This window comes from Tachypleus tridentatus, chromosome 7 (genome assembly GCF_004210375.1).
Source record: "Tachypleus tridentatus isolate NWPU-2018 chromosome 7, ASM421037v1, whole genome shotgun sequence".
NCBI lineage: Eukaryota > Metazoa > Arthropoda > Merostomata > Xiphosura > Limulidae > Tachypleus > Tachypleus tridentatus.
In genome coordinates this window covers 14,973,373-15,117,551 of record NC_134831.1, presented here as the reverse complement: position 1 = coordinate 15,117,551, position 144,179 = coordinate 14,973,373, and the positions used below count along the sequence as shown (strand labels likewise).

Genomic DNA, 144,179 nt, shown 5'->3' with positions numbered 1-144,179 from the left:
TAAAAATCATAGCTTAGAACGGTAGACTAACACCCACAACCACGAGGACGCGTTGTCTGAATTTATTATAATAACGCTGTGTAGAAGTACATGTATCTACGGGAAAGAACAATATAAATAAATGTATGCGAATTTTTATAAGTTTGTGAACAGTGCAGTGGATTTCAATTACGAATCTTTAACTGATGCATCTCAGAACTACAAAACTGAAAGATTCTAGAATTAAACGCCGTTATTTACGTATTACCTTTTAAACGTAGAGTAATATATCGTTAGACCTTAACCATGCGGGTGAATAATGTAAAATATGGATTCTCGCATATGACGTCATCAGTGTGGGGTCATGTGAACGTGGTATATGTGTGTGATTTCGGTCTCGACCAGCTGTGTACAATGTATTGAAAACCTCTTTATCCGCTTGTCGATAGCGAAATTAACTACTTTATGAAGACACTACATAGTGTGTGTTTTTTTTTACACTACTTTATTGGGACTAGTTAGTGTGTTGGTTTCTATACATATTAAGTTACGAGAACAATAGATGGTGTTTTTGTGCTTTTATGTAACGATGACTGTAGACAGATTTTTTTCATATACATTTTGTTATGAGGATTTTAGATTCTGTTTTTCTTTTTTGTTTGATATGAGGTCTGTAGGTGCTACTAGTTTTTATGTTTTGAAGAATAAATGTATACTTGTTGGCTTACTTTGTGATGCAAAACTCTAACTTAGGATTCCAGTAGTAATGGGCGAATATTGTGGATATATTTGTTTAATAAATAACGTTCAATTTTGTACATCAAATGTGTTAAGTTGATTACTATGTAAAAACATTGAAGGGTTTCTAAAATTGTGGTTAATCTTAGTGTTGATAATGTTAATCTTAGTGTTGATAATGTTGATCTTAGTGTTGATAATGTTGATGTTGCATGATGCGGTGATTATGGCGCTGCTCGAATCGCAGTTTGCTGGTATCTAGATTAAATCTTGACCTCAGGAAAATGATAATGTTACAGTCAATCCCACTACTTGTTAGTAAAAAGAGTAATTCAAGAGTTTCTAGCTGGTACTGCCTGTCGGTTGGCTTCCTCTGGTAGGACGTTTAAAATTTGAGACACTTGCAGGTAACTTTGCCACAAACAAATAGGTAATGCTGAGAACAGTTTATTCTTGATAGCATTATATATATATAATTCTTTATTGGGACTGTTTGACATTTTTTCGATGTTAAGCCAAGGATGTTGGCATAGGTATTTTAAGATACATTTGTAATTAAATAACTTATTTTTGAGTATATCAGGCCGAGTGAGAGTGGTGTGGCTGACGATACGTCATGTTAAGAGTCACGTGACTTAGTCTCATGTTAAACCACTTTATTTAACTTTTCAAGAGGGTTTTGAAAAGTAAAACAACGTGGGGACTGAAAATGCCCTATTACGTTATAAAACTGAAGATATTATACAATTCTTGTCGTTCAATGAATTTATTGTGAGTTATATTTCACGATCACATGAAGCCACTAGTTAGGTGATGTCAGATGTCACTAGGTCAAGTAACACCCTGTCATCAAGTGCTGACGTCATCAGAACGTATGGAATGAAGGCACACCCGTTGTCTTTATCACATACACAGGAAAGAGATTTGGTTCTCAATGTCCCGTGCTTCCTGACACCACGTGAAAACACCCGCGCTAACACTATGACGACAACAACAACAGCTCGTCTTAGTGCATTGAAAGAGAATTCAATTATCTTCCTTTTCACTTTTAGTGTTAGCACAGAAGTCTGTAGCTCTATTTGCGTTAATAAGACGATATAAGTCTCAAGTGCATTTCATTCTATTATTTTGTTTTTAAAGAGCGCCGACTGAAATAATCCATTTATTATAATATTAGCGTTTACTCCGTTGTCATTGTTAAACATTTCTAATGAAAATTAGACATGCATCCCTGAACTAAAGTAAATTAATTGCGACCTGTACATTAGTAAGGGCATTATGGTATAGTAAACAGTAGCAATGTAGAATTTTATAAGTCAAAATACTAAAAGCCGTATATGTGAATTGCATTGACTGACTTGTGCTGTTAACAGCATTTTCGGTCACATTTCCGATAACACTCCAAGCAGTTCAACCAGCTTAGGAGATATGAGTGATACCTATATCCACACTCTGATATCCGTCACACCAAACACGCTCGCCCTTTCAGCCGTGGGGGCGTTATAATGTGACGGTCAATCCCACTATTCGTTGGTAAGAGTAGTTCCAGAGTTGGCGGTGGGTGGTGATAACTAGCTACCGTCCTTCTAGTCTTGCACTGATATATTAGGGACGGTTAACGCAGATAGCCCTCGTGTAGCTTTCCGCGAAATTAAAAAAAACAAATTTCACACTGATATAATAATCAATTGATTTAACGCAACTACTCATAACTTTTGATTACTGCTCAAGAATCGTACAAGTTCACCAGCACTTTGCAACGGAAAATGTTCATACCTTGTAAATTCGCGATTTTTTTTAATTGAAAGAAAGAAAATTATTAACAAGTTTCTTTATTCTTTCCGCAGTGTGTCCTCCGTTGGTACAACGATAAGTCTTTGGATTTACAACGCCAAAATCAGGGGTCGATTCCCCTAGGTGGACTCAGCAGATAGCTCAATGTGGCTTTGCTGTAAGAAAAACACACACACACACTGCTCAGTGTAATCAAACATTCGCATAAGAATGCTGTTTAATAAAAAAAACAGTTGAAACTGGACAACCATAAGCGATGACGGTAAGTTGTAGCTGTGTTGATTTTTACTCAAAAGTATATAATGGTGGAGAAAATCGTAGGAATTTGTGCTGACTAAACGTTTCTACTGTCAAGTGTCCGTGTGTCGTAACTAATGTGTCGTAACGTTATATGAAAGTATTCAATAGAATAATAATAAATAAATAATGCATTAGTTAGTACCTTTGTAGTATTCGTGGTTTTGATGAATAGGTGTGAAAGATGTGACGTTCGCTTAATCGGATTTCTTTACGAAACTTCATATGAAGAACTTTGAACATATTCGCGGCCATAATACCTGAATGCTATCACTTCCAATCTATAGTGGTTACCACATTTAATGTTAAAGCCTTGTTTGCTTGACTGTAGTTTTCAACCAAAACTACACGATGCATATCTACGCATAACCGTTCCTAATTCTGAAGTGATAAACTGGAGAAAACGCAGATAATCAACAGTATTTGTGCCAAATCTTGGACTGCTCCTATCTGACTTAATAGCAAGGTTCTTTTGACACTATGTAGCACACGGCCCCAAAGTGCAGAAAGCATTTTTTTAGAACAGGATGCGAACCACTAATCTTTGGTTTCACACGCACGCGAACTACTGGGTTACGCTCGTCTCACACCGAACATGCTCGTGGGGGCGTCATAATGTGATGGTTTATCCCACTATTCGTTAGTAAAAGAGTAGCCCAAGACTTGGCGGTGGGTGGTGATGACTAGCTGCCTTCCCTTTAGTTTTACACTGCTAAATTAGGGATGGCTAACGCAGATAGCTCTCGTGCAGCTTTGGGCGAAAATTCAAAATGAACACTCCAAAGAAACACAATTTCCACACCCAAAGCCCGGAGTTTGATCGATCACTATTTGCTGAAATGTGCTTTCTTCCTCTATGAATTACATAGATTAGGATGTTTCCTATAGTCATCCAAAACTACTGTAAGGCAGTACGAGGGCTAAATGGGGAGTGTTCTTTATTCATCGGTAATTAAATGTTTTATAGCACAAAGTTGTTTTCAAAATTATTATCAATGGCTTGACAGTGTTTAATTTTTATCTTAGGTCATATGCCAATGTCAAATCCCGTAGAGTAAGTTTAGATATATTGTATGTGAGATTAAACCCGATTTATCTTTATTTCACTGTATTTTGTTTTCAAGGAAAAATTCGAGTGTTTTTAAGTTTTAAACTGAGGAAGTATTATTTGAAACTTAATTGTATATGTGTGTTGTTAGTCGCGTAGCTTTACAATGGACTATTTGTTTAGTGTTATACGTCCACAAAATTGTCGTTGAGCGACCATAGAAAAGTTTAAAAAAAAACATTTACTACTCGTCATGATACTATTACAGATGTTATTCTGTTGTTGTTTTTTATAAGTGTGATTACAAAGTTTACTGGTTAAATCTTACCGTAATTAAGATTGTACTCGATGTTATTTTTACGTACCCTTTCGTAGACTTCTTATAATCACTAACGTTTTTTTCTTTTTTTCGTGTACTGTAAATATGATGTCGTGGAGTTCTTATGCAAAGTACTTTATTACGAAGGATTTAATAAAACTCGCATTTCATAGACTTATTTGTTTCGTCTACTTTTTGTTTTACTTCACTGCGAGTTAAATAAGAATTAGCGTATAATTATGAACGTTTTAAACAATCTATAGAATTTAGGATTGTTTCATACCTGATAATGCGGGTGGTTCCACTAAAGCAAAAAAAAAAAAAAAAAATCGGATTTGAGAATAAGTAGTCTTGTAGGGCCCAACCCCTCGTTCGTGTTACCACGTGAGTTTGTGGGTCACTGAGAAAGGAATCAGAACGTAAATAATAAAGTATAAAACCACCCAAGCCTTGGAAAACTGTCATGACAATCTTGTTAAATCATGTAGGCCTGTGACAATGTATATATGTGTGTATGTATGAGAGATTAGTACTGTCTCCGTAGGCTGTACATCCAAGATCGTCATTTGATTTTCTCAGGTTTTACTGCATATACAAGAGACCAGAAACCTCTGCATCTATAGCTTACAACTACACCCTTAGTCCTAGTTGCAGTGTCGGGTTTCGAGAGGCCCACACCGGTGGTTCCTGAAAGCCCGTTGGCCCGACTTAGCACTTTCTCACGTTCTTAGGGCCCAACTCCGTCGGCGAGGTCTCGCCCGGAACCAACCTCCCGGCCTGTCGGCTCCTTTAGATCAGCTGCTAGGATAGGCATCAGCGGAAATCCCTTCCCTCCCCCTTTTGGGTAGGGGTGCCAACGCCCTGTGGTGGCAAGTCTCAATGGACTGCTTTCAATAGATCTTGTGTTAAACCCGCTTCCCGAAGTCTCTCCTTGTTGTTAAAAATAAATAATAAAAAAAGGACTTTCAAGAATTTTGTTTTTCTTGCAAGACGATTTTTTACAAGAGTTTAATATTACATCTACCTGATAGACTCCGAAAACATCAACAGTAGAATACACTCATTTATCCTTTAATAAGTTACAGTTTTGTCGTTGATATTTTTGTTTCACTGCTTTTTAAAAAGTAAAATAAATCTGTGTAAGACAAGAACAAAGGAGAGAAGAACGCACTCTGCTTTTTAAAAAATTAAAATAAATCTGTATAAGACAAGAACAAAGGAGAGAAGAACGCACTCTGCTTTTTAAAAAGTAAAATAAATCTGTGTAAGACAAGAACAAAGGAGAGAAGAACGCACTCTGCTTTTTAAAAAGTAAAATAAATCTGTGTAAGACAAGAACAAAGGAGAGAAGAACGCACTCTGCTTTTTAAAAAATTAAAATAAATCTGCATAAGACAAGAACAAAGGAGAGAAGAACGCACTCTGCTTTTTAAAAAATTAAAATAAATCTGCATAAGACAAGAACAAAGGAGAGAAGAACGCACTCTGCTTTTTAAAAAGTAAAATAAATCTGTGTAAGACAAGAACAAAGGAGAGAAGAACGCACTCTGCTTTTTAAAAAATTAAAATAAATCTGTATAAGACAAGAACAAAGGAGAGAAGAACGCACTCTGCTTTTTAAAAAGTAAAATAAATCTGTGTAAGACAAGAACAAAGGAGAGAAGAACGCACTCTGCTTTTTAAAAAGTAAAATAAATCTGTGCGAGACAAGAACAAAGGAGAGAAGAACGCACTCTGCTTTTTAAAAAATTAAAATAAATCTGCATAAGACAAGAACAAAGGAGAGAAGAACGCACTCTGCTTTTTAAAAAATTAAAATAAATCTGCATAAGACAAGAACAAAGGAGAGAAGAACGCACTCTGCTTTTTAAAAAGTAAAATAAATCTGTGTAAGACAAGAACAAAGGAGAGAAGAACGCACTCTGCTTTTTAAAAAGTAAAATAAATCTGTGTAAGACAAGAACAAAGGAGAGAAGAACGCACTCTGCTTTTAAACAGTGAAATAAATCTGTGTAAGACCAGAGCAAAGGGGTAAAAAACCGCAAGATTTTAAGTAAATATATTTTAGTTCCAATTAACACCCAAAAAGATTTAGAACAGTTTCAGTTATAGAGCAGTAATAGTATTTTCACATCCACCACGTTAATGATTCACTCAAAGATTATGTGGAGAAGACACTTTTCGACCAATGAATGGAAGTGTTTGTATCCAGACAAGAAATTGTATAAAAAAAAAATCTAGTAGCCTGAGTGAATAATATATAAACAACCATCTCTTTTCGGGCCCTAGAGTTTCTGGTGTCATCTACTATAAATGGGCCTTTTAGGGTAAGCTCACGAGTGACTCACCAAAGATGAAGTTAAATGAATTTACTAACGGTTGCCAGGGTGTAAAGTAACACCACCTTAATGTCTCGAACTTGCAATAATAGATAAAAATGGAAAACATGTAGCGACTGCACAGCAGGACAATCGAAAACAAGATACCTTATCTTCTACATATATAGTTCTTTCTACAGTGGTATTAGATTGTCAGGTCAAAATCAGAAGAGTTTCTCGTTTGTTTGTTGTTGTTTTTTTAAAGTTCGCGCAAAGCTACTCAAGGGCGATCTGCGCTAGCCGTCCCTGATTTAGCAGTGTAAGACTAGAGGGAAGGTAGCTAGTTATCACCACCCACCGCCAACTCTTGGGCTAATCTTTTATCAACGTTTAGTGGGATTGACATTATAACTCTCCTCGGCTGAAAGGGCAAACATGTTTGGTGTGACGGGGATTCGAACCCGCGACCCTGAGGTTACGAGTCGAACGCTTTAACCTATCTGGCCATGCCAGGCCTAGAGTTTCTTGCAGTAAACCTGAATTAAAAATTGTCTTTTAATACTTTTTATTGCGTATTTGTGAACGCCGACCTCTCCGTGATCCGTAATTGTAATCTTCGGATTTACTGAAAGTTTTTAACAACAACAAAAAAAAGGAAACAATATATATATGTGTATATATTTGAGCCTGGATCGTGGAAACATCTATTAAGTTCTGAAGTTGTGTACAATTTAAAAAAAGAAAAATGAATGTTTCCAACATCGACTTGATTTGTTTGTGTTTCAGACTATACAACAGTCCAAATAGATACCGCAAAGAAGGATCTTATGTTAAATTCAGTAGTGAATTATACGAAACTGTGAAGAAACAAAGCATATCCGGCATAGCGGTTATTTTATGATCCACTCTGGTTTCTCTTTGTATCGCCTCTTAACCACCGTGGTGCATGATTTCAATCAAGTATACTCTTTTGTGCTCGACTGTGATAACATTTTGTGGGAAATGATAACAATAAACGCGATAACTGTATAGTTTAAATATTCTGTTCGCGTTATATCCTTGCGCAACGCTAAGAAATGTGGACTTTTATTTGAGTTTGGTCTAAAGGACAACCTTAGGAACACGTTGAACGACAAGTAGGCTTGGCGAAATGTATACAGGATTTTAACGGGGGTAAATTGTAGTCTTTGGTCTTTACTTCTATATGTCCGAATCCTAAAAATCAACTTTCCGTTTTCTAATGATATTATTATTATTAATTTCGGGCAATTTGCTATCGAAATGAATAGAATATATTTTTTGTGTGTCTTTATGCTAGAAATCTGATAGGTTTCACGTTTCTCATGATAATGGTATTTTGATTCACAGTTTCGGGTAATTCTCTATATAAATTGATAGAATATGTTTTACTAGGACATAGCTGGCTATAACTGTTTCTACAGTTTTGAAGTTCTTGACGGAAGACAGATGACCAACAACACCCACAGCTAACCTTTGGGCTACTCTTTGTCCGATCAGTTCATGGGATTTGTCCCTCTCATATGTAGTGCGCGCACACAATGCGGAGCGCGTTTGAGCGGTTGTGGGTTGCGAATCATAAACCTTCAGATTCTAAATTCGGGTTCATTAACTACTAGGCCACTGTCAGCCAAAAATTATAATAAAATGCATTTAATTAATAAACGTTGGAATTCCTGTTATATTATTACACTGTTTTCTAAAGAACAGAAAGTATATGTATATATGAAAGCCATTCTGAATTACACATGTTTACATGTGTTGTAACGAATCAAATTACACATGTTAATAGGGACCTCCAAAAGAAGAAAAATAATCGGAGAGATTGCATGTTCTCACCTCGTCGCTTCTTTCTGAGATTGCTTGCGTTTATATTAGATAACGTAAAATTTCACCTTGGAAACTTATAGAATCCTTTTCAAATCCAGAATGATTAACGATCCAGATTTTTTGTAGTGTGAAGAGAAATCTCAGTCTCAATATGTCTACGAACTTTGGTACAAATATGATCACACTTAACGGAGTTATTGACCGAAAACTGCAAATATACAGTGTCTCTACATTTTAAAATTTCTTCAAAGTGATTCCGGTTCAAATCTCGGAAGGAGTGACCCATACTGACTTTTCATCGTGTGAAATTTTCGTGTATATCTGCGAGATGTGCGCGCGGAAACGCACATACACATGCAAACGGATTCAATTGCAATACCCTCGCAGAGCGAGCTGAAATATTACAGTATATATAGTGGGTAAATATTTAATACAGCCTGGAAAATTACGCCGTATTTCCGCAAATGTTATTAATTATTTGCATATATGTAATATTCTATTGTTGGAATGCATAACTATTTCCTGGAAAGACGGTTCCACATTTTTCATTCAGATTTAATATCGGCTGAATTACTGTTTGTATATTTCACCCGTTACTTCCTTTTCTTGAAAAACAAAAACTGGTTGTTGTTTTTTTACTGCACTCAGTAAGTAGCGTTTGTAAAATGTGTCTCTCTGTGGGACAGCGGTAAGACTTCGGATTAACGAAGTAAAAAAATCATGGGTTCAACTCACCCTTGATGGACACAGCAGATAGCCCGATGTGGCCTTCCCATAATTATGGAAACGCAATTGTAAAATGCATTATCATTTCAGATATGTTTTCACTTGGTCAAATAACATTTTTCTACAAAATCCTACCTTTTAGTTTCACATGAATATGAAAAATATTTTTAAAGCGTACTTTAGGCAGCTGTAAGAAAAATATTCATTTCCTAAATCTCTAGGGCTTGGCATGGCCAAATGGTTGGTGCGTTTCACTTGCAGTGTGAGGGTCGCGGGTTTGAATCCCATCCTACCAAATATGTTCGCCCTTTCAGACGTGGAAGATGTTGTAATGACATAGTCAATCCCACTATTCGATGATAAGAGTAGCCCCAAGAATTGGCGAGAGTTGGCAATGAACTGCTAGTTTATGGACAGCTAGCGCTGATAGACCACCGTGTCGCGAAATTCAGACCAAACCTGAACGTCTTTACCAGTTTATGCTAATAGCTTATTGGGTTTATATTGAATCAGCGATGTTGTCATAAATATCTTTCGAACGCAGTCAAACGAAAACAAGAGGGAATTGCAAGTTATATAAAAACACGAAGTTTCAAGCATAGGTTCTGTAATAAGAAATGTTATATAGACAAGAGACACTTAATTCTTTTAGGCAGGATTAGAGTAAATTAATCTATAAGACCTATTTTTTCTTTTTTTATCTACATTTGTGTGTCATCAGTACCAAGATACTCGATTTTATTATTTATTCATCAATATTTCTAGCAGCTTACCCTCAAATTGAAATTCTTTTATGCAGATTAGAGCAAATTATTCTGGGAGACCTTGGGCATGGTAAAAAGCATTAACTGAAAGTGTTTAAGCTACCGAGTCCAAAACTGTAATTAAATCTCAAATTGGTCAAGAGACGACAGTGCTATGAGCTAAACGTTTGTATTTGTTAGAATAAAAAAAAAAAAAACAGCTCGGAGCCATTCTATGAGCCACAATGCCGCGGCTAAAATATATATCTTGTAAAGATATTTTTCTGCTTTTTGAAATAATGCACTGTGTCATTCATTTTTCTGACACATATGAATATATATTTAGTTAAACTATGTTATCTATACACTCCTAATAACATTTTAAAGTGGTGGAAGCAATAACCATACAAATTTGGAGTTAACCAGTCGAAGTCCAGTCTATGGAATTTGTTTTCCTTCTTCTCTCGTTTTATTCACATAAAAAGGCCTAGCATAAACTAGTGGTTAAAACACTCGGCTCGCACTTTGAGGGTTGCGAGTTCTATTCCTGTACTTGAACATGTTCGCCCTTTCAGCCATATGGGCTGTATAACGTGACAGTCAATCCCACTATTCGTGGCTAAAGAGTATTCTAAGTGGATGGTGGTAGCTGTCACTCTACAATCTATCACTTCAAAATTAGGGACGAATAGAGCAAATAGTTCTGTAGTAGCAAAATGAAAAACATACAAACACATATCTCGTTCACATTGTTCTAGTTTTAATTTTTCGTTATTTCTGCCGTTACAAAAATAAACACACAAAAAACAACGTTAACCACGAGGGTCTGAATGGGAGAAAATATCAATCAACCTGTTTGGTTGATAAAAAATGAAAACCGAAACTTAAAGAATAATTTTTCTTAAACCTTTGGTGCGCTTTGCTTTCTGCTTACTTCTTGTGGCACAGTGGTATGTCTGCGGACTTATAGTGGTAGAAGCCGGGTTTTGATACCCGTGATGAGCAGAGCTCGAATAACCCATTTTGTAGCTTTGTGTTTAATAAAACATCTTTCTTCTTATTATTATTATTATTTCATACACAAAATTTTTCTCTCTATCGGGCAGATGTTGAAATGTTTAGATTGGTAAAGTTTAAATGAAATATGTGATGAATTACGACATATTTTGCTTAGTAAAGTAAAATTAAGTACGTTTTGATAAAACTACATACGTCGATAGTATGCATCTGCGCTTATGATAATCGAATTTAACGAATTAAAACTTTTAAACTCACATATAATTATACAAGCAAATCAATACTAAGAGATTTCTGACTGTACCACAACAAAAGAAAACCTCTTATTCACTGTAATTAATATTAACAACCATTTACAGGAAGTAAGACCTCTCCGCCCCCCCGCAAGTAGCTCAGTTTAATGCCTAAGCTCTTGTATAGCTAAAAATCGAGTTTCAATACCCGCGGTGGGCACAGCACAAATAACTCATTGTGTATGTTTGTGCTTAACAACAAACAAATATGTATGTGTGTGTTTTCATATAGCAAAGCTACATCGGGCTATCTGCTGAGTCCACCGAGGGGAATCGAACCCCTGATTTTAGCGTTATAAATCCGGAGACATACCGCTGTACTAGTAGGGGGCTAACAAATATATATACACACATATTTTTAAATAACGTAAAATGTATTCGGTGATTGATAACCCTGGAAAAAACCTTTGTAATTACAAATCTACTATATAACTCTAGAAATACGGATGGTATAAATTCTTCATTTGGTTTTTAAGACATGTTGGAATAAACTATTTGTACGCCAAATCGCGTATGGGTCTACGACTCTATTCGGTATGGGATCCATAATAACACACGTACCACACACAAAATAAATAGAGATCCCATCAGCAGTGCGATTAATCATACGAATTAGTGCCGGAATATCTTATTTATTTGACTTGGAATATGATAGATTTATTCTAATCCTTTATTTAGATGAGTTGGTTTTTTCCATTGAGTGTTGAAACAGCCAAAGTAAACCACGTTATTTAACATGATACACTGGAAGGGATCGGTATAAAAACAAGTTGGTAATTCGAGGGTTACATGATAATGGCAAAGAATAATTAATTTTGGTAGGTGAAAGGGCAGGTAGCAGAACAAACACTGTAACCAATGGTATTAAATTTCTAAACAAGATTTATTGGATTTGATCTCTGTGTAAGAAACTTTGTGCACAGTTCATTTGGTGTCAGTTTCTTATTTTCAACAACGAAGTTTGCTATATAAATGTCACTGGTGAGGCCTAAAATGCTGTTCTAGAGTTAGCACCATAACGTGAACCTCGTATTATTTATCTCTCTCGCTTCGCATCTTTTCACCTACGTATTGTTCACAAAAATGGTAAATATTCAGTATGGATTGCGTTGTTTGTAATGCATGACCAATTGCCACTGACGAGACCAAGCGTACAAGATATTCTCGGAAATTAATCTATCTTACGTAGGTGGAAATAAGAACAGATTTCAGTTTACACAATTAAATTTGCAATCATTGTTATTAACTTATACGAATCTTAAGATTAATTATTTTATAAGGTATAATCTTCACTTAGAAATATCCTTTTATAAAAAAATATCATCAACGTAAATTTTTAAGGGTCCTTTCTTCGTAGAAAATATTTAAAGTTACATACCACAACAATAATTCACAAGTAAAAGACAGATGGCACCACATACATTAACATCAAGCCTGTTAATGTTACGTATGGCTTAGTTGTGATAATTTGTTTAATATTATTTGAAAAATATTACTTGTTTAGAAATATTATCCTCCCACACACACACACACACACACACACACAAAAAAAATTGAGTTTAAGATGTAATGCGAATTATTATACTTTACCCTACTGACACAGCGGCATGTCTAGGTACTTACCACGATAAAATGTGGGTTTCTATACTGTTGATGGGCAGAACTCTGATAGTCCATTGTGTAGCTTTGTGCTCAACTAAAAAACAATAAAAAACGAATAAAGCAAATCAATATGTAATATTAATTATTTGTAAGCCGACTGATTTAATAATTGTGTGTTGTTATTTCTCTTCTGGTTTTTTTTTCCCCATTTATAATTTTGTTTAATATTCTTTTATTTCCTCTTGGTGTGGGCTACTAGAATATTCCAAACAATTTGTTTTTCATGTGGTGGTGCTTGAAAATGTATAAAATAAGTAGTTAATTTTGCAACTGATTTCGATATGAATTTTTTTTAACGCTTGTCAAAACTGATTTTAAACTTTTATAAAACAGGCTGTTATTTGCTTATTTAATATTAACACAAATCAGTTAATTATGTTTCTAGCAATTTGTTTTCATTCTACTTTATTTAAGAAAGTACTGCTACTACAAAATATATTAATATATATCTCTCTTTTTAATCGGGCAGTAATGAAAATCCCCCACCTCGATTTTAAATCGATTACGTATTTGAAAAATCATACATCAACAAATTTCTGATACATTACGATAAAATAATACTTCAAGAAACGAAAACCATTAAACAAGAAAGTATATAATAAATGTACCTGTTAAAAATAATACCATGATTTTGTTACAGTTTATACATAATTCTGACGATGTTTATTTATGATACATACTAATCAGTGTTGCCAGAAATTGTAATTAAAGAAAGCGTCACCTAAAGAGTCTTAGTTGTATTGTTCAGTGCTTCCTGTCATTACTTTAAGCCTGTTTATCGAATGTTTCTAACTTGCGAGATTGTAGTTCATTTAAACTTGCATTTATATGTATTCCGGTTCGCCCTCTCGTGGTCAATAATGTCAGCATTTTTTTTTAAACAGGTGTTATATTAATCATTTTGGGTGTTACTTAGATACTAGGAACTTGCTTCTATCCATTAATTTTACGAAAAAATAAGTATTATTAAATATATGCTGATATTATTTATTTATTTATTATTATTATTACAAATTGAATGCATTTAGTGATACTCTTTTTTATTATACGGTACCTTTTGTTTTTTAACTGTAAGTTACTGAATGCGAAACTAAAATGACCCTGTGCAATGGCATAGTAATATATCATGTTTAGTTTGTGCAATCAGAATATGCTGTGGCACATAAAAGGCCAGATTTCACATAAGCTTTGCCAAATAAAATAAGGTTTGATATCCCCCTCCCCAAACAACTACAACCTTCACGGAAAATTACAGGCCATATTTTAACTCCTGTTCCGTCAGTTAAACTAAGCTTCGTTTTGGTACAGTGTACCACATAGTATTATACATATAATGCTACGGCAACTAGGTACCACTATCTTGCGTCAAATTACGTGTTTTTGTAATTCTCTTTTTAGTTTAGGTTATAAAATAGTTTGCTATAGTTATGTAAGCCTCTTCAGTTTGTATGATAACAAACCGCCTTATCTTTAACCACTGGTATGAAACAGTCAGTTTGAAACGCATGATTAGTGAAGCAGTTAATGTGTAAAAGAAACCAGTGTGTAAATATTGTTTTTGTCAAGGCTATTGCCACAGCACACTTACCAGTAGCACAGTATTATCTGTCTGTGTTAAGTTATATAAATTATAAGTTGGTGAATAATTATATTTTTCTGCAAAACACTCCTGGCTTACATTGTTATTCTACTGCATTCTGGACAAACCCAAACAATATTCTAGAGTTTTGGGTTACAACATGTTACTGATTCTTGTATATCGTCTATCATGCAGACTTATGCTTCTATTTTTGATACGTTTTTAATTATATCTTCAGAATGAGCTGTAAGTTATCTGGGATGAGCTTCTGCGTATCATTATCTGATATATTGTTAGACTAGCTATAAGATATTCAGAATGAGTTACTTGTTCTATTCTTGTGCTACAGTATATTATCACTTAACAGCACATAATTAGGATGTATTCTTAAGACATTCAAGATTAGTACTGTAAATTATTCATGTGGAATTCTCATAATTACAATACAGCGCAGCACATAAACAGTTATTAGCATCTTATTGAATATGTACAGGATGAGATGTTTTAATTCTTTCATGTTGCTGCATATCAAGATGCTCAGCTATCATCACATTGTTTTAGGATATCCACGATCAGTTCCTTTATTTTGTGGCATTACAGTATGCGACTGTTTCAAGTATATCATCACATTGGTTTTGGGATATCCACAATCAGTTCCTTTATTTTGTTTTGTTACAGTATGTGACTGTTTCGAGTATATCATCACATTGGTTTTGGGATATCCACAATCAGTTCCTTCATTTTGTTTCGTTACAGTATGTGACTGTTACTAGTATATCATCACATTGGTTTTGGGATATCCATGATCAGTTCTTTCATTTTGTTTCGTTACAGTACGTGACTGTTACTAGTATATCATCACATTGGTTTTGGGATATCCACGATCAGTTTTTTCATTTTGTTTCGTTACAGTACGTGACTGTTACTAGTATATCATCACATTGGTTTTGGGATATCCACGATCAATTTTTTCATTTTGTTTTGTTACAGTACGTAACTGTTACTAGTATATCATCACATTGGTTTTGGGATATCCACGATCAGTTTTTTCATTTTGTTTTGTTACAGTACGTGACTGTTACTAGTATATCATCACATTGGTTTTGGGATATCCACGATCAATTTTTTCATTTTGTTTTGTTACAGTACGTAACTGTTACTAGTATATCATCACATTGGTTTTGGGATATCCACGATCACTTCATTTTATTTTGCTGTAGTAACTGATGCATCATTAACTGCTAATTTTTTCTGGGTTCTGTTGTAATGTACCGAATATTTACACTACATGTTACACAGAAAAAGCATCATAACAATGTATACCATCTTATATTAACATTTAAGATTTGATAGGTGTTACTGTTTATCTACATTCAAAATTGGATATATGTTATTGTTTATCTCTTATAAATTAATATAAATAGGATAATATGTAAACTTAAAAATCTTTAGTATCTGTGTCTTCAGTAAGTTTTGTGGTTTTTTTCCAGAACATAGTACTTGATTTGAAACAAATTAAGGTACAAGATTTTTTCACTCATGATACCTATTTGCATAATTGATCATTACCTGGTGTGATATAATTAACAATACAGTAAAGAATCAGTTGTATGGTTAGATAACCATGTGTTACATTGTATTCAATAAAACATACCTGAAACAATAAATCACAGCATCAACTATGTATTGTGATAGTTGTGTATGTTTGTACCTGTATATATTATAGCTAATTATATGTATTTGAAACAATACAAGACAAAGTTAATTGTCAGTTTTAATAGTTTTATATTCAATAAAACTTACTAGAAACAATATAGTACATAATCAAACGTTTGCTTTTATAGCTTCAAACACTGATACCTTTACCATATATTTAATGAAATTTACTTGAAACATAATACAATACAAAGCTGTCTTTATAATTAATGTAGAATTTGTTGTGTTACATCCAGTTTAAATTATTTGAAGCAGGAGATCCTATAGAATTAATTACTAAATTGTTTGCAAACAGAATTAACTCAATATAATTGTTGGAAACTGAACACTAAGTAACTATAAGTAATGTATTGGCACGTGTTATGAGCAAGATGGTTGTGCACTTGGATGTGGATATAATACTTCATAATTTACTAAGAAGTTTATGGTATGAGTCTGTAGTGGTTTCTTATATTTTGTCTATTATTAATTTCTTTAAACAGTATTAGAAGTGAGGCATCAAATAATTGTATTATGTTATTCTGTGTTAATAGTATTGTGTTTTTACCTTATTGCAAAATGTTTCATGAAATGCATAACAGCATAGTATAAATAAATGTTATATGTTTGGGTTATCAGTATTGTTTGTAAAAATGTATAACAACATAATAGAAATAACTATTTTATATGTTTCAATTATTAGTTTTCTATGCTATGTATTTGTCATTTGTTACTCAAAATAATGACACACAAAACTGATGCTAATTCGGCATTAGTTTGCTACATAGCACCGTAACACACAAAACCTATTTGTTAATAATAACTTTAAACAAAATACAATAAAAATATTTCTAGAATTACAGAAATCTTTGTCATGGTGAATTCTGCATAAAATATTTATGCAGGTTGTGTTGTAGAATGCATTGTTAGACTAATGTGTAAGCCTTATTTGCTCCATACGTTATGGTTTAGACAGACTTAAAGTACTTGAAACTCAATACAGTATAGCATTGAGTTCTTAACTTCAGAGTTACCGTGTCAGATTTCTAAAATTGTTTATGTGACATATTTCTGGTGGATCCATGATGTTTTTGTTGCAGTGTGACATGAGTAACAAAAATACAGGATATAAACTAAACACCAACAAGATTCTCATTAATAGTTCTAAGTAAAAGTGGGGGTTTTCAAGGTGTTTGAAACAGAAAATGAGTCATTTAACCCAGTTTTTGTGGTCACTTATTTAGAGTGAATTATGTGACAGGCAAAGATGCAAACTGTGCAACATGTGAATCCTACTGATAGTTAACTGTATATACACAAATTGCCAGTTGAAGAATTAGAATATGATAATTGTTAAAATCAGTTAATGCACTCTTAGCATAACCTATGAGAATTTATCATTGCATGAAGTAAGTAAAATGTAGTGTGTATCAAAGTATTACAATCTGAATCACCACAGTAAAATATAATGGTTCACCCAGATGTATTGTTTCAAACAGGTTCCAGTGAAATTCAGGGACTGGTGTATCATTCTGTTGTAGTTTATCCATGCTGACCTACTGTATGAAAATGGGCTACAGTATCAAGGTTTTATGAGCACCCCACCAGTTTAGCTTGTAAGCAGTATGTGTTATGGTACATCGATAAATAGACCAATATATTACATGTGTTGATTCTCAGAAAATTCTTTTTAACAGACCACGTTTTTCACAGTGCCAATCTGTGTTGTAAATGCTGTACATAATAATGTATATATTATGGCACATCCAATGTAGTTCAAAAATAAATGCAACATATTACCAATTACTAGTGTAAAATCAGGCTGTGCTTGCATCACATCACCAACTATCATCAATTCATTTTATCCAATATAAGATACTTGAGAAATGATTTAGTAGTATAATGTGATGTGTTATGGTACTTGAGAGTTGTTACCTTTATGTTACTTATGATGTTAATCAATGGTTGGTACTGTAATGTTACCTGACCTAGTGGTCAGTTGGTGGTTTGTACTATAAAATACAAGCAGCTAAAGTAACCACTTTACAATTCTAATTATTTACAACATCAGTTACTACTTACTTTTGTGGTTGATTTCCAATAATTTTGCATTATATTTAAATATTTTAGGTCGATCCATTGTATTTACTAACATCTATAATCACTGTTATAGTCAGGGAAAATTTTAAAAAGAGAGGGCATAGGGAGAATGGGTTAAACTTGGTAGCCCTCCCTGGCCACTTCATCTCCTAATAATGCAAGACTTGTATTGTGCAATATATTATTCATCTGATGTTTTGCATTGCATCACAGGTTTTTAATGAATAATTAAGTTATATTTCACACGTCATAGTTGTTTAATTATAATGTTTATATCAGGTAATAACGCCATTTTAAGTCAGTCATACACAACACTTGTGTATTACGGTGTTATGTTATAGCATAACCTCATATGTTATCATGAAAACCTTGAAACATGAAAATAAACAGTTTCCATTTGGTTACAAAGTCATATAAATAGGTTGTAAACAATATATAGGTCACATTGAACAGAAGCTAACTTTTGATAGAGATGTTAATCTGGAATGCCACACAACGCCTTGACTTCCGACTCACTAATTTTGTTAGAATATTGAGAAAAATTACAAAGAACAATAACCATTCTATTGTATACCTGTCAAGCATTTTTGTGTGGCGATTAAACCTCAACGTTATATAACACACCCATGTACACGCAGAGAGGGTACAATCTTGACAACACAAATTGTGTGACAAATACATCTCATATGAAGCCGCGGTGGAAAAGAATGTATCAGAACTACATTTAGTGTTACGTAAATAAAATGATGCCACTTAATAATTGATTGCTTTTGGGAAAGGTGTGGAATAGCCATTTCCGACGCAAGATCTTCTTACACTTACATCGTAAAGATATGTTCAGATTGGGGATTTAGATTAATCTAGACGGGGAAGGGGGGGCTATTCATTGCACTTTTATTCATGATGTTGGAGAAGCACGAAAGCTGAAGAAGTCTTGATAGGGTTTTTATTCATTGTATTTGTGTAATATTGGAAAACAAAGAACCTGAATCAACTTGGGAAATCATGGACATCCAAAACGAGACTTGTATCAAGTCGTATCGCAGTTGTGGTAAGCAAAGTTTGGCGTTTTGTAACAAGTGAGACGTCAAAAGCATTAAAAGTCAGCGTGTACGTGTCTGGCAACAGTACGCAACATAATCAAGAAGGATCTCCACCTGTAAAAGCGACACAAGTCACCTGCACACAAATTACTTGAATGGCATATCACTTCGATCGTCTCACACCTCAGCCGGAGATTGAGTTTGGTTATGCATGCTATAACACAGGAACACATATCAATCACGTCGTCGGACGCAACACCTGTTGACTTGTTTTGCTGATTAAGAAACTTAAAAACAATCGCGTGCCAGCAATATCCGTGGCAACGTGGTTAAAGCGTTCGGTGATATCCGTCTGTTCATTTAAGGTTGCACTATGTAGTATTAACACACGAATCATCGTCAATATTTCCTAAACGTTGAGCGTTTTGGGAATCAAAAGATAATCATGTCCAAATCACACAACGCGTTCTAACGTGCTTTCCACTTTCCATCTGGTGCGAGGTGTAGCACAATATTCATGAGCTCAGTTGCTTAAGATGTACTTGTGTGCACTAGCAATTGGTTGAACGAAGTCTCATTGTTATGCGATATGTTGCTGTTGTGTGACGTAAATAGTGTGTGTTAAAGTAAGAGATCGCCTACTAAGATGGTTTGGTCCATGGAACCATTCTACTGTTAAATACCTTTGTTGTGAGTTGTCCCACCTCATTGATATTTGACTAAGAACAAACTGTATCATAGATAAAATATGTGTAAGTCATTTTCATCTTTGTCCTTTTAAGTACTGTTTGGGTGTACACCTCGTGTGGTATAAAGGAAACCGCATACCACAAGTTTTAGTATGTTTAGTTCTTGAGTTGGTTCCGTAACACTCGCGTGTTTAATAAACCAGTTGCGTCCAATTTTCCAGCGTTACATGCGTCTTTCAAGTGTTTCAAGTGTACATAACGAAAATTATTATTTAAAATATTACTAATAAACATTCGAAGACTCTAGTAACGATTAAAAAGAGATCCTTGTACGGAGTTGAACGTATTATTGTGAAGAAAATAAAAAAGGGATATATAATACTTTCTTTATGAAACCTTAACCTCTGTGAAACAGTAAAATTGCACTTTGAAAGTTAAAACTTTCATCATTGCTTTTAAACAATAACTTGGTTTTAATGTTGGTTAATGTGATTTAATGGCTGTAAACAATAACTTGGTTTTAGTGTTGGTTAATGTGATTTAATGGCTGTAAACAATAACCAGGTTTTTATGACAGTTCAGTACGCACGTCGTGCAGTTCGCCTGTTTTATTCCCACAGTTTCAACTGAGACAACGAATTTGGTTCTCAAATTACTAGTTAAACAAATTGCTAATTTTAAATTAATTCTGCCACAATTTTCGTGCGACAAGTATTGATTTATATGTCAGAATGGCGTATCGTACGCATTTCAGTTTCTTGATGCATAACACAAAGAAATACGCAATGTGTCTCAGTCTGTAAATTTTGGTGTTTGAAATACTAATTCTTTTTTTTAATGTCTGAGGTATAAAAAAAACAGTATTTACTTGTCTTACTGTACATTATTACTGAAGTCCAAAATTATCTCGTACATTATGATACATATTTTAATAATAACAATTGTCTGAAAAAGCAACTCAATTGAAAATAAGTACTTTTATATTTTAAATAAGGCCTGACGCGATATATTGGTTAGCGAGGTCGGACTTTGGCTCGAGTCTCGTTGTGGAGAAAACGCGCTCCACACGTCGGGATCTCGTGTAACTTTTTCGTAAAGATTCCGAAATAAACGGTTTTAATGTTACAAATGGTGTATAGTGTGTTTCTAATCAGATTGTGAATTAAACTCGTTAATTAAGATGACGAAAACGGATGATTAGATTATTAATTAAAACAAATATTAAGCCTATTTTATTTCATGTAATTCTCCAGTTTCCGTAAATATGACGTTTCTTTGCTGTTCCGAGTTTTAAAAATACTTCGTTAATGTTTAATATGCCTGTTTTGCTAAGACAGATTGACTTAATATATAGCATAAATAAATAAATTTCGTTCAAAACCCTTAAAATCATCGTTAGCACATTATTTCTCCATACTGCTGATTGGACAAGCACAATCATATAAGTATAAATTTTTGTCTTCACTCAATAGTTACATAAGTAATATGTGTGAACAACTTACAATATTATTCTATACAACGTGATGTTAGGGATAGAATAAGCGTTAACGTTTTGTTACTCGACTCATAATCTGAGGGTCGCATGTTCGAATCCCCGCCCCACCAAACGTGCTCGCCCTTTCTGCCGTGGGGGCTTTATAATGATACGGTATATCCCACTATTCGTCAGTTAAAGAGTAGCCCAAGAGTTGGCAGTAAGTGGTGATAATTAGATGCCTTCCTTCTAGTCTTACACTGCAAAACCAGGGACGGCTAGCGCAGATAGCCCTCGTGTAGCTTTATGCGAAATTCAAAAACAAACATTTTGCTATAATTTCCTTCATTTAAATCCACCTATTTAATTCCAGGTAAACGCATTATCACTAAATTGTTATTGTTAAAGTTACCCCCTGTAGTTTATTTTAAATTCAAGCGTTGCTCAAAGGCGTTGCTGTAGACAGTTCATATGCGTGTAGTTTTAATGATTCGTTTATCGTGGTATATATCAACTTATACCGATATCATCCAGTGCTTCTTGCACGTGCAAATTGAAACAATATATTCATCTTTAATAGCAACTGCACGCAGTATTTCTATGTATTTAATTACCATATCTGATCTACTTGTAACACATTTATTTCCTCTTAGCTTTTTCAGAGAACTCTTTAACTTCTTTGAACCTGTACCAGTTTGTTTTTCATCTCGTAATTCGAATAATATTATTTTGTTGTTGATATAATTATAAATACATTTCTCATTTTGTAGCTGCTTGAGCTTGAAGTCGTTTGTTTATTCATTTATTTACTGGTTAAGTTAAATTGTTGCAATATGTACTAAACAATTGGATTTCTTGGAATAAGTTTTGTTTTTCCGTTAAGTTTAGGAATTTGATTTCAAGATACAGTATATCTAATTAATCAAGATACAGTATATCTAATTAATCAAGATACAGTATATCTAATTAATCAAGATACAGTATATCTAATTAATCAAGATACAGTATATCTAATTAATCAAGATACAGTATATCTAATTAATCAAGATACAGTATATCTAATTAATCAAGATACAGTATATCTAATTAATCAAGATACAGTATATCTAATTAATTTGTTTTGGAGTTCGATGTTTTCACTTTTTATTTTGTCTTGTGAAACGAGTTTAATTGTAGAATTTTAATTCTAAGTATAAAATAATATGCACACGGGACTTTAATAAATCTTCGGGCAGTTACGCAAAGAAGATGAAATTATGAGATTATATGTCGAAGTTGATTAGTCAGTAACTCTATTTCTTTAAATATTCTTACGAATAAATGTGTAAAACATAAAATATTTAAAACAGTCACGTTGATTCTATAGATTCACGTATATATATAGTGAATAAGAGATGAGATTTAAAACATACGACAGAAACCGAACACGAGCTACTAAACAATGTAGTGTGTAGAGTGCCTCAGAATCACAGGTTAATTTGTTTAATATAATTTTGTTGTATTGTGGAATTATTAGTTTTTCGCACACATACATCTACAAAGTTTTTATAAAATATATTTTATCCGCTAATATTTTTTTTTTTTTCGTATTTCTAGCATTATTGTTATCGCCCAGTACGTGCAGGTCTGTGCATTTTAAATTTGGCTTTAGTAATATTCAGTTTTAGGACATGTATTTTAATTCCAGAACAAATCTACCTTAAGTTATGCATACTTTTTGATGTATATGAAAGAGTAAAATACTTGTTTGAGTTGTTGTACATTGGCCAGAGGCTGTCTGGAAGAAATGTTCGACTTGGAGACAGACAGAGAGACTTAAAAAAATAATAAAAAAATAAAATCTATACTTGGCAGCTTTCCAGAGTTCGTAAAAAAAATATTGCTTCATTCATTGGAGAATTTCTGTAACCCGCCCTGTTTATTTAAAATTAAACATTTTACGTTTATTCGTCCAGTTACACCCTTGTTCGATATACTTTCGTTTCTGAGTGAATTCTGTATTATTTTCTAAACGCACAGTTTTTGGTCGATTGCTCATTTTTGTGTACAAATACACGTAAAGGCACAAGTACAGCTCTCGAACTGCAAAAACACACAGAGGCACGGATACGTGTGTATATATAAGGGGTTGTGCTGTTTAAATGCTTCGGCAGAAACGTTTGTACATTTCAAACGCAAATTTCGATGGAATTTTACTGCTTTTTAGATCTGCTTAAGTGTTTTTTTCTAATTACCTTTATATCCTTCAAAACAGTTGTTCCGTGTTCTGTTTCCATTTAATAACACGTATTACATGGCTAGCGCCATCTTGGAAAACTTGACCCTACCCTTTCATTCGACCATTTAAATCGCGCAGTTCGTAGCAAGTGACACCCACCCGCTCGGTCCATAGCCAGTGTTTTCCAAGATCTCTACTTGCCAAGAACCCTGCCACTTTCCTTTGTGAACGACGGCTGGAGATTTTGTAGCCAAACGTACTCAAAATCTTTAGGGTAAGCCGTTCATAATTTTATTTAACAAGATGTGTTTAGGAAAGCTTGTTCTACAAAAATACTTCGTGTTTAGCCAGATTTGTTAAAGGCACAACAGTCGCTTGTTTGTGTAGATAGTGTAAGGGAGCCCTGTCTAGTCTCTAACTCAGCTCTAGTGAAGGTCATTCATACCTTTTACTCGTATACAAGTATGTGTATATATATGTATAAATGAAGACTTACAACCAATGTGTTTATAAATAGTCAGTTAATATCAAGGTTTTAAAATGTTCCAATGTATTTGAAATAACTGAAGTTTTAAAAAGATTTACTGAGTACACTACACAAGTATTCGCTATATAGGACTGAGAGTTTCCATACGTTTATTCTCGGGTTTTTGGCGTACGGTCGTCGAATGAATGTTGAGCGATACACGTTACATTAAATTAACGTTTGTAGTTATTGCACTATGGAAAATTTATGTCTTGTTGGCCATAGTATGAGTCTAGTGAAAAATTAGCATATTAAAGAATAATTAACACAACAGATTATCAATTACGCAGGTGCTTTGGTATATTCCACAAATTTTAACATAATATGCTAGTTAGTTGTTAAATAACTAGATAAAATTTTAAAATAAATATATATCATTAATTGAGAACATGCATTCTAGAAATATTGTACCTGAAGCTTGGTATGCGTGGAAGCCAGGTGGAATGTAGATGTAGATAATCACGTAAAGAATAAACATAAATGACGTCTTACGATGGGCCTAAACGTACATTTGACTATTTATTAGTTTAAGTTTAACAGCATTTAAGTATTAAAAAAAATTCCTAGCCACAGAAAATATTGCTATCTGCGCCATCTTTTCAAAATCTCAATAATATTTAGAATTTTGTTAATATTAAGTCTTCATAGGCATTTTGTCATGTGTTTACCAGTGGTTAGCTACAATATAGTAATGTAAGATACTGTAGTTGCTTTTATTCGTTATTAATTAGAATTAATGTAATTTCTCGCTAACTTGTGCGTATTGCTGATCTACTCGCCTACTATTCAAATAGTTTATCGATTATTTTTCTTTGCACTGAATAGTATTTCCTCCTCTAAAATGTATTATTTAGATTATTTTGAATGTATTTTAGAATATTCGAGTATATATTTCGCTTTAAAATCTGGAATGAATAAAATAATTTCAAAACTGTAACCGACACTTTCTCTTGCGTTAGGGTTAGCTGCCAAGTGCGGTCGACGACTGCAAACTGTAGTGCGCGCGATCGATTTTGGTAAAAATATTGTCCACTTGGATGGTTTTTGATTACTAGAATTTCGTTTTGTAAGGTAACATTATAAATAAATAATCTGTTAAAGCTTTCCTAATTTACCACACTTACATAAGCTTTTACTTTTCGTTTAAAACGAAAAATTTCTTCAATAGAATAATATTGCCCACTTGGATGGTTTTTGATTACTAGAATTTCGTTTTGTAAAGTAACATTATAAATAATCTATTAAAGCTTTCCTAATTTACCACACTTACATAAGATTTTACTTTTCGTTTAAAACGGAAAATTCCTTCAACTGAATAAAACTCACAGCATTCACGCATGCATATTAGGTATTGGCAGAGAGAGAAAAAGTCGGCAGTTTCAGACCTATAATTTCAAAATTCCTCAATAAATTCTAAATATTTATGATCTGTATACCTTTCGCGGTTAATACCGAAACCAAAAAGCCAAAAAACGTTAACCAGATGTGTATTTTTACGGAGAAAATAACTTTTTACGAGCGTTATCACACAAGGTGAGCATCGGCTGTACAGTGTGTAATGCAGCGAAGCGCTGAACACGCGTGCGTTCTTTGTCTTTCATATGTACTTTTGAAGATGATTTTTCTCATTAAACCTGCAGAATTTTATGACGATTATTAACATTTCTTGTATTTAAATACGTATCTTTTCTCACATTGATTTGCATCAAATTTATCACCATATAAACAGGTAAGTGTTTACGTACAGAGAAAGCAAGCCATATACATTTCATATAAAGAATTAATGTGCAAGTTAAGATAATAAAACATCTTCTTTATAATGAGTTGCATCCTAAAGTTAATGTGGAAACAAATATTTTATACACTGCTAATGTTGTTTAGGAAATCGTCTTTGTACCGAATAAATAGAATTTTACGAAGTACAAAATTTGTACACGCACTGAGAGGAACATACGACCGTATTTTTCTACATGTGTAGTTATATATATGTGGTAGATAGACATACACCATTTTAGTACTTGTGTTTCTTAACAATGTTGCACAATACATTTATTGTTTGACTGTTTGTTTTACATTTCACGCAAAGTTGCACGCTAGCCATTCCTTCACCAGAGTGAAGGCAGCTTTTCATCACCATCCACCACCAAATTTTGGGCTATTCTTTTAACAACAAATAGTGGGATTAAAAATCACTTTATAACGCCCCCCGCAGCTGAAAGAGCGAGAATATTTGGTGTGATGGAAATTCGAATCTGCGACCCTCAGATTACGAGTCGAGCGCCCTTACCATTTGACCATTCACAGACTTGTTAATGGAAATTCTAAACACAGAATTCGTGTATACGTATTCTAATATATTTTTATTATAGGCTAGAAAAATTTATGAGTGTAATGAATAGTAGTGACAATGAGCGCCGCCAGGAAAACTAATTTAAAGTTTGACGTAACGAAGTTGCAGTAAACTAACATTAAGGAAAAACACTTTCAGAAGCTATACAGCGCCGTCTATACTTTTGAAGTTGTACCAAGTGAAGTTGTAAACAAAAACTATGCAAGTCGAAAACACCGCCAGAACTAGTGTGTTTCTGGTGTAGTGTTTTAGTAAAAAAGTATCGAGTGCTGCGAACATTGTCCTGCTTTAAATATGGTCGAGAAATGAAGGAATACTCACACACGTTTTAAACAATGCCAACAGGACATAAATACGAACATATTTCTATTATATGTGATTGAGGACTAAAGAATTCTACGAATGTGTGTGTTTAAATACTTTCAAGAAGTGGAGAAATATACGAGTATGTGTTTCAAACACAGTCGAGAAGCACATAGTGTGTAATTACACACGTAAACTTTGGGTAACAGGGCAGAGGGAAGAAATGTATATTCATGTGTGTGTGTATTAAGAAGCAGATAAATACGTGTTTCAAATATGGTCGATATGGGAAGAAATACAAGCATACATTTATTATATACGTTAAAGAACAGAGATTTATACACGCGTTTCAAATACAAGCGCGCGTTTATTATATACGTTGATTTGCTTGGTTTGTTTTTAATTTCGCGAAAAGCTACTCGAGGGCTATCTGCACTAGCCGTCCCTAATTTAGTAGTGTAAGACTAGAGGGAAGGCAGGCCATTATCACCCACTGCCAACTGTTGGGCTACTCTTTTATTGACGAATAGTGAGATTGACTGTAACTATATAACGCCCCCACGGCTGAAAGGGCAAGTATGTTTGGTGTGATGGGGATTCGAACCAGCAACCCTCAGATTACGAGTCAAGTGTCTCAACCACCTGGCCATGCTCTTCAAATACGTTGAAGAGCAGAGAATTTATACACGCGTTTTCTAATGCAAGCGCACGTTTATTATGTACGTTGAAGAGCAGAAAAGTATACACGCGTTTTAAATACCGTTAAGAAGGACACACAAAATCGGAACCGAGGTGTTTACCGTGAAATTCACAACTAAATTTGTTACTCATGGCAAATTTCATATATTATAAACTAATACAAATTCCAGGAATAAGTAACTGATATATAAAACAAGGTTAACCATCATGGTTTGTGAATAATGTACAAAAGGGCGTAACTTTCAAAGGAGAAACTTCCGTGGTTATTGTACCCAAAAGTGTTGGGCATACTTTTTCTACCAGACATAATTCAACACCACGTGAATAAAAAGTGAAAATTGTGTTAAGTCGAGTGTTTGAACCAGCCAGTTGTGAGTTCTGTAGTCACTTCCAGAAACCGACATTTTAAGTCGCATCGTACTAACTGATTGTTTGGAATTCAACACAAAGCTACACAATGGGCGATCTCTGCTCTGCTCATCTCGGGTATCGAAACTCGGTTTCTAGCAGTGTGAATCCGCAGACGTAAAAAGTGCCACTGGGGCGCATCATACTGAAAGTTTTGTTAAGAGCTACCCTTGATCTTCATCTTTTGTCAGACATCCAACGTCCACTCATTTTTAAAGACGGTCAGGAAGCAGAGAAATACGCGTTTCAAGCACTGTAAAGTGAAAGAGAAATATATACGTGTATTTTAAACACTGTTGAAAAACAGAGATGAGTTTAAACACGGACTAGAAGTTGATAATTATATACATGTATATTTTCGACACGTTTGGAGGCAGAGAAATGTGTGTGTGCAAATTTTTCAAATATGGTCGAAAAGCGGATAATTATTTGCATGCGTGTTTTCATACTCTCGAGAAGTAGAGACGTGTATATTGCTAGAGCTAACTTCGGCTCCTTATTGGCACAGCGATTCGTCTGCAGCATTGTAACGCTAGAATCTGGGTTTCGATACCCGTCGTTGGTAGATCGTAGAAAGCCCATTGCGTTGCCTTGCGCTTAACTTCAAATAAGGCCCTGCATGGCCAGGTGGTTAAGACACTCGACTGAGGGTCGCGGGTTCGAATCTATATCACACCATACATGCTCGCTCTTTCAGCCGTGGGGCCGTTATAATGTGCGGTCAGTTTCATTATTCGTTGGTAAAAGAATAGCCCAAGAGTTGGCGGTGGGTGGTGATGACTGACTGCCTTCTCTCTAGTCTTACACTACTAAATTAGGGACGACTATAGCAGGCAGCTGTCGTGTAGCTTTGCGCGAAATTAACCAAACTTCAAATAAACAAAAGTTAAGTATAATTTGACTTCCTTCTAATGTTGATTATTTCAGCTGAATATAGAAACGATACTAATTGAAATTTGTTTTTATATATTCAGTATTGCCCCCCTTCCCCCAGTAACGGACTAATATTGCTAGGAACAGGTTTCGATACCCCTTGATGGATAGAGCACAGATAGCCCTTTGTGTAGCTTAACAACAAACAAACATCCAATAGTGATTTACTTGTGTTTTTAACTCTAGCCAAATAACCAACACAGAAATAGTTTTTTTTTATTTCTGTGATCATGTTATTTTGTTTCAAAGTGTAAGATGAGTAATACCCTAACATGGTTCTTTTAAACATGCCCAACAAGAGGCAGAAGGGATTGAACTCTGTATCTAGAATTTGAATTTGAAATAACCATAAGTTCAGTTGAACCATATGTGAACTACGCCTGTATCGTCTGCATGAAAAATGTTCACAAACAGTTCTTGAGAGTTCTTAAGAGAAACTCAAAAATGTCTTCTGGTCATTAGAATTAAACTTACAATACAAATTTTATGAGAAGAGAACTGAGAGAAATGTTAGGCCTGATCTTCACGGTAAGTGTAAACGATATTGTTGCCAAGTGGGACTTTTTTCTTGCCCGACAAACAATTCAGTACGTGTCATTGGTGTACTTAAACCATATCGAAAGGAAATATTACGCGTGTATTGTTGAACAGTGCAAAACCCAGGAATTCTTGCCAAATTCTTTCAACGTGGTTGTATGAAAACCAAGGTAACCCACCGTCAAAACTTTACAAAAACATAAGTCGATAAAATATTTACAAGAAACTTTTGTGAAAATATTGTAGTTTATGCAAATACTAATATGTTCAGCTCATCCCGTGTAATTATTGCGTCGGTTTAATGTTAGCCAAAACCTTTTTTAAAAAATTAACGTGGCTTCTTCGTTATTCGCTCTTCCAAGAATTCCAATGACGTACTTACGAGAATGACTTGGCGAGTAAAAATATTCAAGTATTTTGCTCGCGTTTGCGTAGCTTGCACTATGCTAAAATTGCTTACGCTCATTGTTAGAGAAAGTGTACTAAATTAGGTGCGTGGTCAGAAAGCGAAGTCCATGCCTCGAGCAGACATCTGACGGCTCCTGTTGTAAGTTACTCCAAGAGTGTTAGTAACAAGTACTTTTATGTATGTGTGTGTGTGCGTGCTTAGCGACTTTAGATAGAAGGGTGGAAGGTGCAGACTTATCTTTTAAAGTGTACATGTGTGGATATACCCACAAAACGGATGGCTACTAGAAGGAGATAGGAAACATACAATAAGTATGTTTTAAGACATAGCTTTCCAGGTTAAGTTTTCAGCTTGGAAAAAGGTATTTTTCTTTAGGTTTATATTGGAGAACTAGGCTTTGGTACGTTTATAATATCCATGTCTGTACATTTTGCTCGCATACATATGACAGGTGAGTTGTTCTTCCAAGATGTATGGTGCGGACTTTCACACACAGTATATGCTATTCATGCACGCGGGATGTAATTTTAAAGCACAGCAGTTAATTAAAAGGGCTCAATATCTCTTCACTCTTAAGCATTCCAGCCCGTTAAATCAACATTTTTAAATATCCCAGTAAGACCGTATACGCTGATTATGAGGCAATCGGATTCACGCTAAAATCTTGTATCATGTATAGTCACAAAAGTGCAGACACACAAACGATAATTTGGGTTATCTTGTTATGCGTGCTGTTTTGTAGTGTGACGTCATGTGCAGTCGGGACAAAAAGCAAACAAAACCAAAACTTAGTGACAGGCCTGAATTCTTGTTGATCGAGTCATGTGGTTAACTTAATAAAACTAGCTTTACAGACTAAGCCTGTTATGAAGAAATAGGGCATCGACAGTTTGTTTTTAGCTGGGTGTTATCTCTGAAGTTGCTTAGTCTCTAACCCACTTTTACAACATGAGAGATATTGCATCGTAAAAAACGAAATGTCACGTGACCGGTCAAGGTCTTAAGAGCCAGAAAGAAGTGCTCGCTCATATTTTATGATGCCCCCATTGGCGCCCAGACAGTACGTGCGCCGAATGGCGCGAGGACCATCTTACGCACAGCGACTGACTGATGTCGTAGGTGGAACGTTCTGATTGGCTAAGAATTCGAAAGGCCTATGTAAAGTGTATCGGCGCCATCTCGCGAAAAGACAAGTAAAGAAAGAAATGTAGCTCTTGGATGGTATTATATTGTCACGAGACTTGATTGTGTGGATGATTATTGTCATATCATGAAAAAATAATAATGAATTTACTTCTTTACCTGAGGAATTTTAAGGTGATCGAAATAAAAATTTTCTTAATGAGACATATTAACTGAACTCTCATTGAAACATTAAGTTCGATGCTGTTTGTTTGTTTGTTTTGAATTTCGCGCAAAGCTATTCGAAGGCTATCTGCGCTAGCTGTCCCTAATTTAGCAGTGTAACACTAGAGGGAAGGAAGCTAGTTATCACCACCCACCGCCAACTCTTGGGCTATTCTTTTACCAGCGAATAGTGAGATTGACCCTCACCTTATAACACCCCCACGGCTGAAAGGGCGAGCACGTTTGTGATAGGGGATTCCATGCCGGTCTGCTGCTTGTTATAGAGTAATCAACTTAAATAGCGCCGCCTGGCAAGACATTTTTATGACGTATTTTCGATTTCCTAAATTTCGAGTTCTTTGATGAAATGTGAAAAAATTAGAGTTTATAGTACTAATTTAACATGTGAAAGACAGAATGAAGAAGTTTGTTTATAGTGTGAAAAATAGACACGTTTAGTTATTTATTATATTTTTGCAGTTTTAACGTCATTCAGATATATTTTTTCTAGTCAATTAAATGTGTGATTGATAAGAAGACAGATAGATCCAATCAGGCAAAATAATAATAAGACAGATAGATCCAATCAGGCAAAATAATAATAAGACAGATAGATCCAATCAGGCAAAACAATAATAAGACAGATAGATCCAATCAGGCAAAACAATAATAAGACAGATAGATCCAATCAGGCAAAATAATAATAAGACAGATAGATCCAATCAGGCAAAACAATAATAAGACAGATAGATCCAATCAGGCAAAACAATAATAAGACAGATAGATCCAATCAGGCAAAATAATAAGAAGACAGATAGATCCAATCAGGCAAAATAATAAGAAGACAGACAGATCCAATCAGGCAAAATAATAAGAAGACAGACAGATCCAATCAGGCAAAATAATAAGAAGACAGATAGATCCAATCAGGCAAAATAATAAGAAGACAGATAGATCCAATCAGGCAAAATAATAAGAAGACAGATAGATCCAATCAGGCAAAATAATAATAAGACAGACAGATCCAATCAGGCAAAATAATAAGAAGACAGATAGATCCAATCAGGCGAAATAGAGATTAGAGAAAAATAAAAATGAATTGTTTTAGCTTTTAATTTTCGATCTTATGGTTTCACACGAAACTGAGCAAAACGTAAAAATAATAGCATCACTGTTCTCCCTTTTACTTTCCGATACCGGTAGTTCTGCGGTAAGTGTGCGAACGTAACTTACTTTCACTGCTCGAAACAAGACAGCCTACTGGTGCTGCTTTGTGTCTAACAATAAATAAAACACACATCCTTTTTCATGTAACATTTTAAGACAATAAAACTTTCACAGATAATGTTTTACTGAACTAATACTTTTTCATGTATTTAAGCTCAGTAGGTATATTTTTATTAATGTGTAACAGGCCAAGTAACAGTTGAGGAATATATATGAGAAATCAAGAAGACTGTTTGGGCAGTTATCGGGTGGGTGTTGCTAAGCGACGAAATGAGTAAAAAAAAAAAAAAAACAGGACTGTTTATGCTATTGTCGATTGGGCGCTGTTGTTAAATGAACGGTCCAAACAAGATACTTTTTGTATAGAACATAATAATGTAACACTACTTTAAATGTTTCTGTAGACAACTTGAAATTTGCAGTAAATTAATGTTTATTTTTTATGTCATTGAGCCCTATAAGAAACTTCTCTATGGATTCTATTATATATTAGAAACGACTGATATATTTATTAAAAACCTTTCTGTAAAACGCAAGACAAGTAACAGAGCTCCAATTGTTTTAGGGCAACACGAGGGTTTGGTTTGGATGGGGCCCGGCATGGCCTAGCGCGTAAGGCGTGCGACTCGTAATCCGAGGGTCGCGGGTTCGCACCCGCGTCACGCTGAACATGCTCGCCCTCCCAGCCGTGGGGGTGTATAATGTGACGGTCAATCCCACTATTCGTTGGTAAAGAGTAGCCCAAGAGTTGGCGGTGGGTGGTGATGACTAGCTGCCTTCCCTCTAGTCTTACACTGCTAAATTAGGGACGGCTAGCACAGATAGCCTTCGAGTAGCTTTGTGCGAAATTCCCAAACAAAACAAAATGGTTTGGATGGTTTGAATTTCGCGCAAATCTACACGAGGGCTATCTGCGCTAGCCGTCTCTAATTTAGCAGTATAAGACTAGAGGGAAGAAAGCTAGTCATCACCACCCACCGCCAACTCTTGGGCTACTCTTTACCAACGAATAGTGGGATTGACCATAACATAATAACGTCCCCACGGCTGAAATGGCGAGCATGTTTGGTGTGACGAGGATTCTTAAGCAGGGAAACAATTGAAGTTCTGCTAATAGAGGAACTTAATTAAACCCACATTGTTTGGAATTAAGTACAAAAGTACCCAATAGGCTATCAGTTCTCTGCCCACCATGGATATCGAAACCCTGTTTTTAGCGTTGTAAGTCCGCAAACATGCTGCTGTGTCACTGGGGATAGGCAATCCCCATTGAAGGAGACTCAAGGAACACTTAAATACCCATATACTAAGTATTTTCACTAAATGTCTTCACATGTTATTACACAAAAAAACTGCCATGTATCATAGAATTAATATATACAGTGGTCCCTATAATAATATACATATTATTACTGTCATTCACGTGGCACGTGGTTAATAACGGTCACTTTTTAAGAAACTCGAAACATTCTTGTTTGTGTTTTAAAGAAAATTTTGAATGCCTATTTTAGCTATCCCTACTGTGTATGTGCGGACTCTGGATTGTTATGTATGTTTATGTACACACACGTACATATATATATTTTTGGGTGTTCTACCTCTCCTTTCTCCATTTCGTTTTATTTATCATTTAAAATGTAGTGGGCTTTGCGAATTGCGTTTTGAAATTATGCTTTGTTTTCATATTTCAAACAGGTATAATACAGCTATTCAGTGCAATCTGTACATAAGTCACCAAAAGAAACTTCACACTCTTCTAAAAAAAGAACACATTTTTGAGCATGACTGGTTTTTCAAGTACAACGATGAAATTAAATAGAGAGGTCTGTTATGGTGGATTCTTAAACTGGTTGCTACAATTACCGTTGGCCAGTTGCCACCTCATAAACCACCGAGTCTTGAAGGAGCTGTTATAATAACTGTTGGCCAGTATCCACATTACGAACTGTTGTAAAGAAGTGGGATTCTTAAAATAGCTACTACAGTTGCTGCTAAGTAGTTGATACCTCATGAAACTTTAATATGGAGGAATCCGGAGTCTTGGAATAGTTGCTAAAATTACTGTTGGCCAGTAGTCACACCAAGAACCACTGCCGCGGGAGAAATAGAAGTCTTGAAATAGCTGCTGCAGTGATTATTGGTCAGTAACCGATTCGTGAGAAGATCAAGTCTGGAAACAGCTGCTACAATCGTTGTTGGCTAGTATTGACGCCACGAATTATTACAATCATTGCTGGGCAACAGTCATGACAAGTGGATATACTGTATTCTGTCGATGTACAATGGGTGATTGTTATATTTGACTTTAACTCTTGGAACATTAAATCAGTTTGAAATGTTGCGACTCTTTAGTGGTGATTTTATGTACGGAATTGTAGGTTTCCTTGGACATTTTTCTTTTAAACTTCACAGCTAATGTGGTGCTGAAAACAATATTAACCTCAGAGAAAATTATCACCAGAAATAATAATTACTCTTTAATCCATTGTATACCACAAAATCAGCCATTGCTGAACTAGTAACCTCATAAGAAATATCCCACCCACGGGATACCTTATTGCCAGCTAATGTGATGTTGGTAATCCTTTGGAACTTTTAACACCCAAGAAAACTAATTATCCAATGGATCAACACATACTATCAGCCACTGTTGAGCTTCTGATCTAAATGTCCCCAACAATTACATGTTATCTTACAGGAAACCCTGCACTCAGTCAGTTTACAGCTGGTTACCATACAGGACTTAAACACTCTACTAAACAAGTATGCATTACTAAGAGTAAGACACATCATCATCCAGTGTTGAGTTAGTAACTTTAAAGGGTGTAAATGCTGGCATCTTTATTTTCCGCGCTATTTTATTCCAACGCGATTTTCATATTGAGGAGCTCTTTTGATTAATGCAACTGATCGCGATAGCGATTTTTGATTAGCGCGGTCCTGAAAGAGAACTCTTCGATGCAGCTGCGCATATGTGAGATGCGCCCTGTATTCATTTTATTTCGTAGTAGCATCTTTCTGTGTAAAGGCCAGTATTAACTGCATTAATTTTGCTTAATTGAAAGTTAATTATATTGCAATATACTGGGTATTTACATAACTTAAAGTAATATTCAGTGTAAGTAACAACAGTTGTGAACTAACTGATTAATTTACAAAGTAAATTAACCCTAATCATGCCTGTTAAGCAACAGTCGTCTTAAACTTCTGCTGCTAAGAGGAAAGCTATTAAGTTACAGTTGGGCCTGGCATGGCCTGGTGGTTAGGACGCTTGATTTTCAATATGAGAATTGCGGGTTCGAATCCCCTTCACCAAACATGCTCATTTTATCAGCCGTGGTAACGTTATAATGTGACGTTACATCCTACTATTTGTTGATAACACCACCCACCTCCTACTCTTTTGACTAGCTTACCTATCGTTGCGAAATTAAGGAAGACTAGCGCATATTTATTGCGTTTGTGTAATTTTGCGTGAAACTCAAAAACCAAACCAAAATCAATTGACCTGGAAGTGAAACTAACTTGTAATCATGTGGTTAATATTGATAATTCAAAGAACTTTAATCTTTTACATATATTTTTTATGTTTCCGCATCTAATTAATACCGTAAAACATGTTTGAAAAGTATCTACGCCAAGAAAATATTTGGATATTAAACCGTCCTAAACAGGGGGTGGAGGCATTCAAAAGAACTCTATAGCTTTAATATCGTAAGACATTAAAAATCGGTACACATTAATCTAATATGTATCTTATACGGTAAAAACGACATTCAGAATTATTAATAAGACATCATCTTGCGTTATAATGTGACGGTCAATCCCACTTTTCGTTGGTAAAAGAGTAGCCCAAGAGTTGGCGGTGGGTGGTGATGACTAGCTGCCTTCCCTCTAGTCTTACACTGCTAAATTAGGGACGGCTAGCACAGATAGCCCTCGAGTAGCTTTGTGCGAAATTCCAAAAAAACAAAACAAACAAAAGACATCATCTTATGGAGTGCCACACTTTCTGTCAGTTAAGAGTCATGATCTTATACTGCATAAGTACTCGCAGTAATTGCACCACGTACCAGTATCATTTTCTCCCGAAAGCATTGCACATTATTCTTTAGGACTGTACATTATCAGTTAATGTGGAACTAATAACTGCGTAGGACATTAATATCAAAATGATTAAACATGGATCCACGTGACCCCACACCACCAGCCTGCATGGAGCCTGTGACCTCACAGGATATAACTAGTAAAAATTACGCCTTATAATATGAAACGTAACAGTACCAACCGAAAACCTTGTCAGAAATGCTTGAAAGGATAACAGTTTATGATAAGGAAATTATTTAACAAATTTTTAACCGTTTATACCCCCATTGTAGTTTACCCTGCAGTAATATATAACTTATCTAAAGTATTTAACCGCAGTAAAACAAACAAAAATGACTGGAGTAGCAGACAGTGACATTTGATCATCAAAATCCTCATTACATTATTTTACTTCAACGTTACGATGTTTTCACATTTAACACCACAAGTTATAAAGGTAGCAACAAACAATGGCGTAAGGAAAAAAATCCCTCAATTCGGATGGGGCGGGCCAAAACGGTGCCCGAATTATAGGTAAATAAATGTGTAAGGGGCTCAATTATTTCTTAAACGGGGTTAGAGAGACGACTGTTGAGTTAAACCACTGTTAACGAACAAACTATAGGCACGGTTAACGGTTGAATGTAGTATCCTATATTTGTAATATGTGCGTAACGCAGTGTTTAACCATTTAGTACTTCCTAGGTTTGTAACTTTTATATAATAGAATGCTGTGTCATGGTGCGTATTCTTTTGCATGTGGCGATGTTCATGTGATACAGGGTCACATAAACTTCGCCCCCGCATATAGTTTTTACTAAGCACTCAGTTGACCTAATTTTGTTTTTATTATCTTAATTTATATCTAGACCACACGGTGTCTTGTTTATATAAAATTGACGAGAATTTTCTTTTCAATTTCCAACATAAATAAATCAAATAATAGCGTGAAAAATCTATGTATTTAAACCAGAAGTGTGTTGGATGCCGCCTAATCGTATCTATAACAAATGACATAAAAAATTATAATCGTGTATTTCCTTTGAGGTTAGGAGATAGACTTGTATTTTCTAATTCTTGCATAAAATTAAGAAAATAAAGTGAAACGTAGCTGTTAGTTTTGGAATTATTATCTCCTTGTGTTTTCACAAGTTTAATTCAATAAACAAATTAATTATGGAAATTATAATTTTTGGTTTTTATTTCGTAGCAAAGTTTAAAATGTTTTGAGTAGAGCGGCCATTACGGTGATTTTTCTGACAGTTTAATTTGTCGTTTTCACGAAAATACCCTTTCCGTTTTCAACTACAAGGATATCGCCACTCACCTTTTCTTTTAACCGAATAATTTGTCTGCGATTTTAATTATATTCTGTAAACATGATCTTTCGGTAAAATAGGTTATCATATAACATGGAACATCTTAAAAAATAAAAGAAGGCAATTCTACTGTAGGCGCGAAATATTTATTACGTTTTTGGCGAAACAAATTAGATAAAAGTGATTCTCGTTGATGCGTGTATAAAGTTAAGCCTAACTCTGTAAAGACAGTAGTTAAAATAAAAGAAGGAAAACGGTGACGAAAAACAGCAGTCATGTGACCATTTGACGCTTGCCATTTCGCATAGAAATGTGAAACAAAATGAATGGTACTGTGATGGATTCCTCGGTATTTTTTGGGAGCTCGAAACTATCTGCTCCTTTCTCTTTTTTGTATGATAGCACTAACAACTATGTATTAACTAAGGCAAGTCACCCAAGTACTTACCCCTGTTTAAATATGGAACCAGCGTCGCTTATTAAAACTTCAAGTATGTGCGGTGTTTGAACTAAATGTTTAGTAACGTAACGTAGCACTGTCTTCCTTCCCCTCGTGGCACGTGCCGTGAAGCCGGATGTAGTAGAGTACAGTATATAATGTTCGGAAAATAACTTGGCATAGTGCAGAATCTTGCGCCAAATATATAGTGACATTAAATAACGGTCCCATAGCTTTCAGTAAGTTTAAAACTAGATTTATTTTAGGAAAATGTCATTTAATTATCTGCCAGCAGTTCAAAAGGACGTAAAGACCACAAGGAAACTACCACATACAGCAGGCTTTTATTTCTTACCGACAGCTGGCAGTACAATCGACATAGCGATTCGCCCTCTGGAGAGAAGGTCACTACTGTCTTTCGAGAGAGGAAATTTATAATAAATAGTGAAATGCACTACATTTTATCTTTTCATAGTATGCTTATATCATAAATGAAGGGCATACAGCTTTATATTTTTCAGTGTTTTGGTAAACTTATGTAGTTAATAAACATCCAAAGATTGCAAAAAGAACAATCCTGACATCTTTGTTGTTATCTACGATTGTCGATTTTATAAACATTTGAAATGTATGACTTTATTATACTTTTAAATAATTTCGTGTGTGTGTGTGTGTGTATATATATATACTTCTGTAAGTGTCAATTACAAATAGTGTAATTGGTCTCGTACTCTTTAGAACTAAAAATATATATTTTATAGATTTTGTTTTTAAAGAGTACGGTTCAAGAATATATTGTAATAATTTTCCATTCATGTACGTATATAGAATAAGTAAATAAACATGTTGATGTATATTTGATTTCGTTGCCTTTAGCGTGGCATAACTGGGTGAGCAGGGCGTTCGATTTACAATCTTGGGAATGCAGGGGGAGTTATGGTCAATCACACTGTTCGTTGGTAAGAGTAGTCCAAGAGTTGACGGTAGGTGATGATAACTAGCTGCTTTTCTTCTTGTTTTACACTGCCGTCCCGGCATGGCCAGGTGGTTAAGGCCCTCAACTCATAATCCGAGGGTCGTGGATTCGAATCCCCGTCACACCAAACATGCTCGCACTTTTAGTCGTGGGGGCGTTATAATGTAACAGTCAATCCCACTTTTCGTTGGTAAAAGAGTAGCCCAAGAGTTGGCGGTGGGTGGTGATGACGAGATGCCTTTCCTCTGGTCTTATACTGCTAAATTAGGGACGGCCAGCGCAGATAGCCCTCGTGTAGCTTTGCGCGAAATTCAAAAACAAACAAACAAATTAAGTCTTACCTTCTGATAATAAGGTAATTAAGATTACTACATGCTTTAAAAAAGAAGAGCGAATGGAACAACTCTGAGTTCAGCTTGACACACGTTGTATCAATATAAAATTTTTATTCGGTGTAAATTGTAATAATTAAAAACGTAACTCCCAAAAACGACGCTTCACTAGTCTTCATCTAACGTTATCTGGTGAACACTCGCGGAACTTCATTGTCTTAGTAATTATTCACGTTTTAAATTATTCCAGTTCTTAGCCGAATAGTGTTTCAAAATTAAAACTGTGGAATTCTACTACCGTAGTTTCATGTGACGCAAGTTAAGTAGCGCATTATGCTAATATAATAATATGTAGCTATACAAAGGTTTGTGAGTATAAGGAAGAATTTTATTAATGATGGAACATATTACGTTTCGACAAGTGGTTTGTACTTGTTTACAAATTCTTAATAAACAAATTCCTTTGTGGCTGTGGTATTCATTTTAAGGTATCGCTTCTACATCTGCAAGTTTATCTAATACAACATGTTCTTATCAGTAACGATGGTGTTTCTAAGTGATTGGAGACCAGAGCGCCATTAGTGTTTATTCGTATAAGAAAATGGAGAATTCCTTTCAAACTTCAGCATCTATTTTGTCATATATTGTCGCATATGAGAACTATTTTGGTTAGTAAGGAACAGCTGTATTACCCTCTTGCCTTCGTTTTGATTTTAATTTGTATTTCTGAGATATTTTCGTGAGGTATTTGTGAAAAGCGCATTCTGACAGTTTATCACTCTTGCTGAACGTTGAGGTAAATTCTTTGTTGGTTGAAAGATGCTTCTGGTGGATTTGGAATTTCATCTTACCCTAATCTTTTTTATCGTGTGGAATAAAGTGAGGTGCTTTAAATGCACAAAACAACATATTCTTCATTAAATAGAAATACGGTATAATTTGATTAAAGAATATCTTTTACAAGAGCCTAAAGCGATATGCTTGAAGTAAACAACAATCAAAACAACAGCAGCAAAAAAACAACAAAAAAAAACCCAACAAACGCTGAGTTTAATGGTTGACACGTCTGTAACTAGAGGACTTGGAGACCCTCCTATGTCACGCAGAAAAATCTTACTGTTAACAATTAGAACTTCAAAGCCTTTTAATGTATCGATTGGACTGCTTGTTACAGAGGATGTCACTTATGATCATCCTTTGGAGACTGGCGATACAGGCCCAAAACTAGGTAATCTCAGTAGAGTAGTTTATTTCGTGTTTATTTTAGAATTTTCTTGCAATGTTTCACAAAAATCAATCTGTGTATTTCCGTCCATAATTTGTAACTGGCAGACTAGAGGGAATGCAGCTAGCCAAAAGCACCTACTGAGCCACTCTTATTCCATCAAATAATGAGATTTGACCGTCACCCTTATAACGCAACTACGGATCAGCTGCGCAAAATACTCTCGTTGAAGCAAGGAAAATAAGTAAGAAATAGCGAGGTATAAAAGTATGGACAAGATAAAAGTATAACATTTCATACCACTTTCATATTCTACCCACGGCATGGGGAACCTTCCATATAATTTTTTCTTTTGTGAAATTATTCTTCAGTGGATAGGGATATTAAACGAACAAGAACTTGTTATCTCTAAACTAAGCCCATTAAAAAATTTGTATTGAAGTTATAAAGAAACGTTTGTTTTGTGATATTCTTGCAAAGTTTCTAGAGAGCTATCTGCGTTAGCTGTCCGTAATTGTGACCTGATAGACAAGGGTAAAGGGAGCTAGTGTATATCTTCAGCTGCAAACGTTTGGGCAACTTTTGTTTGACCAAATAGTAGTAGGAATTGACCGTCACTCCTATAAAGCACTTCTGGCCCCAGTGTACGAACCTCCCCCCCTCTATAAAGGTTTGTTTTGGATTTCGCGCAAAGTACATGAGGGCTATCTGCGCTAACCTTCCATAATTTAGTAGTGTAAGACCAGAGGGAATGCAACTAATCATTACCACTCATCGCCGACTCTTGGGCTACTCTTTTACTAACGAATAGTGGGATTGACCGTTACATTATAATATCCCCATGGCTGAAAGGGCGAGCATGTTTAATGTGACGGGGATTTGAACCAGTGACCCTCAGATTACGAATCGAGTGCCTTAACCAACTGGTCACGCCAGGTCCCTCTGTAAAGGAGGAATTAAACCCTTTTTGTTCGGAGCTACCTAACATTGAAAAAATCGGGTTTGACATCAGTCACGATTGTCCTTTTACTTCGAAAAAAATTCAAATTATAAAAAATAAAAAAGCAGCATTTTCGTAATCTGACCTTTATTCAATTACAAAACTATTTTAGAGAAATATTAATAACCGGTGGTAAGTAAGCGAGTTACACAGTTGCTTCTGGATATGCCTATGAAAGTTGGTAATGCTATTTCATTGTCACGTGAGATTTGTGAATAGGCTTAGAATACTTCTACAGGGTGGCCCGTAAGTCCCTACCCATCCATATATCTTATGTATCCAGTGTACCTGTGTGCTGTCCCTCATTTTCGCTGCATAATATTATGCGACGCCATGTTCTGTGAGACATTTTCCTCAACATAACAGGGGTTATTGTTTTCCAAATTCCGCGGTAACAGCTGCCTTCAAGTCGTTAGTATTATAACGTTGTCTAGACACAATATGGATAGGTAGGGGCTTACGGACCACCCTTCACTTGCATAAATGGTGTTTAGTTACTAGTCCTCTGTTTTAGCATTGCAGGGAAGATATTGTCAAATTGTCTTCCAAGCACATTCACAATACCTTGGGCCTGGCATGGCCAGGTGGTTAAAGCACTCGACTCGTAATCCGAGAGTCGAGGGTTCTAATCCCCGTCACACTAAACATGCTCGCAGTCTTGCACTGTAAAACTAGGCACGGCTAGCGCAGATAGTCCTCGTGTAGCTTTGCGCGAAATTCAAACCAAACCAAAATACCTTGATCCGTGGTTAAGTAAGTATTTTATTATATTACTATTATTTATTATACGTCTTAACATTTTCATGGCCTCTTGTCCAGTTAGTGTCTAAATGTTTCATTCTCGTATCAAGTGATCTGCGTGTAAAATGGGTAGCAAATCTATAGCAACGAATTTCGAAAACATCACCGCGCGGATGTGTTAATGTGCTTCACATTGCAAGTAAAAGCTTCGTTTAACATTCTCGTCTGTCTACAAGTTTTATAGAGAACAGATATTTCACACAGTTAACGTTCATAATCAGTTTTATGTGCGTACAGGAATCTTTTTGTCTTCTAATTTACATTGTAAATGTTAAGCCCCTGATGTTGATGCAAACCGAATTGATCGAAACTTTCAACACATGTTTCTAAGCTGTTTATGTATCAGTTTTCTCTTTGATCCATAATAATATACACATACATACTTATAATTTAAGGACAACGAGGATCAGTTTGTTTACATATGCAGTCCAGTCCAGTAAACTAAAATTTAAAGTGAAAATAAAACGCTAAAAGTCAACTTTTATCATTAATGTATTTACCAAGTTTTCCCTTAAATTAACTAGCATGACCAGGTGGGTTAAGGCGTGCGACTCGTAATCTCCGCCGCACCAAACATGCTCGCCCTTTCAGCCTTGGAGAGTTATATGTTACGGTCAATCCCACTAGTCGTTGGTAAAAGAGTAGCCAGAGAGTTGGCGGTGGGTGGTGATTAGCTGCCTTCCCTCTAGTCTTACATTGCTAAATTAGGGACGGCTAGCGCAGATAGCCCTCGTGTAGCTTTGCGCGAAATTAAAAAAACAAACAAACAATTAACTGCGTCTGTCTCATCAGAAGACGGTTTATCCCCCAGGATGACCATCCTGTTAGAAAAATAAAAGTTTTTGCTAGAGATGATTCCTACTATGTTAAAATTTATCTGTGACCCACATTTCTACCGTTCTCACCATTAACAACGAAAGATGAATCATCAACACCAACAGTTCCATTAACGATCTTAAATATCTAAGTCTAATTATAAAGAAAACAATTTTACGTTATCAAACCAACAAAAACAAACCACTAATTGCAGCTGGTGTTTCCTATGTATGTATATATGGAAGATAAGTGACTTCGGTCAGTTTTGTGAAAAGCATAACATGCACCGACTATGATGAAAGATATCCTTTAAAACACTATTTTTGGTCGCATACACGATACCAGCATTTAGTATGTACAGCGTGTGTTTTAAACCTCAAATTCCCGAGTTGCTTACGTCTCAGAAAGACTTAAAGCTTTTTGAATAACCTATGAAAAGGTAGCTTTGTTGAGATTACCACAGTACTATTCTCTGTAATACTAAAACCTAAATTTACTTTTGGAAGCAAAAGTAAAATTGCAGATGGTGTTAACCATTTTTTCTATAGACTTTTATTTTGAACCAAAAGAAGAAACGTACATCGTTAACATATTCATTGTAAATCGTATTCAGTTATTTACGGTATTAGTCCCAGTGTTATGTGATTTAATTTGCAGTTAAACATATTTCAGATATAAAAATCAGCTGCTGTGTTAAATAAATATTTAGTAATAGTTTTATATTTGTACATTTTCTCCAAGCATTTTGAATAATGGTCATTTCTAAGATGATTTGTGACAAGGAAGTTAAGTATTAACAATGGTTCTTCAGCAAAACCTAGTTAACTGGGTTTTAACAGTCTAACGAAATAGGTTTCACATGGGTCCTGTGTATTCTACAGGGTGGCCCGTAAGTCCCTACCCATACATATATCTTATGTATCCAGTGTATCTGTGTGCTGTCATCAGTATTCTTAGCTCATGTATCCACGCACTTGTCACAATACGCTCTTCAAGTGTAAATGGGCTTACATCGGCCATATTTCTCTGAAAAAAAGAAACACGTTTATCATACATGCATAATTAAATATAACATAATAACATATGCATGGGTAGGGACTTACGGGCCACCCTGTATTTATGACAAAACTAACAAGTTTTATCTTCCGCTGTCATTGATTATGAGTTACAACCATAGAGAAGACAGACAGTCAGTAGCAGTCAAACACTCACCATACAAGCTAAGGGAATTGACTGTAACTCTTATGACACGCCAAAAGCTTTTTTTGTTAGTTGTTGTGTGGGATATTTTGTAATATTACACGGATATGAACCCGGTTCATTAACTCGGAAATCTAGAGCTCTGTCAGATGGTCAAGCCACATCCCAGTATCTTCTGAGTTGTGCCTCTGACATATTGCTGTCGTAACGTGGGTTTTTTCCCCACTTTCTATCAAATACAGCTTTGCTCAACTTAACTGACAAAATTGTGTTACATTGAAATGTATTCACTTACGTGGTGGCCCGTCATGGTCAAGTGGTTAGAAAACTTGACGTGTAATCTGAGTATTACGGGTTCAAATCCCTGTCACACAAAACATGCTCGCCATTTCAGCAGTGGGGATATTATTATAATGTTCTAGTCAATACCACTTTTCGTTTGTAAAAGAGTTGTCTAAGAGTGGGTGGTGAGGACTTCCCTCTAGTCTTTCACCCATAACTTAGGGATGGCTAACGCAGATTACTTCGTGTGTGTGAAGAAAAACAACCAAAAACATTGTTCGTAATTAATTACGAGGTTACCCAGTGGTCTAGCTGTACTCTGCCAACTGCAGGTATCGAACCAGGTTTGTAACGGTGGAAAATCGCGAACATGCCACTGGGGTGGGGTGGAAACACACTTAAATATTCCAAATTATTTCATGTATAAGATAAGAGATGGGTGTTGGGTGGATGCTACCCCGTTAGTACAGCGGTAAGTCGACGGATTTACAACATTAAAATCAGAGATTCGAATTTCCTTGGTGGGCTCAGCAAATAGGCCGGTGTAATTTTGCTATAAGAAAAACACATACACACACTTGTGTGGATATGAAATAGATTGAAAACTTACAATAAAAAGTTATAAAACGAGTGAAAAAAATTTCATGAGGTCGGAAAAGTTGCGTCGACTTGACTTTCTGGATGGTAAATGTATTAGGTATTTACAACTTGGATTGAAGGATTATTGATTATGAAATAAAAGTTTATATATATAACTCAGTAAACAAAGGTACCCACAAAAATAAAAACCTTGTGGTATTAGATATATTTGTAAAATGTAAAAATCATGAATGTTTGTTTCGGAGAATATCCAGTTGGTGTAAGGCCCGGCATGGCCAGGTGGGTTAAGGCACTCGACTCGTAATGTGAGGATCGCGGGTTCGAATCCCAGCCACACCAAACATGCTCGCCATTTCAGCGTTGGGACGTTATAATGTGTTAGTCAATCCCACTATTCGGTGGTAAAAGAGTAGTTCCAGAGTTGGCGATGAGTGTTGATGACTAGCTGTCTTCCATCTAGTCTTACACTGCTAAATTAGGGACGGCTAGCACAGACAGTCATCGTGTGGCTTTGTGCGAAATTCAAAAACAAACAGTTGGTATATCTGCTGTGTTTACTGCGGGGTATCTAACACCGGATTCTAGAGTTGTTTCTCCATAAATTTTTCACCATCCCATCGGTGAACATGGCGAAAGAGAAGCATATGAAAGGTTTGGCTCGCATATAGACATGTTGAAATATTTGAAAGGAAACGTACTGTCTTTTGCATTTGTTATAAAACTGTACACAGGTTTTGTTTAGTTTAGTCTTCAATAGTGCTGTTAAAATGTATATACAGTTTACCTATAATACTTGAAATGGATTTTGTATCATGTTCACACATGACTCGTCAACTTGTCAAGAAAGTTCTGAACGTTAATATTTATGATAAAAGTGAATTTTACGCTGACAATTTTTATAATTGTTTTAGTTATTTCAACTTTTTGATTATTTTGGAATAAACGTTTCAACCAATAACTTAAGTCTTAGTGAGATTGTCAGTTTTTTGTTGTATTTTTCCAATGAGTGTTCATGAAAGAACTGTCCAACTACTTTAATTGATTGTGTGGTTAACCAGGTGTCGCTTCTTAGTACGTTGCGTGTTTTTGTATGGTTACGTGACTTTCAATTTATCATGTAAATCTAATATAAAATACAGATATGACGTCAAAATTTCAATTTCAAACCGGCGCTTTCGATAACACGCAGACTTTCCTTGAAAGGTCGAAAAGTGAAAGAAACAATGAAATTATTACTGTGCATACTTTTGCCACTGGTATGAAGGCACAGCCTTTCTCATCCCATTCTTCATTAAAAATTTAGTTAGCGCACGTTGTTTAAGATCATTGTCGTTCGTATTTGTCATTTTGTAAAACTCTTTCGCGCCATCTTTAGTGGAAATGCCTAATAAAAGATGCCGCCAACAAACGAAGGATTGAATATTGACCTATTTAAAAGATCATTCGTCAGTGGTAATTTACTCTTATGGAGCGTATGGAAAGAAAAAACAACGCTTCTTGTTCCGTAGAGACCTTTTAGTATAAAGCATGTGTAGTTATAATACCTATACTTTGTTGTTATGATAAATATAAACAATTATTTTTTTATACACTCAAAACTCTTTACTTATTCTTGAAGTTTGTCTGTTCGAAATGTCATACTTTAAATGTTTGTTATTGTACATTTAGCTCATTTCTGTTCCTAGAATTATATCGGACGGAAGGGGCGAGCTATGCAAATTTTATCTTGTGTAATTTATTCCCGTTTTTGTTTAGAGAGTAATTATGTTGTATGAAAATAATTCTGGATCCCACGATGTCGTTACAGGCGGTTTCCTTGCTTATGATCATGCTTTAGATTTTCACAGAAACGCTACAACGTAGTCTCATTACAAAAAAAAAAAAAAGTATCTCCTGTGAGACTGTCATGTACAAAGCGCACCACTCTTCCCTAAATGCTTTTCACAATCCACTTAGCGTATGATGACAGTTTCCCAGCACCCATTCCGACAGTACGACCGTACAGATGTCTGTACGTCTTATAACTTTGTCTTCGTATGGAATAGTTGCAATAACATGAGTGTAGGTTTCGTTTATCTAGCTGTTGAGGTACACGACGGTTAAATGGATATGTCATAGAAATAACTTGTGGACAAGCGATTTGTATCTTTTTTCTAGAAGGAGATCTTTATTGGTTACTAGGTGAAGTATCCGTCGGTTGGATGGGTGGAATAAAAACTCGTTTGTTACAAAGGTTAGGAAATCGTGATTCTGTTTTTCTTTTTTTAACGACCCCCGCTAGTACAGCGATAAGTCTACGGTTTTACAACGCTAAAATCAGGGGTTCGATTCCCCTTGGTGGGCTCAGAAGATAGCTCGATGGGGCTTTGCTATAAGAAAAACACTTTTCTTAACATAATAAACATTAAAAGTAAAAATACATAAAGGTACCAAGTACTAAAACGAAACAAAATATACTGTTTTCTAGAATTCTAACAACAGTGGTTACGTAATTCATTTACATACTTGAGGGGTATACAACATTGGCAGTTTTCAGACATTAGATGGAGGGTCCATTCCCCCATGACCTTCATGTCATCTTGTATTACTGTGGTCAGTTTGGTACTGATTAAGAAATACGGAAACGTTTAAGACACACACACACACACACACATTTAGGTATATAGATGTTGTGTACTGCTACCTGGGACAAATAGATGGCCTTCGTCACTGACCCCTGAGTTCATGGATTTTCACCTGTTACAAGACACCACATGTTACCTGCCACAGCTATGATACGATGCATTGCAGAAGTCTTTCTGGAAAGTCCAGATGAACCACATTTCATAGGTTTTCCGTTGACATTAAATACATATCTAGGATATCTCCATCTTGCAATTTCAGACAATATTGTTGTGTATGGATATTTTGCATCTGAAAGGGCTGTTGTATCTTGTTCCCAAAGCGATCAGTTTCCAGTGACACCATACTGCCTAAGTAACATCAAATAATGTCATAAGGTAACTTTGACACATGCCATTCCACCGTGACTTTATATCAGTGATGACTGCCCTGTAACTCGGCTTATTTTCATATTAAAAATAATTATTAATATAACATACTCAGCTTTCTGTATATTATTCGACACTGACCACTGTTGTGGTGATGATGAAAGTTTACTAATGAAGCGAAAATCTATAATGTATTTAAGAAAAAACTGGAAATGTGTCTAAAATATTGTGCGCAGCCTTTTATCATATTGCTTGATCTAAGCAATACAGAAGTATAGTTTAGTGTTTGACTGGACGATATTTGTCTGGATCGAAATCCTTGTCTTGTGTGTGTCATTGTTCTCCCAAGGTTAGTTAGTCTCTGACTGGTAAAACCACGTTCCGGAACGGATTCCCTGACTTATGTCACACTGTTGTCGTAAGGTTAGTGTTTGATTGGTAAAATTAGACATTGAGGAACGTTGTTGTGTGTCGTTGTTGTCAGGTTAGTTGGTGTTTAACACGTATAACATTACACATTCAGGAACGGATTCGCTGTCTTGTTTGTCATTGTTGTCGTAAAGTTAGTTAGTGTTTGATTGATATAATTACACATTTAGTAACGCAACTTTTGTCTTACGTCGTGAGTCAGTTATACCAGTTGTCTTATTAAACCTTGTTTTCTGATGTAATGGATTTGCCGTTACATGTTTATTTTAATACCTTCGCATGTTTCAGTATATTTTTTGACTGTGGCGTATATTCTTGACTGTGTATTGCGCAAATTTGCCTGTTCTCGAAATTTGTAGAAGATTCTTGAGAGTAACAATGAACAATATATTTTTTTTTTATGAAAACGCTAACGCGTTTTGAAACATTATTGAAATTTCGAGAAACTCGCGTGTTTTCATATAAAAGCGGCTAGCCGAAAGACAGAAGAATATAATATTATTATTGGTTTCCTACAGTCAGTGTGCTATAGGCCTAGGAAGCTATAATTGTGATTAACGCCTATTAACAGGATAACTACAGAACTGAATCAGGAACATTTATTGATTTCGAATACGACACAACCGTTCAACTTCAGTGAATTACTTCAGACGTTTTTATTTCTATGAGGCTCGGCATGGCCAAGTGTGTTAAGGCGTTCGACTCGTAATCCGAGGGTCGCGGGTTCGAATCCAGGTCGCACCAAACATGCTCGCCCTTTCAGCCGTGGGGGCGTTATAATGTGACGGTCAAACCCACTATTCGTTGGTAAAAGAGTAGCCCAAGAGTTGGCGGTGGGTGGTGATGACTAGCTGCCTTCCCTTTAGTCTTACACTGCTAAATTAGGGACGGCTAGCGCAGATAGCCCTCGAGTAGCTTTGCGCGAAATTCAAAAGCAAAAGCAAGTTTATTTCTATGAAGACATTAAATATCTTCGTCGGAAAAAAGTCAGCTTGTAAGGGTGTGAGGCTAGTCAAGAAAAAACAGTGTTAGCTTAAGCAAGATATATTTGTTTTGGAATTGAGCACAAAGTTAAACAAGGAGTTTTCTGTGCTCTGCCCACCATGGGTGTCGAAACTCGAATTATAGCGGTGTGAGTCTGAAGACATACCGCTGGGGGGGGGGGGGGGGGGGGAAGCGAAATGTGACAACATCAACCCAGAATTAATTTGTTCGTTGTAGACTTGGATCATTGATAAAACATTCAGCTGTAGACCAGACAAAAGACTCAGTTTATAAGTTTATATAAACCATATCAGTGATAACCGTTATTATAAATTGTATGTTTTTGTTGTTTGTATATTAAAATATATTTCTGTTAAAGAAACTTGTGTGTTAATCTTGTTGGCAAATGTCATAAAGTTGATACATATTAACTATTAAATTAAAATTCCTGATTAGTTGAAATTTTAATACGTCAACATACGTAACATGATAAAATCGGTTACGCGTCCAAAATATGTTACGTAAAATTAAAGAAATTTTAGAACCGTTTGTCGTAAAAATATCCTCTCCAGTTAGTTAAAAATTCCCCAAGTTTCAACATCTGTTTCCTAAATTTAAATTAACATTTGCTGAAATAAATGCATTATTTTTTATCTTTCGTGTGGGACTAGTTCCAGTAACTCGTCTTCAGTCGTTTAATTTCGTGAACGTTTTCCCAGAAATACTTTTTTATATTTCCGTCAGTTACAAATGAATAAACTTAATTATTTTGTTGTTTTTACAGAATTGAATCTGTTACGAGAGTACTTCATATTTCCATTCTACTTTTTCTCTAAGAATATGGTGTTTATATCATTTGAAAAATTCCAAACCAGTAATACACGTAATACGTATTTTATAGGAAATATATTTTTCTACAGGTAAAAGTGGCCCGGCATGGCCAGGTGGTTAAAGCGCTCGACTCGTCGCACCAAACATGCTCGCTCTTTCAGCCGTGATGGTCAATCCCATTATTCGTTGGTAAAAGAGTAGCGCAAGAGTTGGCGGCGGGTGGTGATGACTGCCTTCTCTTTACGTTTACACTGCTAAATTAGGGACGACTGGCGCAGATAGCCCTCGTGTAGCTTTGCGCGAAATTAAAAAAAACAAACGAGAAAAAAGTGAGAAACGTAGATTTTATTGAGCTAAAAGTATGTGCAATTACATTATTTCAAAGTAAAATTAACGTAACGTCGACTCTTTTGTTTTTAGTGTCAGTTCGATATAAGATATTTGTTATTTTAGTAGTTTTGTCATATGTTATTAATCATATCCTATTGTACTTAAATTTGAAATTATCTTATTCGAGGGGAGCGGGCGTTATTATTTTACCAAAATATCTGTTGTTGTGCGTGTGATACCTGAATGGTTACGTGTAAATAAGATCATTCTGCGTTGTAATTTTGAAAGCCTAATCGTCAGATTTAACCAATTACAACACTTGTTCATAGCGAACATAACCATGTAGGAATATTTTGTGTTCTGTCAGAATGTTGACGATTAATCAGTTCGATAAACGACTGAAATCGGAAAATAAAACTCCTCAAACTCATAACGTTAAATTTATGAGAAGGCTACAAATGACAACGTTTGGTTCGTTTAATTTACTTTGCCAGAATTTTTTGACGGTCTGAAAAATCATTGCAGTATTTTGTTTTTGTATGTATTTAACGATGTATTGCACGCAAGGACTTGTGCAATTCTGCACGTAGAATGCAGCTAATTTTTGAAGACACTGTCATTAACATTTCAGTGATTTGGAAATGTCACGTGGTTAAGAGAATGAAGACTTAAGCTTTCCTTTGTTAAACAATAGGATTTTTTAGATTAACGACGCACTTACGTTATGTATTATTTTAAGGGGGGGGGACATCATGTTAGTTAACCGGAGAATCTTAAAGCCTGAGAATCAGGACGTGCCAACCGAAGCGAGAGGTCAGGCAAGGTCAAACATCTTGAGAATTTGACCGAATTGTCAGCCCTAGGGGGCAAAGCTCCAGTAGGCAGTGGGTGCATAGTTAGTGGCGAGAATACCATCACGTTTCCACCTAGTGCTTACCTCCATCCGTCCTCGACTTCTAAATTATTGCTATTGGTTCTTGGTGGGACAGTTTTTACTCGGTTTTTGACATTCCTGAGAAGCACTATCCAAAGTCGCTCCTTTAAGTGCTTTCAACCTGTTGCTATTTTCTGTTAACCGATTCGTAGAAGGTAGCGTTTATTGGTTGCACATGTCATAACCGAACAATATCTCTGTAACTTCTGTGTTTGGGAAGAACTAAAACATGTATATTAATATAATAAATACGTTGTTGTTTTGAATTAAGCACAAAGCTACACAATGGGCTACCTGTGCTCTGCCCACCACGGGTATCGAAACCCGGATTTTAGCGTTGTAAGTTCGTAGACATACCGCTGAACCACTGGGGGACTATAATAAATGTCACTGTATTTGGATAAGGCTCTTGTTTCGAAATCTTGGTAATTTGGGCATTTTCTCTGAAAGTAACTGGAGTAATAAATTTGGTACCGCTACAGGTGATAGCGAAATCGGTGACAATTTTAGTAAACTGTACATAATAAGTGTATGGGATGGGAAGTGGCTGTACCCACTCCTTCCACCACTTTATGAAAATTAAACAAAGCAGCGAATTTAATTGACCTCACAAAACGACTCGGTAACTTTTTCCTTACTTTTTAAGATCCAAGTTGGCCAGATAGTTAAGACGCTCGACTTGCAATCTGAGAATTGCGGGTTCGAATCCCAGTCTCACCAAATAAGTGCACCATTTTAACCGAGAGGGTAGTGGTGTTATAATGTAACAGTCATCTCTGATATGTGGTGGTAACAGAGTGGGCGTTGTGTGGTGGGAACTATATAAATATATAGTTTTTTACTTGTAAAAGTGCGTTAGGACAATTTGCAGTGACTCCTGAAAACGTTTTAGTGTTCAACAGTCTAGGATTCGTGTGAAAAAGGGTGTATTTTTTCCATCACTGAGTGCATAACACCAACCTATCTAAGGAGTAGTCAAAATATATTTGTCATTTATATTTCGATCCAATAGAATTATTTTGAGCATTGGAATTTCGTAAAAGTCTTGTCTAACAAATTTCTATGTGTTTAGTAATAGAATTGTCCTATAGTAATCCCTATATTTACTTAGTTTTAACTAGGAGTATAATATTGGTTATTAACAAAATTTATATACTCGTTTTTGGCGATGAAGTAATTTACATTTATTAATTTATAACTCCTCAGATTAAAGCCTTCATGTTCGACGAAAACCAGTTCTTTCGAATGGTAAGTACAACTTTCTTACAAATTTGGTAGTTTGAGTAACAACAGCGTCAGTGTTGTAGTTAAATATACTAGTTTTTGTGTTATCTTCTTCCTGAGCATAGTGATAATTATAATTAGTTTTGTGCTGCCTATTGTTATAGTCCTACTTTTCCGTTACTGTTTGTGTAATAGTGTTCTAAAGTAAGATTTCTTTTTTTCTGATGAGTATATTTATGGAAAGGGACCGAAATTAAGTGGTGCCTTTTCGAAAGTTGTATTTTGAAACTTAGAAATATGCTGTTTTATTTTAAAACAAGAGCTTGTGTTTAAACATTTGACACACAGACATATATATATATATATGATTTGATATACAGTTTCCAAAGTACATAAAAATATAATCAAATTTATTGGTAGTTCAATGAAAACTATTAAAGAACATGAAGTTCTTCTGTGCTGAACGTCAAATTAATAGTAGCTAGGATTGTTTTGCTTTTCCCTAATTAGGATTATTGTTAAAATATGTAGCACGAGATGGCGCTGACTTCAGATGTTTGTGACCTATTAGCATTATCCTTCGTTTTCTGTAATTTATTTGTATAAATCGTTTGTAGGGTTAGCAAATTTGAAGAACGAAAATGTTGATTACTATTTTCACACACTGGGTGACGCTGTAAAAAAAAAAAAGAAACGGTTTAATGCAGCAGATGTTAAAAGCTTTGTTGTAAACAGTCGACGTTTACTTTAAACGTACAATAACTACAAGATCTGATTCTATTAATTACAACATTTTGATCCATAGAATCGGGTCACCAACACGTAAAAGTTACTTTCGAAACGTTGTAATAATTAAAATCAGATCTTTCCCGCTGTAAAATTTACTTGTTATTCGGGTTATTTATCCAAATACGAGTAGAAGGTTTGTTTGGAATTTCGAACAAAGCTAAACAAGGGCTGTCTGCGCTAACCATCCCTGATTTAGCAGTGTAAGACTAGAGCGAAGACAGCTAGCTAGTCATCATCATCCACCGCCAACTCTTTTACCAAGGAATAGTGGGATTAACCGTCAAATTGTAATAATTAAAATAAGATATTTTCTGCTGTAATTCTGCTGTAATAAGTAATTCTACTTATTATTCGGGTTATTTATCCAATTACGAGTAAAAGGTTTGGTTTGAATTTCGCGCAAAACTGTACAAAGGCTGTCTGCGCTAGCCGTCCCTAGTTTTACAGTGTAAGACTAGAAGGAAGGTAGCCAGTCATCACCAACCACCGCCAATGCTTGGGATACTCTTTTACCAAGGAATAGTGGGATTGATCGTCACATAATAACGCCCCCACGGCTGAAATGGCGAGAATGTTTGGTGTAACGGAGATTCGAACCCGCGGCCCTCAGATTACGAGTCGAGTGCCTTAACCACCTGGCCATGCCGGGTTACAAGTAAAAGGAACTAGGAATAATGAGAACAGTACGTATCAAACTCGTACTGGGACACAGAATTATGAGAACAGTACGTATCAAACTCGTACTGGGACACAGAATAATGAGAACAGTACGTATCAAACTCGTACTGGGACACAGAATAATGAGAACAGTACGTATCAAACTCGTACTGGGACACAGAATAATGAGAACAGTACGTATCAAACTCGTACTGGGACACAGAATTATGAGAACAGTACGTATCAAACTCGTACTGGGACACAGAATAATGAGAACAGTACGTATCAAACTCGTACTGGGACACAGAGAAACTAGGGTAATAAAAATGTAATACTTTCACAGTTTTTGATCGGGACAAAAGAACAAAACAAACCTTAAAACAGGACAATTCTAATTATATGGGGTATCTGATAACCTTAAACCCCTGTGAACACGACTCGAACAATATACAACCCGTTGTTTGTTTTGAGTTGCCAATGGGGTTCTAAAGATCCCCCCCTCCAGTGACAACGGTATGTCTGTGGATTTACATCGCTAAAACCGGGTTTCGATACATGTCGTAGGTAGAGTACAGATATCAGTTGTGTAATTTTATGCCCAGTTGAAACAAAAAGCCTTAAGATTGCTGTGTCTGTTATGCCAGTCAAGTAAATATTTGAAATAATTAACCCTATTTTCATTGTAATGTTCAATTAAATTACGTAAGTTTTTTTTTCATTTCTAAAGCTATTTTTCATCACGTTAGACAAATTTATAATGAACTTAGGCGGACTTCATTTTTATTCTAATGGAACTTTTTGATTTTATATATCCTGAAATATTTCACAGTTGGTGTGAAATTTTTATACTGACATTATCTATTGATCAAAGCTAGCTACTTAGTTAGACCAAAATTAAATCAGTAAAACAAGTATAGATAATTAAATATATTTATTTTACGTTCTTGCTTGTAAGGAATAAAACGTATTCTTTCATCAGTATCGATAATTAAAGCGCGCCCCTAGTGGCACAGCGATACGTCTGCAAACTCGCACCACTAAAAATCGGGTTTCGATACCTTTGGTGGGCAGAGCACAGATATCCCATTGTGTAGTTTTGCGCTTAATTCTGAACTAACAAACAATTGAAGCGTAAAGCCAATAATATATTGTATCCGGTCAGCTAAGATTAGTCCTAAATCCATGTACTAAGCTAACAATGTAAAAGGGCTTTTGTACAGTGTACACATTAAACATTCTAACACGCAACGGTAATGAAGAATTATTAACTTCACTCACTGTCGTACGTTTATAATCCTTAGACAACGTGATATTAGACATCAGAATATCATCAACGCCTCTACAGGTGCCGCTGGTGTGCAAAACTTGAATAAGGTTTGTTATGTATGAAAATTCAAGTTCGAAGAAAGAGATATTTATATATCCGTAACTTGTGAGCTGGAAGAGATGTTGAAATGTTTTAAGTTAAACTTTATAAAGCTGCCTCAATCGTACGTTACCTAAGATCGCCCTCTATAAATGCTGATTCTCATCTGTAATAAAATTTAACTGTTTATAAAAACCATCAATTTATTAGAGGGAAGTTAATTAAGACTCATTCGTGTCGCTGGTAATGGGGGCTGTAAGTGAATTGTTTAAGTATGATAGCTATTTTATAACATTGTAAAGTCATGTTATGACATTGCAGGTGTACACGTTGTTCCTACTGATCACTTAAAAACATCGCGAAATGTAATGATATTGGGTTGGCGGGGTAGCTGTGGTAATCCAGCTAAACCTAGTAGCAGTATCACGATTTTTCTTATTGTTAAAGCAGCTTTACCGGTTTAATACAAATTTATTTATTATACTGAAAATGAAGCACTTAATACAGCACTGTTCTTAGTACCAGAGTAGCCACTACCTTGAAAATCCCGAAAAGTGGGAAGTTTGAAAAGAGGACCAAAAGGTAGGACCTGCATAGCCAGAACAGTTAGTTTTATTTGGTGAAAATAATCAAAATTTATTTATTTAATGATAAGTTATTTTACTAGGTGGCGTACCAATTCATCGCATTGGAGATATAGGGACCTCGGGCGTGACACAAGGGGTTTTAATCCAAACGTCGATATTTTTGTGTCACTCTTTTTTGGGACCTAAGGGTACCTGTCAGGATTGTGACAACGATTTAAAAATTCGTCATTTGAAAGACGACACACAGAGGGACCTTTGTCAAATAATGGCATAGATGAATCAGATTGCAGTATTTTGTTGTCCACTGTCAACTTGCAATGTCTTTGCTTGAAGTTCTTTCACACAATACTTCATTAGCAAGGTTGAACCGTTTTATCCTTTGAACCAGATTACTAGTTAAAGTAATGTTAATTGGATAGAATTCTGAGGAAAAGTTTAACTGTCGGAATATCGTAAGCACTCGAGTGTAGACTAGAAGATGGAGAACTTCACTAGAAGGTGGAGAACTTTGACTGGGAAATGTGGAGAACTAAGAAGGAATGTGGACACCTCATGAAACGGGAGGAGTCGTGTGCAAGTCCATTTATTTGAGGTTGGAGGTTTGAATGAAGCTTTAACATTTCGTGTCCTGTTGTCGCTAAACTGTGTTCTACACTTTGGGTCCATTGGCGTATAACAAGAGTGACGGTCAAATCCGTCCGTTCGATTAGAGTAGCCCAAAAGTTGGCAGTGGGTGCTTTTGACTAGTTGCCTGCCTTCTGATATGTCATTTCAAAATTAGGGATGGCTATGAGTGGATAATCCTTGCATATCTCCGGATAAACTTCTGAAACAAACAGTTAAGTAACCCTTTACATCAAACGTGCAGACAGTTACCGTTGGTCACCTAAAAAACTGTGTTTAGAAACCCCGAAGTTTTATGTTTAACATCGACATGATACGTCTTTTTCAGTATAATAAATAAATTTGCAATTTCATTTAATCAACCGATTTTGTAATTTCCAAACGTTACATAAGTGCTTAGTAGTTAAAACGGTGAAGTTAATCACAGTTTCAAACAGAGCACTTTTTAAATAATTTGCAGTCCTCATTATTCTAGTTTCAAAAGAGAGCAACGGAATTCTATTTCTTAAAAAATCCCAGTTTCCAGGAGTCGTGTTTTAAGAAAGGTACTTAAAGAAGTAAAACCAAACTCCGAACAAATTAAAATATATCATTAATTCAGAAGGCACATAACAAAAGAACCTGTGCCTAGGTTTCATTTCATTAATATCTACTTAACTGGAATTTTTTATTTTTTTAAAACCAGAAGCTGTTTTTTTAATCGACTTTTGATTAGCAAAACGAAGTATTAAAGGCTTTGAGAATAAAGTGAGATTCTGCCTCGCCATCTAGTGGTAGGTATTTATACTATTCCTTCCAGGATGTACTTTTGTTTTTTCTTTGTTGGTCAAGTTTAGAAGGGCGGTGATGGGTAGGGTTTAGTTTGCTCCACACTGATCATCGACCCATTGCATGCCAGTTGAGCGCATTTTCCGCATAGTCGAGGAGACCAGTTGTTCTTACTTGATTGAATAGCAGCGCCCCAGGTGGACGACAGCTAAAGTAAATGAGAGAGTTCCGAGTTACCTCATTGGTCGTCACCACACTCTTTGCTAATATGAGGCCAGTAAAAGAGAGAGAGAGAAAAAAGTTGAAAATGGAATAAGTTATATGAAGAAAATAAAAAGTACGTTCTATAGCAAATAAATGCAGGATTTTATCCATTTCAGTCAACATTCATACACGTGCGTTAAAAAAAACAACAAGCATGGGCAATCCAGTATCACCAGTTCTAGCTAAAATGTAATATTGTATGCAGCTGTACATAAGCTTAATCAAAATGTAATATTGTATGTAGCTGTACATAAGCTTAATCAAAATGTAATATTGTATGTAGCTGTACATAAGCTTAATCAAAATGTAATATTGTATGTAGCTGTACATTAGCTTAATCAATGCACAACTATCAAACTTTAAAGTTTTTGCACACGAAAGCGTATAGAAATAAAAAGTTGTGTGAAATGAATAAGCGACAGCTTCAACATAAGAAGTTCAGATCTCATGTTTTTTTAAAAGACAAGTTTGGTTCCACAAAATCAAAGACAGACAAAATATTGCACTTTATTAAGAACTTTTACTTGCTAAAATCTACTTTATATTAGGGCGGTTTCTCCTAGCAGCTGTTTGCTTGTATTGGAAAAACAATTTATTTTTCTCTGTACTGAAAATTCAATATTGATAGCGTCTTAAAAATTACGTATTAATTATCAGCAAAAATATTGTTTCTTAACATAATGCTTAATAAATAAGTAAACAAGAAACGAAATTGTTTGCTTATTGTTAAAAGCAAAGTTACACAATCAGTTATCTGTGTTGTACCGACAACAAATATCGAAACTACATTTTTAGCGCTATGACACTTATGTCGGAACACTTGACCACTGCGAGGCTAACTCGTTAAAGAGTTTATTTTGGTCACGATCATTTAACGTTAATTTACAGAGTTCATGACGATTGTTAATCGTCATAAGAACGTCTGTTGACGAGGCTTAACAACTGTCTAACATATATGAATATCCTAATATCAAACAGTTATGTACAGTCATGTGAAAAAGTTATGACACCCTATGAAAGCCTGTGTATTTTTGTAACATTTTTGGATATATAGATATTTAATCTCAATTTTAACAATACTGAGAGATTATAGGAATATAACTAAACAATTAAAACCGAAGAAAAGACTTTTCAAGATCTTCTGTAAATGTAATTCTACAAAAAATGCATATTCTAACTGAGGAAAAAGTTGGGACACTCCCACATTTATTCCCACTTAAAATGGCTCAACTCACACACAGGTGTATCATACCAGGTGCACATGATTAGAAGATTGTTATTCAGCATTTTGAATGAGGCTTGCCCTATTTAAACCTCAGACATTTAGTTTGGTGTGCTCCTGACTGTTGAAGTGAGAGTGAGCATCATGGTGAGAGCAAAAGAGCTGCCTGAGGCCTTCAGAAAGAAAATTGTAGCAGCTTATGAGTCTGGTAAGGGATTTAAAAAATCTCAAAAGATTTTGAAATCAGCCATTCCACTGTCCGGAAAATAGTCAACAAGTGGAGGGCTTTCAAAACAACTGCCAACATACCCAGGTCTGGTCATCCAAGCAAGTTCACCCTGAGAGTAGACTGCAAGATGCTAAAAGAGGTCTCCAAACACCCTAACATGTCATCACGGGACCTACAGCAGGCTCTGGCTACTGCTGATGTGCATGCCTCTACAATCAGAAAGAGACTGCACAACTTTAACTTGCATGGGAGGTGTGCAAGGAGGAAACGTTTGCTATCTAAGAGAAACATCAAGGCCAGACTGAAGTTTGCCAGAGAGAATGTAGACAAGGACCAGGACTTCTGGAATAATATTATTTGGATGAATGAGTCCAAAATTGAATTATTTGGACACTAGAACAGAGGACATGTTTGGCGTAAACTAAATACAGCATTCCAGGAAAAGAACCCCATACCAACTGTGAAGCATGGAGGTGGAAGTGTCATGGTTTGGGGCTGCTTTGCTGCAGCAGGACCTGGACAGCTCACAATCATAGAATCCACCATGAATTCTACTGTGTATCAGAGGGTGCTTGAGGATCATGTGAGGACATCTGTACGAAAATTAAAGCTGAAGCAGAACTGGACCCTGCAACACGACAATGACCCAAAACATACCAGTAAATCCACCAAGGCCTGGCTGAAAACTAAGAAATGGAGAGTCCTGGAATGTCCGAGTCAAAGCCCAAATCTTAATCCCATTGAGATGCTGTGGGTTGACTTGAAACGGGCTGTACATGCAAGAAACCCCTCAAACATCTCACAGCTGAAAGAATTCTGCATTGAGGAGTGAGGCACACTTTATTCAGACCGATGTCAGAGACTGAAGATGACTACAAGAAGCGTCTCGCTGCAGTTATTTCAGCAAAAGGAAGTAACATTAGCTATTATGGGGTAGGGTGTTCTAACTTTTTTCTCAGTTAGAATATGCATTTTTGTAGAATTACATTTACAGAAGATCTTGAAAAGTATTTTCTTCAGTTTTAATTGTTTAGTTATATTCCTATAAACTCTCAGTATTGTTGAAATTGAGATTAAATATCTATATATCCAAAAATGTTACAAAAATACACAGGCTTTCATAGGGTACCCTAACTTTTTCACATGACTGTATATTAACCCTGAGGAAGCCGCAAAAGCGAAACGTAGGGTAAAATAAAATCAGGAATATAAATGCGTTTTTTTTTTAATTTATTTTTAGCAAAATCTGTAAATCCTCCTTCCCCTCTCCGAGTAAGCACCATAAATTTTGAGAGACAAACAAAATAGTTCATATTACTACGAAACTTCTTCTGACGAGGCTTAACAATTCGTTAATAAAAAAATTAATTTATATTGTCAGAATGAGTCTCGTTAGTTTGTGTAGACTATACGTGATAAATTTAAATTCATTACAAAACGAAAATTGATAATACAGAAAATGAAATACTGACCTTTGACCAGAATTAGCTATAATCTTAGTGTGAAACTAAAAATAATTGGACAACACATGACTAACATGAAGTAAACCTAAACATTGCATGAACTTTAGTTACTAACATATAGGCTTAAATGTGACTGAAGTATTATAATTGACGTTTCAACTCTAGAATGTTTAAATATATATTTTTAAAATATTTATGGGCAATTTATTTGTGTGTCTATAATAAATATGTAAAAACACCATTAATATTAAAATAAATTTATCACTGACAGGACGAACTATTCCACTTTTATTGGTAAAAGGCATATCGGCATCGATTTATAATACGTGCGCGGCGAAAAATAAGTTGTTTACCTTTAAAAGTCAAGCTGAACAAAGTTTTGTTTCCGGCTGCTTCTCGAATGAAACTCCGAAATTTAGCTTTAATAATTCAGAAGCTTAGCACTGAGCTAGTGGGTATAACAAATGGTTTGTTTATTTTACAGATATTTGTGCAAACTTACACAAAATTTATTTTCACTGAGCTTTTCAGGCTTTTAGCTGATTTAAAGAAAATATTTCGACATCTTTTCCTTGACTGGCAAGGATAAGTAGGTCCTCGTAAAGAATATTTGGATTATCTTGTACACACACAAAATAAGCCTAATTCTGTTGTTTTCATCCTTCATCATCCAATCTCCTATATTAAAATTTCAAATGTACATATGTGTGTAATATTATGTTCAATTTGCTGTAGTCTAAATTTAATATATTTTTATGAATGTGATACTGTATTTACATTTATACATTCATGTGCGAAACATCAATACAAAACGTGAAAAAAGTAGAATAAAATACGTTAGCTGACTTGATTTTAATCGTATTTTACACAATAAGTATTATATTGTAAGTTTAATTTTAGTTTATAGGCATGATCTACTGTTTGCTTTTTCACACACATTCTAATTCTGCATATATTTCTTTTGTATATGAGTTATTAAATAATGATGTATTAATAGATGTGTAATTAATAATTTGTAACTAAGTAGGCCAATCTTTTCTAATGATAGTAATAATAATAAATCCACTTCAACCCAACTTTAACGTGCTGTACCGTTTACGCTGGTTTGACTTTAGTCTGGTTCTACACAAGTATTAAAAGTTAAGCCTTAATCTTTCTACGTAGTGTATTTCATGGCAGACGTCATCATTTTATTTTATAGGCTAGGTCTACTGTTTCCTTTTTAATATACAACATTCTCATTCTACATGCATTTCTTTTGTGTGTGGGGTTAAATGTATGATGCATTAGTAGATATATAGTTAATGATCTGTAACTAACACGGCTTATAATGTATAATTATAATTCGTGTAATGTGTATGTTAACGATAAAGTTACTGGTTCTGCTAGACGCGTTTGTCAACGAAAAAATGTTGTTCTGCGCACCTTCACGTGAGGAAAATGTGACCTGCGCAGTGAAGACTGCGGACAAGCAGAGAGATTCTGACTTTTGTATATAGATTACAACAGAAAACGCAGAAAAGTACAGCCTGAAATATATATGAATGGAACATTACTTTAGACTGCCACACCGGCAAGATTTCTCGGTCTAACCTGTGACTCAAAATTAACATGGATTAACCATTTAAATTAAATTAAAAGTAAAGTGTGGCGAAGAACCAACTATGGTAGGAGTCTAACTGGCAAGAACAGTAGCATCAACAGACAATATACTAAAAATTTACAAAACATACATTAGACCAGTAATTGATTGTGTAACTTGGATAACTGTAAGTGATAATATAATAAAAACCAAGGTACAAACAATCTAAAATACACTCTTTACAATAACATACAGAGTTCCCAGAAACACATCATCTAGTTTCATACACAAATATTGAAACATATTAACAATAGTAGATAGATTCCTACGTAGTACAATAACGTATTTTGATAAAAATTTGATGAAACATGGATTATTATGCGAACTAGACAGGTACCTCATACGTGATGAAGATAGTCCTAAACACCTCTCCCTGATCAACATATGTTTTAAACATAAAAATAAAGAAAAAATAAAAATATAATAAGAATAAATAAAATGTATAAAATGGAGGAAAAAATAAGTCCACCATCAAACTAAACTTCCTGCTCATAGGGCAAATAATATATATAAATTTATAAAACGAGTACATAGACATTGCCTCGAAAACGGTAGCCATACCAACCTGCACTGCATGATCATATTGGTAAAGGAAGGAGAAAGAGGTCAGAGCGCACCTGACCCTCCAGGGTACATATGATTACCCAAATCCCGAGAGAGAGAGAGCTAGCTTTATGAATTATAGGATCGGGTATCGTATTAGAAGTTTGTGATTCGAATAGTGATATACTGCATTTTCAGCATTTCGGAAGCTATATAATAACAACACTATGTAACAAAATTTTTACTTTTTCTTGTTCTTGGACAGAAAATGTTATTTCCCAATTACTTATACCTAAAGTAAATGGAAAAAAACCTATTTTTCTCTTCAAACTTTACTTTTGTAACCTGGGAGCGTATAACGAAAACATGATGGGAGACTATATTTGAGGGTTGATACGTGAAAGTGATTTACATTACAGTCGCAAATCTCGAGAAACTACTCACTTCTACACATTTTTGTAAAACTTTAGTATAAATACATGTAAATATTGATTCATATGTTGTTTTATTCAGACCTTATGTAAATGAAGATGTGCAAATTTGCCCGTTTTTACATAGAAAATAGGTTAATATCTAAATTTCATTATCTAGGTCACAAAAGCAAAGTTTGAAGAGAATAATGGCCATTTTCTGTACTTTTAAAACATAAGCAATTAAGAAATAACACATACTATCCAGGAACAGAAGTTGTGTTACACGTGTAATAGTCAATTCTATTGTTTGGTTAAGAGTAATCGTGTTGGTTATTGTCTGGCTGCTCTGTAGTCCTGATATCGAATAGCTATGCCTGAAACTTGAAGGTTTTATTATCCTTTTGTTTAGACAAGTAGAACAAAGTGCGCATTAATATTAATATTACAATATTAAAGAGGCGTATTAAATATATCGTAAATATCATCTATTGGTTAATAGATGGCAGCAGTGTCACTTGATTTTTACGTAGGAATGAGCATATCCTCTGGAATCTTTTTACTGATAATTATGATGTAATGTTTATTCACAGATTCGGCATTAATATTTCACGACCAATAATATTTAATATTAATTTTTGATCAGAATAAATTACTCACATAGATTAAAAAATCGAGGTCAACCCTATAGCTGTTCTTACGTTTTTATTTACAACCGTCAAAATTAATTATTTCATGTGTTGGGTATCCTTGTCCGCAATGCACTTTGTACCATAAATTTTATAATATTTAACGAGGTTCGTCCGACTTGGGAAATATGTGTGTGTGTGCGCGCGCACTAGCCCTAAATCATATAATAAACTTCTAAGTATAATAATTTAAAATTAGATACATTAAACACTATAAGTAATACTATTGATGAAAGTAACGTTAAGAGAATACAGCATACTTTAATTATGGAACACAAACAGTAGGTGGCAGTTAATTTTAAGATTTAACAACAGTGGAAAAAGGTCTAAAGGTTAGATGTAATGTGAAATGTTAGGTAATTAGCAAAGTATTTAAATTTTACATTTTCTTGAGAGTTGAGGGGAAAAGATTGTCCCGTTTCTTGAAGTACTTCCACCCAGTGGCACAGCGATATGTCTGCGGACTTAAAACGCTAAAATACGGGTTTCGATACCCGTGGTGGATAGAGCACAGGCTGCTCATTGTGTTGTTTTGTGCTTAACTTTAAAACTACAAGCACTGCATATTTTATTAAGGCATGTATTTATTTATCCAAAATGGAAATTATATTTCTAGAGTTACAAACATCTAAGTTCGTTTGGAATTTTTAAGAGGGTTACATCATTCTCTATTCTCTGTAACTGGCGATATCTTGCTGGTATATAACATAGGCCTTCGATGATTTTGTTGTTTGAAATTTTTACGTATTCTACAGTAATTCTTGTACGCTGAATCCGAAAATAACTTTACGAAAGACGTCATATATACTTTATATAAGTTAATATTTTTCATTGAAATCGGGTTACATTTTGTTGTGTTTAAATTTTGATAACCAGTGGCTTTTGACTTTTTTAAATCAGTCGCGACATAAGTCTTATCGATCGTTCTAGAACCCGATTAGGATATAAACGCATGATGTGTAATTTCTGGATGTTATTTACCTATGTGTGCAGTTTAACATTATTAACAAGGGGAAAGGTTTTATCAAGACATCAGAGAAATGGAAAGGATGTATCCTAATACATGTGGAACACCAGCATGATGCCTGATTACTGCTTGTGAAACTAGATACTCCAGACGCAATACGTAAAAGAAAGACCACAACATGTAGTTTTGAGACTAAAAAACGTAGAATTCACAAAACAAAACCAAGTTAAATGAAACTGTGTATTCGTTTGATACCCTTTTCTTTGGTTTATTTGTATTTTTGTTAATGTTTGTTCATTGTAGTAAACGAAATAATAATTTGATCTAAGAAATATTTATTTTTTTCCGGATTTGTAAATAATGCTTATATGATAGACAAAAAAATGTATATTATTTTCCAAGCCTACGTAGCTGAATTGTGGAAAATTCGTTATTAAAATTAAATCATATATTTTTTTTTTAAATTTAAATTCGCTGGCCTGTGTAATAATTACATGTTAGGACATTGGTATATACAATTTTTACCACATTTTGAAATAATAAGTTATTAAATGTTCTGCTCTATTATTTTTTACGTTTAATCCTGTTCTTCTGGCTTTGACAGAATTTAGGAAAACCGGTCTTCATTAGTAACTGGTGGAAGTAACAGTGGTAATAAGGTGTTATCTTAAGATACTTGTGCCAAAACATTCATTCCCGTTAATAGCATTGTCTTGTTTGGAACACTCAAAAATTAATTGGTACAAGATATTTATTCAAAGAAGCAAATGTATATCTGAGGCAAATGGTATTTATTTGAGACATTACAAAAAGTGTATTGAGGTGTTTGCTTGAAGTTTCATGTATTTTTAGTCAGGTTACTCACCACTAGGGGGCGATATAACCATAAAGTTGATCCAACTATTTGGTTATGAGTAAGCTGCTGGCTCCATCTCGTGTTAACAATTTTAAATTCTTTTGTTCAGTATCACAGACAGTTAATAGTATTCAAATTGTTACTTAATGATGTTGCAATGAAAGTTTTCGCTAGATGACAGTAGCAACATTATGCCTAATTGTTTGTTAAGCACAAAGTTACACAATCGGCTCGCTGTGCTGTGATCACCGCGGGTTTCGAGACGAATAAGCCGAAATGAAAGTATGTAATCAGATTAAAGTAGACTTTTATATTATGATTTTCCTTTCTTGAAGAAGTTAATAAAATAATCAGTTATTTCATCAGGTTTAGTCCTGTGGCTGGCTGTAAACGATGCGAATTATAGGTTAAATATAGTGCTGACTGTACACTGGCCTCTTGATTGTAATGAGGCATCGAAAAGTTCGAATAAATTAGTTCATTATGAATTGCATTCTCTGCTTTTAATTCATGTGGCTCTTTGTGAAGCCCAAGAGTAATTATGAAAATGGTAAACTAGTCAAATACAGCACCAGAGCAGAGGAATGGTCCAAATCTTTCGTTGTTTTTGAATTTATCACGAAGGTCACGAGGGATATCTGCATTAATCGTCTCTAATTTAGCAGTGTAAGACTAGAGGGAACACACCTACTCATCACTACCTACTCCTGAGTTATCTTTTTTCAAGGAATAGTGAGATTGACTGAAACATTATAACCCGCCCACAACGTAAAGGGCGAACATGCTGGATTCGGATCGATCCTTTTAATGTCTGCCTTTTCTTTTCCCATTTAAATCGGTGAAGGAATCCTCGAGAAAATTCATCTGGTTTTATTTAGTTGACGTTTATAAATGATTTACCTTTATGTAAGTGTTCCGTAGATTCTATAAAAATTCTAAATATTTTAAACTTCGATTCACGTGTTCCCTCGAAGCTACTTTAACTTTATTGTCATTCATATAAACTTACCAACGGTCTTAAGTTTGCAGCATTTGAACTCAAACCATGGAGTAGATTTCGGCTTCAGTCTTGTACACTAATAATTAGGACGCGCCCGGCCACGAGATAAAATAATACGTCATTCATGAAGCCTTTTGTTAATTTAATTTGATAGCATAAGTGATATACATTTGTCATCGTTTTTACTCCTTTAAAGTTATTTTATTAAACTTTATTCATTTTTTGCGCTTCCCATTCACAGGATTTATTTGATATTCACCTTGAGTTTGATAGCCGTAATTATTTTTAAAGACCTGTATCGTAGTGAATATATGAAGCCAATACTGGTCACTTAATGCTATGGTAGTAAACTTTCTCACTAGATGGCGCTATGAATATCCTTTCGAGCCCATAAGTTAATATGAAACCATTTAATTATATTAAAAATAGATCTGTGTATAGTTATTTTAAAGCATAAGAGTATATAATAGTAGTCATAATCAAACAAAACGTATTAAACTTATATTAAATGTGCTTCAAGTATATATACATAAAAATCTGGCTTGTTCTACAACAATATTGGTTTCCAGTATTTTTAAATATATGAACTTCTTTCATTTGTAATAGGTTATTTTAAATATTAATTAATAATTGGTGATCAGTACAAACGTTTCGTATGTGTGTTTGTGCAGTGTTAGCAATGGTAGCTTGTCACCCAAATTTAGGTAATAGGTAATATTGGTGAAATGTGATTGTTGGCAAGTTTTATAGAATTTGACCACGGAAGTGCTGCCATCTATATGCTAATATTATAATCTCCGATACATAATTTTAATATAGATCAATATAAAGTTAGTGTTGTTCTTTGTTGTTAAGTTGTTCCAACATATTTTAAATTATTAGTCAAAGGAAAAGTTAAACCCTATTCTAAAGATATTTTTAGAGACATGTTTTACATATCTGGACGTAGTATAAAAAGAAAAATCAAGTGTGTGTGTTTACGTCCAAGCAGTGATGTCGAGAAACCCACTTGTTGAGAAATTTATATGCAAAAACGGCTCGTTTGGGTTGAGAAAATATTTTTCTTTGTGAACCTGACGATGACCGAAGAAGGTCGAAACGTTGTTCGCTCTTCTATGTAAAATACTTTCTCAACCCAAACGAGCCGTTTTTGCATATAAATTACGTCTAAGCATGCATTTTCTTTTATTGCATATCATAAAACCATGACATATGCAAGTTGTTAATCACAGACAAACCAGAAAATTGTGTATAGAATGCAATAAAATATCAATTACTTTTGCTGAGTGATTACGCTCCAAACTTGTATTATAAAAGTCAAACTAAATTTTCTCGTCTTGACTGGTCAAATGTTTACATTTTTCACTGGCAGAGTCGGTTACAGCTACTGCTATATTGCATTTAGGGGCCTGGCTTGGTCTGGTGTTTAGAACGCTTGAATTACAATCTGTGGATTGCGTGATTAGAGCCCATCGCTAAACCGTGCTCTTCATTTCATCTGTTGAGGGGGGAGGGGACAATCCCACAATTTGTTGCTAAAGGTTGAGCAGCTGTCTTCCCTCTAATCTATCGCTTCAAAACTGGGGGATAACCAGTACAGATAGCCTTCGACTAGCTTTGTGTGAAAAATCAACAAACAAACGGATAGACTTCTTTATCGTAAAAGTATATACTCTTAACACAAACCTATACATTTGACGTTTCATAATTACTATCTTATAGAACTCTAGTAAAATTTAAGCTGTGTGAATTGTTGACCACGGTTAGTCGTTGGTTCAGTATAGATTACACAGTTATCATGCTCCTATAGGCTGCTGATAATTTTATTAGCCTAGTTTGAAACAGTCCAACACAAGTCTGAACATTTATCACAGCATAGAGTTGTAAAACTATGTTATCCCTAACCTTTAAATGTTAATTTAGATTATCTCTTCGCGTTTTAGAGCTGGTCATTTGTGATGTCTTGCATTAGAAAGACCATCTTAAATATGCCAGTAAATTAAAGCAGACGACTTTTCCCGGTAGCACTAGAAGTCATATAAACACAGACTATGTAATTAAAGCAGACGACTTTTCCCGGTAGAAGTCATATAAACACAGACTATGTAATTAAAGCAGACGACTTTTCCCGGTAGAAGTCATATAAACACAGACTATGTAATTAAAGCAGACGACTTTTCCCGGTAGAAGTCATATAAACACAGACTATGTAATTAAAGCAGACGACTTTTCCCGGTAGAAGTCATATAAACACAGACTATGTTTTTGTCCTGTAAACATCTCCACACACACACACTAAATAATACGTGTTTATGAAATTTACGTATTTAAAGTTATTTACAATATTAAATAGACATGATAACCAGCATTAAAGTCGTTAAACAGTAATAACTGGATTGGCCAAATGTGATTTAGCATGGCACATGCTCTAAGTAATGCGCTACGTAATTACGGTTTGCGTTGTAGTGAAACGTTCCTGATGAAGCTGCAAAGCGAAACGTTGAGTCTCCAATTGGAGAAAATAATTTCGGTGGTATAAGATCGTCTATTTCTAATATTGAAATATCTTGCATACTACACCAATGTGTACTATAAGAAATAAAATAATGAACTTCGCTTTACCATATATAAAATAGTAATAATACCAGTACAGTTCAAGTTAGGAAAACTAGAAATTGGTAAAAGTAAATATATTCAGTAACACCAACAGGCCCGGGTAACGGGTTCGAATCCCCCTCACACCAAACATGCTCGCTCTTTCAGCTGTGAGGGGGGGCGTTATAATGTAACGGTTGACCCCACTATTCGTTGGTAAAAGAGTAGCCCAAGAGTTGGCGGTGGGTGGTGATGAGTAGCTGCCTTTCCTCTCGTCTTGCTCTACTAAATTAAAGACGGCTAGCGCAGATAGCTCTTTTGTAGATTTCTACGAAATTCATAACAAACAAGTAACATCAAAAATAATAACTGTACGTCTGTAGAATGAGAACTCTTATGTAATTATTTTGGAAATAATCTGATAACCGAAGAATGTCATTAAAATACCTCACTAATGAAAGGAACAATAAACAAACAAAAATAGTATACCTTATTTAGGGAACTCACAAACGTTAAGTTCCGTTTTTAACCATTGTAGTTAATCTACATTTCGTGGGAAACTTTTTTGCCCTTTAGAAGTGCACTGCTAGAGGTTAATTCTCTCTGTCTAAGGAAATATGACTCCCACATCCGTTAAGGGGCTATAACCCCTCATTAAAACCAAAACTTTCAGTTACGGCCTTGATCGACACCCAATTTTGATTGTTGATCGTGCTCAAGTTACAAAATCCTGACCATTCGCTATAAGATAACATACGTCTAGAAAAACAAGTTTCACTTAACCATGAGGAAGCTCATTATTATTATTGTAAACCCAAAAGCAAAATAACTCAGAATGAGCACTTTTCAAATGTTCAGTGATCTTCACTCTGATTGGCTACTAGGATAGCGGGAACAACAAGGGATTGGATGATGTTTCATTCTTTGGGGTTTCCTTTTCTAACGTTCACACGGTATTCTGTGAGCTACAGTTTTTAAGAGTTTTTGTTTGTTTTTAATTTCGCGCAAAGTTACACGAGGGTTATCTGCCCTAGCCGTTTCTAATTTAGCAGTGTAAGACTAGGGGGAAGGCAGCTAGTCATCAACTCTTGGGCTACTCTTTTGCCAACGAATAGTGGGATTGGTCGTTACATTACAACGCCCCCACGGCTGAAAGGGCGAGCATGTTTGATGTGACGGGGATTCGAACCCGCAATCCTCATATTACGAGTCGCACGCCTTAACACGCTTGGCCTTGCCAAGCCTAGTTTTTAGTGAGCAATTCTGGGGAGAAGGACAAATTTAGGGTAGCATGACGTCCTGGAATGTGACATGAATTACTTAACCCTAGAACTACCTATGAGTTTTTAACATAATTTTGTAGATTATTATTATTATTATTATAAACTAAATTGCTTGTAGGAACCATGAGTTCGTTGTTCACAGAACCTTGATTGTTCTACGTGTTTAAATATCTTTTCCAAACAGAAATATTGTCAGTGTTGCAGTTAATCCATATAACAAGTTCTCTTATTTTTCTATTTATTGAATATATTGAAAATATTGAATTTATTGAATATTTATTGATTTCTTTCATTTATGTTGATCGGTACTTTACAATGTGTATTATGACTCTGTATGTCAGTCTTGCTTGATTGAAATTAATCACGAAGCTACACAAACGGCCATCTTTGCTCTGCTCACCACGGGTATCGAAACTCGGTTTAGCATCTTACTAAATTTCACAGACAGTAAACGGCCCCGGCATGGTCAGGTGGTTGGGACATTCGACTCGTAATTTGAGGGTCGCGAGTTTGAATCCCCGTCACACCATACATGCTGGCCCTTTCAGCCGTAGAGGCTTATAATGTGATGGTCAATCCTGCTATTCGTGGTAAAAGAGTAGCCCAAGAGTTGGCGGTGGGTGGTGAAGACTAGCCTCCTTTCCTCTTGTCTTACACTGCTAAAATATGGAAAGCTAATGTAGTTTTGCGCGAAATTCAAAAGCAAACAAACCGACAGTAAACAGAATGAACAAATAGTAATCTGAGGGTTAAAACTGTAAAAGCACACGTTAAGGAAAGAAGCGATATTAACCAATCGCCGACAGGGGGAGATACTTATAGACAGATGAGACTAAAGAATTTTGTTGACAATTTAAGGTGGATAAAAACTCTGGATTTTGAATCTGGCGAGAGACGTATTCGAATCTACGCCTTACCATAAAATATTTCCCGTACTTTAAGCATATAAAAGCAACAGTCATTACCTTAGGGTGGATGGTAAGAAGTAAGGTCCTGCTAACTAGCTACCTTCCTTCTGATTGGTGGTTCAGATAGCCTTGCCATAAATACAAAGTTGTGGGCTTGGATGGATTATCCATTGTATTTAAGTTGTCGGTGTATTCGAGCTACTATTGTGATGTTTTCCCTAGATGTTTGGTAATAAACCAACTTTGAAATTGTCATTGAAACAGTAGGATAAACTGTGTATGTTGTTTGGAAGAAACCAAAAACAACTTAATATTTAGTTAATGATTGCTATTGTAAGCTCACTATATACTATACTCGAAAATAAATTAACATTTTTTGCTAGAAAATTAATCTTGTCATAATTTATTTCACATGATGAAGAGTGTAAATTACAGAAATTACACTTATTCTGTAGATATGTTTGTTTGTTCGAATTTTCGCACAAAGATACACGAGGGTTACCTGCGCTAGTCGTCCATAATTTTTAAGTGATAGGGAAGGCAGCTAATGAACAACACCGACCGCCAACTCTTATCAATGAATAGTGGAATTGGCCATCACAACACCCCCTTCTGACTAAAAGGAGCCTGGTATGATCAGGTGGTTAAGGCACTCGACGTGTTATCTGAGGGTCGCGGGTTCAAATTCCCTTCGCACCAAACATGTTCGCCCTTTTTTTTTTGACGTGAGGGCGTTATAATGTTTCGGTCAATTCCATTTTTCGTTGGTAAAAGAGTAGCCCAAGAGTTGGTGATGGGTAGTGGTGACTAGTTGCCTTCCATCTAGTCTTACACTGCTAAATTAGGGACGGCTAGCGCAGGTAATCGTCGTGTAACTTTGCGCGAAATTCAAAACAAGCACAAGCCACAAACTAAAAGGATGCAAGATATTCGGCGAAATATTCCGCTTTAATCAAGGAGCCATACCAAGTCCTATTAGACGTGAGGTTAGTTGAACGGAAATCGGAATAATTAATTTTATCTTAAAGTTGCAACATCCAGTCACCAAAGATAGTATAGTGAAGTATAGTATAGTGTAGTATAGTAGTGCCTTTGTTGTTTTGTTTGTACATTGTGAACAAATTAATTATGCTGTTAACATATTTTTGCAATTGTACATAAAGTTAACAAATTTTGATCTGGAGCACGCTATTTTTTAAATTTTGTTTGCGTGATTGTGTAATGGGTAGGAATTTTTGAAACAATGACTTACCCATCGTTTAAATGAAAACGTTGTACCGTGAAACACGCCTCGTAATTCCTTCCAGAAGGAAACTGCCATCAGAAATGTATGATAAAAAGAAACTCATTAAAAGGTGGGATTAGGGTTAGGGTTAGGGTCGCTTCATACAGAAAAAAATAAAGATCCGTCAGTACAGTTAAGTTACACAGGTCATCACACTTTCGAGCAAGCATACGTCTATGTGTTTTTTCCGACACTGGAGGAACATATAATAGTTTAAGTTAATGGACTAAGCAGCAGTTCAAAATCTTATCTGTAGAGGGCGGTACGAACGTGGCTAAGGCGACGTGAGCTGTGGGAGAACCTGTTTCAGTATTGTAATATTAAAGCGTACACTACTATAATAAATTCTGCCGATCTGAAGTGAATCAGAGACATAATCTTGATTGAAAGTGAAGTTCATAAGCCGAGGACTTTAGCAGTGAAAACGGATTAGTAAAATAATAAACTTTGCAATGTGTTTTCTCTAGCGATCTGAGGCGAGATTAGAAGGAAATGTTTCTAGGCAGGCTTACGTCGCTTTTAGGCAAAGAAATAAATTATTGAAGAAATGGTGATAACAAAGTTAGGTAGAATGCACTCTGATATCTTGTCAAACATAATAATATTAGTAGAGTGCACTCTGATATCTTGTCAAACATAATGATATTAGTAGAATGCACTCTGATATCTTGTCAAACATAATAATATTAGTTGAGTGCACTCTGATATATTGTCAAACATAATAATATTAGTAGAATGCACTCTGATATATTGTCAAACATAATAATATTAGTAGAATGCACTCTGATATCTTGTCAAACATAATGATATTAGTAGAATGCACTCTGATATCTTGTCAAACATAATGATGTTAGTAGGATGCACTCTAATATCTTGTCAAACATAATAATATTAGCAGAATGCACTCTGATATCATGTCAAACATAATGATATTAGCAGAATGCACTCTGATATCTTGTCAAACATAATAATATTAGTAGAATGCACTCTAATATCTTGTCAAACATAATAATATTAGTAGGATGCACTCTGATATCTTGTTAAACAAAATAATATTAGTAGAATGCACTCTGATATCTTGTCAAACATAATGATGTTAGTAGGATGCACTCTAATATATTGTCAAACATAATAATATTAGCAGAATGACTCTGATATCATGTCAAACATAATGATATTAGCAGAATGCACTCTGATATCTTGTCAAACATAATAATATTAGTAGAGTGCACTCTGATATCTTGTCAAACATAATAATATTAGTAGAGTGCACTCTGATATATTGTCAAACATAATAATATTAGTAGAATGCACTCTAATATCTTGTCAAACATAATAATATTAGTAGAATGCACTCTGATATCTTGTCAAACATAATAATATTAGTAGAATGCACTCTGATATATTGTCAAACATAATAATATTAGTAGAATGCACTCTGATATCTTGTCAAACATAATGATATTAGTAGAATGCACTCTGATATCTTGTCAAACATAATAATATTAGTTGAGTGCACTCTGATATATTGTGAAACATAATAATATTAGTAGAATGCACTCTAATATCTTGTCAAACATAATAATATTAGTAGGATGCACTCTGATATCTTGTTAAACATAATAATATTAGTAGAATGCACTCTAATATCTTGTCAAACATAATAATATTAGTAGGATGCACTCTGATATCTTGTTAAACAAAATAATATTAGTAGAATGCACTCTGATATCTTGTCAAACATAATGATGTTAGTAGGATGCACTCTAATATATTGTCAAACATAATAATATTAGCAGAATGACTCTGATATCATGTCAAACATAATGATATTAGCAGAATGCACTGATCTTGTCAAACATAATAATATTAGTAGAGTGCACTCTGATATCTTGTCAAACATAATAATATTAGTAGAGTGCACTCTGATATATTGTCAAACATAATAATATTAGTAGAATGCACTCTAATATCTTGTCAAACATAATAATATTAGTAGAATGCACTCTGATATATTGTCAAACATAATAATATTAGTAGAATGCACTCTAATATCTTATCAAACATAATAATATTAGTAGGATGCACTCTGATATCTTGTTAAACAAAATAATATTAGTAGGATGCACTCTAATATCTTGTCAAACATAATAATATTAGCAGAATGACTCTGATATCTTGTCAAACATAATAATATTAGTGGGATGCACTCTGATATCTTGTCAAACATAATAATATCAGAAGGATGCATTGTGATATCTTGTCAAACATAATAATATCAGAAGGATGCATTGTGATATTTTGTCAAACATAATAATATTATATGCACTGTGGTATCTTGTCAAACATTATAATATTATATGCACTGTGGTATCTTGTCAAACATAATAATATTATATGCACTGTGGCATTTTGTCAAACATTATAATATTATATGCACTGTGGTATCTTGTCAAACATAATATTATATGCACTGTGGTATCTTGTCAAACATAATATTATATGCACTGTGGTATCTTGTCAAACATAATAATATTATATGCACTGTGGCATTTTGTCAAACATTATAATATTATATGCACTGTGATATCTTGTTAAACATTATAATATATGCACTGTGGTATCTTGTCAAACATTATAATATTATATGCATTGTGGTATCTTGTCAAACATTATAATATTATATGCACTGTGGTATCTTGTCAAACATAATAATATTATATGCACTGTGGTATCTTGTCAAACATTATAATATTACATGCACTGTGGTATCTTGTCAAACATTACAATATTACATGCACTGTGGTATCTTGTCAAACATTACAATATTATATGCACTGTGGTATCTTGTCAAACATTATAATATTATATGCACTGTGGTATCTTGTCAAACATTATAATATTATATGCACTGTGGTATCTTGTCAAACATAATAATATTATATGCAGTGTGGTATCTTATCAAACATAATAATATTATATGCACTGTGGTATCTTGTCAAACATAATAATATTATATGCACTGTGGTATCTTGTCAAACATAATAATATTATATGCACTGTGGTATCTTGTCAAACATAATAATATTATATGCACTGTGGTATCTTTTCAAACATTATAATATTATATGCACTGTGGTATCTTGTCAAACATAATAATATTATATGCATTTCTCCAGAAGATTCTTTTTCACTTAATTCTGGTTCCAGTCGGTGTTTTAAAAACATCCCCTTTATGTCTTAACTGTAAGCCATCATTAGCCATAATATTAAGTTTAGAAATTTTTCTGAGTTTATAGTTCTTCGCATTCTTTCAATATATGTCCCTTTGTATTTAGGCGCGGCATGGCCTGGTGGGTTAAGGCGTTCGACTCGTAATCCAAGGGTCGGGGATTCTAATCCCCGCCGCATCAAACATGCTCGCTTTTTCAGCCATGGGAGCGTTATAAAGTGATGGTCTATCCCACTATTCGTTGAAAAAAAGAGTAGCCCAAGAGTTGGCGGTGGGTGGTGATGACTAGCTGCTAAATTTGGGACGGCTAGTGCAGATAGCCCTCGTGTAGCTTTTTGCGCAAAATTGAAAACAACAACAACAAAATTCTTTGTATTTCACTGATTCGCTCTCTATTTATATATTTGGATTCTAACTGTACGGCCCACATGCCCAGAATAACATGTAGGAAATCAAATCGGTAAACATCATTATAATTCTGTATTTTATCTTTCATAGCACAGAAATGTTTAACTCTCTATATCAATTACACCTCCACCGAGGGTGTGTTTTTTTATAGCACATCGGGCTATCTGCTGAGTCCGCATCTAACATACTTTTTTTGAGTATTCGATGAATTTGCTTAACTCAAAAATATTGTCCTCGTAAATTGTGTAAGTAAATAAACACCTTCAGTTTGTCGACCTTATTTTTACATCGGATACATACATTATTTTTTCAATAATCTCGAGTGGCTTTATAATTTTAAATGGAATCTTATTATTATTATGGTCAGGAACATTTTGATGTTATCTTATTACTGTCTTAAAACAGTAAAAGTACTAACTGTGTTACATGCTGTATTTACTAAGATCTTGATTAAACCTACTTAAATCCGGATTATAGCTATCGTAGTTTAAACTTAAGTCGGTAAAAGTTTCTTATGATTCGTTTTACATGTATTTTCAACTAATACATTTGAAAACGATAGTTTGTATTCTTCATGATTATTTACTGTAAATCTGATGTTTATGTGTTTACTCTTTGATTAGTTTCAGTTCATACACCTTATACATGAGTTTTTTTTTTTTCTTTTACTAATAAAAGAATTTGTTAATTTAAAGAAAACGCGCTCCCTAGTGGCACAGCGGCATGTCTGCAGACTCGCACCGCTAAACACCGGGTTTCGGTACCCGTGGTGGGCAGAACACAGAGAGACTATTGTGTAACTTTGTGCTTAATTCCAAAATAAATAAAACAAGTTCAGTGTTTTTAAGGTTGGTTTGAACCAAAAACGATACATTTTTCCTGGAATCTTTTGAAATTAAGAAAAACAACAAACCAATCAAGTATTAAGGAGATATGCACAAGAACGTTTAAAATATATATTTAAACCGACAATTTAAAATATAGGTTCTAAAATTAGAATCCAAATCCAAAAGTGGAGACCATATTGACTTAATATATAGTTAGTTCGCATAATTATATAATTAACTGACGTACTGGTCTTAAGAACCACAAAATTAAAATTATTTAAATTGTTATTAAGGTTAATAATGATTTAGGATGGAGAAGTTTTGAAAAAATGAAATTGCGCTGGGATTATAAGAAATAAACAGCTACTTATAAATTATGAACGTATTCGCTAGATGGAGCCACAGCATTAAAGTCCTCATATACTTCTAGAAACCGGGTTCAGATGCCTGGGGTGGGCAGAGCACAGGTAGCCCTTTTGGGTAACTTTGTGGTTAATAATAATAAAATAAACAAATAAAAAAACACGTTATCCTAGAAAAAATAAATAGCATTGAAGGAAACATGTATAATGTGATGGCCAGCATGATTCAGAACTAAATGTCTACAAAGTAACATTGACACATTCATACTTGAAAACAGATGGTGTGTGTTTTTCTTATGGCAAAGCCACATTGGGCTATCTGTTGAGTCCACCGAGGGGAATCGCACCCCTGATTTTAGTGTTGTAACTCCGAAGACTTGACCACTGTACCAGCGGGAGACAAAAACAAATAGAAGTGGGTTCAATGCACACCTTCCGAGTTACATATCGTGAAGTTTTGAAAAGTGTCTTAAATCTAACATAAAAATCTGTAGATAGATAGATAGATAGGTGTAGAAGCTGATTAGCAAATTTAATTTTGACAAATATAAGACGTTTTGGTCTTATTACAAAAACATTATGAAAAAATAGAATAAAGAACAGTGCACCCATTTTTAATAATTGGTCATTATGTGGTTTTTACACCGCGAGGATAATCTTTATCCCTCTTTCTTTTGCCCCAAGGTCGTCTAATTTTTCGTCGTTCTGTACCAGGTAGTATGGATGTGTAGAGTGAAGGATTTACGAGCACGTGCTAGCTTAACAAAGGGTCACGTGGGACCCAAAATCCTGGGGAGAGAGGGGGGTCTTCGTGGTAGTTACGCTTACATTGTGTGTGAGATTGAGGGATAAGCTATAAATGAACGATGCATCCCCACGTAACTTGTCTTCCTCTTATATACGCTTCATTAATTTCGGTGAGCAAGCCAAGTATTCTCTATTTTGGAATATTTCTAGTCAGAAAACTATTGTTATTGTGCAAGTCACTAAAACTGGCGTGTTCATGCTTTCGTTGTGTCGCTGTTGTAATTTATAATTTAAAAAAATCGAAATCGAAAAGCATGCCATAGACACCTATCTTTGCCAAATTTAATATTGGGCTTTATTAAAGTGGACAATAGGAACATTTTGAAATGCACCTTAATATATAATATTTAGATAAAACCAGTTCATCGAAAACCCTCGAAAAATGTCGTTGTATTTTACACAAACATTTAAAGGTCCAACGTGTAAGTAAGTAGATAATTAATCGTTAATTTGGTGTAGCCACACACTATGACTAACAACGCTAGTAATTACCTCTATCTTTATTGGCCTTGTACGGGTTTTCAGTAAGACGTTTGTAAAATCATATAATAATGACAAATACCACTGTTCCTCAGAAGTGAGTGAAAGCACACTGTAGCCGTAGCTTTCTTGTTGTAAAGTTGGGTGTTTGCTAGATGGATGCAGTAACGAGGGGCGGATTACTACGGTTTTCGATGGACCGCGTATTACGGTTGCTCACAAACATTGTACGTTAAGTTCATACAGTAAACTCTGTGTTTGACAACAAAAAGTACAAGAAATACACGCTGGTCATGCGTTTTGAAAAAGAATTCTGACACATGACCCTACTTCTTAGAAAGCTATTCTTGCCTAGACTTGATTACAGACATTTCTACCACTTGTGCAGCAGGCCAAGAACTGCCATTGAATCAAGCAAGAGTCGCGACATACGAAGTGTTAATTTATAGACGTGCCATTATATTATAATATATTATATTATAGTATAGTATATATTATATTGTGCCATATATGTTCGCCCTTTCAGCCGTGAGGGCGTTATAATGTGACGGTCAATCCCACTATTCGTTGGTAAAAGAGTAGCCCAAGTGTTGGCGGTGGGTGGTGATGACTAGCTGCCTTCCCTCTAGTCTACACTGCTAAATTAGGGATGGCTAGCACAGATAGCCCTCGAGTAGCTTTGTGCGAAATTCAAAACAAACAAACAAAATATATTATATTATATTACATTATATTACATTATATATTATTGTATAGTATATTAATACTATATTCTCATTCTTATATTCGTTTCTTTCCCTCCTTCCCATTTTTTTTTTGTTTTCGAAGAATGTTTGAAGCAGACGCGTGAAGGTCTCTCACATGAAATAATATTCCAGAAAGACACTGCGAATTTGTCCCGTGGAGGATTGTTTGTTTGATTTGAATATCGCGCAAAGCTACACAAGGGCTATCTGCACTAGCCGTCCCTAATTTAGCAGTGTAAGATTAGAGGGAAGGTAGCTGGTCATCACTAACCAACGACAACTCTTTGGGCTATTATTTTACCAACGAATAGTAGGACTGACCGTAACTTCATAAAGCCCCTACGGCTAAATGGGCGAGCATGTTTGTGACGGGGATTCAAACCTTCGACCCTCGGATTACGATTCGAATGTTCACGTGGAGGAAGTCACATGTTCGAGATAAACGCGTATGTTGTTATCTCATTTATTTTTGTTACCTTCAAGGACAAAACCCATTCTCACCTCTATTTGAATTATAATTTTGTAGTGGAGAAATAAGTTTATTCATGTTATGTATGCTATGTATATATATGTTTCTCATTGACAGCAAAAAATCAATAAATAAAAATTAGTAGAAAATGACTACGTGAGGAATTATGGATCTTGGATTCATTTTTCCGCGTCCATTACTTAAAAGAATCTCGTCACACACTTTGGGGCCCGTGAGGGTGTTATAAGGGTACCGAACAAATCCTATTGTGTGGTATTATAAGAATTGATGGTGGATGCTATTTATTACCTACTTTTCCGTTAGGTGATCAGTTCAACATCAGGTGTGGCTGGTGCAGATTGCTATCAAATAACTTTGCGCAAATATCCAAGAATGTTGAAAACAAAAAAGTGCCATACCACATTCTGCTCATCACTCTTGTAAAAACGATCACCCCTTTTTTAAGCAGTTGAGCATTCTGACATTAGTTTTGTATTGCATCACAGGCCACTTGTTATTCACTACGCAGGTGTTCTTACAAAACTAACTTTAACTGTGTTAGGTATCAAAAATAAATGTGTCAGAATATGTACATTCAATCACACGTATAAAAAAGTGTGTAGGTGTCGTCGTTTACTTTCCAACTGTTTAATAATAGTGGTATGACTTCTATTATAGTGGTATGCCTTCTATTTGTGGCATAGGAATGATCAATAACAGAAATTCTTAGCTGGCTTTTAGAGACTTTTGTTTGATTTCGTTTTCGTTGAGACTAGAAAGATTATGAGATGTAACATTGTATGAAAATAGGCATAGAGGGGGTCAATCATGGTATGAATGTATAGAATAATTCAGTAAGTTAACTTCTATGAACTTAAATTATTAATATAAATTTTCAAATCGTGATCTCCCCCCACATTCGTCTCCTCTACATTTAGAAATATTGTATAAAACATATTGTAAGTCGTCAGTTATAATAACTTCCAACCAGTAACAATTAGTTTCCTATGCGCGAAACCTAAAGTTTAAAAACAACAACAAGAGAAGGTGTTAAAGTAGGCAGTCTTAATTGTTCGAAAACCTGAAGCCTACCGTATTAACCATTACTGTATTTTTTTAAGATGCAAAATACTTGAGCGGATATTATGCTGTCGGCGTTTTAGGCCTAATTAGCTTGCACTTTTTTAAACTTGTAAGTTTTTGTTGTTGAAATTGTCTCAGAATTTATATCCAAATCGGTCAGACACGCTGTAATTCTAGTTTGTTTTATCGATCAAGATTTTCTAATTAATGACATCATACTCTGTAATTCACGGCTTTTGAAAAAGGCTTATATCTACATCAAAGCTTTCCGCTTCACTTTTTACTGATGCCGACAAGTGAATTCATGCTAATACGGGTCCTTCATTAGCGTCCCTTTACAACTAATACAAGTTTTCGGAAGGTAATCTTTATTAATTGGTGTGTATGTGTAAGGGGGCTAGCCTAGTGTAGTAAGTTTTGTCTCATCAAATGCTAACTTCAGAAAGTAGTATTATCTGTTTCATAACAAGGCGTATTTCATTTTAACGGATGTAAACTGTCTCTAGTGAACATTGATATCTATGCTTTTAGTACGTTTTTGTACAAAGTTTTTTGTTTTCTTTTTAAACCTACGATTAAGTCCTAAAATAATATAATTTCATGTATTGATAGTTTTAATTAAGTAGGTAAAGTTTACCCGTGCTAAACTAAAACAAGGGTACACAAGTTACGGTGTTAATATTATCGAATATAGGCCGTACTTAAAGGCTTAACTATTGGTAGACCTAAATCAAGAGGACTTGCAGATTTAGATGTCTTGATTATAATTATATCGTATTATTCTTAATCTCGTATTTAAAGAAGTACTATTGCAGAGATACTAATTTGACCGGATGTATTTTTAGGGTCTCTGCTAATACATAAATATTTTACACGTACGCACAAATACACACATTTGTTAGTGTGAAAAACGCTGTAAGTTTTAATTTTTTACATAATTTACATATATGTACAAATATTTACAATAATAGCAAACATCTTTTACGTGCCTTCTACAAGAGAGCACATGTTTTATACAGCTCGTACAAAATGTTTTTTGATGTAAATTTTAAAATGCAAAACTTCTAATATGAGTCAACAAAATTTAAAAGGTTAGGAAAAAAACTGGCTTGTTTATCGTTCTAAAATCGTTTATTATGTAATTAGAAGTGAAATATATTAAATATTACAACAAAGACAAAACTAACTACGTTACAGCTGCAGGTAGCAAATATTTTGTGTGCAATGCATGAGGAGTCGAGAATGACCAAGTTGTCCACTTTCCGGACCGTGGACCTAAGGTTCCATGGTCCGTATTCTTGTTACCCACCAAAAAATATTCTAAAAATCGCATTTCGCACACTGAGGCTATGATGGTTGCGTTATAAGAGTGACCGTCAAGTCTCGCTATTTGGTTTGACAACAGTAGTTGAATAGCCAGCAGGAGTGAGTAACTTCCCTCTAAGGCTATCGCTTATAAATACACGGAATGATACGTATATGTTTCAGTATTTAGTATGTAATATATGGCAATTTTTTAAATGCACTGAGATATTTTGTATGTATTTACTACATTAATATATGACAACTTAAATGCATTGGGATATTATGTATTATACTTAAATACTTTGTAATACATGGTCACTTGTAGTTACACGAGGATATTGTGACTTTTGTTTTAATACTTCCATCCCAAGTGAGGAAATAAATGCCCTTACGTTTGAATACAATCTCTCTCACACACACACAGCGATCGTGTTTTGTCGTTAGGAGTCAGTTTTGCTGAAATATCAACCGTTAAAACTGCAACGAGTCCTCAAAGTTCATCTGTGTGACTTATCAACCACTATGTTTCAGATTCTTTTTTCTGTTTGTCGTTAAAGCGTTGAAACCGATCCAATTGTATCCAGGGCAGAATCAACTTGAATCTTAAAGTATTGCTTTCGTTCTCTTCTGAGAATAATCTTTGTAGCCAGTCCTTAAGACAAGTTGTTGAAAGCAACCCAGAAGGGTGAGGCTCTTTTGTCTTTTCTTCTCAACACGTTTGTGTTAAATGGGAGATTTTACGAGTAGAATGCGTATTGTGTTTCTTCGCAACTAAAGACAGTTTTTTTAAACAACCTGTCACACGTTATACGAAGTATGTGCAATGTAATTTCGCGGACACCCCGTGTATTTATCGTCACTTTGTGCGTGCGTGTTCAGTGATATATAAATGAGATATATAAAGTATTCGCGTTCTAAGAATGAATAGCATACGTGCGTCGTTAAATTTTTATTTTTGTAGACGGTCATTCGATCTGCCTCGTCTATAACATATTAGGTTACTAGTGCTGTAATATAATATTGTCGAACGGTTTGACTTACAAAATAAATAACAAGGACGTGAATTATAGTTCATTATGTTTTAGATGCACTACACACACTATTTTTTTTGTCTTATTCTGAGAAATTTTAACTCGACTATTTTCAAACCAGGCGGCTTTTCTTGCTGTGTACGAAGTTTGAATGTGTATAAATATTTTTACTGTTGCGTGTAGGTACTCTATGAAAGTAGTAAAGTTACAAAGTATTTCAAATGAGGATAGGTAAGATAGGATTTGTTGTAATGTCGCGACAGTGAACATCTATTGTTATCTTCCAGTTGGAATATAATTTCATTATGCTGTGACATTACGTAAGCTTTGTTAACGTTTCTGTTTCTAATGAAAATAAACCCTAATACGCTTGTATCAAGTATGACAGGCTGTGTGTTTTGATAGTTCTTTAAATTATTTTGTGGAAGTGGAGAACAGTAATCAGTATAGTTTGTGTTTGCATTAAATTTAACCATTTTGAAGATATTTTCAGGAATATTATAGTGTTAATGTTTTGAACTGCGAATTGGAAGGTTCGAATCGTAATTGACCCCCGAGAGTCTTTCGTATTTTTATTAGTAGGCCTATCCAAAGTAACCTTCCTGGTGTCGAGAACGTTGCGTTAAAGTTTTGAATGCGCTAATAAGCAGTTCACGTGATAACCACAGCTGATACAAAGTCATAGTGGAACGTCACGTTTTAGAAATACAATTTGACATCATTGACATTCTCAGGTTGTGAGATTGACTGCTTTTTGGAAAGGGTGTGAAACATTTTCCGACGCAAGATATTAATATACTCACATTTTAAAGGTGTATTAAGATTGGGGATGCAGAATTTCTCCGATGGAAGTATCCCCTGTACTTAATGACATTAGAAAACGAAGGAATAGGAATCAACTTGGGGTACCAGAATCAACCCGAAAAGCCGTATCCGTAAATAAAGTGCGGCTTTTTGAAATAGATGTAAATTCAGGAACACAAAGGTCAGTGTCAAAAGCTGCCCATCTAATATAGGCAACAGGACACAATTTATTTAAAATAGGATCTCCCTGTTGAAAAAACATTATACAACTGTCATGCACATCCGTCGTTCCACGCCATATTCGTTCAACTGTAGCATACCTTAAGCAGTTGGAGAATGAAAGACGCTGAGAAAACTTCGCCCTCCTGCATTAGATGGATTATGGAACGTCAACTGGGAGTGGTGGTGAGCCTTAACACAAAGCCTTTGTAATACAAACTACGCTGCAAATCTATTGTGAAGGTACACTGTCGTCATATAGAGCATGACCAGGCGTGGTGATATGGGTCATAATGACTTTTCTTTGAAGGTTGACTGGTTGTAAATCAGCAGACATACCGTCGGGTCATCGGGGGTCACCAGAGTGTGAGAAGTCGCTTACTATTACTAGTGTTTAGATTTAATATGAAGATTAAAAATATCCAAGTCTTAGAAGCAGTTCCCCTGTGGCTCAGCTATAAGCTTGAGGGTTAAAAATGCTAAACTTTAAGACTGTATATCTGCACGTGGTACATCATATTTTTTGTTTAGTTGTGGATATAACAAATAAACGCTCGAAAGACGTACAAACCTTATGCACATGTATGATTGAGTGTGTCATGTGATGGTGAACAGTCGATGTCGTGAAGGCGGCGGGTGCTTCTGATTGATTACCGTATTGTTAAGAAGCGGCTTTAAGTTAGGAACGGCTGTGTCTGAAATTTCAGGTATCGGACTTTGTTTGGCTAATGTGTCGCATAAGACAATGATTTTTTTTTCGTTTTTTTAAGCCTGCGGACCTCTTAGCTAAACCAAAACCTCTCGTGCCTCTGTGTTTTAATGGTTGCATTGCAAACTTACTCAGATGAATTATTGACCTCTGCAAACTATTTATTACCACATCTACCATCCTAATCTACCAACGGTTGAAAAATCAGCAGCTGAAGTTGTCGTTCAAGTTGAAACTACCAAATACTGTTATATTTTTAGCTGACGCACGTTCGATATTTTTACAACACTTTTAAGAAGGAAATAATAATGCACTTTCATTCTATATATATAAATTTTATTTATATGAGTAAATTATATGATTTTCTTTTCTCCAATTTATCGAATATTGTTAGACAAGTAAATATCATAAACATGTTTATTTTGATTAAAAAAAACTTTACAAGAACGAATGGTAAACTATGTTTCCGGTAAAATTCAAACACATGATCAAATTCGTATCGATATTTTGTTATGCACAAAGCCACACGGCCCAGCGTAACCACGTGGTTAAGGCACTCGACTCATAATTCGTGGATTGCAGGTTCGAAATCCCCATCACACCAAACATGATCGCCTTTTCAGCCGTGGGGGCATTATAATGTTACGGTCAATCCCACTATTCGTTGGTAAAAGAGTAGCCCAACAGTTGGCGTTGGTTGGTGATGACTAGCTGCCTTCTCTCTGGCCTTGCAGTGCTAAATTAGGGACGGCTAGCACACATAGGCCTCGTGTAGCTTTGCGCGAAATTCAAAACAAACCAAACAAATTCACACAAAGGGCTATTTGTGCTCTGCCCACCACGGGTATCGAAACCCGGTTTGTAACAGTACAAGTCCGCAGACATACCACTGTACCACTATGTAGATTAAATACTAAATATAGATTATTGTAATAAATGTTAATTATTCACGTATGTGTAGGTTCTTGTTTGTTTTTCTCTCTTGCATTATAACTTATCCAGTTTATTAACTAATTTATCCATTGAATTACGCGTGTTTTTGTCATAGCGTTGTTTATCTACAAAAACTATTTTGCGTTAATATATGTAATATATTTGAGGGACGTACCCTCGGAACGTGTTTCTCTTAAATTAGTTTGTATCGAACAATAATGGTAGTTTTTCATTCCTTTAGTTTTCTATCGAACAATAAGCGCATGTTTTTTTCTATTTGTTGAAAAATTAGTAGTTCAATCTTTAAATATCATTAGTTGCATTAGGCCTAAAACGTTCTTGTTGACGAAAAATACACTTGAAATAAAAATACATCCCAGAACGGCTTGTATGGATATTAACACTTTTATCAATAAGCAGAGAACAACGTTTCGACCTTCCTAGGTCATCTTCAGGTTAACCTGAATAAGTGTTGATACTCATACCAGCTGTTCTCAAAGGCCTAAAATGTGTGATACAAATCACGTAAACTATAGAATCCTCTTAAATTTTCTGTTTGAGATTCAAAATTAGGAGGTGTTAAAAAAATTAACATCTATTTTTTGGTTCCTATAAGTCGCTGCCCATGAGACTTTTTGTTCGATGTTTGACTAACAAGTTTTTGAAATATTATTTATATGTGCAGTTCAATAGTTATGGATTAAGTCCCAAAATCTGGTGAAGCGTGAGAAATCATTTTTGTTAGTGACTTGTGGGAGTCAAAAGATAGACCTGAAATACAGTGTTTTTTTTTAAATTTAATTGTTTCATTTTAAGTCTCTTTATTGATTAAGTATTATTATAAGTTACAGGTTTCTGGACAATGTCGAATCAGATGATAAAAAATATTTTAAACATATTTTGTGTTTATACAATAGAAACAAATTTCCCTTATTGTAAAACTATAACCCGTAGTTCTTCAGTGGAATAGCGGTAAGTCTTTACAATGCTAAAATCTGGTGTTTGATTCCCCTCGGTGGATACAGCCCAGCCAGATGTAATTTTGTTAAAACACACAGGTAACGTGTGATAAATTAGTGTTGTTGGTTGTTTACACATATCTAAAGGATTCTTGCTTCTGTTAATTACGTTCTTCATTATGTTTTTACATTGAGTTATTTTCTTAAAATACATTTAGTTTGTACACCTCGAAAATTATTAATAATTGTAGTTTTGTCCCCCAGTCTGCGGACTTAACTCTAAAAACCGGGTTTCGATACCCGTGGTAGGCTTTGTGCTTAATTCAAAACAACAACAACAATTGTAATTTTCTACATACTAATTGAACACCTGGGTTATAAAGCAAGAAACGAATAATTTATTTAACGAACAAACTAAGTTTGACGGATAGGAAAGTACTTGCATACGTTCTTTATTGGATCAGAGTAAGTCGTTTAAGTTATAAAGCTCTCTCTATGTGATTAAGAAAATTAGAAAAAAATATTTCTTTTGATTTCGCGAGTCTAATATTTATAAGGGTCAGTTGTTTTATCTGAATTTCGTGCAAAGCTATACGAGGGCTATTTGCACCAGCCGCCCCTAGTTTAGCAGTGTAAGATAAAAGGAAAAGCAGCTAGTCATCACCGCCAACTCTTGTGCTACTCTTTTTGCCAACGAATAGTGGGATTAACCGTCACATTATAACACCCCCACGGAGAGAGGACGAGCCTTTATGGGTCAGTGACAAAAATATTTTAAAGATATTTCAAAATTTTACCTCATCAAGTACACCGTCTGGACAAAATTAAAATGTAGTATAGTAAGGAAGGAAGTTTTTCGAACAAAGTTAAAAAAAAATAAGTGTTTTATAATTACAACTTTTATAATGTAATAACACAATTTAAGGTTTTTTGAACGAAGCTATTGGAAAATGCATTCATTTATTAATATGTTTAGTTCTTTGTTGGGATGTTGGACATTAAAATATTGAAAACTGGAAGCGTCCACAAGCCAAAGTAAGGTAGGCAACATTATTTCATGTTGTCGTATAATACAATTTTATTTTTTTTCCAGTTTATGTTAGTTAGGTATGCAACATTACAGACACCTGTTAATTAAAGTACAACAGTCTTTTATTTCTTCCGTAGGCGTGGTTTTGTACATGTTTCGCTAAAGTAATTAGGTTTCTGGACAATGTCGAATCAGATGATAAAGAAATAAGCTGTAATTTTATATTTTTAACTGTTGGCTCATACACTGACTTTAAAAACGACGTAGAGAAAAATAATGGTCATTAGGAGGACTCTTCAACGAAACATTTCCTAATGCTCCTCACGTGCACTACAACTGAAGTGCAAGTGCTTTAAAGTTCGTAGTTAACATATAATCCCTAGAGGGCGCAAGGTTTTTCATAATTCATGAATTAAGAGTATAAATCCATGTTTTTTTTTTTTAAAAAATGAAACTGGCATAGTGTTTCAACATAATAAGGTTCGTTCGTTCGTTCGTGTGCTGCTAAGTGCTTTAACTTCACCCTGGAAAATCGTTTGTTTGTTTTTTTTGTAATGTCGAATAAATTGTTGGAATATTTCGAAATGTGATCATTCACTTACGTATGTATGGTGGCGTGCTTTATGTAGAGTTATTTTCTAAATTCGCCAATATTAATACTATAAATATGGAAGTGAATTTCACTTACTTATCAATATCTGCACTTCGTTTATTTGTTTTTAGAATTTTCGTAAGGTTTATTTGCCCACCGTTGTCCTTTAATTAGGAACTGATAAACTGAAGGGAAGGCAACTAGCTATTCAACAATACCCACCCCTCAACTGTTGGACTACAACTACTATTTTTCAGACCGAGTAGTGAAATTTGGGGGGCGTATTTTGTAGCCTACCCACGGCTTAAAAGTGCGGAGGGCGTACTGGCGATAAGTGAGACGGAAACCACGAATTCTCGGACTCGGTCCAGGTATCTAACTAATAGACAACGCGTATTTTTGTGCCTGTACTAGAACTGTAATTCTGAACAAACTTCAACGTACAGTTACTAGGGCAAGTTTGTTCTTTATGTAGATTTTGTTTAACTACGCTTTATCGAAACGTTTTTATAACCCTCGATATCCACTGGCAAGTTCCAACAAAATGATAGGTTTGCGGAGTCTGTGGTCTACATGTGTAACGAATACTTATAAAATATTCCATTTCCTGTTACATTATTAGTCCTTATATCAAAAGGTGTTGTCTTTAGAAGATAACGCAGAAGCAGTCTCTTCTTGAATTACGTTTAGAAATATGATCGCAGTAAGTTAGCACGAACAAAAAAACTAACAAGTCCGCAAACGCTTATCGTTTATAGTTCTCAGAAATGAATCTGATCTTCTGCCAGACTCGAGTTCTAAGACCCGCCCAATTGTTATTACAGTAATCCCCCCCTCCTCTCATGAATCATGGGCCATCAGACCAACTCTGTTGATGATTTGTAGTGTTTTGTCACCTTTACAGAAGTTTTGGTTTTCCTTCGACGTCTGATGCACCAATAAAGAGGTTTAACTCTCAAATAAAGACTTCTTTGATTGAAGGAATCAAAGCGTTCAATTCCCGGAAGCCTACTATTATTACTGATGACGGATTGAACTGTTTGAAATGAGAGAAGATTCCTTAGAACGACCCCTGTCGGGGTGAACTGGCATCACTCGACGCCACCTTATCGCTGATCTGTAGAGCGAGCTGGTTTAAAAAACAACAACAAAAACTGCCGTTTTATGTTGAAAAGGGGTTAGTAAAAGGTCTCAAATGACTATGCAGTAAGTCGAGTTAGTTCTATTAACTATTCCATGATGATCACTCATGGCTTATTTTTTTCATGTATTTATTTTTATGTCTTGCAGGAAATGAAACCTTCCGTCGTGACCGACCTCAGTGACGGATTGATTGTCGAGTGTACATGGTTTTCGTGATAACATTCCGTCACTTTAGTAGACGTGTAACACCCAATCTCTTATAGTTTTTTTTTTTTTCGTAGCTCAATCTGAATGGCTGGTACTTGGTGAATGAAATAAATGAATTGAACGCCTAGTTACTCGTGACGTTAATGAACTAATGTGACTAAAATGTTCCCCTGCAGTGTGATGCTTGTTCTGATAAGGAGAAAAACTAAACAGAAAACACGCTCATCATCAGATTATTCCTCAAATAATCTTAGTAAAACTACGCGTACTATATTAAAATGGGGAACTGAAAACCACAAGCCAGTTTGATAAACAATATATTCTATTTCTAAAGCATGGGCGCCAATTTCCAGGAAGTATAGAAATATCCAGTACAAATTACTATTCCATGTAAAGTTTTTCAATGTTTCCTGTTGCACGAGTCTTAGAAAACAAGTTTTTCATTTGTTCTACCTCCTCTTTAAGTGGCAAGCCAAGATTAATAGCAAGTAAATGGATGTTAGAATATTAAATGTGGATTCCAAAGTACTTGGATGCTGAGAGATTTCAGAAGCCAATTTTCTATTACACACATTCCATGAGAAGAATCATTTATTACACTCTATCTGCTTTACATTGTTACAGTAGTCATGTGATTAAAACAAAAATAAAACATTTTGTAATGGCCAGAAGATGTGCACTCGTAAGTTATGTATTATTACACCCCATAATTTTATTATCATTTCGTATATTTGATGTGATTGTCTACGATCAAAAAATGCATATAAAAATCATTTTATACTGGCTGTTTATCTTGTGATGTGGCTGAATCAGTGACCGTTGCTCAATAAATTTATTTTACTTTTATTAGTTAAACGATCAGATAGAATGTTTCAACTTTCTTATGAAAATTCAGACTTATTTATAAACTAAGGCTTTCTGCACCAAAAATTGTTCTCTGTTAAAAAAAACAACTGTTAAAACTATAACAAACTAATTTACTCAATTTTTACTAAATCGGTTCAGTCCTAGCGGAGTTCACTCGCTACCATAAGAATATTATGAATAACATCGAGAGTTTTGAATAAGGAATTATAATTGTTATAACAATATCACTTCATAAAACAAGCTACACTTTAAAATAATTCTACCACTGCTGCATTAGTTTTTCTTACCATCCCGTCACACCAAGCATGCTCGCCCTTTCAGTTGTGGGGGCGTTATAATGTGTCGGTCAATCTTACTATTCTTTGGTAAAAGAGTAGCCCAAAAATTGGCGGTGGGTGGTGATGACTAGGTGTCTTCCCTCTAGTCTTACACTGCTAAATTATGGACGGCTAGCACAGATAGACCTCGTGCAGCTGTGCGCGAAATTCAAAACAAACCAAAGCAGTCTTCACATCCCGCTTTGATAAGATAATAATCCATGAATTTTGTTCTGATCGTGAATTACACAGCCTTGGATGGTTTTATTGTTTTGAATTATTTTACGTGTTTTACAATAATTCCTGTACTCTGAATCCAAAAATGATATCCATTTTTCTCCGTCACCTACAGTTTTTTTTTTTTTTTTCATAAAACGTTATATGTACTTTTATATAAGTGAATTACTTTATTTGGAAGCGGGTCAAATTTTGCTATGCTTCAAATGCTGATAATCACTGGCTGTAGGTTTCTCTAGACCAATCACGACGCGAGGGTCTTGTCTATCATTCTAGAACCCAAATATAATAATAAAACATGTTCATTGTAGTAAACGAAATATTAATTTGATCTAAGTAAGAGTTTTTCTTCTTTATTTTAAAAAAAATCATTGCGAGATAGAAAAATATATTATTTTCGAAATCTAAGTTAGGGAAAACCCATTATTAAAATCGAAAAACTTACGAAGTTTAAATACTTAGGACTGTTATTTGCGCAAATTCAATAGAAGATAAAAATAATCCATGCTACCTTTAGAACTTTTGATAAAAATAAATTAAAACGAGTGTTGTTTATTATGTTTTCCACGAACTCCCACACAGCCGCATTACACGAGATTAAACAAAATGCAAAATAAATTTGTTGGTAAAAAAACAACTGTGTTCTTTGATTGTTTAGGCAGAGTGTTCATGATGAAACTTTATAGAATGCACGACAACTGCATGTTGGTGAGACATAAATATAGAGGACGACGTTTCGAAAGTCTTTCGTCTTCAGGTCAGGCGGAAGACTTACGAAACGTCGTTCTCTACACTTGTGTCTCCACAACATGCAGTTGCCTTCCACTCTACAAAGTTTGTTATTGAAACTTCAAAATGTGTTTACAGATTAGGAGTGAAAAGTATTGACTTACTCCAAAGAAATGTGATTAATTGTAATTAAGGACGTAACTTTGGAAATTAAAACAAAATCTTTATATTATAATGTACAGTCATGTGAAAAAGTTAGGACACCCTATGAAAGCCTGTGTATTTTTGTAACATTTTTGGATATATAGATATTTAATCTCAATATTAACGATACCGAGAGATTATAGGAACATAACTAAACAATTGAAACTGAAGAAAAGACTTTTCAAGATCTTCTGTAAATGTAATTCTACAAAAATGCATATTCTAACTGATGAAAAAGTTAGGACACCCTACTCCTAGTAGCTAGTGTTACCCCCTTTGGCTGAAATAACTGCAGTGAGACGCTTCTTGTAGCCATCTACCAGTCTCTGACATCGGTCTGAAGAAAGTGTGCCTCACTTCTCAATGCAGAATTATTTCAGCTGTTAGATGTTTGAGGGGTTTCTTGCATGTACAGCCCGTTTCAAGCCACCCCAAAACATCTCAATGGGATTAAGATCTGGGCTTTGACTCAGTCATTCCAGGACTCTCCATTTCTTAGTTTTCAGCCAGGCCTTGGTGGATTTACTGGTATGTTTTGGGTCATTGTCGTGTTGCAGGGTCCAGTTCCGCTTCAGCTTTAATTTTCGTGCAGATGGTCTCGCATGATCCTCAAGCGCCCTCTGATACACAGTAGAATTCATGGTGGATTCTATGATTAATTATTTGGACACTAGAACAGAGGACATGTTTGGCGTAAACCAAATACTGCATTCCAGGAAAAGAACCTCATACCAACTGTGAAGCATGAAGGTGGAAGTGTCATGGTTTGAGGTTTTTCCTGGAATGCAGTATTTGGTTTACGCCAAACATGTCCTCTATTCTAGTGTCCAAATAATTAAATTTTGGACTCATCTATCCAAATAACATTATTCCAGAAATCCTGGTCCTTGTCTACATTCTCTCTGGCAAACTTCAGACTGCCCTTGATGTTTCTCTTAGAGAGCAAACATTTCCTCCTTGCACACCTCCCATGCAAGTTAAACTTGTGCAGTCTCTTTCTGATTGTAGAGGCATGCACTTTCACATTAACAGTAGCCAGAGCCTGCTGTAGGTCCAGTGATGACACGTTAGGGTGTTTGGAGACCTCTTTTAGCATCTTGCAGTCTACTCTCAGGGTGAACTTGCTTGGATGACCAGACCTGGGCATGTTGGCAGTTGTTTTGAAAGCCCTCCACTTGTTGACTATTTTCCGGACAGTGGAATGGCTGATTTCAAAATCTTTTGAGATCTTTTTAAATCCCTTACCAGACCCATAATTTTGAGCTGCTACAATTTTCTTTCTGAAGGCCTCAGACAGCACTTTTGCTCTCACCATGGTGCTCACTCTCACTTCAACAGTCAGGAGCACACCAAACTAATTGTCTGAGGTTTAAATAGGGCAAGCCTCATTCAAAATGCTGAATAACGATCTTCTAATCACGTGCACCTGGTGTGATACACCTGTGTGTGAGTTGAACCATTTTAAGTGGGAATAAATGTGGGAGTGTCCCAACTTTTTCCTCAGTTAGAATATGCATTTTTGTAGAATTACATTTACAGAAGATCTTGAAAAGTCTTTTCTTCAGTTTTAATTGTTTAGTTATGTTCCTATAATCTCTCAGTATTGTTGAACTTGAGATTAAATATCTATATATCCAAAAATGTTACAAAAATACACAGGCTTTCATAGGGTGTCCTAACTTTTTCACATGACTGTACATAACTGTTTGATATTAGGATATTCATATATGTTAGACAGTTGTTAAGCCTCGTCAACAGACGTTCTTATGACGATTAACAATCGTCATGAACTCTCTAAATTAACGTTAAATGATCGTGACCAAATTAAACTTTTTACGAGTTAGCCTCGCAGTGGTCAAGCGTTCCGACATAAGTGTCATAGCGCTAAAAATGTAGTTTCGATATTTGTTGTAGGTACAACACAGTTAACTGATTGTGTAACTTTGCTTTTAACAATAAGCAAACAATTTCGTTTCTTTTTACTTATTTATTAAGCATTATGTTAAGAAACAATATTTTTGCTGATAATTAATACGTAATTTTTAAGACGCTATCAATACTGAATTTTCAGTACAGAGAAAAACAAATTGTTTTTTCCACTACAAGCAAACAGCTGCTAGGAGAAACCGCCCGAATATAAAGTAGATTTTAGCAAGTAAAAGTTCTTAATAAAGTGCAATATTTTGTCTGTCTTTGATTTTGTGGAACCAAACTTGTCTTTTAAAAAAACATGAGAGATCTGAACTGTCTTATGTTGAAGCTTTTTATAATCTCTCAGTATTGTTAAAATTGAGATTAAATATCTATGTATCCAAAAATATTACAAAAATACACAGGCTTTCATAGGGTGCCCTAACTTTTTCACATGACTGTATGTATAAACTAGATTTAGGTCAGAACGCCAATATTAGAAAAGTACTTTGAGATATTGACCAAGTATAAGCGCTAAGGTGACTAAATGGACAGAAAAAGCTTATAATACTTCGGAATTAACGTGCTCCTTGCAGTATTTAGAGCCAGAAGGACTCTAGTGATTACCATGTTGGGCTGTGGATTGGCGGGTCTAGAATTCAAAACGTGATACTGCGTAGCATTCTTTTTACCTCAGCTTTTGTCGCAGTGTGAAAGAGACAATATGACTAGTCGGTTCAAAGAACCTAACAAAGTTCTTCTGGCGGAGGGTACTGGCTGGGTGTCTCCTCTCTAGTCAACAACTTAGAATTAAGCACTGACATACATATGTATATCTTTATAAGGGTCTCTGAAGTGACAGTTGAGCTCGCGTGTGCATGTAGTGTCACTCACATTGAAAGATTCTGTACCAAAAATATTGGAGCTAATTCGGTTTTTATGCACTTACAACTGTACTCTTGATTGTTTTGAGTTGTTTTGTTTTTGCCATAAAATTCAGCTTAAGCTCAAATTAAAGGTAACTCATCTAATAAGGTATCACAGTGCATGTAAAGCTAGGGTGATTAACTGGATATTCTTCCGCAGGGTCCTTCCGAATGTCTTCTGTTTCAAGAGTAAATGAAACCAAAGATAGGGACGCTTGCTAATACTGCCTTAGTGTAGTTTTGTGTGAATAACCGAACAAACTGTTCGATTAGTTGTTTTTAAAATTAATGACATGTTTAGTAAGTATACAGCTATAATTTTACTTATCAGAAAAATCTACCAAAATAATATCAAACTTTTATTGTGTTTTCCCGACATAACTTTAAGTTGTTCTTTAGTTATCATGAGAAAATATTGTGCAGTGTAGTTTGTTTGTCTTTGCTGTTAACTATAATCTAAAGATAAATGTACTTTCACCAACTTGTTAAAAAATACGTGAACTTGATATGAAATATATTATCATTAGATACCTCTCACTATGCAGACCTATAAGACCACGTTTGTTTTTTGTTTTTTTTAGGCGCAGAAGAGAAGCGACTTGATCCAGGGAACCAAACTTTAAGGGTAAGATAAGCGACCACAAAACTTGTTTAAATATGTTTACCGATAAATATAATTTTTATCATACTGTTCATAGCAAACTGTAGAAGTAGTATTGTGAAACTAATGGGTAATTCTCGTGGTAATATAAGATGTACACCTATCGACTTCAGTTCTTGTTTTCGATACATATCCAAGTTCCTTGTGCATTCATCCTAAGATCTAGGGGTCTATTTTGTGTGTAAGCACACATACACACACAAATGAGTTATCCATATTTGCTGTGCCTCAATGTTGGAAACCGTATTTTTGTAATAATTATGTCTTGATCTTTACGCAAGACAATATATAGTGTTGACATGTCAAGGTGATGGATTATTTTTGTAAACCTCTTTCGTAAATACCAAAAGTAATAAGGAGACGACATGTAACTAGGACCACTACAGTGGGAAGACAACAATAGTCATATGTTGCGAGTACAATGCTATATAGTTACCAGAGCCCAGTACTTGTGATGCTGTGGTAGGCCAGTGTTATATGTGTTGGTGTTTATTCTGGGGATTGGTGGACTTAACAGATGAGTGAAGTAGACATTATCCGCTTTTTTCCTTTTTTTCCATTAAAAAAAAGTATTTCAGTTAGCTTTCCCAAAAACCATACGTCCGTAGTGCCGACTGCTTGATGCCAGATCTAAAGAGTGCTGACCCGAGCGTTTCGACTTTTTTTTTCAGGGTCAAACTGCCATTTTATTGATCCAGTCACCTATTTATTGTTTGTTTATTTTGAATTTCACACAAAGCTACATGAGGGCTATCTTCACTAGCCGTCCTTAATTTGGCAGTGTAAGACTAGAGGGAAGGCAGCTAGTCATCATCACCCAACGATAACTCTTGGGCAACTCTTTTACTAACGAATATAGGGATTGATCGTCACATTATAATGCATCCACGGTTAAAAAGGGGCGAGCATGTTTGGTGTGACGGGGATTTAAACCCGCGACTCTAGGATTACGAGTCGAGTGCCTTAACCACCTGACCATGCTGGACCATCACGTCTTTAAAGGCAAAATGACAGCTCGTAATCACAGCTCTAGTTCACATTATGATCACAAATATAATGTTTCTGGTGATGTGTTGTATTGAAATCCATTAGTTGGCACAGCCAGTTACTGTAAATTGGTAAAGTATGAGGAAGCCTCTGATCAATGATCTCAACTAGTCCTGTTGGAACACTTAGATCTATCAATCAGTATGAGTTAGTTTTGTTAAATCTGACTCGGCAACAGATTTCCTGTCTCGACACGTCTGGAGGAACTTGAGGCAGTTCTTACAGTAAAACTATAATTTTGAAACTTTCAGATGCTGTTTCTCTTCATTCTCTCTCACTTAGAGAGTGTATAGATTGGAAATAACTGTGCAAACGGTGGGGAAAAAGAGGTGTAAGGAACAAATATTACAGGATTGCCGCCCCCTTTAACGTTTGAAATTGAACCAAAGTACCTTCACATTGTGATAGTTCACACCGTGACTTGACCAGAAAATGTCGCGTCATTATGTCTTTGAGAGAGACCCATTTGTCGTACTTCAGTATGCACTGTTGTATTTATCATCAGTAGTAGTTTCGGATGTTTCTTGTGCTGCTCTTTTATCTTTGTGTTGGTTAACCTTACACAGCATAATCACTATTTTTTTTGTAGTAGTTTAGATCGCCAGTCATACGTTTAAGGATTAAAATACAGCGTGACAACCAATACAAATCAAAGTTTTGGCTGATCAAAGAAACTCCATGTGAAAAATTGCGTTAATATGACATGTTTCTGTAAGGCTATGTGAACCTTGACACCGGTAATTAATAATAGGAAGTGGTCGAGGTAGAAAACTTTCCAAATCAAAAGGTTGAAATGTCGAACATCCTGTTGAGTGAGCAAGATGAATCTTTGTTCAAATTATTAATCAAGAATGAACAACAGTTCAACGGCGAAGAAGAGAACATAATCACAGTTAATGTTACAAATGAAGCATGGTTGAGCATCGGTTCAAGTTTGGGGCTACATCTAAGCCACCTGTGTCATTGATGTCCAAAGAATTCGTGGCTGTGACGAACACAGCAGATTCTGATCGATTATGGCAACTCCCGAAGGTCATGATCCATTGGACGGATATTTATCTACCAACAAGACAAAGATTCCAAGCGAAAAGCAACTGTGGTAAAATGATATCTTGGCAGGAAAATAAATGATGGAACACTCGTTTTTCTGATTTCGTCGTTCTTTAGGCTGTATTGGCTTGTTCGAAAGTAACAAGGTCAAAAGATTGAAATGTCGAGAGATATACAGGAAGTTTAGAATAATGCTACACAGTTGTAAATTGCTAATGTCCTGTGTAAATAAAGGACTAACGTATGAAAGTGCTTTATGCAAGAGGCTGTTCTGTATTTCGTGTGATAATTTATGTTGTAATTTTATTAACTTCAACATGTAATTGTAATTAATAATTTGTATGTGTACCTCCATCTTTTAATAACTATGTGTATAACTTAAATACTTTATTTACTATGTTCAACAAAGCACTGTTGCCAATAGAGCACCCATAAACTTAAACCAATGTATGTCAAACGTTACAACCTTTTATGATAAACGAATATCCTTATGTGATGCGAGTCGAAGAAACCGACCTTTCGAAAAAGAATTGTCTTCCACGTTACTCACAGAAATAAAAGAAACGCCTTGCACATCAGTGTATGTATGGTGGCAATGGACTCCGAAGCTATACCCAAAGCTAATTCGGTGTAGCTCCTTCATCCGAGAGAGAAAAACCTTCTGACTCCAAAAATCTATCATCAAGTTGTGATGAAGCTGGACACTCTGTTGGTACAGTTAACAATAAACAATAAATTGAAGTTGATGTAGGTTGACAAGTGAAACATTTAGAAATTTCCAACCATCATAAGTAAAAACAACAACAACAAAAACGCTATTTCCACGAGAAAGATAGCCAAAGAAACTTTAATTTTACAATCCTTGGTTGACCACATACGTGTCAAGTCTTTCCATTTAGCTTCAAATGGAATGTGGTGTAAAGTGCTGTTCAAACACAGTCTAGGATTTCAACATCCACAGTTAATAGGAATCTGCGATGTAGGACACTAGTGCGTAATCATGGACATCAGACTGAGCAGGATCAGCGAGTAAAATAATGCTCCTAAGGGTAAAATGGCACCTACAACTTCGCTAATAAAGAAACAAGTTCCATAAACACCAACAGTTGTTTTGTTAAGATTTTCTTGTATTTCTACATGAACCTGTATTAACATTACAATTTTTCTTTGACGAAGAGTGAGTGACCTAGTTGTTTATTCCAGCTCTGTTTCATTGCAACTTGCGTAGAAAGTAATTCATCAAACACTGAAACTCCTTTTGTAGCTGACTAAACACCAGAGAGATGTTAAGTTGCAGAAATTTTGAATACTTTGAATACCGTATGACATAAAAGGTGTCATGTCAGTCAGTACTTATTTCAAGAGCTTGAATAAATACAACATGCAGAAGTGTGTGCGGGCTTATACTTGCTACCATTGGTATGTTGCTTCAGCATTGATAAATATCAGTCGAACTTTCAGTAATTTGCTCAAATTTATGTAACATCAACTTTCGTCCTGTAGAAGAAACTAAACATTCTCACGCTTTTGCATCGATAGGGCCGGGAAGAGACTGTTTACACAAAGAACTCCTTCATCAAGTGTCTGTACATGTGTTCGGAAAAAACAACAACCTGCTGTAGCGCCTGGTAACAACACTGTTTGTTACGAATGGCTCGGGAAATATCGAGGAGTGACGAAAGATCATTTGAAGGGATTATAAGAATCAGCAGAATGTCAGAATCGTTATAAGAATCAGCACAATGTCAGAATCGTTATAAAGACGCAGAAGAGGCTTTTACATATTTACAGATATGACTATCACTTAACCATTATTGGTTAACTCAATCGAAATCGGTAAATATGTAGTACAATATTTTAAAAATATTCGAATCTAATTTAAGATCCAATGAAATAAACTGTTTTTTGTGCCCATTTGGTGTGTCTTGTTTGTTTGTTTGATTTTTGTTCTTTCACCAAGGATCAAATTATATGAAGTTAATAATAAATATGCTTGTTCTAAGGAAATGTGTGGTAACGAAAGAAAAAAAACACGTGGACGTTAGAATACGCAGTTAGAAAATTCTCTTCTATATTTATTTTGTTAACAATTCGAGGCGATTTGTATCCTTGCACGACAAGAAGCTACAGGCACTTGCTGACCACAGCTTAAAGAGTTCAATATTTACAAGGTTGCGGGTTGTTTTTCAGTAGTTTACAAGATGCATACATATATACGTTAAGCCCACCCCCTTCTATCACCATTGCAGTTCCATTGGAATGTTGTGTATTTATACCTGTTCAAACATAGCTTTGGATACTGACATACACGGATAGTTGAAATTACGGTGTCGAACAGTTGTGCTTTATTGTGGACGTCAGACTGAATAGGGTCAACAATGAAAATAGCAGTCGTAACGGTAGGAACGGCATCTGGAACCTCTTTAATAAAAATTCCGGTAACTTCAACAATTTCTTTAAGTGATTCCTTCATTCCTACACGAATCTTCAGACACCACACGTTTTTTGTTTTGGTTTTCCATTAACTTTGGAAATGAGTCATCAGAAAACTGTCCCGTATGCACAAAAACACGCTTCACACTTTGAGGTCGTGAGTGCGTTATAAGAGTGATGGTCAAATATTTTTCTTTCTTCAATATGGATTTTCTTTGCTTCATATCTTTTCAGAGCTTCTCCATCAACGTGCTCCAGTTTTTGTCATATTCACTTTGTTATTTAATAATGCCAGTTTTATTCCTGTTTTGTGTACACTGTTCTTTGTAATATATATTCTCTTATGATTAAGAATTAAAGAAAGAGACACATAAGAACTGATAGTTCTGTTTATACTTCACCCAAATGTAAAATTTGAATCTTCGTGTTGAAGTTTAAATGAATACAATATCATTATTTTTTCTTTACTTAGAAATGACGTACAACGTAATTATGTTTAAATAATTCATTGCTACAGTTGTAAATTGTGTTGACTTGTGCTTTAAACATCAGCATTTTTTATTATCTTTTGAAGTTTGGTCGAAGGGCTTCTTGTTCGTATTAAGTTATAAGTTCTACCTCAAAATATGATGGCCTAGTGTGTTGAAGTCCTAGGTTTGTTCCATGAAGCCAATAAGCGGTCTCGGAATTTCAGTTTTGATTGATTTTTAATAGCGAAAGTCAGTATAGTTTGTTAGTCAGTTTAAAGCTAGAAAAGAAAACCCTTGTGGAGACGCGTGTTTCTGATTGGCTGTCTTTCCTCTGGCTAGTAGCTCAAAAATTAAGGCCGGTCATACCTGAACCTTCAGTGACACTGACCAAGCTTCTTAGCTACATGTCTCATAACGTTTATGATTACGAGTCGAATGCCTTAACGACCTGCCTATGCTAAGTCGAGAACTGGCTGGAAAAACACATTTTAATACCCAAAAACCTGCGAAAGAGTGGGTCTTGCATTCTTTGCTTGTCGGCTTTATCTGAAAATTATTGAAATAAAAAGCATAATTTAATGAATTGCTTCTGAGAAATAAAAATAAGGAAACAAGACACAGCTGTAAACGAAACTTGGTAATCCAGTTGTATGTTTTTAGTATTGCAGATGTGACATTGCTTATGATTAACTGCAGATTAATTGTCTCTGCTGCTAGAAATAAATGCCATTACATTAGTGTGTTCGGTATTCCCTGCTGTATGTTGTAGTTCCTGTTATTGATGGACTCTCCTATATGCTTTGCTTTAAAAAATTAAACGAATTGCCCCACACACATACACATTTCAGGGATAAGTCTCATAATGGGTATAATAACTAAAAAAAATCGGGTTTCCATACCCATGGTGTGCTCAGCACTGGAAGGTCATTATGTAGCATTTTGCTTCACAACAAATAAACCCTTTGCTAAAAAAAAAAACACGTCCCACTCTTTGGGACCGAAGTTGCGTTATAAGCGTGACGGTCAAATCCTACTTTTATTATAGGAAAACTATGCATTTTGTTGTTAGCCTGAAATGTTCGTAATTAAATTGTGATTTAATGAATCGGTTTTCTTGGATGGCCCTGCTATGCCTAATGAAATTATTATTTTAAGATAACACTGGAAATAAACCCGTGTACTGTATTATCTAAACTTTATTCAGATTATATTGAGAAGAATGAATGCATACAGTGTTCGAAGCATTTTAAAAATAACATAATATTTTAACTGTAGGCTGGAAAAGGCTGACCGACGAGGGTGAATGATTCCCGCCAGTTTACGGTTTATGAGTTGCGGCGTTTCGAAAAAGGGCACGGGTTATATATAGCGAGGTCCGTTCCCCCATATGCTATTGAATGTGTTCTTGTCGGAGTTGGTTGACGTACGTAGACACGTTTTGAGTAATAGACACATTAGTGAGGTTGAAGAGCCGTAATCACTGTCTAAAGTTCCGCTGGAAGCCGTGGTAATTAGCTAAGAAGTAGGCATCTGCGATCAGCGGAGCCAGGTTAAGTGCCCGGGTGGACAATCTGTCTCGGTTAAAACGGGAGGGAACGAGAACTGTGATGGAAATCGGCACAGCAAGATTCGGTAGTGGCCACTGGTGGAATGTTGAAATCATGTCAATAAACGGAAAGGGGGAATTTAAGTTTCCTGTAACGTGTGTAGTAGATCAAACAACCCACTGTTAGCTGTTCACAGCAAGAGCAAATGAGTTTAAGTTCACAATCTTATTATCCTATGCCCAGGAGTCATTACACGAAAACCCCGTTTTCACCCCTTATCCACCAAATGATGTACCTTCCCTCCAGTCGCTTGCAGTGGCTTCTTAAGGGGGAGTTTGGTATTTCAACCCCCTTTCCCCACCTTCTCTTTTTACCGGACATTTAGTGGTAATACAGAAATATTTTTTCCCACTCAGTATTGGCTAATTCTGGTCTCGAAGTACCAATTTTTAGGTTAATCCGATGCTTATAACTTAGGTCTCTAGGTCTTGTTTCTTACATCATCTTTTTACTTTCACTGGAAATAATTTACCGAACTTAATTTTTCATTTTCCCTTTACCAGTCTTACGAAGAAATTTCGCGTCTTCAAGTACACAAATCAAATACCGTCAATACGCCATTGATTCTCTGGTTCGGTTGATGATTTGGGTGATTGTTTGTGTTACGGCACCATTTTCTTCGAGGTGGCACTTAAAATGTCGCACAATAATGATAAACGTTTTATTAAATTATCAAAGTGAGAACTTTATATTTAAGAATTTGTTAGGGCTAATTATATTTTTTTGGGGGGGACTACTAATACGAAATTTCTTGAATGTTTTTTTTTGTTTCTATTATTCTTGTTCGTTTTTTTATACTGTCAACGAACCGAAATTTTTTGATTCCTGTAAACTTCAAGAATAATATATAAGGACATACTTAAAACAACACCTTATATTATCTACATAATAATCATTTCATGACGTATTTAAAATAATATGTAATTATTATTTCATGAAGTATTTAAAATAATACGTATGACCATTTCATGACGTACTTAACACCAAGTGTTATGCACGTAATGATCATTTCATGTTTATTTAAAATAATACCTTATTACTACTGGTGTCCTTTTTATGAGAGTTATTTGAATTAGAAACTCTGTGAGTTTAAGTTTTGAAGATATATATCTGTTCAGGCGGTTTATATCTGTTACATAGCCTCTTCCGGTGGCTTATCGACTAGTTTGATGATTTGATACCCAAATTAGTTGTAATGCACAAGTATTTTTCCCACATAAAATTGGATAATACTGCTCTCACTGTTTTCGAGTTAATCAGGTACTGATATGTTACTTAACCTTTTAGGACTTCTTACTTTCACTGGAAAGAGTTAACAGAACTGGAGTAGCCAAGTGGGTACAGCGCAGGTAGCCCATTGTACAGCTTTGAGCTTAAGCAAAAACGAAACAATTGTTTTAGAGCCTTTTATGACTCAGCGGCAAGCCTTAGAACTTTAACTATGAAATTCGAGATTCGAGCTACGACTGTTTTAAAAAAAGCTGGAAAGTTGTGTTGGGTGACAACGTTAAGCCACTTTCGTTGTTTAAGAAGTAACAATCCTACAGAGAAAAATCAAAGTTTATTTTAACTTTACTTCTTGTGAACGGAATCGAATGAAATGTTTGATATGAAATGTCTGTCTTAAACAGCTAGATTTATTTCACAGAAATATATATTAAAACAGAAAGTTTTTTTTTTTTTGCAGACGTTGGTTTATGAATGCCCACTGGTCAGTTAATGATGACTGTATAAATAAATTAAACGGTGATGAACTATTCACTAAATAAAATGATTTATAATTAGCATTAATGTATTTAACATTACATTGTAAAAGTGTATTACTTTCTATTGAAAAAGCATACTTACAAATAAAAGTTAAGAAAACCATTCTTGGTGTTTATTAACCAGATGTTTGTTTTTATTACTGACTAAAGGTTATTGTTTTTAACAATATAAATATGTAAGTTATGTATAGCACCAACCAAAAAATCATGATATTACAGTAATTTTTGTATAACCTCAAGTAATGAAATTTTGATAAATTGCTCGTGTTGTTGTCTATTTAAAAGGGAGGTAGGGGAGGGAGGGCATAACAAATAATGTTACAAAATAAGACACTGTTTTAAGATCAGTTCATACAAAATCTTATGATATTAACCTGGTTAATGGACCTCAACTCCAAGTTCCTTCACATTGGAGTTCTGCGTTGTCTGACGGGCACATCAAAAGAATAATAATTATAAAAGTCGTAAAGAGTGACGTCAGGTTTCTCCAATTTGCACCTTGCTCTGGGCAAGGTTACCTCTCGATGGATTCGTGTCTACCGGTTTCTTTTTCATCCACTTTTCCTGGAAGGAAGGTAATCATGAATTTAACGATGGGGAAAACGTAGGTTGACGTTTATCATGTCAACTTATGTGCATGGAGAGACATTCTTCTTGTATGTTTGAATGCATTAACATGTAATTCAGAAGACACTACTCGTATATAAACTAACCCGAGGGTCGCGGGTTTGAATCCCCGTCACACCAAATATGCTTGCCCCTTTAGGCACGGGGACGTTACAGTGTGACGGTCAATCCCACTATTCGTTGGTAAAAGAGTAACCCAAGAGTTGGCGGTGGGTGGTGATGACAAGCTGCCTTCCCCCTAATCTTACAGCGCTACATTAGGGACGGCTAGCGCAGATAGTCCTCGTGTAGCTTTGCGCAAAATTCAAAACGTATATAAACCGTTTGACAATATTTTGTTACATTATTTATCATATTATTGAGTATATAGATTTCGGATTTACCTAAATGTTATAAGCTGGCCACATCTCGTGTGGTATTATCGGAATAATGACCGAAAGTGTTGGTAAAAACGATAATTTCCATCTGATAAATGAACGGGAACATAATCAGTAACACCCAATCAGAGTAAAGCAGTTGCAAAGATCAAAGTTAAAAATTCAGTCCATGAGTAACTGATGGAAGCCGTACGACAAGAAGTATGCCATGCCGTGAAACAACAAATTTTTATCAATAACATTCAAACAGTTCAAACACGTAATTCTTCAATGGTTAATAGAACATTGTGGTAACCCTATAATAATGTGTAGTGGTATAGGAAACGAAACGTCCTTGTGAAGAGAAGATATGACAATTTCAAACCACCTTCTTAGTGCCCCACTTCCACTTTTTAAGGGGCACTAAATGATTATTTGTGGATTTGTTTGTTGGATTTCGTTAAACGTAAACGAAACGAAGGTTATCTGCGTGGGTTCGCTCTTAATTCTGAAGTGTTAGATTGGAAGGAAGGCTGCTGGTCAACATCACCCACCACCTGTTCCAGGACTGCTATTGTCAGGTCAAAGAGTGAGATTTCACCGTCATTCTTATAACGCACTCACGGCTCTAAAGGTTCATATTGCGTCAGGATAATCACTAAGCTGTGCTTGGCCCATTTTGTATAGATATATATCTTATGGGTGCATATAAGAACCAATTACATCAGTTCGTTTGCCAGGTTAATTGGCTTTGTGTTTAATTTCAAACAATCAAATGAAGCCACGTTATTGATAATATAAAGTAAAACGTATTATTTGCAGTTCACCTAATGAACAACATGTATGTGGATTTAAGGAAGGAATATGTTGTATTTCCTAGACCTCAGGTTAGAAGAATAGAAATGTTTTTTTCCTTAACTTAATCGACAAAACACGTGAAGTCTAAGAGAGATTATAGGTTGTCTGCTTTAGTTCTACACTTAAGGAACACTGCAGATGTTTGGAAACTTTTGTTTGTTTGTTTGTTTTTTGGAATTTCGCACAAAGCTACTCGAGGGCTATCTGTGCTAGCCGTCCCTAATTTAGCAGTGTAAGACTAGAGGGAAGGCAGCTAGTCATCACCACCCACCGCCAACTCTTGGGCTACTCTTTTACCAACGAATAGTGGGATTGACCGTAACATTATACGCCCCCACGGCAGGGAGGGCGAGCATGTTTAGCGCGACGCGGGCGCGAACCCGCGAATTACGAGTCGCACGCCTTACGCGCTTGGCCATGCCAGGCTGTTTGGAAACATTCAGCTACTTTTTTATTCTTAGCTAAGTACTGTAGAAACTAGAAAAGTGTTCTTTAGGAAGTTTTAAATAAAATAAAAACGTGAATTGTCTTCTCTTAAATCACAAGTTGTAGAAAGAAACTAGAGGGACACTCAGTAGAGCCCATACCTTCGAAATACAGTGATTATCATAATCGGCTCTTCTAAAATACGAAAATGTATTCATATTTCAGTTGTTATCAACAAACACAAACCATTTCTGACAGGAGAACGAGGAATAATAATGTGCATGTGTTCACGGAATTTCAGGACAAACCAATCATTTGCCACTGAGTTAACAAATACAGCGTGAAACGTCGGTTGCCATGTTAATAGGTAGGAGTTTTCTTGATTTTTGACAGTAACTCTCCAAAGACTGATCACTTTTATGTTGTTCATAGGTCAAATGTATGTTAACTTTCGTCCAAATACATCCAGCCGTTTTCGTGAAATTATGCTGACAAATACATGTACACACACACACACACACAGAGGGATGAAAACTAAACCTTCGAGGGCGGGGATAATACCCTGAACTTCATGGTATTTTTCTTGTTCCTTTAATTTTGGAAGTCAAATGTGAAAGAAATAGAAAATAATCGTTGTTAATTTAGAAATTAGAGGAAAGCTATCATAAATGTTAAGGAACGAATATGTTATATTTATTATAGTGCCGTTCAAAGGAACAAGTAAGCTGTATTTATTACGATACAGATGAAAGGAGAAAATAAACTCGTAAGTGACTTGTCAATGGAACAAATGAACAATTTGTTTGTTTGTTTTTGAGTTTCGCGCAAAGCTACACGAGGGCTATTTGCACTAGCCGTCCCTAATTTAGCAGTGTAAGACTAGAGGGAAGGCAGCTTGTTATCATTACACACTGCCAATTCGTGGGCTACTCTTTTACCAAAGAATACTCGGATTGACCGTCACATTATAACGCTTCCACGGCTAAAAGGGCGAGCACGTTTGGTGTGACGGAGATTCGAACCCACGACTCTCAGATTACGAGTCGAATTTTGGGATCTACGTCAGCCTAATTAGTTTGAAGTATAAAGGTTTAAAGTTTAAAAGCATGATTGTAGTGAAATATTCAGCACTGAGCTGCGAGATTCGACTGACGACACGAGTAACATAACAAATAATACTCCAAATACTCCAAAGTAGCATTTTTTATAATTCATGACCAGGTAGTTAAAACACTTGACTTGCAAGCTAAGGGTGGCGGGTTCGAATCCTCGTCCCATAAAATTATCACACGAAGCATCCTCACCCTTTAAAAACGTGGGGACGTTATAAGGTGACGGTCAATTCCACATTTGTTGGTAAAAGAGTAGCCCAAGAATTAGCAGTGGGTGGTCAACTTCCGGGCTATAAAGGCTCGATAGGAACGAAAAAAAAAAGTCTGAAGGAGTACTAGCCTGGGGCAACATTCCTGAGAAGCTTGTTTGGAACAATCAGTGGCAAATTTTTAATGACATCTAAAGTTTAGAAATATAACTGGATTTTGATACATTAACATCAGAGAGGGGTAGCTTAAAGACTGCGATTATCACACAGGTTAGATGGTTTTTACTCTTTATTACATAAATGGTTAAATAAATTGTCCTTCCCCAAAAAAACAACAACAACACGCAAACCGTTCGCTCTTGAATATAGTTTTAAGCTTAGTTCTAGCGAAATTTGACACAAACGTAACTCTAGTGTTCATGTGAGATACATATGTGGAGTGTTTTCATTTCTCAAACAGGATTTACATCCTGTTATCTTTCTTTCTCTCTCTTTGTTTTTAATCTCCTTCCCAGTGCCTTTCGTTATTTTACCATTTAAACGACTCTTTAATTTCTCTGCTTTGTTCTTTGTATCAAGTCATCTACTCTCTCTAATGTTTGCAACCAAAGGAAACTCCAACATCGACGACCATACGTGCAAGGACGAAAGCAAAGGTTTGTTATTTGGGTGGTCCGAGAAACGGCAAATAATTTACAAGCCTGTTCTTAGGTCGTTGCAATTCGTCTCGTGATTGTCCGTGATTTCGTATCTCTGGGGGTAATTAAGCAGTAAGGGGCATTTTTTCTTTGGAAACAAGCTACGAAAATATCGTACTTTTACAGCTCAGAATTTACATGGAACACAATTACAAGCTCTTAACTCATAAGTTGAATGAGAAGAAACTATAAAGTTTTTGTCGCGCGGCTCTTTTGAGTTTGCATGCTTCGAATGGAATTTGGATATTTTCCAAACGACCTCATTAATTTTGTAAAGGGACGATTTTAAAATCCGAGTTTGAACTAACTTTTCTTAATAGGACAACTATAGAAAAATAATAATTCAGACTTTCTATTGCTACGTCGTAGATGAATGTAGATTATAAGATACGTGAGTATTCATAAACGGGTCCCACAAATGAATAGAATATCTTTATTGTGGCCATATTAAATGACTGTTTCTCTTTATATTAAAATTGTCGAGTTTTCAGTTCTATAAAAGTTACTATTATTGCCAGTATAGGTATATTAGATATGGGAACGTATTCCATAACCTATGTGTTACATTATGCCATTAATTAAGTTTTTTCTTCAATATTTTATGTGCGTATTCAAAGAAAAAAGGAAAAAAAAACTACCACCAATCCAAATATCTGGGGGAAATAACTATACAACCTTCGTAACTTGCTTTTCTGAAAAGTAAATGGATAACGCTACAAAAGTGTATACCTTAGCGGACATTTTATCATGTAAGTTTTACATTTGACTTTTTCAGAGGAGGCAACGGTCAAATAAGTAGTTTCTTGTTACCTTCCAGCAACAGATTGACCTAAAATGATCGAGTCTGGCTCACTTTTATCAAAACGATGTGAAAAATTACATTTCACCTGTGTGTATATTAAGTACAACAATGTCAGCTTCATTGGTCGTGGACCAGTAATTAGCATTCCAGGTTGTGGATTTAAAGGTCCAAGGTTCAAACTATAATGTGTTGTTGAACATTCGTTACACTTTCAGCTTTGAGAACGTTATAACTTAAAATTAATTCCACTATTTGGTTAAAAGTAACCACGTAGAGCGCGGTTACGTCTAAGTGGTTGCCATATTTTTTATCAGCAGACCTGAACTGACTTTATTTGAGACAGCTGAACGCGAACTACAGATCCTCGGATGTGCCGTCTAGGCACATTAACCTCGAGGCTGCTTCCGAACCCGCTTCAGTTTGAATGTCTTAGATTGTGTTAAGTTGAACCTAATCAACAGAATAGCCAGAACATGATGAAAAGCAGTTACTTTTTTGCATTAATACAGCGTCAAATAATTTTATTTAGATCTGGACGTTAAGTTATCAGACAACGTTACCGCCACATTGTTACTTGAACAACTTATCACTGGTATATTCTTGTTACGTTGTTTTCGTGACAGGCACTCTTGTAGTAGTAAGATTGATTGGTAATAATATTTAAAAAAATGATAATAGGTCGTTAATTCTAGAATCATTTGATGACCATTCATTAACTACATAACGCTAATGGGGTTAAATGGTGGCTAAGTTTGTTTTGAGATGTGATACAAAGGGTAGGTTATCAAACTTTTAAAGTTTAATCTTTCTGCAAGAATTATGTTGTGTAAACTACCGTTCAGGTAGACAATACAATACGGGAAGGATTTGTTACGACAACGAGGCGCGAACAACAAATCCTCGGATTTGCCGATTAAACACGTTAACCTCGAGGCCACATCTAGTTTTAAATCTGATTTACCGATTTAGAAGTGAGGTTTGGTATTCGGGAAAGTACTTTCTAAAATCATTTTTGAAATATGCATAATCGGGGCTACCGTACACGAATTTTGTTTGTCATTAAACCCATAAGATGCATAATAGTCCAACTGCATGGAGTAGGACAATTGACAGTATAGGACCACTAGTCCTATAGTAGTGGACAATTATCGGTGGACAGTTGCCGACTTCTAATAGTCAGCTCCTGTCCAGAAGGTCATGGGAACTAAACAAGTTTTGATCTCTGTGAGAGAGGGGTTAGGTAGCGAATATAAGAATACAGTATTCACACACACACACACACACACACACACACACACACACTTGACTCGTAATCTGAGGGTTACGGGTTCGAACCCCCGTCACACCAAACATGCTTGCCCTTTTTAGCCATGGGGGCGTTATAATGTTACGATCAATCCCTATATTTGTTGGTAAAAGAGTAATTCAAGAGTTGACGTTGGGTGGTGATGACAAGCTGCCTTTCCTCTAGTCTTACGCTGCCAAATTAGGGACGTCTAGCGCATATAGCCCTCGTGTAGCTTTGCGCGAAATTCAAAAACCAACCAATCTTTGATAACGAATTGGACGCATGTAAGATACTTAGCACACCATACCTGATAAATGGCGACATTCAGGTGAAAATGCAAAGTTGCGATGCGTTTGGAATGTTCTCTCTGCGTGTGTGATCGTGGTGGGATTGCTGTATATTTTTAAGAAGTCGAGGATGTTGTTTTGAATTGAGCACAAAACTACACAATGGGCTATCTGTGCTCTGCCCATCACGGGTATCGAAACCCGGTTTTTAGCGTAGTAAGTTCGCGGACATACCGCTGAGCCACTGGGGGCCGAGAAGACGAGGAAAACTGCAAGAGAAAGACAATAATAAGCATTTAGTTACAATAGGGTGAAGACGAAAAGGTGGGAAAATATTACTTGGAAAATGATGACTGTGTAAGTGTTACACTTGTGGAAAGCTAATTGTTAACGTTTTGCATTTGGTATATGAATAGTATTAAAGTAATTTTCCCATCGCTGTAGACAGAGGAAATACGACGTTAAATTTGAAAGACACGGAAGGAAACGTTAAAAACGACTGAATTAGTTTTTGCGGTTTTACTTAAAGCTCGTGAAATAGTCTATCCTGCTCATCCTGATCACTTCATAAATTAGGTGGTAGCATTGTCCAATTGGAAAAAAAAAGGAACACTCGTCCGTCTATTCGGTCAACAATAAACAGCTACACCACCTTGTCAGTATATTAAACGAGAGTCCAATCTCAGTATTATGTCTCGAACAACAGCTGATTTATGGCAACAACGACATTTGATGCAAGACGTTCTTGCTGATTAGAAAATACAATCGAAAACTATTTGCAATGACGTCTGAATATAAGAAGAGAAACATGCTTCCACATGTCTCAACTGTATAGAATTAGACGATGTTAAAGCTTTGTAACGGATAAATATTATTATCGAATATTGTGATTTTCACTATAAAATGGCAATTGCATTTCATAGTAGACATTTCATTTTTGAAATATCATATTTCTTGAAGTATCGATGTATTTAGAAAAGAAAAAAATATTTTTTTCGAGTGCATTCAGAATAAACAGTTGAAATTTCTGCTACACTTTGAAACGTTTCTTAAGTGCAGGAGTTTTCCATTTAAATATTACGGCATGTGTTAAAGTGAAACTGTTCCCTTGATTTGTGAATCGAGTGTTAAAGCTTGAAACTTAAAATTCGAGTAGCTTATATTCACAAACAATATTATTACACATTGCAATCGGAAGCCATAAATGGCGACCATAGTGTTCTAACAAACAAAACTCGAGGTCACCAAAGCAGCTGCTCTATTTACTTGGTGTGTGGGCTCACTTTGGATGAAATTTCAAGAGAACCAAAGATCTCAAGATATGGGGCGAGTAAAAGGGCAACCTGATGAAAACCTATATAGATAGATATGCATACATGCATACTTAAGCGTGTATGTGTGTGTATTTAAGTTGAAATATATGTTTATAAAAATCGTGTGATGACGGTTCCATTGATGTACGGTGTTTTTTCAATTTCTTTTTCGTTAACAATAAATATTAATAATTTAATATTCACATTGCCTGTACAGTAATATTTATTTAAGTCACACCTACTATAGTAAGTGCTTGATGGGATCTTTTCTTCAGACTTTAGCTTTTAATTCCACTTTCCTTTTATGCATTTCTCAGAAAGTGTGGGAGGGTACCTAAGAATGTTCACGAACAGAAAAACATATCAGTATAAGAAAGAAAACAGTTCCTTCACCTTCTGTAGAAAATATTGTCACGTCGACTTTTTCAAGTGAGTTAGCTGTAAGTGCCATCGTGATTATTGTGATACAAGTTTATTATTGTGGTTACAATTCCGTTTTAAAATACTACATTCTTAGTCGGGTCCATTTGGGAGTTTCAGTAAGTAGAATAGATGTAATAATGGTATTAAAACCACACTGTATTTATCAAATCCATTGCGAACGATTCCATTCGCTCCATCTACAGGTCTTTAGGCCTCCCAGTAAACGCAGGTCTCTTCTGATTCTTGAAAATTCTTAAGGAATTAGATTAAGAATGTGGTGATTAAAAATGATCTAATACCAATGTCTTATAACAAGTACAATTGTAATACAAATGCAGCTCATTCTAAATGCGAAGAGACAGATTTATTGTTAATGAATGTAAGTAGGAGTCTACAATGAAGGGGTCCATTTTTCAAACATCTGTTTTATTTTTTTGTATGTTCTGTTCATCTGAGCGACACCTTATGTGCATAATGGGCTAAGGTTAAGCGATCAGATCGTAGAACCATATATGATTCAGGCACAGCTATCCTTAATTTCTAACTGTGGACCAGGGGGAAGGCAACCAGTGAGCAGTACTAACCTCCTGAAGATACTTTTTGTATTAGAATAGTGGGATGGACTGCTTCTCTTATAACACCTGACAGTGGAAAGCGCGAAGCATGTGTTGTAGCAAAACGGCTCGAACATTAGCTTATCGGACTGATTTTAATTTATTACAGCGAATCTTCGTTTCACAAGTATCTAATTTTAATTTATTATGATACATTTTCGTTTTGTAATACAATTTTAATTTACCACGGTGTTCAATTTCTCAATTATCTAATTGTACCTTGATATAACTTACCTAATATTAATTTGCCACAATGGAACAACATTCAGTAGTTTTAATGCTGAATTATTTGCACTTCACTGTTTATAATACACATATCTGTTTAGGTCTTGTACGGTGAAACAACAAGAATGGACAATGAAATTATTGTACTCCAAGTAGTGTTTTGTACACTTACAGTTAAGTGTTGGTTTTGTTATATATACTGTTCCTTTTCTTTATAGTGTGCCAAACAACAAAGTCTAGAGTTCTAACGACTACTAGTTATCTTACATCCGATTTGACATCATTTTTGGGATGGTCTGTTCTGTACATAACATCATGCATAATAAAACAATAACTAAAAGTAAATAAATAATTGATGTTAACATTTGAAAAATCGTATAATGAAAAAATGAATAATGTTATTATCGATTATTAATGTAAAAATGCCATTACTAAATGACTCAAGTAAATTAATACTAATTACAGTTAATATACTTAAACTTGGATCACATGTTAATAGTTGTTGTTCGTGTAGATTGGTGAGACATATATCATTTAGAGCACTATCATGTTTGTTGTACCCGTGAGCTCTGGATTAGACGAGAGGCCTCGTCGGTACTGAATATGGAAGATGTAGTGAGGTTGACTTTTTTTGTTTTCTCTGTTTCAATAACGGGTTCTTCTAATTCGTTGTACTATTTGTAGACGGGCTTTCACATGATTTGGACGCACATGAAAGAATTCTCAAAATAACTTTAACACCTTCCCTTATTTTTTGAATTTTGCACAAAGCTACACGAGGGCTATCTGCGCTAAGCGTTTCTAATTTAGCAGTGAAAGACTGGAAGGAAAACAACTAGTTATCACCACCCACCGCCAACTCTTAGGCTACTCCGTTACCAACGAATAGTGGGATTCATCGTAACTTTATAACGCTCCTACGCGTGAAAGGACGAGTATTTTTGATGTGACGGGGATTAGAACCCGCGCCCTTCTGATTACGAGTCGAGCGCCTCTAATCATCTGACCACGCCGGGCCTACGTATGTACATACGAGTATTAGTTTGTCATAAATCGACAGACTTAATTCTAGCTTGAAAAAGAACGTAAACTCGAAATGTCTCCATCAGGGAAGCAAAAAATAAAATTATATATATTTTTTAAGGTAGCTTCTTTAATTAACTACCTTCGCATGTTTTTGTTCCTTCGCCTACACACATACACACACACACTTGATTGGCTGTATCATATATACATAAAAGTAATCTGAATACAGTAAGAATCTACAACTTGGCAAGTTTATATAATGAAGGTCCAGGAGTGGCCTATTAGTTAGCACGCTTGGATTTTGAATCCCAGTGCATATTCGAGTTCCGCAAAATCCGGTTCGTGTTTTAATGCCATTTGTGATTTCTAAGGACAAGGATGAAATCCCACAATTTTATTAAAGTAGCATAATAGTTGACTGTGGGTGGTATTGGCTTTCTGCCTTTGGTTAAGTCTTTCCGTTCAAAACTACAAACAAGTTAGCTTAGTTAACTCTTGGGTAGGTTTGCGAAATTTTCCAAAGCAAAAGAAAAAAGTCGGTCTGTATAAAACAGTAACAGCTACGCGCAGAATAACCACTGAGTAGTTTTCTTTGCGTGAAAATAAGTTAATACAAATTACCATAAAAATAAATATAAAACTACTAATATTTGTTCGTAGTTTTTACGCTTCATTGTGTAGATCGAACAACACAGTTTTGTTGAAATCAACATAATATTTTCAGGTATCAGTATTGTGATAAAGAACCATTTGCAAGATATGTTATACAGCATCTTTGAGTTGGTAATGAGTACAATGCCACCGATAATAGAACATACTTCTCTCTAACTACAGTAAGTTCCTGTTTGTCAATCCTTCAATTACAGAGAGTTATTAATTTGACGTCTGTGTGTGTATATTATAGTCATTAAAAGATTGGAAATACCTTTTCTCATTATAACTAACCATAGTCGGGATTTAGTAAGGGAGATTGTACACAGGGGAAACGCAGATTAGGGGTGTCAGAGAGAAAATACACTAAATAAAGTAATTATAGTTCATAGTTTTTAGATAACAGTTCATTTCTGATCATGTTTTTCTCCCATGAAATGATAAAAATTCGTGGTTAATTTGCCTTGTTCTGTGCTTTATCATCTCAACGGATGTTATAAAATAATTACTTGACAGTGGTTATGAATAACGCAGACTTTAAGGCTATTACGACCTCGTGTAGAAGATTCTCAAAAAGCCGGCCGTCGAGCAGATCGAATTTCTTCCATTGCCCCACCCAGATCTGGGCTTCATCTTTAACACTGAGCGCACGTACACACATACACGCGGACACATATGTCACTTCTTTCTTCTAAGGTGGAATTTTATGTTTTTAGTTTTACTAATGGTATCAGTTTATCAAAGGGCGTCTTTTTCTGTAAACCTAATGTGTCACAGGCGGGTGTAATTGAAATGAGACACAAAAGGGACAGAATTATACTTGTATTAAGACAACAGCTGTACTACTGATTCCTTTCCTTAACTGGTCATGGCTATTCGGAAATTATTTTTGTTTCCTTTTTCGTTTGATAACATAATTAAAACTATTGTTATGTCGTTGAATCCGGCGTTGTTAGACTTTATACATTTAGTCTTTGAGAGTTCGGTTTTAAATTTCAAGAATAAATTGATAGTGGATTTTGTAGAATACTTTAGTTGGTTATAATACCACGAGAGTGCACCACAGCTTATAAGTGTTAGGTTAGAGCTAAATATTGAATAATATCACTTAATTTGGAAAACTATTAAGTAGAGTCTTTATATTCGAAAAAATGCAAATTGTGTATAAATTTTACCATCACGTTCGTTACACGAGTTTACTTTGTGATAGGACCAAAATGGGATTTGAGGAATTCTTACATATATGGTTTTGAAATCTAAGAAAAAAAATTCTAACAACTCCAAAGCGCATTAACTTTACCTTTTGTTCACAGTAACTCAGTGTGCAAATTTCTCGCATCCTATGCGTACAGACTGGTATAATACAATTATTATAGCGCTCAAAATGCGATTTCATATCCAGAACAAATATAAACATTGTAAAGATTTTAAATTTCAGAATTTGTAAACAAGGGATGTAGTAAGTCAACCATCGATTTGATTATTTGCGGCAGAACTTTAACGCGAAGATATATATATATATATAGAGAGAGAGAGGTAAAGAAAAAAAGAAATATATCTGAATTGTAAGTGATAGAGAGAAGGCAGCATCTATCATAAACTCTCCGGCTATTCTTCTAGCGCCCTGGAGTACATTTGTGTAGCGTGCAACGAGTTGTAAGCAGTTTATCATCGGATTCACACTCGGACCATACTAACTACTAGGCTAAGCCCGGTCCACTTTCCTTTCAAAGTTCTTCAAAGTTACGTATACAACACATCAGTAAGTAAACTGTTATTTATTCAAAAGACAGCTCGTGACTTGAATGATCAGTGTTAAAAATAAAGAGTAATCATACGTTGCTGCACTAACAAAAAATACAGGAATACTCAGTGATGGGAATAGTTTGCTTGACATTTACGACGTTTGCGTTGGATGGCCGAAACACATTAAAACAACGCCAGTGACCTTGTTCTGAAAGCCACAGAGGTGTAGAATGTTGACAGTAATGATGGACAGAATGGGTTGGTGTTGTGTCGCGTACAACACATGGCGGTTTGTGTATTTATTTATCTCCAAGGTACACATAATTGTAGCGAAAAACCGGGAATCTTATTACATAAAACACAAGTCGTTGCATAACCTAAATATTACTTACGCATTCTATATACGTTCTGGCTTCCATGCAGTGGTGGTTTAGTTTTACATGTTAAATTACGTGTTGTGTTCTTGAAGTCTCTGTTTCTTCAGAAAGAAAAAAGTTTAATTTATGTCACTCTGGGGTTAATTCCAGACGAAGGGCTATCTGTGTTCTGCCCGCCACCGGTATTGAAACTTAGTTTCTAGCGTTATAAGTTCGCAAACATCCCGCTGTACTATTGGGGGGGGGGGATGGAGGAGTAAAGATTTATTTTTTTTAGCGCAGAGTTACACAATGAAGGTTTTGTATTCTGCCCACCACAGAGAAGAATCAAAAGTGCCTGGTGATTTGTTCTTTCTTTTTGTAACCTCCTAATTTCTGCTTGGTGACGCAATCGTAATTTGGAAAGTACAGTTAAGACGAAAATTAAATAATTCGAAATTGTACTTAATTTTTGAACTTCTTCAGTAATGTTTTTTTTATAGGGCCATTTGAAATTTTGCGTGCAAGGTTTTGATTCCCTAACAGAGTAAAGAAAACGTAATTAGGAAGGTCTTGAGAGAGTCCAAGAATGGTGGGTAAAAAAAAGGGGGTCTCGTGTTGACTGAACCAGTTTATCTAAAAATATTTGTGTTAAAATATGTGTGTCCGTTAAAAACAGTAATTTAAATTCAAACGCTTTAAATATTTGATAGGGTACCATTTTTTTTGCGTGGAATTAAAAACAAACAAACAGTGGGGGGAGGTCCAGATGTTTAGGAGTTTTCAGAATATAACATATATGCTTGACTTGCAATCTGGCGGTCGCGGGTCCGAATTACCAATCTCACCAATTATGCTCGCCCTTACAGTCGTGTGGGTATCATAATGTCACGGTCAATCCCACTATTCGTTGGTAAAATGAATAGCCCAAGAGTTGGCGTTAGGTGGTAATGACTAGCTGCCTTCTATCTTATCTTTTATTGCTAAATTAGGGATGGCTAACGCAGATAGCTCTGTGTAGCTTTGTGCGAACTTCGAAAAGAAACACTGATTCTCTCGACGAAGGAGAAGAGTTTGAAGAGAACATTGAAATAAAAAGTATACGAATGAATATCGTTAAGTTTTAACTCTTCAGCGATTTAGATGATAAATTCCTTATTAGAGTTGTGTGTGAAAGTTCGCCCCTTCTCAATTTATATACAAACATACGTATATACCGATGTTATTTAATAGTTAATTACTTGGGAACAGGTTTTATTCACAGAACAAGTCTCGTTCAACACAGAAGAAGAAACTTTCCTTGATATCTCTAAGAACAATTTCTTATACCACGAAGGATAATACACAGTCACAGGCAGCAGGCTGTGCCGATCCTATAAAGTTCCAACAAACTATAAAGCTCTTCTGATATCTTAGAAAAAAATGAGAAATGAGACGGGCTGTTGTTTTATTTCTTTGATCACCATTCTTTGGTGACCTGCACATGAACTCCACGACACATGTCTCGAGCACACACTTCCTGCACTTTCGGTCTGGTTTGTGCAGAATACTATTAATTGCATGCAGAGAGACATTGGCATGTATCTCTCGTGAAATAAAAACAAAATGACTGATCATTTCAAACTGAGAACTTATCATTCAGTCGAGACGATTCGGCGGCAGTGTGATAGAAGATACAACGACTCGCCGACGCCGACGATGTTCTATATTTATTTGCTATATACTGTTGTTTCATTTTTGATAAAACCTTAACTTCGTTTTATTTGTTCCCTGATTAAAATCACCTAGTCGTCGATATATTTCTAGCTTATCAGACACAACGATATGTCTGCGGGCTTACAACGCTAGAAACCGAGTTTTGATATACGTTGTGGGCATAGCACAGATATCCCAATATGTAGTTTTGAGCTTAATTTCAAATAAACAAACTCATTGGAATGTGCGTTGCCATAATTGCATTGTGTATTTAGAATGTTACAAAAATACAGTTGTAAGTTTCACACAAATTTCACTTTTTTATTACCACGGTTTCTCCAGATTCAGGTACAGGTTTGAATTTCAAGTACGAGTTTTAGGTGTCAATGGTGTGTATGTGTGTGTGTGTATTAGATTCCAGCTCTTAATAAATCTCACAAGTGTATAATTTTTATTCGTATTTTCTTGTCATCTATAGAGAAAGCGTTTCCTCTGTGTTGCACTTGTCTTATGCCTACAGAGAGTTTCTCTTGGAAACACAAGTTTCAGGGTGCCTACTTTTATGGTCATCTGTAATCTAATCTTATCTGCCTGTATAAGTGCCACTACTTGTTGTAGACTGCTCTTAATATAGATATTTCATCACACTTGTGGGATAATATGCTCAGCTTTGGAACGTCAGTAGCTTTCATTTCTTACCTTCGATTGTTAAATAAATAGATAAAAAAGATTGAAACAATTTATCAAAATGTTCGCAATTGAAAAAAAAATTGTCAGGTGGTCTAAGGAATTAGTTAATATGTCCTTGTGGTTTCTTCAACAAAATTAGCAATTTTAATCTCTCTCAAACCGACGAGATTCTACATTGTATTTCAGAGCAACAACTTTATAATCTTATAACAAAACTAACAATATATATATAGCTACTCGAAAAAAAACAACAAACAATAACAAACTCCAAACAATGTACAAACACAAGAAACGTGTATGACCACGAAAGTCATACGAATTATATAAATGGAAAGAAATTTCAAGAATGCTTTACCCTTCGTAGATTTTTCAAACAACGAAATCTTTGGATTTACTAAACAAGAGAGCTATTCGGTTTTGTGTTTTATATAAATATTTGACTCTGTGAACACGAGATAATTTTGGGTTGTTCAGTTATAAACACGATAATTCTATGGAAGTAAGAAACATCCAGCTGTTTGGATTGCTTATAAGTGCGAGGAACCTTTGGATTTTGTAAATACGAGAGTTCTTAAGATCGTATAAACTTGTGAATACTCCAGTTTCTATACTTCCCCGTCACACCAAACATGCTCGCCCTTACAACCGTTGGGGCGTTATAATGTGACGGGCAATCCTATTATTCGTTGGTAAAAGAGTAGGCTAAAAGTTGGCGGTGGGTGGTGATGGCTAGCTGCCTTCCTTCTAGTATTACATTGCTAAATTAGGAACGGCTAGCGCAGATAGTCGTCGTGTAGCTTTGCGCGAAATTCAAAACAAACCAAACCACTCCTTCCACCACTCCTAACCCCCATGCACAAACATTTTAGAATTTTGTGTGGTGGACTATTCGGAATGTTGCGCACAAAGTGCTTGCGTCATATAATGTCAACTAGAACTGAACTCAAAACAACATTATATAATATTGGATTATTCCTGCAGTTTGGTGCCACTTGAAATTTACCCCCCTCTCCCTCGTTTAATTATGTTTGGTGTTGTATAGCACAAACAGTATGATCACTGAGCAGATACTACCTGATAGAAAGTGACTGAAATGATAAGTGTGTATTTGTGATTTGCCCTTTGTCAAGTATCCACAATGAAGATTGTTTTCTTTCTTTCACCAGGCCACCAAAGTCGAGTCAAAGAAGTAGGGTTAACCACTTAACTCAATCAATGTTAAGCCTTTTGTGAAAGACAAGAAAGTCGAAACTTACGTCAGCAGTGTTGATTTTATAAGGGTATCGGTCTTCCAAGTGTCGTACCTAACAAGTATAACATTATGTGTTTGTTACATCTGCCACCCCTACACGTTGGTAATTAAAAATATTTTACGATATAGAACTGATTATCATAGGATGAATGGGTAGATTGATGGAGATATAAATGAAATTGAAAGTCACGGCATGTTAACAAAATTGTGTTTACGAAGTAGATTCCGGATGAGGAATTTCGAATATCTACTTCCCAAGGTTATGTTTACAGGAACAAGCACAAACCTTGAAGTTCATGTCATTTAGAAAAGCATATGTGAGTTGGAAGAGATTGATTTAGAAAACTAAGAAAATATTCCACAGTGGAATATAATATGTAATATAATATAATTTCCTAAGAACTTCAAATCCAAAACCCGTTTCTTTGTTTCCAACTTTCGGAAAAACTGGTTGAATGTCTTTTGGTTAACGGAAATAAATAAATAAGTTCCGTCTTATGATGGATAAAATCATAAGCTTTGTTTAAAAGAAAGTTAAGTTTTTTTTTTGTAAGTTGGCGAAATGTTTCAAACGTTTAAAATACACTCAAACTTTATCCATTCTTTTGTATATTGATTTAGTATTCAAATGGTCATTTAGAAACTGAAGTCACTGAATGACTGGTTTGAATGAGAAGAAATGTCATAACATTATTTTTTGGAAATGTTTCAGTGCGATGGCTGAGATTTTTGAAATGTTTTATTTTGGGTAGTTTATAATTAAAATAAACTAATCCCGGTTGCACCAAACATGTTCACCCTTTCAGCTGTGGGAGCTTTATAATGTTACGGTCAATCCCACTTTTCGTTGGTAAAAGAGTAGCCCAAGAGTTGGCGGTGGGTGGTGATGACTAGCTGTTTTTCCTCTAGCCTTACACTGCAAAATTAGGAAAGGCTAGCGCAGATAGCCCTCGAGTAGCTTTGCGCGAAATTCAAAACAAACAAACAAACGAATACAACTTTAACTGGTACTATCTGCTTTTATGCTGTGGTTTTACATGTCTTCGTCACCAAAAGTATATTTTTAGGATACCATTTTGTCAGAAAAGCAAGGAGAAAAACGCTATAAGTTATGTAACAAACAATATATTTCATTTCGTTGAAGTAATATTATATAAAAAGTTATTTCAAAATCATAAGCGTAGTATAAAAGAAAGACACAATATAACAATCGCAGTAAATGACGAAGGCGAATTATTTTCAGTGTCAAATCACTGTAAATTGAAGCTGGTTTTTAATTGTATATATAAGTCACTCGATCATCTGAGCCATGCTGGTAATTGTTAGTTCGAATGTTGGTCGTGACCACAAGGTGTCGCATGTCACCACTTGCCCTTCATTATCCTGAGATTTACATTTGCGTCGAAGACTTCCCTGTTTATGAAAACTCGTTTTCGTTCGCTTCACCCCAGATAGACTTGAGTTATTATGACTACCAGAGAACTGCGTCACGCCCCCCTTGGCGACGTGATTGCTCAGGCGCATTTACTCTGATGACCAAAGTCGCGTCACATATATCTCTCCCGATGTTTGACTAGAGATAATTGTTATTGACTCTGAGATCATGTCAACTCACACTGACCGCAGCTTGTTCGTGCGTAATAAACGTCACATTGTACGACAGTTTCGTTTTTCAACAACGTTTTTAGCTACTTTATAGACTTATCCGTCTCTTTAAACCGCCACTCGTTTCGACTTGTTTTATCAGAATATTCGTAAAACCGCATTCGACTAAAAGCATTACGACACGAATTTGAAATGTAATCTACGAACTAGTCAGTTTTAAGGATTCCTGCGTTAAGTGTAAACCACCAGATTTTAGAGTAGTTAGCATCTTGTATAGTGTTAATTCTCTGCGGTGGAGACAGCAGATAACCAAATGTGGCTTTGCCCTAATGTACACACACAAAACATTCTTGTCTAACCAAATAGTGATATTACCTGTAGAGATTGGAACTTGAACCATAGACCTTTGGATTTACAATCCGGGCACATTAATCACTATAAAACGCATTGCCTTCGCCAGAAAGTATCTTAAATTAGAAGAAACGGAATCGCCTTTGCTGTAAAAACTTAACAAATCGTATCAATTATTAATAACACATTCACTGTGTTTGATAAAATGCTTTTCCCAAACGCAGCTTAGCAACAACAACAAAAACACACACCCAAAAACGAACATGAAAATGGTTTAATCTTTACTTATATTTATGTATGTATTGTTTGAATAATGTACTAACATACCTACTCTAGGTTATAAACGAGACACGTGTGTTTTCGTTTTTTCACCACCTGCTTACTGTTTATTTAGTCAGCAGGTGGTAACTAATACGCCTATGAAAATGTGAAACGTCAACGGAAATGAAGTTCGTATTAGATATACGGAATTTATATTTATTTCACCGAACGTTTCGTTTTCAAAATTATCCAGAAACGTCCTTTTCACACACTCCTATATTTACTAATAGGTCCCAGCATGGCCAGGTGGTTAAGACACTCGACTCGAACCCTGAGGGCTGCAAGTTTGATTCCCCGTCGCACCAAACATGCTCCCCTTTCAGCCGTGAGGACGTTATAATGTCACACTTATTCCCACTATTCGTTGCTAAAAGAGTAGCCCATGAGTTGGCGGTGGATGATGATGACCAGCAGCCTTCCCTTTAGTCTTACACTGCTAAATTAAGGACGGCTAGCGCAGATAGCCCTCGTGTAGCTTTGCACGAAATTCAATAAATAAACATTTACAAGTTTAGGAGTCAAGCAGTACAAGTGGTAGATGTTCGTGAAGAATCTGTAAAAGCGAAACATTCACTTTTCTAGAGGTTGGGGTCATTTTTGTATCATTTAAAAAAAAGTCTAAATTACCCCAGAGTCAATACTTTACATGTAAACGGCAACAGGAAATGCATAGAACACTTGTTTGTTTTGTTGCTTGTTTTAAACTGAAAATTAGTAAAGTATGTTTTTTTTTGTTTTTTACACTGTTCATCATACTTGTAAAGAAAGTACAACGATATAATTCTGTTAAGAATACGTTGTTTTCATCTTAGATGTATGATGGTGTAGTGGTGAATGAACTTATTCGGAGCACACACAATTTTAATTGTTCAACAGGTAGGTATAAAGAGAAATAGAATTGACACACGTGTAAAAAGGGACTGTATCTATGATATACAATTACGCTATTGGAACACTTATGATGGTGTGCATTTTTGAATGATTCAATTGGCTAGAAACTCCAGTGATTGTACCTTATAGTTGAAGTTTCGGATAGTAGATTTAACAGTGCTATTGAGACAGTGAAGTCGGTTTGGTCTAGTGGTCAGAGAACCCGAATGTAATTACAGCGTTTAATAGTTGGCATCCCGTTGCTCTGCACCTGGGAGCCGTGATTACGCTATAAGAGCGACGGTAAAAATCCAATATTCGGTCAAACAACACTAGCGCACGAAATGTTGATGAGTGCTGTCATCTAAGCTCACTTTTCCCCTGTGTTTTAGTTGGGACAGCTACGAACAGATAGTCGCTGCGTAGCTTTACGAGAAATTTCTAAATAAACAAACACAAATATATATAAAAAATAGGTTCTCTTCAGTTTCCTGACATTGTTGGATTTGCGTTGTGGTTCAATATAACCGTTCAGAAATGAGTTTAAAACAAGGAAAGGGTTGTATTAAAGGCAGAATATGTAAGTGATACGTGTGACAATCGAACAGGAAGATACTATGAAAAGTCAACGTAATGTTCTTTAGCATGCGTGTTAGTTTTATTGTTGTTAAACCACCAGTTTTAGTGTCAATAAACCCCCCGATCTATCACTATGTCAACAGATAAGGGTTTAAAATATTCAATTTCCAACCCAGATTAAATTGAATAAAACTTAAGTGCTGATATGGATTTGTTTTTATATTCTGGAGGTTGTAACATTCTCTCTTTTCAATTAAAATGGATGGAAATATTTAACACTATATATATATATGTGTGTGTGTTTATGTATATATACACACACACACACTTTAACGTCTTTTGAAATAATTTCCTTTTAACTCGATGCTTATTTTCCTTTTACCGTCTCGTGTGAGGTAATGATAACATGCACGGGTTATACACCAAAGTCATTAGACGTCGTCTTTTGTTTGTTTTTCAGATTGTTTTGTCCCTCGCTGGTACAGCAGTAAATCTACGGAGTTACAACGCTAATATCAGAGGTTGGACTCCCCTCGGTCGACTCAGCAAATAACCCGATGTGGCTTTGCTATAAGAAAACACACACACAATTTTTTTTAATAGTAAATTTAGATTTTGTTTCAGGCTCAACTTTCGTTTCTTTATGAAATTCTCTTCTAAACTGGGCTATTTTTTGTCGCTTGTTTTCTTTCTGTCTCTTATCTGATAAATTTGACTGTGGCTAGGTGTTGCATGTTTAAGACATTTTTTAGTTATTCCTATTGGAAATAATCAGATTTATTATCGTATTTTCGCCCAATAGCATAACCCCCCTTCTTGGTGAACTTGTTAGCCAATTAAAAATGAATAATATTTAGTATATCACGAGTTTCTAATCAATTTACGACTATTGTCAGCTGCACTTCTTGTTCTCTAGCAGTACTTGTTCCCCTCACCTTTCTAACTGGATTTGCCCCCTTGCTTCAACTTTACCCTACCCTACGCCCCGTTCCTGCTCTTTTACTGAGAAAACTTGGAGTGGGGTTATGAGGATTATTTCTCCTCCGCGGTCGTTCCTAGTGAAATACCGTTTTAATATCCGACTGAAATCTATGGGAAGGGCGGAGAGCGACGCAGGATAGAAGGCCTCCATGCCGGCAAAGGCCAGAGGTTAACTCTGGCCCAGTAGGAGTGTGGCGGCACAAGTCGCCCTCCGCACTGTACAGCCTCATTAACGTAACTCTCCCGCCGACATGGCCCCACGTGGCTGACAAGAGTGATATGTACGTGTAGTTATATACATGCTGCAGCTGATAAGGGTACTTGTGAAGGGGGAGGGGACCCCGCTATGAATAAAGTAACAATTAGGGTTTGGAATTGAAGATAAGAGATTTTCAGAGAAGTTTAAGTAAGTAAAGTACTAGTGTGTGTCTGAGTATATTGCTTCGCTTATTGCTATACAAAAATTACGTAACATTCTTTGAAGTTTATTTTTAATTAGTGATTAGATTTTCATTCGTGAAGAACAACTTTAGATGCTTTAACTCGTGTGTCGTTTTTCTAACTATTTTAAAAAGATATCAACGTTATGCAATATTTTTGAAGAAAACTGAAAGAATGCTTTCGTACTGTTGTAGTTTTTTTTTGTTTTGAGTACAAGGTTGCATGTTGTGCCAGTAACAGGGATCGAATCATGAAATTAAGCATTATATAAACCCTCAAGCTAATCCCTGTGCCAATTTTGCGTGAATTTTGAAGAGTGTGGTTAAAGAAAGAAAAAGAAACTTTGTTCTTAGCACTAAATTTCGAATAATGTCTAACGCCTTTGTATTTCATTGTCCACCCCAACCCAAAAAAAAAAATCGTGATTAAAAAATTGCTTGGGCAAAAAAATTTGGGAGAAAAATACATGAGGGGATATTTGTTCATCTAGTTTTTTGCCTAATATATTTTTGTGCATTTGCAAATTTTAGCTGACTAGACAGCTCAACATTGCATAATTATAAGATTTTACTACAAAGGCCAGAAGGCCCGGCATGGGCAGGTGGTTAAAGCACTCGATTCGTAATCCGAGGGTCGGGGGTTCGAATCCTTGTCACGCCAAACAAACATGCTTGCCCATTCAGCCGTATGGGCGTCATAAAGTGACGGTCAGTCCCACTATTCGTTGGTAAAAAGATTAGCCCAAGAGTTGGCGGTTCAAAACAAACCAAACCAAAGAAAGACTTGCAAATCACTTATGTAAACACAAACAAAAACTTCGCATGCAGAATTCACTGGAAAACGTCACACAACGTTTGTGTGAATAGATATATGGATGAGACTAGTAAGTAAAATATTTAATTATGTTTCACCGAAACTAGATTTTCAGACTCCGAACTGACGACACTTTATATAAATGGTTGTTGAATTTTAACCTAAAATTGACTTTAATAGATTGTTGCTTTCATGATGTAACGTGTTGTTTTATGTCCTTCTATACCTGTTTACGGACTTATAACCCGAAAATCTATGGTTTGATTCTCTTTGATAGAGAGAACACAGCCTTTTGTATATCTTTTCACTAAAACAGTTTTATGCCTTTTGGAAGTAATGTCCAATTTGGTTGTATGATTTTCTGCAAAACGTGTTTTCTATTACTTTTCTTTTGTGTTTATTTCATATTGTTTTAAGATTATCCTACCGTACGGCGATTAGGTGCACCCTCCATTTTCCGCTTATGTTGAATCAAACTGATTAACATTTTAACTTAAAACAGTACCTTCCTAATGAGAACTGCGTAAAAAAGATGGAGAAAAATCAATGCTTCCATCTTCGTAACGTAATGGCCTCCCAGTGGGACAGGGGTGATCATACAGATTTGCAACGCTAAAATCTGGAGTTCGATTTCACGTTGTAGCTACAGCCGATAGTGGCTTTACTTAAACAACAGCTTGATGTAATGAAATGTATACGTAATTCCAAAATGTTTACTCCTATTTTAGGCGCATATCTAGAGAAATTGGGTTTCATTTAAAAACACTTTAGGAAACTTGTATTCCAGGAGCTCGATAAAGGCCGACAACGAAATTTTAACTTGCCTATTAATAAAGCTATTATGTGAATACTTAGTGTATTAAAAACAAACTTTATTAAACGCGAAGAATAGCAAAGAATCTATGATCATTGGCCCGTCATTTCAGTTTCCTTTTCTTTGTGACCACTGGAGTGAAATAATCTGATAATAATATTAATTTCCGGACTTGCTAAAGAAACGATGTAAGCTTTATTATACCACACAGGATATCAAGGCAGACATTTGATTGTTAACGGAACAAAGAACAACACCTGCTCCTCGCCGTTTTCATGGAACATCGACGTCTTTTCTTCGTTGTTGTTGGACTTGTGTTATCCATTGTTTCCAATTTCACCTGCGCATTTGCCTGACTCGTACTATGATTTGTGATACATAGTTATTCAATACGTGAGCAAATCTTTCCAAATTGTGTGAATACACAGTTATATAACACGTGGTCAAATCTCTCCCAACTGTATGAATACACAGTAATATAACGTGGTCAGATCGCTGCTGCGTATATGAATATACAGTTACTCAAGGTGTGATTATATCTATACTAAACATGTGGATACGTGGTTACTCAACACATGGTCATGTCTCTACTGAGTGTGTGAATACACGGTTATTCGAAACGTGTTCATATCCCTTCTAAGTATGTGACGTTTCGTGCATCTGTGACTTGATGGGGTGAATGTGAATAGTAGCAATTCTATGCTAGGTGAGTCATAAAAACACCTAAAATTACACCTATACCTTAAACTTTTTTTATCATTATTCTGCTGGTTTCAACATAATGCTTATAAAAGTCCATATCGAAAACTTTTAAAATGTGTCAGAAAGCGATTCTTATAAAGTTCACTGGTGTGGTAGTAAAGGGGCAGATTAACTTTTAATATAAAAGATCTGGTGCATCAAATAAATGCGCTCGAGTCTCTCTTTAATTTGTTACTATCTGTACTCTGCCCACTACGGGTATCGAAACCCGGTTTTTAGGAGTGTAAGTCTGCAGACGTATCGCTGTGCCACTTGGTGACTCTGTTTAACAAATTGGAACATAGATGCCTTGTCTTTGATCTTTGGTGTAACAAGGATTTGCTTCTTACAAAGAGTAGTGGTAAGTAAAGGCTTTGTTCCTCATAAGAACTGACTAAACGTAGTTTACTCTGGACTACGTTAACGCGTTGGTGGTACTAGTGAATCTTTATTTTCCTTAAAATTGTTTTCTCCCACGTGTTACAAAACCTGTGTACTTGTTTATCGATTTGTATGTACAACTTTGGTACTTGTTGTTAAAAATATTATTAAATAAAGAAAGCATAATTAGTAAGAGTTGTAAAAAAAAAAAAAGAAAGAAAAAGAAAGCTGAGCGTGGCTGAAGGTTAACGTGGCCGAAATGTGGATTTGAGGGAACGTGTTTCGCATTCTATTGCCGCAGAATCGCGCTCCGCACTTTGCGGTCGTTGATGCGCTGTAAAATGGACGATCAAATTCGGCTATTCGTTAAGACAGCAGTATCTCAGTAGTTGACTATGGGTGCTGTACAGGGTGCCCCGTAAGTCCCTACCCATCCATATGTTATTATGTTATATCCAATTACGCATGTATTATAAACTTCTTTCTTTTTTTCAGATAAATGTGGCCGATGTAAGCCCATTTACACTTGAAGAGCGTATTGTGACAAGTACGTGGGTACATGAGCTAAGAATACTGATGACAGCACACAGATACACTGGATGCATAAGATATATGTATGGGTAGGGACTTACAGGCCACCCTCTACATTAGTCAGCTGCCTTCTATTTTATGTGATCAAAATTAGGAGCAGCTATGTACGGACACCTTTTGTGGAGCTTTGCGCGAATATTAAAAAAAAACGAAACAAAAAATGTTTTGTAAAAGTATCTGTTTTTGAATGATAGGTCTGTATAAATTATTTCTTGAAGACGTAGCTGCTGAACGCTAATGCCAAAAATATGCACAGAAAGTTTTATTTATATAATATTGAGTCTCTTCTTTAAGGCCCGGCATGGCGAGGCGGGTTAAGGCGTTCGACTCGTAATCTGAGGGTCCCGGGTTCGAATCCCCGTCGCACCAAACATTCTCGCCCTTTCGGCCGTGATGACGTTATAATGTGACGGTCAATTCCACTATTCGTTGGTAGAAGAGTAGCCCAAATGTTAGTGGTGGGTAGTGATGACTAGCTGCCTTCCCTCTAGTCTTACACTGCTAAATCAGGGACGACTAGCGCAAACAGCCCTCGTGTAACTTTGCGCGAAATTCAAAACGAACCAAACCATTACGAGAATATATGTCATAAAAATAATGATTTATTTATTTGTTTCTTATAGAAAACAAACAAACTCGATATTTTGACCAACTAACGTGGGATTTGGCGGAAAGATACGTTTCTGCAGGTCCACTAATTCTACTGGCAATTATGTATTTTGCGAAGTCCAGAGAGTAAGTCAAGAATGTCTTGTAGATGGCAGCGTATTAGGTATTGTAGTTTTCGAGACAGTTAGAGAAGGTATAGCTAGTTTCATTATGAGAAAGAAACACGAGGAGGTGGCAGATTGTCTAAGGCTTCTAGAATATATGAAAATGTCTAAAGCTGAGACTCGTCTCTGTGGCACTGTATATGTGTGTAGATATATATATGTGGTATAGCACTCGTTATGTGGACATCGTGCAGTCATTCATAGTGCAAACGACATTAATGGATAAAACAGGAGGTGCAGCTGTTGAACAATATGTAAATGATAATGAAGGACTAATCTAAATTTAAAGTATTATCTTGTAAAGTTTAGGGTTAGTGACTTTGTGAAGCATTGTTGGAAGATACAGTGTATCCAAGGTTTTCTGTAATGCTGGTGAAAGAATATTTTCAGTTTCAACAGTGAAATATTATGCAAGTAGTGGATTTTTTTTACGACGTGGGAGTGACGGTGAGGTTGCACTATGTTTGAGTGAAAACACGGTTATATTTGATTTTTTTTTTTTTTCTGGTAATAACTATGAAAGATGTTTTTCATTGGATCCAGTCAGAATGAAGATGTTATAGGTGTTAACAGATGATAAACTTGGTGTATCCAGCGTTTCATTTGGCAATGATTTAATATTTCCAGTCATACATATTAAAATTATTTCTAAGTTTCATGTTTTACAAAATATTTCTAAACTTGGTACAGATCTAAAATCAGACTTCCATGGAGTACTGTTACAATGTTACAAGTGTCGTCATTTCCGTTTTGGTTGTTTTTGGTACAGTATTGTGTTTGGCCTCTTTCATCTCCCCGAGACTATTTTACCAGACAGTGGATTGGAAATTCCGAGGCTTGCACCTTTTACTACTTAAAACAAAATCACGCTCTGCATTTTGTGACTGCGAGCGCGTTATAAAGGTGACAGTCACACCCCACTAATCGATTAGGTAGTCCCCGAGTTGGCAGTTAGCGGTGTTGACTAGCTGCTTTCCCTTTAGTTTACCATTTCTAAATTAGGAATGGCTAGCGCAGATAGCTCTGTAATAGCATTTTACAAAATTCTATAAAAGCAAAATCAAAGTGAGTTCGTCAGTGAAATATTTTCAAGCCAGTAATACTTCACGTGACGTTCAAAAGGTATTGCAGGATGGAGAATAGATGGTTTATTCATCAGTTACATTTCTCTTGATACGTCTTATGAATTATAAATAAATACTGTCAAATACAACGTGAGACAAACAATACACAAGATGTAGATTTTTAATCTAAATATACAATATAGTAGAAATGACTAATAAGCATCGAAGTTTGTTATTTGTATGTGACAGAAACTAATAGTAGCATATATAAAAATATATATATATATTCGTGTCACTGCAATTTTACAGTAGTTAATCCTGTGGCAATATCAGGTGTACTGGTAACGTTATTAATTAATAGTGGTACACCTGAGAATGCCACAGCATTAAATACGGTAAAATTGCAGTGACATGAATATAAATTGTTTATATATGTACACTGAAGTACAAATCATGCAATAAACGTTAATCATTGCATACGACGTTTTTACTCTTTTACGTTAATAAGTGCTATTACTGTTTCATGGTAGGACGTTCAAGTAATCATAACATTTAAGTAATTCTTAACGATTCCTTCATTAATATTCATGAAAGATAAGAATAAAAATAAATAAATAATTTCGTTGTGAGATCAGTTCCAAAACAAAAACAATAATAACTAACATGGCAACCTTCGTGTTGCAGCTTTGTTAATTATAGCAAGCATTTGCACTCCTGAGATTTGTGCTCATTAAAACTATTAAACGTAGAAACACACATAGCCATTAGGCCTACCTTAATATGGGACCCCCCGATGGATAATATATGCACCATTATCAGCTGTATGGGGTAAATTACACCTTGTTTACTTGGACTTGATGCACATAATGGATTACCAACTACTGAAGAGCGGGGAGGGATAGTAGCTCGAAGACCAATTACCGTTCAAATTCTAAACCCGTAATGAGCAACCAGAAAAAAAAAACAACCATTAATATAGTACAGTAATTTTTTTTTACAATTTCATTGTTAGAAAAAGCAAGTGTAGCATACTGATAAGACCACAGATTTAGAAATGCCCAGTTTGTGAATATATGCATTTTTTTTTTATTTTGTCTAAAATCAAAATGCCCCCTGACGGCCTAGCAGTAAACTTGAGGATGTACGTAATATGCCGACAGTTTTGCATCGGTGCTGTTAAGTTAAAGAAACAAAATTTAAAGAAAATATATTTTTTTAAATTTTCGTTTTGTGTTCAGATCTTTTAAGTTCACATTTGAAATTTTGATAAATATTCCTTTCCAAACCCTGAATTTGTCATTAACTTACGTGTTAACATTAGATATCTTATTTTCTCAGACTAATCGAATTGCGATAAATGCTTTTTTTCAGTTTTTATTTTTAAAATATCGACTTTTTTAAGTAACTTCTATCATACATTGTTCTTACTGAGAAGATTTAGCCTCATTTATTACAAAACACACTATAAAGAATTGACCTAAACAGTGAGTGAAACCGTTTATTCTCTAACTACAAAATACAGGAAGCAAGTTAGTGATTAGTGGGATTAGCTGTGATATTAAATGTTTTTCTTTGCATTATTGTGTGAATCGTCCCTATAACGAACAAAGCCACAGAAAAACGAGCAATTTGCTGCATAAACAATTTTTAAAATGTCTCTGAAAAGCAGAATAGATTCATCGATTATTGTGGGATTAAATTATTTTAGTTTAGTTGAAACGCGTCACTCCATGCATACATAGGTTATCCTAAATAACTTATTTGTCTGAAGCCAGCCGCGTGAGAGGTTTAAAAATAGCTTTTAAACATTTCATAAAGATACGCCCTATATTTTTAAGGGCTATTTGTTCTGTTTTTTATATTTTTTAACAACGCACGATGACTAAAACGTAACAAACAATTATCTGTTTGTAAATTCGAATCTGTCAAAATTAAATCCACCATTAAATTGAAAATATTTCTTAAAATTTACGAGAAAACAAACATACAAAATCAAACGAGTTATCACGCCACACAGAGGGTTAGTTGCCCAAATATCATTCCTGGTTTCGAACTGAGGGAAGACAGCAACAACCAGCACCAGCTCTTCAATGTGGTTCCAACTTTTGAAGCACTTTTTTTTTCTTCCCGGAAACGGGTTGTGAACCATGAATATCTTGACTCATAGTCCAGGCACGCGAATCTCTGAATACAAGTCTTTATACAGTTTAGTACTTGAAACAATTAGTAAATATTTATTCAATGGAATATCTTATCTAAACTGTCTTGTTCTTATTTCCTACTTGCTATGTACATATACAGAGACAGGGGAGGGGAAAATATTTTTTGCTTTCCTTTTTAAAATTTAACGAGGGCAGAAGCCATGGTGGTTGGAACCTCCCCTCTTGTCCCCGCAACTGGTCTCTTGCCCAATTTCATTAACTATCTCTGAAAGTGGTAGCGTGGTGTCACTTGGTCGTCCTTTTGACTTATACACGCATACAAATAAATAAATTAAAAAATATAGTTGCAGCGTTAAACTCTGATGATATAAAAAAGACACCGACGCTGAGCAGTCCTGTTAGTCCAACGATCCTTGTAGAACTTTGTGGGTGGGAACTTCACAGTTCATAACCACTGTCCTCATTAGAGCCAACGATTCTTCCAGCTGTAAGGAAACCAGTGAGGATTTCTTTAGTTGCCAAAAAGTTCTTTTCGTGTTTTTTTGTGTCCTTAACACACATTGAATTAAACTCGAAGTAACTCGAACCTTCCACAACAAAAAAACAACAACAACTAATTCATATATTTTTTTATTTGCCTAAATACACGTTTGTGAAACGCAGCTTATTGGTGTTAGTTAACTACATTTGTTTCTTGTGTTTATTTGTTTATGCATACAGCATAGCTATGTTGAAAATAATAGCCAACATAAATAATCATCAGTGAATGTATCAACCACATCAACTGAGAAGCAACATTGTCACCTAAATAATCGGTTATACGTGTTAAATCAAGAGGGGAATCTTCAGTAGCCGTGGGTGTAATTAGATATCTAATCGGTCAAAAGATAAAAGTTATGAGCTTAAAGTTTATACTTGTAAAGAAGAAAGTAGAAGTCATTCTATAAGCATTTATGTAGCGGTAGTTTGTTGTTACAAATGCAGTTAGTGCTGAGAGGTGTGCAGAGAGCTTTATGTAACTTATTCCAGAAATTAACGTGTACAGATCTAGAAAGTGAAACATTTCAACCAATAGCGATCTTAATTCACATTGGCTTTTTAAACATTTTTTCGATACAATTACTTACAAACACGCACAGAGTTTGATATATTTGTTACTTTGTTTTTATTTCTTTAATACAGAACTGTGTAGTTTGGGTTATGAGAAAATCAGGAATTCGGCTAAGCAGTGCGGGAGAGAATTGTTTGAATTAATTGGTTATGTAGAAATAATTACCCTGATTACTGCTGGTATTCTCTATATGTTTAACAAAGCGAGGCCATACGGTTTTTATTGTTCAGTTGTTTGTTGTTTGTTTTTCCATTATTCACACAAAACTGTGCAAAGGCTCTGTGCTAGCTGTTCTTAATTCTGAAACGATAAACTACAGAGAATGCATGAAGTCAATAGCATCATGGCCAACTCTTAGGCTATTGTAATCAAATAGTTGGTTTAACCATCATCTTTATAATGCACTTCTGACATCGAAGAGCGTAACGTGTTTTTTTTGTTTTTTTAAGTGGAAGGAATTATCAGGATGCGAATCATGGACCCGCGGCAAAGCCGTAGGAAGCAGTAAGGGGATCAGACCATGGCCTGGCCAATTTTTCGTAGCATTTTATAACTTACATAGTTAAAATAGCTCCAGGTTCAATTTCATGACATTGAGTAAAAAATAATATCCTTGAGAGCTTGCTCTCTGACCCCTTTATAAATGACATGCTTTGCATGCCTATAGTGTGCTTTTAGTTGTAGCAATGACCTGACCACTCCAAAATTAATTCCTATGGCAAAGCTCGAATGCACAATCTTGCATACTAAACACTAGACCACATCCCCAGCTCTCAATTTGTTTTTGTTTTTTTTACAATGAGTATTGTAATTAGAAGTGGTGTAAAATTATTCACCTTTATACCGTATGTGAACGCAGTAGTATTCTGTGTTAAAAAGTCGGTAAGTTTTTGGATAATTAATTGTCTTTAACGCGTTGTTGTCGCTGTTGTTTGCCTGTATGGCATTATCGAAGGGCAAGGAGGTAGATACACAAATCGAATACAGTCGCAGCTATAGAGAATCGGATAATTTAACAAACAGATAAGTAAGTATCTGGGGAAGAAATAATTTTGTGTGAAATAACTACGATATAACTTGGTAGAGTGTAAAGCATTAAAGATGAAAAAATAACAACACAAAACAACTCCAGTGTTATTAATACAGAAATATCTATATCTATACCGGTCTACATAAAAGATCCAATATTAATAACGAAGAAATAAAACAAATGGCCAGTATTAATAATAAATAAATATTTTACGTGAAAAAGAACTGACAGAACCATGAAAGCAACTATTAATGCACCGTTAGAACATATGTAGTTTTAATTAATTATTATCTAGAATTATTTATAAGAATCTTAAAAAACTAATAAACTTGCATAACAACTGTTATTTTCTGTAATGTTTATTTGAATAAATAAATAGTAGTATCTTGTTATTATTATTTATAGTTTTGTTGAAGTGAGAAAGGTGAAAATTATCCATTTAACTGAAATGTAACACAAATGATTAGATCTCTATTCTTTCATTGTTTGTTACATCACTTCTACAATTGGCGCAGTTTATTCCAGAAGTCTCCAAGAACAGTTTGAAAATGTGTCCCTGTTTTCCAAGAAAAATCATAGCGTTCCCGTCAAGAATCCGAAATATTTGAGAAGTTAACACCATTTCTTCAGTCAGTACGGTCTGTATTGGAAATACAAGACAATCCAGAGAAGTTCATCAAAGCGTAATGCCCTTAAGTGCACTTCAGGAGAGCTAGGAAGTCTGCAAGTAACCTGTAGACAAAACTGGTTTTCACAATGATTTGACAGATGTGTACAATATCTGAGATCATTGTGAAAGCTGATTTTGTTGTCCTATCATCAAAGATTAGATGTTGAAGCTTTCAAATGGATCCTGGAAGGAAGATTATACTGTATGTAATACCTAATACGTCACCGAATTTGTATTCTTTGACAAGGAAGATAAATGTCACTGTTAGATATTGTTTTATACTGTGCTATTATGTTCTCAGTTTAGCATAATTTGAAAATAAACTGTAAAGAATAGATAGCTCAAATATATGGTAAAGTAATATTCAAAATGTTTTGTCAGTATTGTTATCCGTGCGAAAAACTACTATGTGAAATATTCTTCCTGTGACCTTTGACACTCCTGGGAGGCCTGACATGGCCAAGCGCGTAAGGCGTGCGACTCGTAATCCGAGGGTCGCGGGTTCGAGCCCGCGTCGCGCTAAACATGCTCACCCTCCCAGCCGTGGAGGCGTATAATGTGCGGTCAATCCCACTATTCGTTGGTAAAGAGTAGCCCAAGAGTTGGCGGTGGGTGGTGATGACTAGCTGCCTTCCCTCTAGTCTTACACTGCTAAATTAGGGACGGCTAGCACAGATAGTTTTCGAGTAGCTTTGTGCGAAATTTCAAAACAAACAAACAAACACTCCTGGGCGACGTCAGATTAAAACGTTCAGTACCTGTATTCTCAAGACAGCTGGTATGGGTATTTAAAACTTTTTAATTAAAATAAAATATAGAACAACGTTTCGTCATCACCTGAATGATTTTGGTATCTGTAAAACTTGACCATACCCTTTAATTTCAGCTTTAACTAAATCTGCCAAATTCATGAAGTGCCAGAGTGGCACATCTGATCCATATCACTGTAAGCTGTGCCAGTTAAGCTTTGTTTGTAGTTAAGCACTAAGCTACTCAGTGGGCTGTTTGTGCTCTGCCCACCACTGGTATCGAGACCCGGTTTCTAGGGATGTAAGTCCGAGGACGTACCGCTGTGCCATTGGGAGGGGGCTGTTAAGTTTTAATACATGTTCATGGAAGTGGGTGCAATAATTGTGGATAAGAACCTGATCTTTCAAAACAAGATAGTAGTATAACAAGATCTAGAATTCTTACTTTCATGTTTATATGAAAGAAAACACTTAACTTCGCTTAAATTCTGTTTCTGATATATTTTGTTTGTTTTTTCTGAGCGATCGCTGAATCATCTAAATCAAAGTGAAACGGTTGAAACTTATTTAAATATTTTTAACGTTCTACATTTTATCTGCTGCGTGAAGTGTTGGTTTAGACTTTTTTTAAGGGTTTGTGTAAATTTTCCATTTTAAACGTCTTGTTACGCTGAAACTTCAACTAATGTAGGAAAAACAGACTTTGAGAAAAGAAGTTGCTGACTATGGAAATTTTGCTGTGTTTCAATATAGGGACGTCATCAAATCTATTTCACGTGGTCTAAGACTGCTATTATGGATCATTTCTTTCTCTCTTTTTCTTTCTTTCTTTTGTCAAAACCTCCTGGCTTTCAAAATACGTTACTAACTTAAATAAATCCAAGTACTTAGATGTTCTACACTAGAGTATAAACATAGACGTCGTACATTACTTCACTAAGACAGCTTTATTCAATAATTTCGCTCCAAGACGCCCTAAGGGTCTGGCCAGCTTGACAGCATCTTCAGGTTTATTCGTTTTTCATGACCACTTGTATACAGAAACTATGTATGGTTCTCTCAGTATACATTTTTTAAAATACTCTGTATCTAGCATAGGCTTACCAGCATACCCAAATACACTATGTTCAATTTTTGTACACGTTATTAAAACCACTTACAAATTTCTATAAAAACTTTAATTGTGTGTGTACAGAATAGAGTTGAAAATTATGCCCTACTGATAGTTTGGCCAGAGTAAATTTAGGGGCTTCTCCCTCATCAGTAGCACAGTGGTATGTCTGCGGACTTGTAACGCTATAAACCGCATTTCGATACCTGTGGTGAGCAAAGTACAGATAGCCCATGTTGCAGCTTTGCTTAACTACAGACAAACAAACCTCTCTCCAAAACATGAACTGTATTTGCTATTTTTGGTAAGAACTGTGTTTGAGGAGTTGCTTTACTTTTGTGCTGAAGCTGTGTGTATGTGTGTAATGTTCGAACAAAATACATTGCAGGAATTATTTGTTTATTTTCAAATCCCCGTCACACTAAACATGCTCGCCCTTTCAGCCGTGGGGGAGTTATAAAGTTACGACCAATCCCACTGTTCGTTGGTAAAAAAGTAGCCCTAGCGTTGGGTGGTGATGATTGTCTTACACTGCTAAATTAGGGACGACTAGCGCAGATAACCGTCGTGTAGTTTTGCGCGAAATTAAAAAAAAAACAAAGAAATAAACAAACATTTCTATATATTTATTCAAAGCAGTTACATTTTTGCTCCTTAAGGTCATCTGAGGGCAACTCAGCGGTGTCTAATTCGCCCAACACCAAATAAAATTACAGTAAGGTGTATCAGATGATTAGCTGAGCCTAACAAATGCAGAGATGTTGAGATATCGCGTGGTGATCTGAATGTCAGCTACAAGAAGTAATATCTATAACGCATTTAGAGACATTATAATTATGCCTGTATAGCATATCTGTTGTTTTTAAAAACCGTTTTTTGATCGACTGTTCAAATTATATCACTTATTTCAACGCAAACAGAATAGCACATTTTTAGTAGTGCTTAAAATACGATCCATTGGCATTTAATGGCTGGAAGCACGTGATGAGAAGTAATGATTTTCATTTCATCTTTTTGTGTACTGTTTGTACTTTTATTGTAATTTGCTCGAGGCGGTGTGATGGTGTGGGAAAAGTGCTCTTGGCAGTGGTTAGGTGCTTTAGAAGGGCTAATATCATCCAGAGGTAATTGAACGTTTATCTCGATAATGGCCACACTACAATGTTACATTTCCATCCTGGATCAACGAGCACGAAGAAAGTGGTATTCTTTGTCCAGACTAATTACTAAATATCAGTGTGAATATCTTTGAAGGGCAAATCTGAACAACTGACCTTCACCATTATGAGCCAACTACAGACCGTTCTGAATGAGGCTGCAATCGACAAACAAACATTTTGTGGAATTATCTTCTTTTGAATTATTTCTGAAATTGTTGTTGTTTTATTAAACGAGTTTATTTGTTTTTAAGTAGAAAGCACAAAAGGACTGTCTGTGCTCTGTCCTTTGCAGGTATAAAAAAGATTTTTAGTTTGAGAAATCGTCAAATTTTACTGCTAAGTCAACAGGTGCGTTATTAAATGGATAGAACTAATACATTGGTCGTTGATCTCGAGTTTGTTTGTTCTTGTTTTTTAGGTTAGTTACGTTTCGTCACTACACTGCTATTTTTTTGTAATATAATTTATCTCACATTTGAAATTTCAGTTGACACAGCCTTCATTCCAATTTCAAAATGGTGACTTGCAAAATATACAGCAGGAAGTCATTTTGGGTACAGTAGTTTTTAAGTTTCTTTTGATTTTTGTAGTAACGGGGTTAATACGTTATTTAAAAACAAAGTTTCACGATGCTTCCCAACTTCATAATTTTTCCAAAACTGGGTCAGTATTATGTATTTATTTGTAAACCTTTGGTTATCGGCATAAAATAACTTTAAGTGAAGAATGTCAGTAAACTCGTATGTAGTGAATTTTTAGAAAAAAAATCAATGTACTTTCTTTCATTTATTGCTCTTCCCAAACTTCCAAGGATCAAACCATGAAACACGTGGCATGGCCCACCCATCTGGCTCTAAAAGGGAGCTCAATTAAGTAGATTAATGTTATCCAAGATGACAAAAACAAAATTCAACGAGCAATAAATGAAAGAGAAAAAATTACATTTTGTATCAGTCCATTTCACCGTTATTCCAAATTTTAACTGTATAGTACAGAAAATAACAACTTCTCAGGCTAAGTGTTGTGTTGGAATTAAAAAAAAAAGGATGGAAAATAATTTTTCAGTATCTTTATCGTAACCAATATGACGACATTTAAATTGGGCACCATCTTTAGGCAATATCCAACATCTTGTGTTTATATGAATAATTAACTTTAGAAAGTGCTTATAGAATGTACCGTAACTCCTCAGATCTTAGCCGTGGGACGATATTGTATTTAAAATTATTTTTACAAATTTCAGACTTAAAATAATGTTTAGAGAACTTAGCAAGTATTATTTAGATTAATTATGAGCCAAACGTTTATAAATTGGCCGAAATAGAAATAAATATCTGATGAATTTAATGACGAATTGATTGGACTTTTGTTCCTCATAAAGCACGCAGTTAATTAACATTTCAATGTCTGTAAGATCATGTAGCTCAGCCATTGAATACTGTTATATATTTAGTTAACTTTTAGCGATTCAAAAATAGTTTGCAGTTGTTAATTCAGAAAGGCTATGTTTATTTAAACACTCCAAGAGTTATTACAATACGTTTGTGTTAAAAAGCTAACTCGGAGTAGATGCGTTAATTATTCCCATTACTCATCCTTTCCAGAAATCGCCATTAACACTTTAGATACATCTCTTAAAGTATTTGACAGTTCTGTGTGAAAAGTTGAAAGTGGAAAAATCCTTCATTCAGACTTATCTATAATTTAAAGCGAAAAGGATGAGTGCTGCTAACTTTATATAAAGTAAACACTGAAAAACTACGATTGCTTGAAGTATCTGTCTCACACAAATAGCAGCTTGTTCTCATGTGAAAGAAACTGACACAGGGGTTAGAAAGTTGATTTACAAAACTGTGCTCGTGCTCCGAAGAAGAATACGTTAATATGTGTTTTGAGTCATTTTAAAATTTTCGCCATGATATTTTTGCCCTGTAACTGGATAAATGAAATTATGACATTAATGAGGCATACCCGCCTTTTACGAATTATTTTTCATTATTGAGATTTGTTTGCGTATATCTGCCTAAAATTGTATTAATGTTTATGGTAGAGTTTATAACTATTGCATCGAATATTTTAATGGCATATTCCAAATCTTCGTTTTCAATCGTCTTTCACCACATCCCCGTTGACTCAGCAGTAAGTACGAGGAGTTATAATGCAAAAATTCACGATTCGATCCGTACTGTAGACTGTTTCGTTTAACGACAGACAAATGAACGTCATATCTAAGCGATGTGAGAACACTTAACCCATCAGCTTTCGTACCAAAAACAGGTTTCTTCTACTGATATATTATTTTAATATATTTCAAATTACTAAGGGAGTTCTCTAACCATTACAGAAATATATGTGTATGTGTGTATATGGTTTGTTTTCGTAGTTTTCTTTTCCAAATTATTTCCATACTGAGTACTTTTGGTTGAACGATGGGCTTAACAATTAATAGCTACATGAGGCAACAAAACTACGACTAACTGACTCAGAACAGCTTACTTAAATCATCCGTGGTTAATTGAGAACAGTTGAGAAAATCCTCTAATTGAAATTAAACTAATTTAAAACCTATACATAACATGACTTGTTCAGAACTGCTTATGTGCTATGTTAAAACCCATGAAAACTGCTTATTAAGCTCATATTCTCTGATTAAATGAAAGCTGATCATAAAACCCAAACCGTGACAAGTTAAAAACTGTTTATAGAACCCATAACTGTATATCTATGACCAGCTGGAATCCACTTATAATAGTTTATTCCATAATATCTATGGCCCGGCATGGCCAGATGGTTAAGGCACTCGACTCGTAATCCGAGGGTTGCAGGTTCGAATCTCCGTCACACCAAACATGTTTGCATTTTCAGCCGTGGGGGCGTTATTATGTGATGATCAATCCCACTATTCGTTGGTAAAAGAGTAGTCCAAGAATTGGCGGTGGGTGGTGATGACTAGCTGTCTTACACTACTAAATTAGGGACGGCTAACGCAGATAGCCCTCGTGTACCTTTGCGCGAAATTCAAACCAGACCATAACATCTTGAGAAATGTAATTTAAAAATCCATCCTTTAAATGCTTAAGAATTTTCATTACAAAATAGTTATTATGAACAGCTGTAGTTTACATAAGTAAATCAACTCAGATCAAAGGATAGAGGGGAAATAACTTCATTCAACGGAACTAAATAAGGAAGCGATTGAAAAAACTAACGAGGTGTCAGTTTGGATATTTATGTGGCTAATAAGCTTTCGTATTAGGTTGAATGTTAAAGGTGAATTTTTGGAGGAGTCATAAATCTGTTTAACCGTACTTATTATAAAGCTGTACAAGTAATGGCATCAACAGTTTCTCTTGAGGACATATGACATCTTTATTTCCATGTGTATGTTTATCAAATATAACATTGTGGGTCACTAAAAAACTCGCCATTCGTTTGGATATAAAGCTAGATGAAAGGTTTGATCGAGTAAGTAACGTTATCTACTCTGTGTTAATTGCTGCACTGGATCATCATCTGTTTTTTATAGAACAAGAAATGCATCATTAAATAATAAATACGTTCTACAACTATGTTCTTGAAATGTAAATTAATTCAGTGGAGAAGCGAAGGTCAGGGGTGTGTCATGTCATCCAGTCAAATGACCTTTTAAAACAACTTATTGGCTCCATTTTTACTATTGTGTTTGAAGTTAGTTATAGAAAAGGCCTGGCATGGCCAAGCGCGTAAGGCGTGCGACTCGTAATTCGCGGGTTCGCGCCCGCGTCGCGCTAAACATGCTCGCCCTCCCTGCCGTGGGGGCGTATAATGTTACGGTCAATCCCACTATTCGTTGGTAAAAGAGTAGCCCAAGAGTTGGCGGTGGGTGGTGATGACTAGCTGCCTTCCCTCTAGTCTTACACTGCTAAATTAGGGACGGCTAGCACAGATAGCCCTCGAGTAGCTTTGTGCGAAATTCCAAAACACACAAACAAAGTTATAGAAAAAAAACGTGGTTATCATATCAGTTACTTAAGTATCAACCTTGTTAACACTTTGTGACTACTGGGAGAGATTAAGAGGTAAGCTAGCTATTGCTTTTATGTAATCTGTGGACTCACGTGTAATTAGAAACATCAAAGTAACTCTGAATAAACGAAATTATCTTCTTAAAGATATTTTCTTTTTACAAACAGCGATACTATCTGACGCTTAAAACTAACAGACATTTTACCTTACACTTAAGGTTTTAGAACAGGCCTCTTTCCTGTCGTAAATGGAAGTACCAACTTAAGTTCTGAAAATGTGGGATATATATATATCGCACCAAGATATAAAGTGCTGTTGAGCGACCTTAGACCATAATCAGTTATTTTAAAGATACTTTAAATTTTTA

General features: G+C 35.4%; 2 long non-coding RNA genes across 4 annotated transcripts in view; both read left to right on the top strand.

Moving 5' to 3' along the window:
• LOC143255182 (uncharacterized) overlaps positions 1-4,888 on the top strand; it is a 12,255-nt gene extending 7,367 nt beyond the window's left edge. Inside the window, exons 2-3 of the long non-coding RNA XR_013030459.1 lie at positions 2,565-2,773; positions 4,755-4,888. This is a non-coding gene — a long non-coding RNA (uncharacterized LOC143255182). The remainder of the gene's footprint in view (positions 1-2,564; positions 2,774-4,754) is intronic.
• An 18,434-nt stretch (positions 4,889-23,322) lies between these two features.
• On the top strand, positions 23,323-136,861 carry LOC143255180 (uncharacterized). Of its 3 annotated transcripts, none has more exons than XR_013030457.1 (4): positions 23,323-23,854; positions 53,100-53,141; positions 96,383-96,426; positions 136,633-136,861. It is a non-coding gene; the product is annotated as an uncharacterized LOC143255180 (long non-coding RNA). The 3 variants fall into 3 exon arrangements; XR_013030458.1 differs by lacking the exon at positions 23,323-23,854 and adding an exon at positions 29,756-29,883 and having other exon boundaries at positions 136,643-136,861; XR_013030456.1 differs by lacking the exon at positions 23,323-23,854 and adding an exon at positions 29,756-29,883.
• The last annotated feature ends 7,318 nt before the right edge of the window (positions 136,862-144,179 follow it).